General features: G+C 37.9%; 3 protein-coding genes across 4 annotated transcripts in view; all 3 read right to left on the bottom strand.

The window, feature by feature from the left end:
* Nucleotides 1-49,960, bottom strand: part of atp1a2a (ATPase Na+/K+ transporting subunit alpha 2a) — a 53,789-nt gene extending 3,829 nt beyond the window's left edge. The window contains exons 1-27 of one of the 2 annotated variants that reach the window (XM_062988162.1): nt 49,814-49,960; nt 47,006-47,169; nt 43,680-43,893; nt 43,432-43,561; nt 43,081-43,129; nt 21,311-21,406; nt 21,140-21,199; nt 20,459-20,662; nt 18,575-18,688; nt 17,352-17,486; nt 16,533-16,650; nt 15,231-15,499; nt 13,022-13,220; nt 11,554-11,666; nt 11,331-11,465; nt 11,107-11,186; nt 10,764-10,873; nt 9,622-9,797; nt 9,279-9,415; nt 8,421-8,571; nt 7,241-7,409; nt 6,527-6,681; nt 5,428-5,551; nt 3,219-3,364; nt 2,867-2,997; nt 2,040-2,141; nt 243-334 (exon numbers count right to left, since the gene is read on the bottom strand). In XM_062988162.1, the coding sequence (XP_062844232.1) occupies nt 243-334; nt 2,040-2,141; nt 2,867-2,997; nt 3,219-3,364; nt 5,428-5,551; nt 6,527-6,681; nt 7,241-7,409; nt 8,421-8,571; nt 9,279-9,415; nt 9,622-9,797; nt 10,764-10,873; nt 11,107-11,186; nt 11,331-11,465; nt 11,554-11,666; nt 13,022-13,220; nt 15,231-15,499; nt 16,533-16,650; nt 17,352-17,486; nt 18,575-18,688; nt 20,459-20,662; nt 21,140-21,199; nt 21,311-21,406; nt 43,081-43,129; nt 43,432-43,561; nt 43,680-43,893; nt 47,006-47,169; nt 49,814-49,859 (3,619 nt within the window). In that variant the 5' untranslated portion in view covers nt 49,860-49,960. Of the gene's footprint in view, nt 1-242; nt 335-2,039; nt 2,142-2,866; nt 2,998-3,218; nt 3,365-5,427; nt 5,552-6,526; nt 6,682-7,240; nt 7,410-8,420; nt 8,572-9,278; nt 9,416-9,621; nt 9,798-10,763; nt 10,874-11,106; nt 11,187-11,330; nt 11,466-11,553; nt 11,667-13,021; nt 13,221-15,230; nt 15,500-16,532; nt 16,651-17,351; nt 17,487-18,574; nt 18,689-20,458; nt 20,663-21,139; nt 21,200-21,310; nt 21,407-26,052; nt 26,120-43,080; nt 43,130-43,431; nt 43,562-43,679; nt 43,894-47,005; nt 47,170-49,813 lie in introns of those variants that run through there. The other variant, XM_062988163.1, reaches the window with a different exon arrangement.
* Nucleotides 49,961-76,470: 26,510 nt separating this feature from the next.
* On the bottom strand, nt 76,471-125,435 carry lig1 (ligase I, DNA, ATP-dependent). Its single transcript, XM_062987423.1, has 27 exons — nt 125,339-125,435; nt 123,796-123,855; nt 122,127-122,301; nt 121,593-121,749; nt 120,872-121,006; nt 120,144-120,440; nt 119,942-120,053; nt 119,030-119,125; nt 118,894-118,950; nt 115,416-115,474; nt 112,419-112,532; nt 111,854-112,020; nt 111,365-111,441; nt 111,180-111,271; nt 107,720-107,819; nt 106,032-106,117; nt 105,816-105,931; nt 104,256-104,351; nt 103,609-103,719; nt 100,462-100,533; nt 100,152-100,296; nt 99,519-99,601; nt 99,236-99,388; nt 83,535-83,588; nt 80,648-80,791; nt 80,136-80,228; nt 76,471-76,732 (listed from the first exon to the last, which is right to left on the bottom strand). The coding sequence occupies exons 1-27, from the start codon at nt 125,353-125,355 to the stop codon at nt 76,658-76,660; spliced, it is 2,943 nt and encodes a 980-aa protein (XP_062843493.1). The 5' UTR covers nt 125,356-125,435; the 3' UTR covers nt 76,471-76,657.
* Nucleotides 125,436-135,424: 9,989 nt separating this feature from the next.
* On the bottom strand, nt 135,425-138,408 carry LOC134302211 (ETS domain-containing transcription factor ERF). The gene is made up of 5 exons (XM_062987245.1): nt 138,264-138,408; nt 137,904-138,135; nt 137,670-137,784; nt 135,850-135,928; nt 135,425-135,549 (listed from the first exon to the last, which is right to left on the bottom strand). Exons 1-5 carry the CDS (start codon nt 138,406-138,408, stop codon nt 135,425-135,427), a joined length of 696 nt encoding a protein of 231 aa, XP_062843315.1.
* Nucleotides 138,409-144,179: the final 5,771 nt, after the last annotated feature.

Below are 144,179 nucleotides of genomic sequence, written 5' to 3'. Positions count from 1 at the left end.
GTGTCAAAGTGTCATTTTGTCAGTGTTGTCCCATGAAAAGATATACTTAAATATCTGCAGAAATGTGAGGGGTGTACTCACTTTTGTGATACACTGTATCTGTGATTGTAAACAAAATACCAAAAGCCATTTGAAGATGTTGACATCTTAAAATTTTTTTCAAAACAATATGTTTTCAAAACAATAAAATGGGAAGAAGGAATGTATGAAAATCTTTTATAAGTCATGTTTGGTTTACTAACCTCCAGGACGTCTCCTCAGAATACATTTACGGATTTCATCATAGATGAAGATTAGAAGACTGTATGGAAAAGCACAGAACCACCAGTACACCCTAAAGAGAACAAAAGAAAAAAAGGTGGGTAAAAGTGACAGAGAAAAAGAGAGGAAAGAGATGTAAATTAGTGGACAGTCAAAAAGTATATATACTGTATATCACTGGTATATATATACTGTATATATATATATATATATATATACACTTTTATATATATATACACTTATATATATACAGTATATATACCTGTATATATATATATATATAACCCTGAGGCATTCAGTATATATAATTAATGAAGCAGATGGCATCATCTGCCAGAGTCAGAATGAATAGACCAGTTCACTAATGCACAGTAGATTACATTCATAACAATTATGCCTAAAGGAGGAAAAGGAGCATTTAGCCAAGGTCCTAAAACTAGTTTTAATCATCGCATCTGCTCAGTACATTAAAAAACAAAGAAGGGGGTAAATGCGATTAGTTCCTCATTCTTAAAACTGTTTGCTTCAAATTTACAGGCTATGTCCTTTGGCATGAGGCCCCTAACAAGTATGGAAGATAATGATATGTCCTTTGTATTTGTCTGCCACATTTGAGAGCACATAAGTCACTGTTGCAGTGGCAAAGAAGTTATTTCCTATCAAGCCTTTCCTCCCTTAGAAACTGCCAACTATATCTGCTAGACATGATCACTGCTGAGACTTGAGGACTGTTCCCTGACAAAAAAATCATATTTTTATATTTCATGAGTTTTTTCATGTATATATATTTGTTAAATTACCCAATCTGTTTGTTCAAAAATACAGCACACCCAATATCACCTAGATTATAAGCTTTTCATATCTGTCAACAAGCCTTGCTGGCTTCTTTATTTATTAGAATTGGTAGGGTTTGACAAAATGTTGGTTTTTTTATTCTTATTTTTTAGTGCAGTCCACATATGTTTGATAGAGTTGAAGGGGAAGGCTCTGCCAAATTTTAGCCTGTTTTACCCATTCCATCTTTTTCGGTATGTATATTTATAAAAGAACTTTAATTAAATGTTTAAAAAAATAAGTTTGTACCTCATCTGTTTGTACCTCATCATCTGATTACAGCAAAAGAAAAGTCACTGAAATGTCTAGGCTGCCAGACGATAATGCTTTTGTTTCTTTGATCATGTATAAGTACTTTTTCTCTTGGATCATGTATAAGTACATGTTTTGTATGCTGCACACATATTTTGAATACTCGCTTTTCATTAATTTCCAAGTCTTTGAGTGAATCAGTGTATGAAGAAGATCCTCTTTTTTGAAAGTCATTATAGCATAATGATGTTCATAAGAAAAGAATATTTATGGTGATACTTTAGTACATAATGATTATATATGCTATGATTGCTTATTGTTTTAGAAACTACAAGTACCTTGGGCTACAGCTGGAAAACAAACTGGACTGGTCAGGGAATACAGACGTTATAAACAGGAAGGGCCAGTGCAGCTCTATTTTCTGACAAGTTTAGGGTCCTTTAAGCTCCTGCAGATGTTCTGTTAGTCTGTGGTTGCCAGTATTCCCTTATATGCTGTTGTGTGCAAGGAGGCAGCATTAAGAAGAGATGAAACGAGATGAAACGCGGCTGGACAAATTGGTCAGGGAGCAGGGGTGGTGGTCAACATGGAGCTGGATTCACTGGTAATTGGGGCGGATAGAAGGACCCTATGCAAACTGCTTTTTGTCATAGGCATAGGTGTGTGTGTGTGTGTGTGTGTGTGTTTCTTACTTTAGTGGGTACATTCGCAAAGCAACATCCATTCCAGGGCAGTAGGACAGGAAGGCAGCAAGCGCAGTCTCAGCAAACAGACCAAAGATCAGAATCCGATTCCTTAGAAATGATATCAAACAGGCATTAATATTCCATCACTTATTATTGTATTTATTATTTATGCATTAATTGTCTCTGTAGAAAAAAAAAAGCCATAATGACACCATGACTAGGAGGTGGAAACTGGAGAATAACTGTAACAATAGGAATACATCCTGGACAGAGCTCACATACTGGTTTAAGCCTGGAGGCAATTTTCAATAGTTTAACCCATGTTTTTATATATACAAGTCATAAAGGCAAAGGATCAGAAGTGGATTTGATCTGATTTAACAGTTTGTCATAGCCAAAAGCATGTGGTCACTTGTTAGGTCCTCACAACACGTTTCTGTGTGGCACGCACTCTACCAAATATAGCACCAAGCTTCATTAACTGTAGCTGGGAATGAAAAACATGGGTGCATTTAGTCAAAAGAACATTTTTGCAGTCAAACACTGATGTTGAAGAAGAAGGACTGGCATGCAAATAACCAATTCATCCCAAATGTGTGCAATGTGGTTAGGGTCAGGGCTCTGTGCTGGCCACTGGAGTTTCTCAACATGCCTTCTCCAAACTGCCACAAATAAAATAAAAAATTAAAAAAAAAAAAACATTTCATACACATGCAAACTGGACAAAATGTGATCAAGCTGATAAGAAAAGCTCATTTTGTCATGTGTGGCATTTCTGTTTTTCAGTCCACCCCCTATATTTCTCATAAACATTCTCACTGCTGCACACTAACTTCATGCCCTGCTGAAAGAGGGAATTTCTGCGGGTCTTGCAGATGATGACGTCAGCCCACTGCACCACCACGATGCTCACAAAGAAGGACGTGTGACAGGTGAACTCTATGACTTTACGCTGCTCGTAGGTCTGAAGAAAGAGATACATGTGCTTTGATAAGTAGAGTTTCAAAGAATATTTGCATTAAGATGTGCACATTTAACATGCAATGAGTGAACATGTGTCTGACAGTGTCTAATGAATTTTGTGCAATATTGTGTAATTGTCTCTCTTTATATTTGTTCTTGTTTGTATAAGGGTTGTCTGTACAAGTGTTTTTCATTGGTATTTGTGTGTGTTTCTGTTGGTACCCATTGCTGCCCATAGCTGTCCTCAAGGTCATTGACATTACGGTCATCCCAGCCCAAACGTAATCCCAGAAGCACGCGTGGCAGAAAGCCATTTTCTGCCAAGATTACAAAGTAGGTGAAGAACCCAGCCAGGGCCTGGATCATACCTAAGGACACACATTGATTGTTACAGCACACACTGTTAAAATGATATATTTACAAATAAATACTACAAATACTAAAATGAGAATTAAGAAATGACATAAAAAACATTATTTGATACCCCATCTGGCCTTTCCTTCCTTTAACCCACTCGGTTAAATGATTGTCCAGGTCAGTTGCAGTGCTTACAGTTGAACAAGGGGCAATTTAAAGCAGCCAATTTAAACACAGAGAAACATGCCAAACTCTTCATAGATGATGACCAGAGACAAAGATCAGAACTCATATTGCATATTGTGTTAGTCTTTTAACTAACCAATAAAAAGTTGGATTTGGAACATGAATGACTGAAATTAAAATGGAATTTTAAAAAATCACATTTATTGCACATTAAATGCTGAAATGGTAACATACTGTATTCTACAGAACATATTTCCCTAAAATAATTAATTTTTGTGTTGGTTTATTACACTTTTTTATTTATTATGCCAGTCCATCCAGATGATCCAGTACACTAAAAATGCAATTTATGGACAAAAGTATTGGGACACCTCTACTAATTACTGAGTTTAGACTTTTCGACCACACCCATTCCTATCAGATGTATTAAATCAATTACCAAAACATAAATTATATGCCTTTCAATACACCAATCAGCCATACCATTAAAACTACCTCCTTGTTTCTACACACACTGTCCATTAGCTCCACTTACCATATAGAAGCACTTTGTAGTTCTACAATTACTGACTGTAGTCCATCTGTTTCTCTGCATGCTTTGTTAGTCCCCTTTCATGCTGTTCTTCAATGGTCAGTACCACCACAGAGTATGTATTATTTGAGTGGTAGGTCATTCTCAGCACTGCAGTGACACTGACATACATGGTGGTGGTGAGTTAGTGTGTGTTGTGCTGGTATGAGTGGATCAGACACAGCAGCACTGCTGAAGGTTTTAAACCCCTCACTGTCACTGCTGGACTGAGAATAGTCCACCAACCAAAAATATCGAGCCAACAGCACCCCGAGGACAGCGTCCTGTGACCATTGATGAAGGTCTAGAAGATAACCAACTCAAATGGCAGCAAAAGATGAGCGATCGTCTCTGACTTTACATCTTCAAGGTAGACCAACTAGGTAGGAGTGTCTAATAGAGTGGACAGTAAGTGGACACAGTATTTAAAAACTACAGCAGCGCTGCTGTGTCTGATCCACTCATACCAGCACAACACAAACTAACACATCACCACCACATCATTGTCACTGCAGTGCTGAGAATGATCCACCACCTAAATAATACCTGCTCTGGGGGGATCCTGACCATTGAAGAACAGGGTGAAAGCAGGTTAAAAAGATATGTAGAGAAACAGATGGACTACAGTCAGTAATTGTAGAACTACAAAGTGCTTCTATATGATCAGTGGAGCTGATAAAATGAACTGTGAGTGTAGAAACAAGGAGGTGGTTTTAATGTTATGGCTGATCAGTGTATATGGCAACAGTTTGAAAAGGCCAGTTCCTTTTCCTCTGGTATGACTTTTCCTGTGCACAAAGCAAGGTCACTAAAGATATGATTCGACAGGTTTGGTGAGGAGAAACTATACAGAGCCCTGACATTAACACTTCAAAACCAGTGGGATGATTTGGAACACTAATTATGAACAAGGCCTTTTTGTTCAACATGGGTGCATGTTCTTTTTACTGAATAGGCATGAATTTCCACAGGCACACTCCAAAATCTTGCAAAAAAAGCCAGAAAACCTTGCCTTCCTAAAAGAGTAAAGGCTTTCATTGTCTTGAACAAAGTGGGTGGTGGTGCCACTATTTCAATGCCCATGGTTTTGAAATGGGGTGTCCTAAATACTTTTGTCCATATAGTGTACATTTATATTTTGTTGTAATAAAAAACTGATTTCCTTTTTAAAACTACTCAAATCAGTCCAAACCAAATCATATTATTCTGGCTGATGCAATATCTCACAGTTTAGAGAAAAGCAAAAATGATGTACAAGCACTGTGTTCTGTTTTTGGTAGGTTCATGCTTGCCCTCACGTAAGTGCATGTGCCTTACCAATCTGCCCATATGCCATACTAATGAGTCTCTCGTTGACCAATTTGTCAGTTTTGGGGTTTCGGGGTTGACGCTTCATAATGTCACTCTCAGCTGATTCATAAGCCAGGGAAATGGCAGGAACCTGAGGCAGAAAGAAAGAAAAAAGAAAAACAGAGCAAGGAATTGAGAAGGGAATGTGAATGTGAAAGAAGATCTGTTGCAACATTACATATATAAAGTGTGTTTTCAGTTTAAGTCCAAAGTTTACATACATTAGGGACATTTGGTGTATATCATTTCTTTGGATTAGCTGTTCTTTTCTGTGACTGAATGATTGGAACACATGTCTTCAGTCCAAAATACATTTGAGTTTTTTTTTACAAGTTTAGTATGAGTATCCTAAAAATATGACATAACAATTTACATAATAGACATACTGTAATGGGCTGGTAACCTGTCTGTGGTGTTTCCTACCTTTCACCTAATGAATCAGACCCACCATGACCTTGACCAGAATAAAGCGGTGGTAAAAACACAATGAAAAAATAATAGACATTATAGTGTACTTGGACTGCACAGCGATAAAGTACAACAGACTACTACAGGTAGGATCCAGGGTTTGAATCCCCAGTAGTGCTATCAGCTGATTGGGCGTATACATACAGACATGAATGGCTATGTCTGGGGGGAAGGGGGGTTGCCAAGGCCTGTCTGGGGTGTGTTACAGCATTGCACCCAGTGATACCCACCGCGATCCTGACCTCGATAAAGCAGTGATAAAAATAATGACAATGACAATATACATGATATATCTACTATTACATTTTTTTTTATCAGTAAATTTATTATATTTATATATGAGCTTCTTTGGCTTTGGACAGTGTCACTTGTGTTCCACCAGCTTTTAATTTAAGGCATTTTTTAAGGTTTATGGATTACCATCTGAGAAAAAATTCCACTTGGTTAAAAGTGACAGTTTACTGATGTCACAGAGTAAGATGCCAAACTTAATTAACAGACTGAAAGTGGCAAAGGAACAAATGAGAAAGTAAAAATGTGAAACATATTGTAATTGTGAGTGTCTGTGTATGTGTGTGTGTGTGTGTGACTGTCCCACCATGTCAGTTCCCAGGTCAATGCAGAGGATGGTGACAGTGCCCAGAGGCAGAGGGACACTAGCAATGATGAAAAGCAGAAAAGGAGAGATTTCAGGGATGTTGCTGGTCAGAGTGTAGGCTATTGACTTCTTCAGGTTATCAAAGATTAAACGACCTGTGGGAGAAAGGTGGTACAAAGTGTTGTGTTGTCAAAGTTGTGCTGAAACCATACAGTGGGTAAACAATGTATGTTCTTCATAAGCATTGAGGTAAGCATGTATGGCTAAAAAATTATCAGAAAACACACTAATAAATAAATGCATAGTACTATAAATTAATTAATTAATTGGGACAGTGATATCCTAGTGGTTAGAGCTTTGGGCTATCAGTCGGAAGATTGTGAGTTCAAATCCAGGCTCTGCTATGCAGCCACTGTTGGGCCATTGAGCCCTTAACTCTGTCTGCTCCAAGGGCGTTGTACAATGGTTCTGACCCCAGCTTACAAACAAGCAGGGGGAATGCGGAAAAAGAATTTCATTGTATTGTACACATGTATATGTATACGTATATGACAAATAAAGGCATTCTTCTTCTTTTTGTTCTTCTAAACACCTGTCTCATAATTAAATGTGATATCTGAAGGACATCTGAATGATTTTGTTTCTGAATGGATGTAAATATCTCATGCCCAATCTTAATCCATCTCTCTCTCTCTCTCTCTCTCTCTCTCTCACCCTCCTCCACTCCTGTCACAATGGATGCAAAGTTGTCATCCAGCAAGATCATGTCAGCTGCTTGTTTGGAGACATCAGATCCTGCAATTCCCATGGCAATGCCAATGTCAGCTCGTTTAAGGGCAGGAGAGTCATTCACCCCATCACCAGTTACTGCCACAATAGCACCCTGCAAAAGTACAACACTGTTACACAACCATTAAACTCAACTACTGCAAACAGCCAAACACTTAGCTGTTATATTACTGTAACTTTACTGTATTTTGTATTACATATGTTTAATTAATGCAAAAATACTTCTCCCAAAAAACTGTTACATACTATTTAAACATACAAGCAGAAATATGATGCCTGCAAGACAAGATCCACAGGTGGTGTGGCGATAAATTCTGTTGGCCCACTATAATGGGGATCCAGGGTTTAAATCTCCGATGCGGCTATCCTCTGGTTTGGCATCTACATACAGACATGATTGGCTATGTCTAAGGGGGCATAGCCAAGGGGAGTTTGCCTTGTATTACTGCATTATGCCCAGTGATTCCAGGGAAGCTGGACCCTCTGTGACCCTGACCAGTATATTTAAACATGGTAACAGTGGTAAAACATGAAAATGAAATAAAAAATGAAAAAATACATGTCATTTCTTTGTCCTTTTCTCAGTTACATAAGGGTTAGGGGTCTATAATAATAATAGTATTTTTTGTATCACAGGTGGTGTTTTTACCCAAGACAAATTTAAAATCTTCAGGTTAGGAGATGGATAGGCTATGCAACACATTCACCTTTTAGTCCTTAAGTTGGCTGTATTTTTGGGGTTTGTTGTCCTGGGGGTGGCCAAGATGACCTTTTCCTCTAATATCTCTTGCTAGATTCGTCGATTTTAGTATTCTTAGATTGTTTGTGATGCCCCAGTACCATTTGTAAGATGTGTTACACCTGTGGGTTTTGTGTCTTCAGAGTCATATGAGCAACCCTTCTTTTCCTTACCACAAAGCTCTTAGACCTGCATCTGTGTCACTAAAACATTGTGAAATCTGCTGTCCAGTGGTTAGGTAAAGTTTCCACTTGTGGAATATCAAACCAGAATTGTTCTGACATGAAAAACTAAAGTTTTTAAATCCTTGGTTTTCCTCTATTGTATGCAGACACACCCACGCACTTATATAACACACATTCCTACCTGTCTCTGGCAGCCCTCTACAATGATGAGTTTCTGCTGTGGAGAGGTCCGGGCAAAAACAATCTCAGTATGATTCCTCAGGAGATCATCCAGATACTCTGAACTCATCTCTTTTAGATCAGCTCCATGCACTACACATGCCTTGGCATCTCTGTTTAACACAGATATACCCATACATAAGATATACACCAGTGTATGAACACAAAACCAAAGAAACGAACATACACAAAGAAAAACAATATGTATGGGCCCTTTTTCTGAAATTTATGGCAAACATGTCCTTTAAGCATATGGCTTTAATAAAGTATTATTTAACCAGACACAAACTCTGCACATTGTTTAGAATTTTTTTTTTATAGTTGCACTTGTGTTGCACTTTTCAGTTTATTAAAAATGTATTAATATTTAATTATTGTTATTGTTATTTTTAAGTACTTAAAAATACTTCTCCAGAAATGGGTTTGTATTTGTATACTTTGTCAGGTTCAAGTAAAGTTCTAATCAGAAAGGAAAGTTTTCATCAATTCTTTGCATTATTCGATAAATAAAGAATTAACTAAAAAGATTAGGTCAGAATAAAAGTTCTCAGAATAAACATTATGCCATTCTTGTATTATATATTGTTACATTAAAAAAAGTCCATAATAAAGTTGACATATTAATATATTTGTCTCTGTTTCTGTATTTAAGCCAAAAAGCCACTCTATTCTGAGCATAACACACTTACACAATTTCGCTGGAATGCAGAGACACATTTAAAGTGCATATTTGAGAAAATATACAAACTACTTTGAAAAAAATACACATTTACTTTAATTAAGTATATACAGAATACACAGAATACAGTTACATGCATACCGAGGGTTAACTTGACTGAGAGGGATGTTAAGTCTCTCCGCAATGTCCTCCACTGTCTCATTGCCCTCAGAGATGATGCCAACACCTTTAGCAATAGCCTTAGCTGTTATTGGATGGTCTCCAGTTACCATGATCACCTTTTGAAATAAGTTACTGCATGTTATGTTTTACATCCAAATTAATGTTTTAGTTTTTTTTTTACTTGGCATTTGAAAATATGCCTTAAATACTGTAAATACTATAAAGAAGAAAATAAGCAGAAATAGGAAAGGCAATTAACAAACAAAATGAATGACTAATTTACAATTTAAAAAAATGGTTGAATAATGGAGTAGTTGAATACCTTAATTCCAGCAGAGCGACACTTGCCCACAGCATCAGGTACAGCCGCTCTGGGAGGGTCAATCATGGACATGAGACCCAGGAAGCACATCTGGTCCATGGGGAAATTGATGTTATCACAGTCAAACACAAAGCCCCGTTGGAACTGAGAGGGTGACAGCATCAAGTGGCAGAAACCTGCAAGACCAGTTGTGACAAAGATTAAAGATTAACACAGTAGAGACTAAAGTTATAACAAAAACTGTCAAAGGCAATAAGTAAAATAAAGATACAAAATCAATAAAGGCATTTCACATACAGACTTAAGGAAAGTCAGATTTTTACTTATAATGAATAAAACAATCTAAGATATGATGAAGTTGAAAAGGAAATGTAATTACTAACAGTCAGTTGCTGACTTAAACTGCACAGCAAAATAATATTTGAAAGGTAATATTAAACTCTTAACTTAGATTTCTGTTGTAGCACTCTTTACCTGGTAACAACAGGCCATTATCTATAACCCAAGAATCTTACTTACCTAAAAGACCCTCGCTATTCCTCAACATACTGACTAAGCCAATAGCCTTCCAATGAATCTTTTAAAAGTACCCACCACTCTTAGCCCACTTTATCAACACACTTTTACATACTATTTTTACCACAACTTACCTAACAAGGCCTTCATCCATTACCCAACACACTTTCTTTGACCATCACCCCACCCAAAAGACCCTCACCAATAACCCAACACTCTAAAATTACATATCAATAAACTTTCACCCATCACAAATTACATAATATAATTGTTCTGATTAAAACAGCAAAACACTTATTCATTACCCAACAGTTTTACAATGGCTTAGATAAAAGTCCTTGACCCCACCCAACAAATCATTACCAACTACCCAACACCCAAAACTTTTTTTGCTTAACTCTTTTATACACACTTTTTAATTACACTTAATCTTTCAATGCTTATTTAGTACTGTATATGCCCTAACACACTACCACTGCATGCACATCACATTCATCCTTTTCTTATTTAGCTTTTTACAGACCCTTAACTCATAGTAGGTTCCCTCTACACAGCAATATTGAAGACTAATATTTCCCACCAGTACCCAACACAGTTTCTTTACCCTTATAGTGCTATTGCCTTACCCAAAACTCTCTCTCCCAGACCCCCTAGGTCCATGTAGGCACTCTGGAATGCATCTTTCCAGTCGTCATTCAGAGGAATCTCTTGCCCATTGATCATTATAGTACTGCACCTGCATCAGTCAATCAAACAGCTCAACAGTTATGAATTACCAGTAATTACAACATTTAATTAACAATAACTAGAGCATTATATACTTATAAAACAAGTTATGAATTTGCAGTAATCATAGGTACTGCTTAAAAAAATTACCAACTAAATCCAGACTGGTTTGACTGTGTGGGTGATACTAATGTACCAGTTCAGTGGGTAGTTTAATATGATTTATCAGTTTTATTGATTTACCTGTCTAAAACTCTTTCTGGAGCTCCTTTCATCACCAGCACATGCCCTGTTGGACTGTCTTCAATTTCATGGATTGACAGCTAAAAGAAATAGATTTGCATTGGGTACTTGATGATAATTCATCAATAGTCTTACTTATTATAGTATGCATTAGTGGTGTTTCTTGAGTACATAATATTTCACCTACTTTGGGGCTGTACAGTATGACTTGGTGTGTTTCATACCTGATACTTGTTGGTGGAATTGAAGGGAATTTCTGCTACTTTGCAATTATTGTCTCTGAATACCCTCACAGACCCACAGGAGAGCTCAATACACTTTAGCAGTGCAGATTCGGATGCATCTCCAGCTGTGTCCCGCTGCACATGTTAATGTCTTAATCAATTGTAGCTATGATTGCAAATAAACATTGCACATAATAAATCAATCAGATGTTTGTGTTTTTACCTTAAGTATAGGAATATCTTCCTGTCCTGGTTTAAAGACCGCACGGTTGCATAGTGCTGCTACACGTGCTAAAGCAGTCCAAGTGGGAGAGGTCTTATCAAAGCTGCCAGAACCTTCAAATGAGAGGAATCACACACATTCTAATTTTTGCATTCCACATGTGAGTAACATACATCAACAGTTTACACTTGTAAGGCACATGTATGTTATGGCGTTATTTTCTACAATTGTTTTTCTGTACCTGAATAATTGTAGTTCCTACTTCTTCCTCCACAAAAAAAACAACTAATTTTCTGAAAACAAATGTAGGTGGATTATTGCCATTAAAAAGGCTTAAATCATGGCAATTAATCAATATCTAAAGCTTTCAGTGCTTCCAGACCACAGAGGCCTTGCCCATGGCAGAACATAGAAACTTCCTAGAGCTGGCCACCCCATCAAATTAGACATTCGTGCAAGAAGGGCTTTGGTCAGGGAAGTAAAAATAGAATCTAACTCTAAAAGAGCTAAAAGTTCTGTGCAAAGAACAGAAAAGCTGTTTGTTTATTAGGATTTTAACATCATGTTTTACACTTCATGACAAAAACAAATATTACACAAGATTAATCAGTTCACGCAAGGTTATAATGAACACAGTCATGGACAATTTAGTGTCTCCAATTCACCTCACTTGCATGTCTTTGGACTTTGGTAGGAAACCGGAGCCCCTGGAGGAAACCCACACGGACACGGGAAGAACATGAAAACTTCAGCCTAATACAGAAACATCCTTAAAAAGGCAGGGGTGAATGGCATTAAGTATGCAGCCAAAGTAAGTCTAGCTTTGGGGCTAGTCTTGAGTAGTCCAGCCAAAGACCAGACTTAAACTCCATCAAACATTTGTGGAGAGACCTGAAGATGGCAGATCACAGACAACTGCCAACCACTGTGAGCTTGAGAGAATCTGCCATGAAGATTGAGATAAACTGCTTGAATCCAGTTGTGCAAAGCTTGTAGAGATGCATCCAAGAGGATTTGCATTAATAATTAAAAAACATGCTTTCTCTTTGTCATCGTATTAGACATAAATAATTAAGTATAGATCATTGGGTAAAATTATGCCCATTCAAAACCAAATCCACAACACAGTAAAGTGTAAAAAAGTCTAAAAAAAATTCAGAATTCACTTCCTCTCTTTCTCTCCCTGTGTGTGTGTGTGTGTGTGTGTGAGTGAGTGTGTGTAGCTATGCAGCTATAGCTATACAGATATAATTAGGTCAACTAGCATAAAATGTTACAGTGCTTTACCTGTTTTATCTCTTTATTAATTTTTTGTAATTTCATTTTAGAATTTTCTACATTTTAGAGCAGCTGAAATGATTAAAATAATGCTTGCTATATTTGTTTATTTGTTTACTAGGGTATAGCTCAAACCTAGGGTATAGCTACCCTAGGGTATATAGGGTATATACTAGGGTATAGCTCAAACCTGACTGGTCCTCTGTAGTGTCTGCCTCATGAATCTGATTGTCAAACCACATGTGGGCCACAGTCATGCGATTCTGAGTTAGAGTTCCTGTTTTATCTGAGCAGATTGTGGAGGTGGAACCCAAAGTCTCTACAGCCTCCAGGTTCTTCACCAAACAGTTCTTGCGTGCCATACGCTTTGCTGTTAGAGTCAGACACACCTAAGAGAATGAGAAAGAGAAATCAATAATAAGAGCAGAAAATACAACTGGGTAATAAATTAAAGGAAAAACTTGAATAAAAGAGTGTGGAAACATAATAAGAATAGATATTTGTTGTTCCTGATGATAATAAGAAAATAACATTATTCTATGCCCTGTGGCATGTATATGAATTGAGATCAGTATAATATGAAAAGGAAAATAGATTTAAGTAACTTTGAAAGAGGGTTCATTAATCTAACTGCTATTTTCAGATGAGTCACCCTTTATATTCTTGACAGCTGAGCAAACGCATGTGGGGACACTTTATTCAATACTAAGTTTTACTGACTAATAATCTGATTAATATGATGTAGCATTTTTATTCTAAATTCTTTTTTCAAAATGACAGTAACTCTATGCACAGAGCACCAGTACTGAATTGTTTTGGAGTATAACAGTTATAGTCTATGAATTTTGCAGTCACCAGTTCTGGAGCCAGTTGAAGACAAGATGTTTTGACAAGTATGTTCAATGGTTCTTTCCACCACCATCCACTACCATTCAAGAGTTTACATGCACTTTTAAGAAACATGTATTTCGTGGCAGTATAGGAATTTCAGTGGTTGCTTTCAGGGGGGCTAAATGGGTGAAACACACATTTATTGTGAGTTTCCCAAAACATGATGAGCCATAGAGCAACATAGATGATTAATTATGCAATTCTCATAAGGTCATTTCACTTTGTGGCATAGCCTTTAGATTCATTGTTATTGATTATGCTTGGCTACAGCTTGTGATTTATTTGTGCCTATATAAAAATGGCTTATTGGAATGCCACTATTAAAATAAAAATTGAAGAGTTGTCTCTTGCTGAGGTTGAAAAGAAACCGAAATTGTCACCTTACACTGATTACCTTACACCACTGGGTAAAAATTATGCAAAAAATGGGCCTTCCCCAAACTCTTGCCACAAAGTTGGATGCATATTATTTGATTATAAACAGTTCATTTTATACACCTGTTAGCAATAAGTGTACCAAAATACTTGACTAATTAGGATGGGTGTCTACATACGCTTGGCCATATGATGTATATAAAATTATTTAGCATGGTGCAAATGAAGAATACCAGCCCAATAAAGGAACTTTGAAACTGAATTTGAATTAAATGGAAAGAGACAGTGAAAGAAGGCGAGACTAAGAAAGAAATGAAATAAATTTGGAAGAGTGACAGGACTAAAATTGAAACTGGAATTGCAACGGACAAAAGGAAAGAGAGCTGTGTTTATTCTCATTTACAGAGGCTGCACTAGTCTATATGACTGATGGTGAAGAATGGGCAGCTGACAGATGCACTGTAGACCACAGAGTTCAATTTTTATACACACAGGAGACATGAGGAGTCAAGAAGCAAGAGAGAAGGATGATAGAAATGACAGAAAGAAGAGAGAAAAGACAGACTGAAGTATAAAAGAAACATCAAGACAAACATGGGGACAAAGAGACAAGGCAGTCACTGAGTAAGCAGAGACATTAAAGATAGTAAGTAAAAAGCCAAGGGAAAGACAGAGAGAAGGAGATGAGCAAAGAGATAGACTGGAAAAGAAAAAAAAGTGAGACAAAGCTGGTAGACAGGAAGAGATCATAACGAATTTTAAAAAGATTTTCGTAAACAGTTTCTCTTTGTGACACTGACCAGGAGCAGGAAGGTCAGGGGTTGACATTTCAGGGGTTGTGTGCAAAGAAGAAACATAAACATAAACCCTTTAAACAAGGGTTGCCAGGCTTTGGCATTGTGGCATTGGCATTTTTTATTATTCAAGTATCAAAACAATACTTTTATTATAATTTAACTTTATATTTCTTTATTTTGCTTGCTGTATGTTGGTGCTAAATTTGGTTCTATCCCAGTCTCCAACTCTCTTCTGTGCCACTGACCAACAGCCATGTTTGTGTGAGTGTGTATAAAACAATGTGCCTGTTTATTTACTGTGCATGTTTTGTGTGTATACATGTATTTTGTTCTTACTGTGACGGTGGCCAGCAGTCCTTCAGGCACATTAGCAACAATTATTCCGATGAGGAAGATGACAGCCTCCAGCCAGGTGTAGCCAAGGATGATGGAAAGGATGAAGAATGAGACACCAAGAAAGACGGCCACACCAGTGATGATGTGGATGAAATGCTCGATCTCCAAATTGATGGGTGTCTGACCCACCTCCAACCCTGAGGCCAGTGTAGCTATGCGCCCCATAACTGTATGATCGCCGGTCGCAATTACAATGCCACGAGCCGTGCCTGTACACACAGGAACATCATCACACACAGATAACCATGACAGTAAGTAAGGTGAGTGAGTAAGGGTCTGAGGGAGGAAGGGAGGGAGTGAGTAAATGAGTAAGCGAGTAAGTGAATGAGTGTGTTAGCTCTTGGATGACTAAACATCTGGGCTAGAAGGAAACAGTAAAGACATGCCTGTCTATTTATGGACATCACTGAAGTAAATAAAGATGCGTTTTTGTGAAAATAAATTGTATGTATTAAATGAATAAATGTATGAATGAATGTATGAATGAATAAATGAACAATTACTTGGATGAGTGAATAAGAACAGAAGGTCTGAATGGACCAACTAAGACATGAATCATGTTTTATCACCGCTGTATCCTGGTCAGGGTCACAGTGGTTCTGGTTTCCCCCTAATTACTGAACGCAATGCAGTAAAAACACCCCAGACAGGACGCCAATTCATCGTTGGGTCCTGGCCTTCCTTTCTGACATAGTAAATCATGTTTACATGTTGATGCCGACTGGCCAATAGCACCACTGGGGATTCAAACCCTGGATTTTCTAGTGGGCTATCACAGTTTACTGCTAAATCAGTTAATACATTTATAAACAAATAAATACATTTCTACATGCCAAGGTTAATGTATTAATAAATATACATCGGTAGGTGTGACAAAATTATGATCAATGGTAGCTAGAAATTATATTGGTGAAAATTAAATAGATGAATAAATTTTTTTATTATTGATTAGGGACAAGGAAACAAATGAATAAACAAAAGAATTAGAGCAAACATATGACTGTTTCTATGTGAGGTGAGAAAGTGAGTGAATTATGTTATTTCTTAAGGCAATGAAAGAAGAAATGAACAAAAATTTATAAATTAATAAATGTACTAAAGTATAAATAAACACCAACACAACAATTTTGGTGTGGTGAGAGTGGAATAACGTTGCTTCAATGTTAACAATGTTCAATGAACAACATGAATAAAATAATAAATGAACAAACAAACAAATTAATGAATTAATTAATGTCTAACCCTCTACACAGTTGGTGGAGAAGAAACCAATGTTTCTGGACTCAAGGGGGTTTTCATGGGTGAAGTCTGGGGAGCGAGTTTGAGGCTCAGACTCGCCTGTCAAAGAGGAATTGTCTACCTAAAAGAGAGAAAGTGACATTAGTTTTATATTTTTATGCTGGGTTTTCACAAACTACAATTTAATGTAAATTTTCTAAACAGCTTTATCGACATGCCACATACAGTTAAAGTCATTATTTTACTTTTAGCTTATGTAATGTAACTACACAAGTAAAAATTAGTAAAATTGTTAGATATGACTGTATAAAAAAGGTTGACACATTCCATGTCCTAAGCCAGGTTTACCCACTCTGTTTGCAGTTGTCTTAGAATTCCATTACTCATTACACTGTATGAGATTATTTAAACATTTTGTGACGAACAATTATGTGCATTCAGTATCATATTAGCTATATGTTCTTAGATCAGATTTTGGGGGCGTAAAACCTGGCATCCACAAAGACTGTAAACAATGCAGGTGATTTCCATAATCTGAATGGAGAAGAAATTTAGCTCATACACCCACATAGTGCAAGTCTAAAAGCAAAAAACTTTCCAGTATTTGCATTAACTTATCTTATTTGAACATGAGTTTGGTTGTTAGACAGCTTTACTTTTTGCTCCTTGCAAGTTTGTTATATCAAGAGTATTTTATTTAGATCATATTTACATTATTTCACTTTAACAACAGCAAAATACAAACTGTTTTAGACTGGTTTTTGGTCTTTATTTCTTTTGTTTAGTTTCTCTGTCACATGAATCCTTAAGTTTCTATTGTACCTTGCAGCCACTTGAGGAGATGAACCGTAGGTCAGCTGGGATGCGATCGCCTCCTTTTATTTCAACCACATCTCCCACAACCACCTCCTCTGCATTGATCTGTCTCTTCTCACCCTCTCGGATCACAATGGCTTGCTTTGTGACAGAGAGAGAGAATTGAAAAACTATTATATTATGTTACGTTAATATATTATGTTATGTTAAATATTAATAACAACATGTACAGTAGGTAATGGTAGGCTGTTTTTTATGGTGATTTAAATGTAAAGGGATATTTAATGTTACCTTATAAACTTAATTGATTTTTGTAAATATAAAATAATTCTTAATTTTATGCCTGCAACACATTCCAAAACAGTTGGGGCAGTTAAAACCATGAACACTGAAATGTAAACCGGTGATGCAGTAATGTTTGGGAGATAAAGAAGCAGTAACAAAAGAATCAGTTGTTTACAAGCAGGAATAAGCAAGCAAGTCCAATATACTTTTTAATGGAAAAGTAGTTCTGGCTAAAGGTTAAACCACATATTGACTGACCAAGTGCCCACACAAACACAATTGGCTGTGTCTTAGGAAAGAAACAAAATAAAAGCAGTTCCTGATGTAATTGCGGCCTCTGCTGGCTGGTCAAGGCACCTGCATGAGAGATGGTCGATTCAAAGATAGAATTGTGTGACTATACACTATATACTACGTATATATGTTTTTTGTAATACCCCATCTCTGTCAGGTAATTAGAAATAGTCATGAATATGCGCATCAGAGGGGGTGTTTGATAATCTGCAGCTCCTCTTGGTCACACATGGCAGATCACAACTTGATTGATTGCATACACAAAAAAATGTTATTGAAGAAAAAAAACACAGACTTAGTAATTAAACCTCCCTAAACACTGCACCCAAGGTTTGTAGTGAACGTTTATTTTCTTAAAATGAATGTTAACGATTTTTGAGAAACATAAGTTAAAAATCAACAACCAAGCAAAATTAAACGTGTGTTTTTAAAGCACCAACATACATACATTTATACATACGATCATTTTACTTTTGTGTTCAAAGGATAATCAGCTTATGTGGTGCATCTGATGCGCTGACTTACAAACAGCATACAAATATACTCTAGCCTTACCAAGTAGGTAAGAAATAGCAAACTCTTTTTATATGTAGCTATCCTGTCTTACTATGGAAGCTGAACATTTAAGACTCCATGACTGGCACACTTACCTGTGGCACCATGTTCTTAAAGGAGTCCATGATTCGTGAACTTTTGGCCTCTTGGTAATAGGAGAAACAACCAGTGACGATGACCACAGCAGCCAGGACCACTCCCAAATACAACTGCATAACAAAAACAATGAGCAAATGTAAAAGCAAATACAAATGGAAATGCAAAAATAAATAAAATAAAATAAAAACAGAAGCCCATTAGTTAGTAGAGGGCAGTTTCACCTGTGTTCCAACGGCTTCTAATTCATAGTGAACCTGCTTTTTTGAGATAATTCAACCATCTATACAAACGTATTTTATTTAATCTCATAAGGTCATTGTCTGACCTTAAAGAATAAACCACTATTTCATGTACTTGTACTCGTGTACTTCAGGTCCCTGTATAAACACAGGGACCTGAAGTTGCTTAGAAATTGCCAAAATTATGCAAGGCTCAGATTTAAACCTCGATCTCAGTGGTGGTAGGCTAGTGTAATAGACTGCTGCACCACACAAGCACCCATAATCTATTTTTATAACCTACAATTTTTGTTGTTTTGTAGGGGGCTAGGTGTGTTTCGATAATTTAACTCCAACTGTATCTTAATTTAAATTACCATTGAACAGTTCATAATATTTACTGAAATTCTTAGACGGTGGATGTAGCAGTTAAAATTAGGAAATGGTGTACCATGTCAGCTATGTCTTCATAGCAAGGGTTTGCAACATGAGACCCACTGGCCATTTGCAGCTTGTGACAAATAGAGGTGCAACACACGTATTTGTAATTTAGGCCTATTTCTATCCATTAATGTGTTTTTGTGAGAATGTGAGACCAGCTACCGGTCACCATTGCATCCAGTTGCAACCTAGCTAACAAAAAGGTTGAAAACCACTGCTTTATAGCAATGGTATTTAAAATGTGGCTTGGAAGCAAAATTTGGCTGTAACAGAAAAGGTATTCAGAAATAGAAAACTAAGTATTTGTATTTAGTCCAATGCTGAAGAAGCAGTATTAAGCATACAATTACTTGATTTGTTTTTCAAATAATTAATTGCATAAAAATCTTTTGCAACTGCCACGCATACAGACTTAAATAGTTTTGTGTGAAGGAAGGGTGGTCAAAGGGTGCATGACTCTCTTTATATGCGATACTGCTCTCTGTGAGACCCCGTCTCTGGCAGGTAAAAATAAATGGCTGATTAATGTGCCTGTGTTGGAGGAGGCTCATGATAGCCTGCGTCTTTCCTGGGGGTCTGCAGCAGCAGAGAATATTACAGTTGGGGAATTAGATGAGACTAGATTGGGAGGAAAAGGGGAAAAATGCCAAAATATTGTTTCTTTTAAAGAATCTTTAAAAAAATAAAAACTCTGTGTAGTGTATTAACATAGGTTCACAATTTTACCTTTACATTAAGGTAGTCACTTTCAGTTTTGCATTCCTAAAATGATCTAATTATGAACTTGTGTATAGTGTACATGTATATTGAATGCTGGCTTTTGAAAAAGAATCAGAAACTGAATACAAATACTTTATGCTGAGTTTGCATTTTGAAAACTTACTCAAATTAAGTAATCTGTTAGTGGCCAACCATGATTAGGAAGTCTGACTGCTTCGACATTGACAATTGCACCCAGCCTGCCATTATTTGGTTTAGGGTGACATTTGTATTCCTACTGGCTTACATATTACGTGCAGGCTTGAAAGGTTTATGGTTTTATAAGCTTCTTTAAAATAGCATTTTACCCTACATTGACTCATTTACAGTATAATTACACTATATAAAATTATTGAATCATTTAAGGCTGCATTTTTATTGCCTCTGGATAATTCACAAATGCAATCAATTAGATCAATTTGATGATCTTGTAGTCATTGGTTTGATTAGAATAGCACTTACATTGTCATTAACTGGTTCATCTTCGGTTGCAAACTGAATGCTATATGCGAGAAAGCAGAGCAGGGCCCCAACCCAGAGGAGGATGGAGAACCCTCCAAACAACTGCCTACAGAACTTCACCCATTCTGGGGTGGTGGGAGGCGGAGTCAGAACATTAGGCCCATCCCGTGCCAGAATCTCCTGTGCCCTCTTATTGGTCAGACCCTGAAGAAGAGAAGAGCAAATTCATAATAATTGCGTTTTAAACTCACATGCCATGGGATAATCTTTCAAGTTTCTAATAAAAACAGTAAACTCTAAAGTGTAAATTAAGATTGTAAACCCAAGATTAGTGTAAGATGTCAAGTGTATGATGAGTTTGGAAACAGGTTACAGAAACCTGTAGATGTTCATATGGTTTGTTTTTGCTGGTCTTAAATGTAACGTAAGACAAAAACAAACTTATTTAAAAGTAAATGTATTTTAAATTATCATTTTATTTAGTAAAGCAAAAAAAATATTTGAAGTGTATTGAGGCAGGTAATAAAAAAAAAAAACGATATAGGTGTTGCATAAATTTTGTTATGTGGAACCACCTAGTGTGAAAAATATGAACTATACATATTTATATAGTTAACAATGTTGAATAGCCCTGCTTTAGGATAATTCTTTGTTGATGCAAATGTTGTTGATGTGTCTTACTTTCAGCAGATCCACTTCATAGCGAGCTGACAGTTCTTCCAGAGACAGCTTATGATCATCCTGCAAAATTAAACACATGCGGGAATTCAATCTAACCGCTATGTACCTCAATTAGCATTCACATTCATGCTCAAGAAAATAAAAATGCATGCACATTCTGCGTTTCCTCACCAAAGAAACCTCTTTCTTCAGCTCGTCCAAATTTTTTTCTTTTCTTTTTTTCTTTCCATTGTATTTATTAGCCGCAGGGCTGCTCTCTCGGCCGTACTGATGGAGAGAGAGAGATAAAGAGAGAGCATCCACAGTGAAATCATGCAAATGAGAATTCTGATTTTATCATGTGAGAATAAGATCGTGTCTCATGTACAATGGCATTCTGAAATTCCGGAAATTAAACTTTCTGCAGATGAGACCTAATTCTACTTATGTCAAACCAGATTGTTCACAGAGACCAGTGGCCATGAAGTAAATTAGAGAAAAGTCTGTAAACCATTTGGATTTTTTGCATTAATTACCTAAAATGACCTTTATAACAATCATACTAACAATACCAAAAACTAGTAACACACAAATGATTTATTATTAATAGTCAAGGTTCAAAGTACTCTTTATGACAAAAAGTATCCACAAACCTGAGCTTGTTCAACAAGCCATTCCAAAAACATTTAGGTGAGCCTGCATTGTTCCTTGGATGGCTCTGTGGAAATTTGTGCTCATTCAAAATAGTATTTGTAAGATCAGACACTGATATTGGATTAAAAAAAAAAGGTTTACAACTGATGTTCCAATTATTCCAATAGGTACAAGGGTTCTTCAAAAAGTTTCCCCACTATTTTAACTTCATTTATTAACAATTTCAAAAACAAATTATACATAATATAATTTACATAATAACCTTCCAATGCATTTTTTCCAGCATCTTACCAACTTACCAGCCACGGATGCACCTCTGCTTTCACATCATCATCACATGAAAATCTTCCCCTTAAAGCTTTGAGTGTCCAAAAAGGTGGAAGTCCGATGGCACTAAATCCAGACTATAAGCTCTTTCTCAGTCTTTCAGACCCTCACCGTTTCCAACCAAAATAAAAAAGTGCGCAAACATTTTGAAGATTCCTTGAATTTAACACGGTTGAAGGCAGGACTCTGCACTTACAGGTGGCATGTGGTGCTGTGATTAGAACTGTTGCCATACAGCAGTGGTAAAAAAACAATGAGTAAATGTATGATTTTATACATCCATTAGCATGGATGTAACTAAAGCACATAAACTTGGTAATTCCTTGGTAATTGTGATCTGTAAAAGACATCTACAAACTTTATTCTTAGAAAAGTTGATCAGCATCTGTAATCAATTTACCTGAATACTGTGTCATCTAAATATTCTATACCATCCACTCTTATTTTGCCTAGTCCCAACTTGTGGAGTGTGTTGTAGGCATCAAATTCTAAATTTGTTAATATTTATAAAATAAAATGATGGCCACAGAACTAAGGTTCAAGAGCAATAACAAATCACAAACCTGTTTTATTGTGTTTTACAAAATGTCCAGAAATATGGTTTATACATAAAGCAAGGACATTGACAATACAACTGCTGATTTATTATTAGTTTGAAAGGAGTGTTATTATTATCATATATAAAATTAGCAGACCACATTTGTACAGAAATAACACTAAAACATCTTTGACAAGCTTGTGTGGTATGACTATTTCTGTGACTGTCTTACTATGAGCTCTAGGTCTTCTGAGATTTATTTATGTGTTGTTTTTTAACAACCTCATGGACAAACACAAATAAGTCAAAAAAGCATCTTCAAATACAATAAGGTAAAGCTTGATTGACAGTAACCAGCATCACCCATGTGTCAATAGCTTTTAATTTATGTTAATTTTCTCCTACATAATGTAATAGTTACTAACATAGGCAGGAGACTATGCTTACTTGTAATTTTAATGAATGCAGTTAAACTAGCTTTATGTTTATGCACAGAAAAAATCATAAGTGACAGTTAATCATAGTCACTAAGAAATTAAAGGCCATACCACAAAGTTGAATAGCATTAAATAACTTTCTATACAACCATATTAATAATTTTGCTGTTTGTAATTAATAATGTTTTTTTGTGTATTTCTAAGCAAGCATATTTTCAGAAAACACATCATATAGCAATTAAAGTATAAGTGAATTAAATCTTTTTAATCATTTAGTCACAGAAAAATTACCTTTGCTGAAATAACAAAAATTTTATTAGTTAGACTACTTTAAAATACAAGCCTGCCCCTTTGTGTTACAGTAATGTTGACTATTTAAGCTAACAGGTTTAACGTCAGACATCAGTGTTTAATTTTTCCTATGCCCGGTTTCAAAGCAGTGTCTATATAGAAGGTGGCACAAAAAATGCTGTGTTTGGTGTTCTAATAGTTATGAGACAGACAGTAAGCTTATATCAACAAAAAGAATCCAAAAGTATCATCCAAAAGTATTGAGAATTTAGTTTTTCTCCTTTGGGGAAATCTTAGATTTAGGATTAAATGCTTTCAGCAAGCCGATAAATCAATTTATAAATTATGTATGTTTCATTTATAAAAGTCCAACACATCAGACATCTCTTCTCAACAGACCATCTCCTTCTTTTCCAAAATCTAACAATAAATCCAAAATACAACAATAAATGTTCAATAAAGCTTTATGTCAAGCTTTGAATACAAAACAACCTTGCCAGAAATATGCAAGGTTGTGCAAGTGCAAAGCGTGTCTATTGGATTTGAAAAGCTGCAGTACAAAAAAAATAATTGAATATATGGACCAGATGCAAAAGCCTGTCATGAATTATGAAAATAGAAATGCAGTGCCCTAAAAAGTATTCATAAACTAAACTAACTATATCCAAAACTATTTTATCAAGGGTCTCAGATTACACATATAAAAAAAATTTTTTTTGTTTGTTTGTTTGTTTACATTTATTGTGTTGGGGATTTGAATTTGAGTGTATGTAAGTATTTTTTACCCACCAATCTACACTTCATCACCCAAAATAATAAGTAAACATAGTTGTTTTTTAAATAGTTAAACATTGAAAAACAAATGTTTCTTATTCAAAAAAATTTATTTAATCAAAATGAGTATTTAAGAAGTGTCATTTAGTACTGGATTTATTTAAAACCTGGATTTCTTTATGGCAGATCTTTTTAAGCTCTGTCATACTAAATAGCAAGTAACTATGAACTACCATCTTAAGGTCTCTCCAAAGTGTTGATGGGGTTTAAGTCTGGGTTTTTTCTGGGCCACCTCCGAAGCCACTTCATTGTTGTTTTAGCTGTTGAAAAAAAACTGCCACACACAGTAGAAGGTTTGCTTCAAAGATGAAGCAAAGTATTTTTCAGGCATTCATCTTTCCCAGAGTCTCCAAGTCCCTGCTGCTGAGAAGCACCCCATAGCATACAGCTGCCACCAACATGTATGGCTGTACAGATGGATGATTTCTTGATTACCCAGGTGAAGTTTGTCACCAGGCTTAGTGCTCATCAAAAAGCATTTATTCATTTAATTAGATGTAGATGATTTTTTACTAATGTTGCCAGCATCGTTTATTGGTCATTCAGCATCATATGCCTTTTACTTAACTTGCCAATCTGCCATCAAAAGCCTGATGGAGTAAGCAAAATTAGTTGCACAGGCTTTTGGAGGGTCTCTGCAGAAGACTTTTAGAATAACTATTTGGTTCTTTCTTACCTCCCTGTCCAAGGCCCATTTTAGCTAGACTGCCCCTCTAAAAATGATTAAGACCATTGTAGTTCTGGGAACACTCAAAGCCGCCCCAAGTTGATTGCAGAAGACAGTTCCTTAGACTCCATGGCTTGGTTTTTGTTTTGACAATGTGGTGTAAATTGTGAAGTCAACTTTAATCAAATTGCAACAGTTGGACTCCATTTGAATTCTAAACACATCTCAGCATTAAAGCAAATATGATGCATCAGACCACATTTAAGGGTTTAACTGTTTTTGAGATTTCAGCATTTGAATTGAAAAAAATCAAATCTACAACACAAAAAGTCAAGGGAGCTGATATATAGTGAATAGTTCCCAAATCCACCATAAATAAAGCAAATTTAATAAAACAAAATTTGATGTAGTCATGTAGAATGTTTGATAATGTAATTTAATGTGGGTTCAACATGCCTTTTTAATTATAATGATTGACTATCAGTAATTAGGAAATTACAAAAATAGAATTTAAAAATATATTTGAAACATATTAATGCAAACTGTACACCTTAATTTTATATGTCTTAAAGTGAAAGTGAGTGTGTAAGACAAAAAAGGAAATGCTGAGCACTGACATTTCACACATGCTAGAGAAGAGACTAATGGAAATCATCTGTTCCTGCCACTCTGTTGCTCATAGCACAGTGTGTGTGTGTGTGTAAAAGAGAGGAGGAGAAAGAGACAAATAGAGATAGAGAGAGCAGACAGAGATAGAGAGAGAGCAAGAGAAAAGTAGAACATGAAAAAAGGGACTATGTCGAGAAAGTGTAAAACCAACATATTATCAAATAAAAGGTAAAAACACCCCTACAGCGCTACAGCCCTAAAGACCATAGGCACCACAGTGGTGTAACGCTAACGCTACACCAGCCCAAGTAATTTCCAAAAAATGTAACAAGCTGTCATTTTCCAGCAATAATCCTCACTTGTGTATTATAATGTACAGTTTTTGTCACAAACTGATTTGATTATATGAATATATTGTTTGACCATGTCTGATGTTGGCTTATACTTAATAGTCGTATAAATCCTAAACTGATTACTACTGTGCCTAATGTTAAAACAGTATGAAAATGTAAAGACATTTATACATAAGAAACTGAATTAAAGACTGAATGTAGATATAGCAGGGAGCAAAACTCACCCCTTTCCCCATGCTCTGAAAATTTAAAGGACAGATCTCTTTCTCCTAGATGTGTGTAAGGCAGTGGTGACCTTATTGGGACTGTGCCCTCCTACTTCCACCTTCCAACCCCCCTTTGATCACACACATAAGCCCTCTCCCCTTTTGCCACAAGGTAACCTGAAGCCCAACCACAATGCTAAACATGTCCTGAAACACCCATGCCAAAAAGGTTTGTATGTACTGTATGTGATGTAAATGCCAGTTCTCCACACTGTAACTGATGTTTTCTTGAAAAACATTTACAACAAAGATCTAAGATGTAAAAGTTGGTGGTTTATACTTCCAGGGGACCACTGCTGATTTATGTGCAAGTGTGCACTGGTCAACTGAAAGCATTTCTTACTGAAAAACTTGAGAAATGAAAACTCAGATCTACAGGATTGGACAAAACCTTGTATATCCTGTCCTAAATGTATTTAGCGACACATTATGTAAAAGAAAATATTTAAACATTAACATGTTTGTAATTATGAAATACTAGGGCAGTTGTTTTGTTCACAAAATTTTTCACAATATAAAATTAAAATATAGAATTCCAAAAAGATTGATAGTTGCAATGGATACATATCTTTACATATCTTTACCTTTTAACAATTACTCCTTTAAAATACTTTTGTATAAAAGTATATTGTCCGCTCAGCAACAGTCCATCAATTATAAGGGGTTTTAAAACAGTTCAGACTAAAATGGCTTGATTTTGCCTTTGTGCCTTTCTTTGTTTGTTATTCTGATTAAAACTGTTGTGTATTATCATACATGTGAAATCACATGACTGACAAGAAAAAGACTGTTAGTGTTTGTTTTAAAGTTAATCCAATCAGCTGTAGATTTTCTTAAGCTAATTTCTGATCAGGCGGTGTAGATACCAAGCTTAAAGTTTAAAGTTCATTGGTATGAGTCTATAAATAGCAATCTACAGACATTTTGCACAGACAAAAATTAGGACACTCCATAAATACATTTGTCTTTTTTAACACTATATAGACAACAATATTGGGCCATCTTGTCTAATTTATGAATTAATGTGTTTTAGCCACAACAAATTGCTAACAGATGTAACACATTAATTATATAAATTAAAATTATATGCTTTCAATTACCTCAGCCCCTCTAAACAGCTTCGGAATAACTTGGAGCATCAGTTGAGGCTTTTCTAACCAACATCTGTGCTAATCCATACAGATGCTCTTTTGACTAAACGGGCACAAATTCCCATAGATATACTTTAAGTTATCGTAAGATACCTTCTCAGAAAAGTGATTGTTGATATAGCTAAAAAGATCACAAAGAGGTCACTCTATTGTATTATCATTTTGTTTTTGAAATGGTATGTTGAACAAGCTCATGTTCAGGTGTCTAAACACTTTTGGCCATACAGTGTACATACATAGTGATATTTGATCTTTATGTTAACAACTGTGAAAGATGAAGGTACTATAACTAAAAAAAAAAAAAAAAAAAAATCTATTTTTATTTTTATTCTATTTTCTAACGTCTTTCCACTTGTGTCCTGCAACCTCTCAGAGGCCTTTATTACAATTGGTAATGCATATGAGTCTAAGAAGGGATTTAAAACAACCTTAAAATCAGCCTCAGCCATTCCAGAAAATTTAAACAATGACCAACATGTCCAGGTTAGGCTGTCTTTGAAAGTTCAGCCCAATAGCAGACCAAAAAATGCATAAAAACATTTCCAACAATCCCAAAATGTCATCTCAGGACCGTCAGGTAGTTCTTGCCACAGCTGATGTCAAAGTACAGTGTATCACAAAAGTGAGTACACCCCTCACATTTCTGCAGATATTTAAGTATATCTTTTCATGGGACAACACTGACAAAATGACACTTTGACACAATGAAAAGTAGTCTGTGTGCAGCTTATATAACAGTGTAAATTTATTCTTCCCTCAAAATAACTCAATATACAGCCATTAATGTCTAAACCACCGGCAACAAAAGTGAGTACACCCCTTAGTGAAAGTTCCTGAAGTGTCAATATTTTGTGTGGCCACCATTATTTCCCAGAACTGCCTTAACTCTCCTGGGCATGGAGTTTACCAGAGCTTCACAGGTTGCCACTGGAATGCTTTTCCACTCCTCCATGACGACATCACGGAGCTGGCGGATATTCGATACTTTGCGCTCCTCCACCTTCCGCTTGAGGATGCCCCAAAGATGTTCTATTGGGTTTAGGTCTGGAGACATGCTTGGCCAGTCCATCACCTTTACCCTCAGCCTCTTCAATAAAGCAGTGGTCGTCTTAGAGGTGTGTTTGGGGTCATTATCATGCTGGAACACTGCCCTGCGACCCAGTTTCCGGAGGGAGGGGATCATGCTCTGCTTCAGTATTTCACAGTACATATTGGAGTTCATGTGTCCCTCAATGAAATGTAACTCCCCAACACCTGCTGCACTCATGCAGCCCCAGACCATGGCATTCCCACCACCATGCTTGACTGTAGGCATGACACACTTATCTTTGTACTCCTCACCTGATTGCCACCACACATGCTTGAGACCATCTGAACCAAACAAATTAATATTGGTCTCATCAGACCATAGGACATGGTTCCAGTAATCCATGTCCTTTGTTGACGTCTTCAGCAAACTGTTTGCGGGCTTTCTTGTGTAGAGACTTCAGAAGAGGCTTCCTTCTGGGGTGACAGCCATGCAGACCAATTTGATGTAGTGTGCGGCGTATGGTCTGAGCACTGACAGGCTGACCCCCCACCTTTTCAATCTCTGCAGCAATGCTGACAGCACTCCTGCGCCTATCTTTCAAAGACAGCAGTTGGATGTGACGCTGAGCACGTGCACTCAGCTTCTTTGGACGACCAACGCGAGGTCTGTTCTGAGTGGACCCTGCTCTTTTAAAACGCTGGATGATCTTGGCCACTGTGCTGCAGCTCAGTTTCAGGGTGTTGGCAATCTTCTTGTAGCCTTGGCCATCTTCATGTAGCTCAACAATTCGTCTTTTAAGATCCTCAGAGAGTTCTTTGCCATGAGGTGCCATGTTGGAACTTTCAGTGACCAGTATGAGAGAGTGTGAGAGCTGTACTACTAAATTGAACACACCTGCTCCCTATGCACACCTGAGACCTAGTAACACTAACAAATCACATGACATTTTGGAGGGAAAATGACAAGCAGTGCTCAATTTGGACATTTAGGGGTGTAGTCTCTTAGGGGTGTACTCACTTTTGTTGCCGGTGGTTTAGACATTAATGGCTGTATATTGAGTTATTTTGAGGAAAGAATAAATTTACACTGTTATATAAGCAGCACACAGACTACTTTTCATTGTGTCAAAGTGTCATTTTGTCAGTGTTGTCCCATGAAAAGCTATACTTAAATATCTGCAGAAATGTGAGGGGTGTACTCACTTTTGTGATACACTGTACATGCGTTGAATATTAGAGGGAGATGGCAAAAGTTTAATTTTTATAAGAAGTGTACAAGCAGACTTTTCAAAACAAATAGAAAAAAAACATCAGGAATAGACCAAAAATTTTGCTTTGGACAGATAGATCCAAACTTGAATTATTTGGGCACATTAATAGAAAACATGTTTGGCGCAAACCAAACACAATATTTACTCAAGAACCTCATATCAACATGGGAAAATAATGGAAATGTCATGGTTTGGGGCTACTTTGCTGCAGCAGGGCATGGAATGCTCACCATCATTGTTTCCACTATGAATTTTTTATAGTATCAAAAAATGCTACAGAAAAATGTGAGACCGTTTGTCCAAAAACCGAAGCTGAAATGGAAATGGACCATGCAACATAATAATGACCTAAATGTATCTACTGAGGAATAGCTCAAAAGAAAAAATAAAGGACAGTTGGCAAGGTCAAATGGGATGTTAATCCTTTTGAGATGCTATGAGGTAATTGGAAACAGGCTGTGCATGCAAGAAACACCTCAAACATTACACAGCTAAAATAATTCTGCATGGAGGATTGAAAAAACCTCTCCTTCGTAGGAAAAAGGTTTTATGTTAAATAAATTTTACTTTCATCTATAGATATTGTTTAAAAGTTTAAATATTGATATACACATCATTACTACTCAAGAATTAGTTAGCTATTTTCTTCACATGACTATAAATCACATGCAGTTTGAAACAATAGAATGTCTGTTTTTATTAAAAGGGGTGTGCAAGGGGTGCATCTGCATTCAGGCCAAGATCATAAAAGGATATGCTGCTGACATGATTCATTAAGGTTTAATTTTTGTTGTTTTTAGGACAATCCATATGGTAAACAAAAAAGAAAGGGTATTCAAAAAGGTAGCTAATGTTACGATGATTATAATGTTTGATTTATTTAGGAAGTTTTTGGTGGGATCACACAAAGATCATTATCACGTAGTCACACACTGATCTCTATTATTCCCCATCTTTGTTTACGTGCCATCGACCAGGCTGCAACTGCACCCCCTTTAACCTACCATCCTTCAGATATAGCCAATTCGGTCTGTGTAGACACCCAGCCTGCTGACAGCAGAGCTAAGATTTAAAACAGACAGCTTGAAATGTCAGCAGTGGTGGGCTAGAGTGTTTTATCACTGTGCCACTTTAATTCCCTAAAGTCCCTCTGATTGAATAAGGTCCCTCTGATACCCTAAGATCCCTGTTCAAGTACTCACAATTTTAAAATTCTTTATATGTTTTAGGACATTGCCTAGACCATACAGATGCTTCCTCCTATTTAAAAAAATAAGTTATTTATATGATGCTGAAATATTTAAGATAAATGCTTAAATTTATTCAGGTCTTTAATCACAGGCGTTCAGGTGGCACAGTCTCTATTACGTTAGCCCACTGCTATCGGTTGACCAGACGTCTACATAGACATAATTGGCTATATCTGAGGAAGAAGAGATGGCCGAAGCCCTGCAATTGATTGGCGCCCAGTCCAAGTATTACTGTATAGTAAATAGTGAAGTAAAACCGGACCCACCACCACCCTGACAAATATAAAAGGGCTGATGAAATTAAAATGAAATGAAAAAGCGTTTAATCATTTTGTCCTTGGAAACATCATAACACTTGTTTACCATCATTTTAAAACCTACCTAGTTAATTAAACCTAGTTCAATCTGCATAACAGCAGTTTATTTTTTTACTTACAGCATTAATATCTAGAACTTGTAAGGTTTACATAATTTTTTTTAAATATCATGTCTGAATATATTTTTACCTATCAATGTTACTGTTTTTGTTTTTTATTGTATTGTTATAGTTTTTTAATTTAAAATTAGCTTGAAGCAAAAAAACATTGTGTTTAAAGCTAAAATGGATATATTCACTTGCATTATATTACAACCATCTCCATCATTTTTAGTGTCTAAGAATATTTTTTAAACAAGGTTAAACTTTCTGTAAGCAGTTATTAAGGGATCAGTGCACAGAAATATCATTACGGCCAAAAACATTGGGTGTTTTAAAATTACCAACTTAGAAAAATTCATGTATTCAGGTCATTTATGATCTGTAAAGGTTATTGTAAAGGGTAATAATGTAGAAATGTTTTCTGGCCCTTTTAGTTATTTCATTGGACTACATAAATATTATATTTAAATTGCATTCAGTTCCAAAGTGACTTGAAGTTGTCTTTATTCACAGAGCAGAGCAACAAACCCAAATTCTAGACACTTCCAGACACACTGATTAGTTTATTACAGGGCCTCTGAAACTTTTTAGACCATGTACCAACCATGATCATACCAAAAGTCCACCTACAAGTAATCTTATATGCACATACACATAACACACACACACATACACACACACACACACACACACACACACACACACATAGTAATCTTGATCCTTCCCATCCACTCTGATCTAAGTAAAAAGTCCAAACTTAGGTCAGTTGCATTGTAAAATCTTGTATCTAAAGTTTGATACTTGCCAACACTAACAAGAATGTCTTTGCCAAGATTTATATTTTGATGTTAAATGTGTTGCAATGTACTATCCTCTTCTGTCTGGCTAGAACAAGCGTTACTCTTCCATTTCTTTATTTATTATTTGTGTGATAAAAGTTTAATAATGGAAAACGATGTACTTAATATATTATTGTACTAAAGCAGAGGGGCTTATTAGCATACACAATTTTTATTAAACATGAAACATGTTATCATTCTGGGAAAATATGTCAATTACAGATTTTATAAACGTTGACATAGATTTCAAATTATTTTATTTTAGTTCCACAGCAATTTTTCCAAGGTCATCTGACATACCACCATGGAGTGTTTACGTCCATTAGTGATACTTAGACCACAGTACAAGAACAAAGGAAACAAACTATACATATCACTTCTGAGTGAAGCTTTATTTCCTTTTTACAACACATTTTACATAACAGAAAAACTATTATCCTAGTTTGGTTATGACTAAAATAAAAATTAAAAGAATTAGAAACTGTAAATAACATCTTATGAAATAAGACAGGTTATTAGAAAATCCATAGCAGTACATACAAGTACATGATACATCCATGATGGAAAATGTTGTATATTATAATGCAGGTTTAATGCATGAAGCATGTGGCTGATCCATATCCATTGAGGGGGGCGTGAAAAGCATCAGACCTTTGGCTAAAGCAAAATGACATTTCTAAATACATCTTACAATTCTAGTGCACTAAAGATAGCTCTACAACTTTTCAAATCAGAGCATATTTGTGGAGACCAAGACTTGGTAAAAATGTATATCCTGCGTGATTGTGGTGTTTAATGGACTTTGTCTTGACCCTTTACTTCAGTATGAATTTTGTCAATTTTCTTGTCTTAGGTTAGGATATACACATTTGCCAAATTAATATTATCTTGCCTTGCTTGCTTTCTAACCATACTTTCAGGAGCCAACCATGCTAACACCCCGACAAAGAAAACATCATATGAATCAACCCATGTCAGTCAAAACAAAATGAATATATAATGTATAATTTTAATATTAAATACACTTCTGCTTCCCACACAAAGTCCAGTGAACTATTATCCACCTAGCATTATCTAAATACATAGACATGGGCAATTTTTCACTGTTGCTTTTGTGTTTCTTTTAAGTGGTTATAGACATATCATTGAACTTAACATACGTACACAAAGATAATAAAGTTTCTTTCGCAGTCAGCAGAGAGCTAGGCAGCCATAGAATTTTGGCTTTGGTGTCATCGTAAAGCCAAACAAGTTTCCTTGTTGTGGGCAGGAGGTTGCAGGAGTAAACGGCTCATTGATCAAATCAACAGGGGCAAGAGATGGATGAAGGATTGGTGTGGAGTGGAGGAATGAAGGAATTTGTACAAGGAGGAGGAATGGCTGTAAAACATGATAGGCTAGCATGATGTGATTAATGTCTTAATGTGTGGAGAGAAAAGGAAACCTACCTTAGGACAAACAAAAAAAGAAAGAGAATAGAAAGAGGAGGGCTGGAAATTCTGCCTTTTCTTAAAAACTGTACATTTGATACTTCTGGGTATCATATAGCACACCATGACATTAGGCTCTCTGGACAAAAATGGGTTGCATCCAACAAAAGTTTTACTATTTACTGTCAAAATGTTGGTAACAGTATGTTTGTTGGCAAACTCATAAGTGTTTTCTAATGCGTCTTTGAGTATCTTGAAAAGCGCTATATAAATAAAATGTATTATTATTATTATTATTATAAAGTGCACTATTAAATTGAAAATATGTTGTGGAATATAGTGAAGGATGTTTGCTATGGCAAAAAGACAAAAGTGAAAAAAGTCAGTTAATTTCCCAGTGTCTGACAACAGGCTGTTCAGCAGTTCTATAAACAAAGGTCAACAACAATCCAGACAGGGACACATTAGGTAGGAATTCATTGTTCAATGCCAGGCCTTGTTGCCAAATTTCATATGCAGTGTCTAAGAATACATTTCAAACAAGGCAGGACTTACAGTTACAAGATACCACTCAGTGGTAGAAATTGCATGTTCTTAACTGTCTAGAGACCTTTGTTAATACCTTTATATGAAACAACTGCAATACAACTGATCTTCTGAAGCCTGTTGACTTTGTCCAAGATAAGTGCAAGCAGAAGAGGGCTATTAATGTTCTGTGAGAGCAACAGAGTTGGATTTTGGTTTTTCTCCAGGTGTGAACTAGTTGCTCTTTGTGGTTTATGCCCATGCAAAATGCAATATTATCACTTTAGAATGGCAATCTCAGTATGAATAGAGCCAAATCTGTTTGTGACTTGTTCACCAAACTAAATAAAAAACCCTGAGACACTTTGACTAGCCAGAACCTTAAACCATCTAAAAAATTGTGGGGTTTATTTTGCAGAGAGTAAAATCCCAACCAGAAGACAAGAAACACTACCCAGATGATTGCTAGGCGTTGAAATTGACTTGATGGCATTTGAACATGAACATTTATGCTGATGAAATCCTTACCTAACAGGATTGCTGCTTTTATTAAGGCACACAAAGGCTTAGGTTTAGAAGTAAATGCCACATTTTTGTCCAGGAAGCATATATGGTATGTATTTATGTGTGTATGTACATTTGCATGTTTATGAGCTCTACTTGTAGTATCAACGTCATTCTGAGGGTTTCAGTCACTGCAGGCAGAGCAACAGACACATACAAGCACAAACCAGTCACAAAATCACAGGTGCAGTAGCTGTATGCTAAGTTATACTCTAGCTGAGCCAAAAATAATGGCTTCCAAGAGTGTGGATGGATGTATTAAAATGGGAGATGGGGACTTCTCTAGAGCATTGTTCTTCACTTATAACACTGGATTATATACATATAAAAGGTGTGTACGGTCCATATTTTAAAAAGTTGAGGCCAGAATGGAGGTGGTTTATGCAAAAAGTGAAATAATGGCAAGCAACTAATTGTACCTTTTTGGGGACCTTTCTGGTGGAAAGATGGAAAGTTTGTGCCAATCTTGACCAGAAGGGTTGACTCTGGTTGACAGAAGACTTTTGTTTGTACACAGTATATGGCTATTAATGGATTAATTAAATCCAATTTAAAACATCTTATAAGTTAATATAAGAGTGGATACATGTGTCACAAATCAGCATTAATTTTCTTTCTTGCCATGTATTTAGAAGGTATTCAATGAACACTTTTATACGTATGGATTTTAATTTAAAAAACAGGATCAGATGTATTATGCTTGTAGTTTTTCCTAGCAGTCAAACAAAGCATGCTAATTTTGCAAACTTCTTACTGTGTAAACTAGCTAGCTGGCCTCTAGCTTACAACTAAAAATTTTCACCCTGAAAAGCTGATTTAGTAATTTGCAATTAGTAATAAAGACATGCCTATCAATTCACCTGAAGAGCAGAGCCAATTATGTTCTTTTGGACTACAAGCCGCAGGTGGCTATGGTAACATCAAGCATAAACATTGCACTTTTCTAATGATATGTTAAATGCTTTTTTGTTTGGCAACCATTGCTGGCATACCAGAGGCCAGCTCAAGTCAGACATTTTACATATAGGTTCACAATGAAGAACACTGCTCTAGACTCTGAAATGTGCGCAACGAAACATGGTGGATGTGTTAGCCTTACAAATTTTACAATTTCACTAATTGTTATAAATTTTTCCTATCTGGATTTAACTGTAAAATCAGAACATCTGTGGCTGGGGTTTTCTTTTTGCTTTTTTGCTTTTTTGTTTGTATTTTGAAGAAAATTTTTGGGTTTTTTGAAAAAAGTGGGTTACTTTGAGGGGCCAGCCTACACAGAATTAGTTGATTACAAAAAGTCAATGATTTTTTGATAAGCAAAAAAACATTTAAACATTTAAAAAAAATTAAAAATTAGGAGTAAAAAAGCAAATAGCAAACGTTTATGGGAAAACAAGAATGAGGAATAAAATAGAGGGTGGGGAGAAGAGAAAGAGAAAAAACAGATAGTTAATGCAGAAATTCAAGACAGACAAAAAGGCAGAAAAATAGTAAAAATCAGCTTTATAGAACAACAGAAGTGAGTAATTTATTAAGACAATTTAATAATTTCTGTGCACGTGTGTGTGTGTGTGTGTGTAGCCCATAGCCCAATTCAGATGGGATTTCTCATTTCATGTTTTTAATATAATATTTTTTCAGCCTAATTTTTATGAGATGAGTTTCCTATGAGTAATGTACATACATTACTCATAAGAAACTCATCTCATAAAAATTAAAATGTATATGGCCCTGTTTGGGTGGAATTAGTTATTTGTACCTAGAATTAAATGAAGAACTATCTCAGGCTGGTGCCTGTAATTTATCTTTTTAAATGTGAGACACCAGTGAAAATAGCTAGGAATGAGCATGTTTAGCAAACCGTGTTTCCTAAAAGCAGTGGTCAAAATGTTGTTTTTCAGTGTGAGATGCAACACATTATCAGCCTACCAACAATACTGGGTAATTTGCTTTGGGGAGGCAGGATAAAAACACAGATGTGGCCACTCTAAGATAAATAAACCATCAAGTGGCACCTGGAAAAAATGGAACAACCACAGGTTCTCATGTTAAAACAAATCCCACCTGAAAAGGACTTTTACGGATGTTTTGTACTATGTTGTTGGGTGGAGCTTTTGCCTTATATTTATCACAACAGCCAGTACTGTTTAGGCTGCTTAATTTTTGATGCTAAATGGGTTTATGTAACTTGTCATTTCAAATGAGTGGTTTAAAGGGTGTTTGATGGTTCATGCATGTTGTTTCCCAGATCTAGACTAAAACTGTATATGATAGACTTGGGACTACTCCTCCTTCTCCTCCTCTTCCTCCTTATTTTTAAGGCCTTCTCTCCTCCACACCCTCCTTGTACACCCTGCTTGCTTAGCGCAGAGTAATTTTGCGCGAGAGCTCAAGGAGAGTAGAGAGAAGAGCAGCAGGGCTGTGTTTTGACTTCTCTTTTTCTCCTTTTCTGGTCTGCTCTTGTTTAATAAGCTCAAGCTCAATGGTCATAAGGACCCTGTCCTTCCTGTCTTTCCTGCCTTCTCCAGGCACCTGGGCCTGGAGCTTTAGCTCTCTGCTCTCTAATCCCTATTTTTTTTCTCTGCGTGACTCCTGCTTCTTCTTCTCAGACACTTGCGCCTTCTGCTTGGCCGGATCCACCACAACCGAAACCTGGGGGAAAAGAGGGGAGCGTGGGGAGGGGAGGATAGAGTCACTATGGCAGGAGTGAGGGAGAAAGAAAAAGATGAGAGAGCAGGAGAGAGGTAGGTAGAGCAAAGGAGAATGAGAGAGAAAGTGTGATGTTAAATGATGCAAGATGTGACGATTAACAGAAATAGAAAAGGAGAAGAAAGAAGCTGCTGGAAATAAGATGAAGAAAGAGGTCAAAGGGAAAGAAGACAAGAACAAGCCTCTAGAAGGAGAGGTGAACAGGGGGAACTATCGGTTTCTGGAAGGGAGGACAAAACAGGAAGCCATCAGTCAGTCCGAGAGAGAGTGGCAGCATGACAACACAGCACCTACACCCTCAAGAACATAGCGGCTCTGGTTATGTTAACAGTACCATTTTACCCTTACTATTAAAATACATCTGAACTTCAAAAAATATAATTTTTTTTTAAAGTTGTCTTAAATTAAAGGCATACAGAAAAGTATTTAAGTAAAAAAAACTGTGCCAGTTTGACCTTTTACTTCACTACACTTCATTTACAAAAGCAAACAGCTTATTTAACTTTGTTAGTTACTGAAATTTTAAACTGTTTATTTTCATTTGTTTTTTTTGTTTTTATAAAAAGTAAAAGAAACACACAAGTAAGAACCAATTAATTTATCACCAGTTGTGCTGGCCCTAATCTGTCTGACTGTGTAGCATGCGTAATTTAGTAATTAGTAATTTAATTAGTAATTACTATAATCTAATAACTGGCAGTTTGGTCGAGCTGGCTCAGGGTGTGGTCCTTTATGAAGTGATCATGTCTATGCCCTAACCCCTTTAGAAGTCTATACCATGTGTAATAAAAAAGTACTTTAAAGTGCATAATCTAAGGCGGGTAGGGGCGGAATGGGGGTGAAAACAATTAAACTTCTACAGCTTAGATTTAGCCCATACAATTTAATTTTGTCGCATACAACTTCAAAAAATAATTAATGTTTTGATTAGCTATGTTATGATTAGCTATCTTGTAAATCATTATTGACTGACGAGTTACCTTAGCAAGCTAACTGGCAACTAACTAGCGATTTTATAAATGTATATACAGTATTACACAATATCACAACCACTACTAGTACTGGCAATACTTCCAGTACTACATGATAATCATGATGAGAAGGAGGATTTAAAACAGTTACAATTTTGCTTAAAATGTAATGCCTTACTGCTTTGGACTTATTGTATATTATCCTCTAGGCTTCTGGAGATGAAAGGCAACACTGCCTGCTGTGCCTTTTTCTCTGTGACATCACTTTTTAAGTTTACCAACCAAAGTGAAAAAACCAAGTGAGCTGGTAAATTAGCATTTAATTGTCCAGAGATTTAGCTTATTGCGGTATATTTACATAACATGTGATTTAAAACAAATTGCTTAAAATAATTTAATTGAAAATCCTGACTGAAATCCCGTCACTTGTCTCTACCTATGACCAACAATTTCATGGGACAGCCAAAAAAAAACTTCTTCATGTTGCATATTCATCTTCTCTAAAAACTTCAATAAGCTAAAAGCTTTGCACAAGAGGAATGTGCGAATATTCCACCAAAATATGTCAGAAGCTTGTTACCTAAAAATTACTTTTTAGAGGTTATAAGGCAATAGGATGTTCCACCAAGTACTGAGGCTGGAGGTTGAATAATAGGGCACATGAACATTTGTGCAGAAAACTAGATGTTTTTTAAGGATGAAGAGAATTTTCTGGCCCTTATATTCAAATGTAAATATTAAAATGTTTTATTTTATATAAAGTTTTGTAATGGTTTAAAATCACCTGTTTAAAAACTACAACCCCAAATCAGAGAAAGATGGGGCAGTATAGAAAATGCAAAAAAAAAAATGTAATGTTGGCATTCCTTCTACAACAATGTTTTTTCACCGAGGATACCAAGCAATGAAGTGTTTCAGATGTTTCTTGGTGTCCAATTCTAACTGCAAACACTGATACAACCTCTTATTCTGACAGACTCTAGCTTTTGGACTGGTCCAAAGAACACAGTCTCTATTTCTTCCAAAAGAAGATCTGAAATACTGATTTATCTGACCCTGATAAACATTGTCACTGTGTGATGATCCCTCCCAGATACCTCAGAGCCCAGAAAACTCAACACCACTTCTGGACATGGTTAACAGGCTTCTTTTTGCATAGTAAAGTTTTAAGAGGCATTTGTGAATGTAACTCTGTATTGTAGCACTTGACAAAGGTTTGCCTTAGGAATCCTGTGGCCATGTGGTTATATCAGCTATTGGTGAAGGACATTTTTTAATGCAGTGCCGTCTGATGGATCAGAGATCACTAGTTTTCAGTTGAGACTTGTGCCTTTGCCCTTTTTGCACTAAGTATCTTCAAATATCTTAAAAAATTTAATGGCTATATGCACTGTAGAGGGAGAAATATGCAAATTCCTTCCTATCCTTTTTTGGGAAACATATTAAATACTTTAATAATTTGCTCATGCATTTTAATGACAAACTGGAGACTTTCTGCCCATCATTGCTCCTCAAAGACTCAGTGATTCATGTATACTGTTTTTGTTCATGATTACAATAAGTTGCTGTTCACCTGTTTGAAATCACATAATTATTTAGCATTTAAGGGGTTATTACTAGCCCTAAATTGCCCCTGTTCCAACTTTTTTGGGATGTATTTCAGGCCCGAGATGCAGGGATGAATGTATATTAACAAATAAAATGATGTTTTTATTTGCATTTTCCATACTGTCCCAACTTTTTCTGATTTGGGGTTGTATTTGTAATTATAAATTTGGGGTAATATGATGCTATGAGGATTTCATTTGACATCTGCACATAGTAAGCATTCTAATGTATTTAAGACATCTACCATCTACAGTACTTATTTGCTAAAACAGAGGCACAACTTTTTGAGGCACTTTCTTTTTTTTCATATGCTTTTCTAGACCCATTAGTATTATTCAGTGATTTGATCAAATATGTTTAAGGCTCTCCTAAGTTTAGTGTCACTAAATACAATGAAACTGGTTTAATTAATGGTCTTTATTCATTATTGAATCATTGGTTTAAGTTTTTTGAAGATCCTAAATCCTACACAAAGATATAATTCCAGCTATTAATAGCATAAACCCTTGCCTATTTGTCTGATTTCACAATTAATCTGATAAAGTAGACTTCAGCAGAGAGAGAGAGAGAAAGAGAGAAAGAAATGACAGATGAAAGATGGAAAGTGACAGGAGGCAACACATGAACATACAAAGAGATAGATAGATAGATAGATAGATAGATAGATAGATAGATAGATAGATAGATAGATAGATAGATAGATAGATAGATAGATAGATAGATAGATAGATAGATAGATAGATAGATAGATAGATAGATAGATCTAAAGTATGTGGACACCTGACTATATAGCTACAACAGTATCTACTATTTTGTATGAGCTTTTCATAAGATTTTGTAGTGAATTTGTGAGAATTTCTGCCCAAATCTTTAAAAGAGCATTTGTAATTTGTAGCTCATAATCAATATTCCAATTACTTCAACAGGTGTTCAGTGGGGTAAAGGTGTAGATATTTGTGCTGGTTATTGTAGTACCTCTACACCAAACTCATTATATACTTTGCTTTGTGAACAGGGACACAGTACCTTTTCCAAACTATTGGCATAAGGCTGCAAGCATATTATTATTTTATATAAATTTTTTTGTACTGTTATCTTTTAGCAGTGGGTGTGGCTGACACTCCTGAACTCAATAATTAGAAGAAGTGTTCACATACTTTTGGTCATACAGTGTAGACAGATTGATAGATCAGTAGACAGTAGACAAAGACAAATAACAATTTAAAATTTCTTTGAAGAACTGCACCATAATAGAGGTAGTGTTTTGATTGTGTATGATTTTACTGCTATAATTTAAAACAAGCAATAAATGACATTCTTCATCTGCAAGAGCAATTTTATATGCACCTGCGGAAAAAGGAAAAAGAAAAAGAAATTTGGACACCCAATAGAGACATAAATAAGAGAATGAAATAAAGCAGGGGATGTAGACATGGAGAGGTGAAAATGAAAAGATAGAGACAGACAGTAGGGGGACACAGGAATTGTGGTAATAAACCTGTGTTGGTATGTTGGATTCCATATAAATGCCAGCTTAAGACAATATTACATAACTGAAAAAATAGAAAATTACCTGTATCTGTTATATATTTCAGATGGATGCTCAGTAAATACAAGTTTGTAATAGCTAAATAAATAAATAACATAAGGTGTTTTTTTCTTTACCCAAAGGGGTTTTAAAGTAATAAATTAATCATTAACTGTAGTTATCAAACTTAAAATTCACCAACTTTGGTTATGTATGGCTCCACTATTTATATAAGTTCTTCTGATTTGGCATAGTGCATATTTTATATATCAACTAGAAAAAAATGTAAAATATAATTAAAAATTTGATTAAAACAACAAATATTTCAAGCAGCTGAACACTTTCTTAAAAAATATGTACCATAGTAAAATCATGATAATTTCATGATTATGAGTTTAACAACCATAGTTACCATAAAATACCATATTAAATATGTGGTAGTACCTGACCCAATCGTTAAATATGGTTATCATGTTTATTGTGCCAAGTTACCCTAGTGTTCTATCTATTTAAACTATTTAACCATATTAATAAACTATTTAAATTTTTTTACACATTTGACATGTTTTTTTTTCAGTGTGGTAGTTAGTCTATAGCTGGCATTAATGAAGGAGTGTAAATATTGAGGTAGACGTTTCTTACAAATGAGACCTTTAGCTTTACCTGCTGCCTTAGATTTGGAGGTAGGGCCAGATGTAAAAAAATAAGCCCTAAAAATCTGCCATTTCAAAAATACTAATTTCCTGACACATACATATTTATTCTTTTTTTGACATTTAATTTTATTTTTGCCTAGTTTAAGAAGAAATCTGCTTCAGAGTAGTTATGCAGGAGCTATGCAGCTATCTGAGCCGACATTCAAACAACATTTACACCTGTTTGCATTTTATGCATTTACACAGGTAGTCAAATGTGTGTAATATGCAAATCACCTTTTCTTTTCTGTATTTCCAATTCTGTACCAAATATTATAAGGATGAATGATCATATTATCAAAAGTTTGTGGTATATATAGACAGTGGTAAGTCCGCAGTGCTGGACTAGTATTTGGAGGGTTACCACCACTGCCAGGCTGCTGCAGTTGGACCATTAACTTTCAATTGCTTGCTTGGTCACACTTGTAGGGAGTAGGGAAATGGGCCATATGTTCTGAATTTTAAACATTGTTTTAAACAGACATTACATTTGGGTTACATCTATTTTTCAAATTTAATTTAATGTCTTTACTTAACCAACATAAATCAAGCTCATGCTAGAAAACACGTTAGTACATCACTACTGCTATTGTTTTTATTCTACCACACTTTGTAGTACACAGCAAGTCTTTTATATTTGCATGTCTATTTATAGGTGTGCTATAAATTAATGAAACAAATGGATGTAAATGGGGTCTGTGTTTTGCTGGAAAGAACTTAATTCAACCAGTAGCCATGAATTCTTTTTAATAGGTCAGAGTTGCCTACAGTGCCACGTTTTGATATGAGTAGCATATTTTTAATTGGGTCATGCATTCAAGTTTTAAGCCTTTAAATAAATGTCTCAATTAGATTATTGACAAAGTAAGTGAGGAGAAGAACAGAAGAGGAGTTTATGTAGAAGCCAAAGCAGTTCAGATTTTTGGTATGTGTTGGTGTGTGTAGGATCTGTGTGGATTCTGTGTATTGTGGGTGTGTGTTGGTAGCAGGTTAGCACTTGCCTGTTTTTGCTGCGATCCTTCTTTCCCTTTGCCTTTCTTACCATGTTTGCTGAGAAGAAAATACAAACACAATATTAGGAGTGAACTGTGTTTAATGCTTTATTTTAACCACACTGGTAAAATTGAGCAGGGGCTCAGGCCTTGGCAAAGACATGTGCTTGATTGCCATGGCTAGAGAAGGGAGAAGCTTCAGTCTTGCTAAATGTATTTGTGTGTATGCTACATTTATCTACAGCTTGAGGGGACTTGGGTACGGTTTTTGTAAGGGTGCTTGTGTGTATGTGCGTATGTGTGTCAATGCCAGGCAAAGGTTCAGGACGTGCTTGTGGCAGCAGATGCTCCCAGACTGACCTCACACTCAGGCTGAAGACACGTTTGGCCACCAGGAAACGCATCAAATAGTAAATAGCCACCACAAGGATCAGCAAACCCAGAACCACACCTATAATTGCTCCTGTGATCACACCAGCCTGAATCGGAACTGAAAGTAAAGGGAGGAAAACATTTTTAGTTAGTAATACTTAGCAGTGTTCCTTAGTTACTTGGTGAAAAGAGTGGATTGCAGAAATAGCAACATGATGCTCAGCATGATATCGTACTTTTCTCAAATACTAGAAGTCGTACACTGGAAGGTATGCCCACTATGTCTGGAGGGTTCTTGGCATCACAGGTGAAGGTCCCGTTGTCGCTGTAGTCCAGATTTCGGATTAGGATAGATCCATCACGGCGGGCAGGGTTGCCCACAAATTCTAGACGATCTCGGAATGGTCCCTTATTGTCCACATAGGGAACTTGATTTGTGTAATGGAAAATCTGACGACACAACCAGTTCAGACATAATTAACCATCAGATTATACAGTATTAACATCACATAATAAGTAAGCTCACCAAAAATGAATATTCTGAGCCCATGTTTTAAAGATCACAGAATTCCATTACCTTACCTAACACTTAATCAGCAACTGGTTTTTTCCATACTTTTACTTTTGTCCAGGATTCCATATGCTCAAATCAATATTTAAATCATAAATAGCTTTAACTGACTTGATAATTAATAATCAAATAAAAATTTTTCAAGTTGAGTGAAAGTACTGTGGTGTAGCAAATCTAACCAGAAACATCCACGAATAAATAATATTATGTTCATATTATTATTTATATTTTAGTAATGGGGTAAATATATACCATTTTTGCTAAACAAAACAAATTAATATCAAAACCACATCTGGGCTTGTCAAGCAGCGAAAAAAGTAATATGGCACTAGAGGCTGGGTTTTTACAGTGAAAAGGTAAACAAATAAAGGCTATTTGAGAGGACTGAATCAAGCTTGGGGTTGGCATATGACCATGTGAGTTAATATTTTTTTTTTTTGTATTGCAACTCTAATAAGTTGATACCTTAACACACCTTTAGCCTATACCTTATACCTTGTTTCTACTTTCTCTCACCTAAGTCAAATCTAAAACATGACTGTACTTTTTGACATATCAGACATTGTTTGTTTTAGGTTATTGCTTTGTGGTGCATGGTCTTTCTGAATCGTGATGAGAAATTTGACAGGGAAATTTCCCACTGTTTATGCCTTAACAAGTTTATATTATACAATAGCTGTATGCAATCAACTGTGCTAAGTGTATATCACATTAGATTGTGTAATAACTTAATGAGCTTGCACAGCACTTTCTAAACACCCTTGCAAAAAATTGGACGATTATAACATTTAAAGACAAAGTGTGAACCATTAAGTACTATGTGAGCTATGTAAAACCTAAGGAATAAAATTAAAAAGGGATATAAATGTGTATATATATATAAAATTACATTTTACTTAATTGGAGAATTTAACTTAGTGGTGTAGGGCCTAGGTTTAATTCCCCAGCTGGGCGACCAGGGTTCTTTCTGTGTAGAGCAGGGGTCTCAAACTCGCGGCCCGCAGGCCGATATTTTGTGGCCCCCAACTTAACGTCAAAGTTCATTGTTAGTGCGGCCCACGCGGTTTTCTCACACGCACCTATTTTGCCGAGTCGTTGCGCAACTCATTATTTTTTCACTTAGCAACGTATTAGCAACGTCACTTGGCTGAAACGTGATTCAGAGCGACACCAAGTGGAAGGAAAATATATCCTGTCAGCCAGTGCAAGATACAGAGGACAGAAAGGTGCGATCGCAAAAGAAAACAAATTTACCAAGAACAATTTAATCAAAAAGAGCAAGAATTTAAAATATATAAAACAGACAATGCACTTGATATTAAGAATTAAGAGAGGTGAATTAACATGGACACCAGAGTTAGCTCAGTGGCAGAGAGATTTGGTAGAGCAGAAGGATGTGTAGGATGTAAACAAAAAGAATAAAATCTAGATCACTTTATTTATGAATGTGAAATGTATAAACACCTGAGAGATAAATTTAATAATGATAAGAAAAACGAAGTACTCAAAAAAGCTATGAACAATGATAAAATTTTAAAATTCCTCTCAGAATATATAGAAAGGGCTTTCTGAATAATATCCCAAACACTCAGGTATTGGGCAGAGGTGGAAAGAGTACTAAAATATTGTACTCAAGTAAAAGTACTACTACTTTAAATAATTTTTACTGAAATACGAGTAAAATTACTAGTCTAAAAACCTACTCAAGTAAAAAAGTAACTAATTTAAAACGTACTCAGAGTAAACGTTACTTTGTTACTTGTGTTAGTAAAAAAAAATTCTTAACAGCAGGGGGGGTCTCTCCTGTGTAATGCAAACAGGACAAGTGGATATAAATCTCACAATAGTTGTTTTTAATTGAAATATGATAGAAAAAACATGTTGATAGAACATTTAAAGCATTTAGGAATGTAATGTGTTATTTTAGTACAGACCATCCCATAAAAAATTTTCAAACTGTATAACCACTGAAGTTGGCATTAATTGTGGATTCTATAGAGCAGCCTTCTTTTCATCACCAACAAATACCAAACAACATCCTACTGCAGATCTCATAACTCAAAACAAGTCATTGTTACAGGTGTTGTGACTTTCACTAAATGACCCAAAGAAAACCTTCAAGATGTAAGACAATTCTGGGAATAATGGATCTTTGAAGGGAGCTGGATCTTTAGGTTCTGGCAGCAAAGAGTAGGTAAAAGAAGCCTATGTTCTGAAGAATTGTTCATGTTCTGAACTGTTATTAATAAAGATTGAGAAGTTTGGATCAGTTGTACTTTTGTTTGGAATACCTGAAACCCTTTTTTGTGGAATACTTGATGCGGCCAAGCTGCTCCTAGACTCTACCTCCAGCGGCCCCCAGATAAATTGAGTTTGAGACCCCTGGTGTAGAGTTTGCATGTTTTCCCTTTGTCCACATGGAGTTACTAAATGTGTGTGTGAATGTGCGTGTCTGCCCTGTGGTGGACTAGTGACCAGTCTGGTGTGTTTTCTGCCTGCTAAGCCAAAGCAAGTAGCACCTTAGCAGTGTTTACAACAGGGTAATCAATTAAAAATCAATAAAAATGCTGACAATGCAAAACAGTCTTGGGTGATTGAATAAATGTTGTAAAACATAGTGTAGGGATGGTCAGAAAGTTTTTATCCTAGTCAATTCACATAGGCATGATGTTCATTTTCCATAACTTCACATCATTATTCATCACTATTCACACATCAATATTTTTTCTTTAACTTTTCTATTAGTGGCCTTTAGTTTGTAATGTTATCTAGTGGCCAATAGAGAACATTAGTTCTTACCCCAAAATTACTACAAAATTACTAAAAACTACATAACTTTTAACAGAAAATGATCATTCGTTTAGTCATTTTAGTCAGTTAGACTCTGCATGTACAGAAATGCTGTACAGGTTAAATGTGTGCCTCTTAAGATGAAATGCAATCTGATATATGAACTTGGATATTGTTTATGTTTGTGCATGTGTAACATACTGCAATGCTGTCTTTGGCCCCATCTGGTCTGTAGTTCCAGGAAAAGGTAACATCATCAGAGGTAAATCGCCATGAGAAGAAAGAGCAGGACAGCCTGATGTCCGAACCTGCCAGACCATGTGCCTCCCAGCCTGTATACACCGATATAGCCTCTGACTGGGGGGCTGGAACACAAAGAGAGTATCAACTTGTTTATTCATATTGAGTAATATTTATTCAAAAAATGAATTATTTAAAAAGATTATAAATAACATTTATTAAAAGTGCCTAACATTTTTAGGCACTTTTTCAGAATTGTAGATACTTTTTGGTGTCTGATGTGTCTGATATTTTTTAAGAGGTTTCCCTTTCATTAAAAATTACTGCTACCTAATTGTCAAAAAAATTATTTATATATGTAGTGTAAGGTGAAAAATGTTCAAATCAGGCAGAGAGATTTTAGAGCAAATGATTATTATTATTTGTAGCACTAGTAGTAGAACTCATAAAGGTGGGAAAAAAGGGTTGCTGCTGCGAGTGTTCAAAATACCATCCTATTTACTAAATAGTGTGCTAAATTAGAGTCTTCAATTTTTGCATTGTGTGCATCCCAAAACAGTGGGTTTTGTATACTGTACCAAAAAACTTCAGGTTATTGTATTATTCAGTAAAACAGTACTTATTCTTCAAGAACTGTATAAAAAAATGGTGACAGCTTGTTCACTCAGATCTTCACACTGCAGCTTTAATAATGCACAGTATTTAACAGCCTGTATATTCTACTTTCTACATCTCGAACATCTCTTATTTATTTAATTCACACCAATACTTTAAGATTTTTTATAGTGTGTTGTGTCCGCAATCCACACTTTGTTTAGCTGTTGATAGGTTCAGACTTAAAAGCACTATGATTCAATAGATGTTGTCTCATATCACTTTAATGCAATTGTGTGTGTGTGTGTGTGTGTGTGTGTGTGTGTGTGTGTGTGTGTGTGTGTGTGTGTGTGTAAAAGCATTATAGATATTAATGGTTTGTCAAATGCACTTTAAGATATTCAAATATCACAATTTATTTACATATTTATTTATCCTCACCAAACATTTTATCCTAAACACTGGACTGAAGACATTAACACACCCTGAACAGGGTAGCAATGTATTGGTGGGTAATACTCACTGACATTCGTTTATTTACACCTAGGGACAATGTTGAACAGCCAATTCCCCTTTTGCATATTTTTAAAAGGTAGAACAAAAATGTCATACTCACACAACAACAACAACAAGCATAACTTCCTACATTTACTAAAAACTAGGATGGAAGCAATGTTGCTATACTGCCCCTAATTGAATGCCAGATAGTATTCACTTTTTTAAAGAAAAACCAAGAATATGTGTAATTTTTATTTTTAAGCTGTTTTAATAAATGACTATAGAAATAAAGTGAAAAGTTTAGCAACTCAGCACACATTCAGGACCAGGTTTAGAAGAGTTTTACACCAAGCACATTTACATATTTCCACCAATCGCAACCAGTAAAAGTATTGTTTTTAAAATTAGCAGACCTGTGTTGAGATTCTACAGTATGATGTAAATATTGTGAGAAGTTAAGTGCACTAATGTTGCATTTAAATGCTGCTAATCCAGATGTCAGCTGTTTGGAAAGGTTAGCAACAGGCAAAATAGAAAAATGACATTGACTGGAGATAAGGATTAAGCAGTGATAGAGTAACACTGGCTAAAGGATTTCATACCAACTACACGGGAGCTTCACCCGATTCCTCTAAACAGTCAGTTTCAACTAATAAAGCAAATGGCATCAGGTAAAATTAGCAGCATGTGGCTGTTTGAGTAAGTACCAGTGGATAATGTGATAACATTAAATTTTATTGAGGGCTTAAATCTGTTTTGAAAGCTGTTTAGAAAAGTTCACTGCCCTGGAATGTCAAAACAAATGTAGTATATATTTCAAAATTAAAGGTTGAAAGTATTTTTATCACTAAAGTACAGATCAATAATGTGATTTATGTAAGTATAAGGATAAGCAAAAATGAAAGTGAAAATGCTAGTGTTTTACATGTTTTCAAGTAGCCAAGCTTAATAAATTAATTAACAATTTTTTTAAAGAGTAATTAATAAATAATACTAATAATTATTATAAATATTATAAGGCAGATTTATATACGGAAGATTTGGTTGTAAAGATATCAGAATTAAAATGCTATTAACACTTATGATTTATACAACTCAAAATATAATGTTTGCTTTGTGAAAGTGTTATCTTTCACAATGCATTCCTTTTTTATAAAAAAAAATAAAAAATATATAATAGAAATAGAATAAAATACATTAGAAAATATATTTAAAAACCTTAAAAAATGTTTTTGGAAAATCACAAAAATCAGCAGTTCATATCAAGCAAAGGGTGTAGTAATTAGTCTTAATTGTCACAATATTTTACCAGTATAAAAACACAAATAGGATGTGTAGAAATAGGTTTGTCCCATTTTATCATTTCTCACCTTAGTCACAATGACCCTGCATTGTTGCAGTGTACATGGCATAATTTTGATAATCGCCTAGATCCTTCCTAATGGTGCTCATACTGAATGTTTGTCCCTTTATTATATTTATATTTTAAAAATTTATATTTATATAAAAAATATATTTATTAAACTAGACTAATGATTAGTTAACTGGTATTATTGAATCTACAATTTGGCAAAGGTCATATTTTGGTTACCCTGTATTTAAATATTGCAAATGAATGACAGAAAGATTATTCGAATGCCTTATGTGTGGAATGTAAAGTTGTGAAGTTTGGTTTACCTGCACTTAACAGCACCACAGATGTGAGCACCAGTAGACATAGCATGCTTTCTGCCTGATGTCCTCGCAGTACGGCTTGTGGAAGACCAGCCACTAGATAATCAGGGAGAAGAGGAAGAAACAGAGGGATGGAGGGTGTGAGGTCGAGGGGGCATCCAGACGAGTATGTGTCGACTGAAGAGTTTATACCCAACCACACCCCTGAGTCAGGCCCTGCCCTAGGACTCTATCTATCACTTGCTCTGTTTCTCCACCCCTACGCCAGGCTCTGGCCTAGTACCACTTTACCTCCCCCATCCTTCATTCTTCATTCATTACTTTGTTCTTCTCACTCTTTTCTTTCAAAACCCTATGTGCTCAGAATTATTACATAGTAATGTTTCAAAAATATCATACAAGGGAAAACATAATAAAACTTCTATTTTCTTTTTTAATAAAAGCATTATTAATTGTCTTTGACAAGACAAGGTCACAAACCAAAATACTAATTTAAAGGCTTAGTTAAAACACTTTGAGCCAGAGTTACAGCGGGAAAAATAAGTATTGAACGCATCAACATTTTTCTCAGTAAATATATTTCTGATGGGACTACTGACATGAAATTTTCACCAGATGTTGGTAACAACCCAAGTAATCCACACATATAAAGCAGTCAAAACAAATAAGTCCAAAAATTAAGTTATGTGTAATAAAGTTAAATGACACAGGGAAAAAGTATTGAACATGTTTACTGAAATTTATTTTATATTTAGTAGAAAAGCCTTTGTTGGTAATGACAGCTTCAAGACGCCTTCTGTATGGAAAAACTAGTCGCATGCATTGTTCAGGTGTGATTTTGGCCCATTCTTCCACACAAACTGTCTTCAGATCATGACGGTTCCGGGGGCCTCTTCTATGAACTCTGATTTTCAGTTCTTTCCATAGATTTTCAATTGGATTCAAGTCAGGTGATTGACTGGGCCATTCTAGCAGCTTTATTTTATTTCTCTGAAAACACTTGAGAGTTTTCCTGGCTGTGTGTTTGGGATCATTGTCTTGCTGAAATGTCCACCCTCATTTCATCTTCAGCATCCTGGTGGATGGCAGCAGATTCTTATCAAGAATGTCTCGGTACATTTCTCCATTCATCCTTTCTTCAATTACATGAAGTCTACCAGTACCATATGCTGAGAAACAGCCCCACACCATGATGTTCCCACCTCCAAACTTCACTGTTGGTATGGTGTTTTTGGGGTGATGTGCAGTTCTATTTCCCCTCCAAACATGGTGTGCTATGACATCCAAAGAGTTCAATTTTGGTCTCATCTGACCAGACTATATTCTCCCAGTATTTTATAGGCTTATCCAAATGTTGTGCAGCAAACTTTAAACGAGCTTTAACATGCTTTTTCTTCAGAAATGGAGTCTTAGGCCTGTGGTAGCCTAGTGGGTAGGGCTTTGGGCTATCAACCGGAAGATTGGCGGTTCAAATCCAGGCTCTGCTATGTAGCCACTGTTGGGTCCTTGAGCAAGGCCCTTAACCCTGTCTGCTCCAGGGGCGCCGTAAGTTGGCTGACCCTGCGCTCTGACCCCAGCTTCCAACACCAGCTGGGATATGCGAAGAAAGAATTTCATTGTACTGTACATCTGTATATGTATATATGACAAATAAAGGATATCTTTTTTTATCTTTCTTTTGCGTGGTGAGCGTGCATAAAGGCCATGGCAGTTGAGTGCATTACTTATACTTTTCTTTGAAACAACTGTACCTGCTAATTCCAGGTCTTTCTAAAGCTCTCCGCGAGTGGTCCTTGGCTCTTGGACAACTCTTCTGATTATTCTTTTGACTCCTCTGTCAGAAATCTTGCGAGGAGCACCTGGCCGTGGCCGGTTTATGGTGAAATGATGTTCTTTCCACTTCCGGATAATGGCCCCAACGGTGCTCACTGGAACATTCAGAAGTTTAGAAATACGTCTGTAACCAATACCATCAGTATGTTTTGCAACAATAAGGTTGCGAAGGTCTTGAGAGAGCTTTTTGCTTTTACCCATCACGAGATGCTTCTTGTGTGACACCTTGGTAATAAGCAACCTTTTTGTAGGCCATCAATTAGGACTAAACCAGCTGATATTAATTTGCACTGATAGGGGCAGGATTGCTTTCTAAATACTGACAGATTTCAGCTGGTGTTTTGGCTTTCCATGCCTTTTTGCACCTCATTTTCTTCATGTGTTCAATACTTTTTCCCTGTGTCATTTCACTTTATTACACATAACTTAATTGTTGGACTTATTTGTTTTGACTGCTTTATATATGTGGATTACTTGGGTTGTTACCAACATCTGGTGAAAATTTCATGTCAATAGTCCCATTACATATACATTTACTGAGAAAAATGTTGATGTGTTCAATACTTATTTCCCCTGCTGTATGTCAATGTATGTGTGTGTGTTGGGGTGAGGTTAAAAGATTATGGTGTAATTAAGCCATCTTTATATCTCTTCTTTTGTTGCCACCCTTAACTGACTGCGACTCATCTTCAAATGTTATTACAGACCAAAGCTTTAAAATAATTTAATTATATAGTATACAAATAATATTAGTTCACCTACATACACCCCATGGTTATTTTGTTCTCAGCATTTCTACATGTTTTTTTGGGAGGTGGGAGAAAAGCAGAGTACTCCAAAAAACACATATAGTCCCATATGTGTTTTTTGGAGTACTCTGCTTTTCTCCCATCTCCCAAAAAACATGTAGGAAGGCCAGAACATTTAAACTCCTCACAAGCTGATTGAAAGCAAGGATCAAACTCAGTACCTCAGTTACCATGTTGCTTTGTGGCAGCTGATTTACCAGCTATGCAACAATGCCACCAACAAATTGAAATCAAAAGCACAGATCCCTGATCATGTCTGATGAAAACATGGTCTCCTTGTTGTTGCTGCAAAATCATAATGTGCTTTCTTGCTTCTACTGTCTGGCCGAGGCCCCTGCACGAGCAGCAGAGGAATACTTGGTGTATAATGTGATATGCACCAGCAATATGTCAGAGGAGTCCAGCTCTAGCTGGTAAATAGAAGAGCTTTATGGCTTCACATTTGTTGGAGTGACATGTGCTGCTTCAGCAGAGATGATGGACATGATGCAGAAATTGCAACAGGGAGAATCTGATTGGACATCTAATTATTCTTAACATAAAGAAATACTGAAAAACTGAAAGTCATATATTAAATTTTCTACAAGTGGCACTATGACTGGGTGTCAGAAGTCTGACTGTTGCTGAATGCAATATTTATATATAGATCAACCATATACAAAGTGTTCATCAAAAGCACATTCAACAAAAAATATTTTATTTTGATACATTATTATGTTATTTTAAATATAATCAGTCAGGTAACAAAGTGTTGGTAGCATTCTTTGTAGAAGTAGGGACTGGCGATCTGGTCAGGATTAATGACATGAATGAGAGTTATTTTAAATGATTTGTTTTTCTCTGCCACAAAACTTGAACTGGAAAAGACTTGTGTAGTGTTTTAAGAAGATAATTAAACATCTGTAGTGTAAACTTAAAATTGCTGGACACCAGCTCAGTTAACCAGATTGTTTTTCAAAAAATATTTCTCGAAATCTAACACTGCACATTGTGCAACATCAATTATACAAAAAGTCTATAAGCTGTTAAAAGCTGCTCAGGTTTGCTCAACCAAGTAGGGAATTAATTTTGAATTTTGTTTTTTGGTTTTTATTTATATTTTTAATATACATATGTTATTTGCTAAAAAAACAAAAAAACAAATGGGTATCTGATCAATTTTAATTAGCACAGCCATTACCAGATTCAAAAGTGGGTCTGTAGCTTAACCAGGAAACAACAGGAAACATGCTCAAACCTGTGCAGCATCAATGCAAAATGAGGCACCAGTCTGACATACTGTGGGGAAAAAATCTAAAATCATACTAAAAAAGACAGAGGGGCGAGCAGTTTCCCCACATTTCTCCTCTCTACGCCCTTTCACCAGAACACAAACAAAAGATGACAAACACCACAAAGCCTTTTCTTTCTTCATCCCTCCATCTCTCCCCTCTCTCCGGATTCCTCTCTCCTGCTGACGTCTGCCAGTCAAAACAATGCAATGAGTGAGCAAGAGAGAAAGTATACACTCCAGTTCTCTTTGTCCAGACAAAGCTTTGCATTCTTTCCTCCCTTGGTTGCTTTTCCACTCCTCCTCTTCTAGGAAAATGGACAAAAAACGAAGAAAGCACTGAAGAAAGCAGCTATAAATAGAGAGTTTGAAATAAAAACACAAAAAGACAGAATTTTTTTATTTGTTATAATAGTGCAACATGATTTTCTTATCAAATGAAATCTTGCCTTTGGTTGGTAACAGTTTAGACAGTGTGTACACAGCCATAGCAAACACCACAAACATCCCCAACAGTTTGATAGGTTTGGTAGTAAAAAGTTTATGGAACAACATACTCTCAAGCTAACATGCTTTTAAGCTACCAAGCTCTCAAGCAAAAGAGTAGCCAGCAGTCATTTTAAAAAGAGCTGCAGGTTGACCTAAAAGCAACAGAAACAACAGTTACACAGTAAACAAAATGCAATAAGCTGCACCCCAATCATCTACATTTTTACACCACATGCTTTTTTATAGTGGTTTTTCGATTTTTTAATTGCATGTCCAGGGGACTTGTAACCTTGTAATTGTGAATCATGGTGATGGATATGTAATGTTATGGGGCTGTTTTCCTTCCTAAGTCCCTGAAAACATTCTATATGAAGAAATGGCCTCAGATTTTTTTGCTAAGTGTTCTCCAGTCTTATCAAGTAATTTAAGAGATTTTGAGCTGTTAGCAAAGTTTTTTTTCTTGTAATCATTTCAAACAAAGAGAAGTTTCTGTTAATATTTTGAATCAAAGTCAAGATAAGAATAATTTTATTGCCTATTTTGCACGTTTTAAGTAGTGCCAGTATTTGTAGATTGCACTGTTTGGGGTGGTTTCCCAGACAGGGTTTAACTTAAGACAGGAGTAGGCCTTAGTCTGGAATAGTAAATCATGTCTTTGAAAAGGACTTTCTGAAACACAGATTAACTACTGATTACTAACACCTGGACTATGGAGTCCAAAACTATCTTAATTTAAAACCACCTGTGCTAGTCTGAATTAGGTGGAGCAAAGCTGCCTACAAAACATGGAATGGATCCAGAAACGCTTAGAATTGATTGAACTCGAGAAGCAAATACAAGTATGACCATGGCAGCAGAGAAGAGACTGCAATCAAAAAACTTCAGAAAAAGTTGGGACAGTATGGAAAATGCAAATAAAATAAAAACACAGAGTGTCTTACATTTACTTTGACTTTTATTTGATTGCAGACAGTTTGAACCCAAGATATTTCATGTTTTGTCTTCATTTTATTAGGATTTTAACGTCATGTTTTACACTTTGGTTACATTCATGAGAGGAACAGTAGTTACTCATTACACAAGGTTCATCAGTTCACAAGGTTATACTGAACACAGTCATGGACAATTTAGTGTCTCCAATTCACCTCACTTGCATGTCTTTGGACTGTGGGAGGAAACTGGAGCACCCAGAAAGAACCCATGCAGACATGGGGAGAACATGCAAACTCCACACAGAAAGGACCGGACCGCGATCAAACCCAGGACGTTCTTGCTGTGACAACAGTGCTACCCACTTAGCCACCTTTAAGGCTAGTAGAGGTTAAAAAAAAAACACCATATAATGATGTGATTCCAAACAGGTGATGTAAACAGATGATTGCATCATCCAGGAAAGGAAAGTCTTTGATGAGCAAAGTTTTCAAACAAATGTGTGAGAAAATGACTGAAATGTTTAAAAACTATGAACCTCAAAGAAAGTTTAAAAGGATTTGCATATTTCTCCCTCTACAGTGCATAATATCATTAAACAATTTAGGGAATTTGAAGAAATTTCAGTGTGTAAAGGCCAAGGGTGCAAGCTTAAGCTGAACACCCGTGATCTTCCATCTCTCAAACGGCATTGCATCAAGAACCACCACTCAACAATAGCTGATATAACTACATGGGTGAGGGATTACTTTATCAAACCTTTATCAAGCTCTACTGAAACTATTAAAACTTTACTGTGCAGAAAAGAAGCCTTATGTTAACCATGTCCAGAAGCGGTGTCGACTTCTCTGGGCTCGGAGGCATCTAGGATGGACAATCACACAGTGAAAACGTGTATTGTGGTCAGATAAATCAACATTTCAGGTCTTTTTTTGGAAAACAAATGGACGCTGTGTGCTCCGGACCAAAGAGGAAAAGAACCATCCAGACTGTTATCAGCAACAAGTCCAAAAGCCAGGGTCTGTCATGGTATGGGGCTGTGTCAGTGCCCTTGGCAAAGGTCATTTACACTTCTGTGATGGCAGCATTATGCAGAAAAGTACATTGAGATCTTAGAGCAACATGTGCTGGATGTTTATTAATAAATGAAATGAAGTTGAGCACACCAAACCTGAAATATCTCAGTCAATCAAATAAAAATCAAAGTAAATGTAAGAAACTCTGTGTTTTTATTATTTGCATTTTCCATACTGTCCCAACTTTTTCTGATTTGGGGTTGTACATTCTAAAACAATCTCAAAAACTAATGTCTTCAAAATTATGTAACGGGTCACTTTTGTCAGCTGGTGGTACTCGCTGGTGGTACTCGCTAATCTTTATTGACATAGTGCAAGTAATCCATTTATTTTTCTTTGAACAACATTAATCTGAAGTTAAACCTGCCTCCTGTGAGGTTTAAATTAAGTCTCAATTTAGTCCTGCAATAGCTCTAATCTTCCTTCAAGAAATCAAATTAGATCATTCAGAATTAGACTAAATCACAGTCACAGTAAGGTAACAGTTGCAAAAATCATTAACTGGTCGAATCTGACACCACATTTCTGGAAAAGTTGGGGCATTTTTCAAATGCAAAAAAGGGTGCATTTCTTGAAGAACATGTGAGTATGATTGTAGCGCAGCAGTGGTAAATAGGTGACTGTAAGTGCAAGCATGTATTCAGTGTGGAAGTGTGAATACTTTTGCTCAGATATCTGATTAAATGTATGCATGTGTTATTTCATTGTGTTTGTGATAAATTAGAAAATGCAGAAAAAGAAAGCCAGACAAAAACAGGTGGAATAATTATAATAAGACTATCGGACAACAATAGTGTAATTGCTTGTGTAAGTGCCATACATTTTCAATAGGAGACAGATCTGGACTGTAGGCAGGCCTGTTAATCACATACACATACATACACTTCATATGTTTATAAAGCCACACTGTTGTAACATGTATGAAATGAGGCCTGACATAGTCTTTGTTAAAAAATGTCATCTCACTGGCAGCATATGGCGCTCTAAAATGTTATTATCCTATTATATCAATGGTATCTTCACACATATGCAAGTCACCCATGCCGTGGACATTGTTGCACCCCCATACCATGAAAGATGTTGGATATTGCACCTTCCACTAAAATCACTCTGGATGGTTAATTTTGTTTTTGGGGGAGGCACAGTGGCCCAGTGGGTAACACTGTCGCCTCACAGCAAGAAGGTCCTGGGTTTGATACCCAGGTGGGTCAGTCTGGGTCCTTTCTGTGTGGAGTTTGCATGTTCTCCCCATGTCTGCGTGGGTTAGCTCCGGTTTCATCCCACAGTCCAAGGACATGCAAGTGAGGTGAATTGGAGATACAAAATTGTCAATGACTGTTTGACATTAAACGTGAACTGATGGATCTTGTGTAACAGGAAATTACCGTTTCTGTCATCAATATAACCAAAGTGTGTAAAACATAACATTAAAATTCTAATAAAACATTATGTTTTTGGTACAGAGACCTTGACTCATCTAACCACAGCACAACTTGTAAAGTAAATTGTAGGCAATCTGGGATGAGCTCAAGTCCAGAGAACTGGCATTTCTGCATAGAATTGATGTCTGACTTTTATTTTTTCTCTTTGTGAGTTTTAGATTGCATTTCTTGATGCCGTGGTAGACTGTGTTAAGTGACAACAGTTTTTGAAGTACCCCAAAGCCCATGTGGCATCATTCACAGTTACATGGCATTTTCTAATACAGTGCCATCTGAGTATTTGAAGGTGACACACATTCAACAGTGGTTTTCAGCCTTAGCCTACATGGACTGAGATTTCTCCAGAATCTTTTTATGTGATATTATGTACAGTAAATAGTGAAACAACTAGTTATGTACAGTAGATAATGAAACAACTAAATTGTTTGCATACATCAAGTTGGTCATTGTAAATATTAATTTCTTAGTACTTTTGCATGCCCACATTATCACAACACATACTCCATAGCAACAGATTTCTCCATGAGAGTAATTAGTGTAGTTGAGAAAAGCTGTCAAACACCAAAAAGTCAAATTCCTGTAGTTTGTGTGTGTTTGTGTGTGTTTGTGTATGCATGCACAACACACCCGCCTAACAACAGTGCTGACATTTAGCAGGGTGGTTTTAGGACAAAGGGACGATCTGTCTCTGGCTCCCTTCATCCCTCTCATGGCAGGGATGTCACAAGGAGCACGGAGTGAACGATGGTGAAAGCGAGCAAGATTAAGGGATGGGGAGAGAAGGCAAACGAGGAGAAAAGCCATTGTTCTCAACTGAAAGACAGCTTATTGTTTTCAGAAAGCCCTGCAGTGGTGTAGGAGTGATAGGAGCGAGCAAAATGACAGAAAGAGAGAAAGCAGCTACATACACAATTCAAAAAGAATGTTAGGTTTGGTTCATATTACTTACATAAAATCTGTGAGAGGGATAATGTAAAATAAGCAGTGTCATTCATAAATGTCTTTAAATAGACAGATCAATATTCAGTAGAACTACACAGAATAGAAAAAAAGTAATGGAACACCACTTTTAATTTTTTAATTCATGTGTTTCAGCCACAAAAGCTGCTAACGTGTAATAAATCAATTATATGAAGAAAATCATATGCTTCCAACTTTGCAGCAACAGTTTAGGGAAGGCCCGTTCCTGTTCCAGCATGACTGTGCCCCTGTGCTCAAAGCAAGGTCTATGAAGACAATTATGGTCTATGAAAATCTTGGTTTAAAGAAACTCCAGTGACCTGCACTTCAGTCCAACTGAACAGCTTTGGAATGAACTGGAACATCAACTGAGTCTTTCTTGATCAACATCAGTGCCCAGCCATGCAAATGCTCTTGACTGAATGGGCACAAATTCACACAGACATACTTCAAGTCTTGTAAGAAGTTATATATTTTTTAAACATTACATAGAGGTCACTCTATTTTATTGTTTTTAAAATGGGTTACCTAACAAGCATGGGGTTTACGTCTGGGCTTTGGCTAGGCTATCTAAGGGCATTCAAGGATCTCATGGTGGAACAGAAATGGACCTTCCCCAAACTGTTGTCAAAAGATGTAAGCATAGAGTTTATTTTATATAATTAATATAATACACTTGCTAGCAATGTGATGATGACCATATTTCAAAAACAGGTAGGCCCATATCAAATTCATTCTAGCAGCTGATTAACCTTGTGTGCTTAAATAATTTGCACTCTAATTCATATCTAGTTACTAATTTCCAATTAGTTCTGTTTAATTAAATTTTCAGAGCTCAAAGTTAAAGGTTCTTTGTTAAAAAAAAAACATTTGTTTTATTAAAATCTTTTACATTGTGTGGCATGGTTAGTCTTTCACTATTTGGCTTTTCGAACTTGACTTCTTAAGTGTGGGAGAGAGGGAGAGCCATTTGAGCACACAAAAGATGGAAGGCGAGGGAGAATAAAAAAGACTAAGAGAGCAGGAGAAAGGGAGCATAATTCAATTTTCTATTCTCAAACTTGCACAATGCAGCTTCTCTCTTTTTTCCACAGCATTCACAGAAGGACCCGGAGGTGAGGTCTATGCACTTCTACAGTCAACTCTCTCACACACACAGCAGTTACAATACAGTACACACAAGTTACCACAGCAGCTGTGGTCAGTTTAATTATACTGAAATAGCTTCTGCTGCTTACTAACCCTAAATAATCCCACTAACCTTAAAGCGTAGTATAGTTGTATGTATAGAAATAAATATATGTAAACAACAAGTTTGCAACAAGTCTGCATGTGCACTATTATTCAACCACCAGCTTGCCTTGAAAACCTCTAATAAGCGATTCTGGTAAGTGCTAACAAGCTTCTAAAACCTCTCTTGTGGAATCTTCTGACCCAAAAGCTTCCAGCTTTTTGAGGTTCAATGGCTTTAGTGCTGCAACTGCTTTGATTGAAGTCCACCAAAGATTTTCTTTGGGATTTAAATCTGGAGACTGAGATGACCATGATATTTCAGGACCAATTTATTTGGTTGACTTCTAAGTGTGCTTGGGATCATTGCGTTGCTGTGAAGTCCAGTGATCACCAAGGTTCAATTTCACCACAGAAGGCATAACATTCCTCATCAAAATGCTTTGATATTTTTGTGGATCCATGATGCTAGTCACATGGTCAAGACTGCCAATTTCTACAGCAGAAAAACTTTCCATCATCACTGAGCCACCTCCATGCTTGATTGTGGGGATGGTAATCTTCTGATCATAAGCCTTACCTTTCTTTCTCCAGACAAAATGTTGATCAGTATGGCCAAAGAGGTATTCCTGTCAAACCTTTCTGTGCTACTGGTCAAGAGTGGTGTTCAAACTGGAGTCATGAAGTCCTTGGTTGTAAAGTTTTTCTTATGGTTCTTCTTTGGTCGTCACTGCATGTTTGATCTAGCCTTCATCAGGTCATTAGAAATCTTTCGTAGTAACAGTTTTTTTTCTTTTTTGTTCTTGAGGCCTCTAGATGGATTTTTGGGCTTTTTAAAATGCAGGTCACCTGAAAAAAGAACATTATTGTACGTTCTGGCAATTTACAGTGGTGTTCAAAAAAATAGCAGTGATTTTAAAAAAGTGAATAAAGCACAAAATCATTATAATAACTTTTATTTCCATGAATGCAAATGCACTGAAAATACTACACTTTCAATTCTAAATCAAAACATTAACAAAATTTAGCCAGTTTGCGTTAATCCTTTACAGAAAGTTAAGAAAAATGAATATTAGGCTGTTCAAAAAAATAGCAGTGCCAGCACCACAGTTCTTCTGCATTTTTGGGTTTTGCCTAAAAAAAAAACACGTTTCAGATGTCAGCCTACAAGTTCTCTATGGGATTGAAGTCAGGGGATTGGGCTGGCCACTCTATTACCTCAATCTTGTTTGTCTGTAACCAAGATGTTTTGGGTCATTGTCAACACCCATTTTAAGGACATAGGGCAACATGATCTCCTCAAGTATTCTGATATATTTAAATTGATCCATGATCCCTCGTATGAAAAATATCCCCATATCATCATTTTGTACCACCATACTTTACTGTCTTCACAGTGTACTTTGGCTTGAATTCAGTGCTCGGGGGTCGTCTGACATACTGTCTACGGCCACTAGACCCAAAAAGAACAATTTTGCTTTCATCAGTCCACAAAATTTTGAGCCATTTCTCTTTGGACCAGTCAATGTGTTCCTTGGCAAATTTTAACCAATTCAGGACACGTCTTTATCTTAACAACGGGACTTTGCAAGGAGTTCTTGCTGGTAAATTGGCTTCACTTAATCATCTTCTGTACTCACTGGTAACTTCAGATGTTTCTTTGATCTTTCTGGAGGTGATCACTGGCTGAACCTTTGCCATTTTGGCTATTCTTCGATCCATTCAAACAGTAGTTCCACGTTTCCTTCTGCGTCTTTCAGATTTTGGTTGTCACTTCAAGGCATTTGAGATTATTTTAGATGAGCAGCCTATAATTTGCTGCACTTCTCGGTATGTTTTTCCCTCTACAATCAACTTTTTAATCAAAGTACGCTGTTCATCAGAACAATGTCTGGAACAACCTATTTTACCCAGTATTTCAGCAGGAAATTCGCTATGACCAACATGTGCAACATTTGCCACCCTCCTACCTCCTACCCTCTTTAAATAAGGGCCAAAATTGACACCCGTTCTTCTGCAGAATGAATGCCGTCACCAACTGAACTCCTCACTGCTATTATTTTGAACAACCCCCTTTCAATCAATGCTTCAATTACTCAGAATGAGCAGCATGCATGTTCTAATTGTTGGGTTTGTTTTGTTTTCATTACTCTACTACACTTTCAAGTAAATTTTTTGCTATGTAGAAATATCACTTCTAAGTTAATGGTGTTGGACTGCTATTTTTTTTAACACCATTGTGTGTGTATATATATATATATTCAAATATGTTCAAAAAAATAGCAGTCCAACACCATTAACCTGATAAATCACTGTTTTTAGTAGAAATGCTATTTCTACACAGCAAATAATTTACTTGAAAGTGTAGTAGAGTAATGAAAACAAAACAAACCCAACAATTAGGACATGCATGCCGCTCATTCTGAGTAATCGAAGCATTGATTGAAAGGGGCTTGTTCAAAATAATAGCAGCGAGGAGCTCAATTGGTGAAGTCATGCATTCTGCAGAAGAACGGGTGTCAATTTTGGCCCTTATTTAAGGTAGGAGGGTGGCAGATGTTGCACAGCTTGGTCATAGCACATTTCCTTTAGAAATACTGGGTAAAATGGGTTGTTCCAGACATTGTTCTGATGAACAGCGTACTTTGATTAAAAAGTTGATTGTAGATGGAACAAACATTCAGAGAAGTGCAGCAAATTATGGGCTGCTCAGCTAAAATGATCTCAAATACCTTGAAGTGAAAACCAAAACCTGAAAGACGCAGAAGGAAGCGTGGAAATACTGTTCGATTGGATCGAAGAATAGCCAAAATGGCAAATACTCAGCCAATGATCACCTCCAGAAAGATCAAGGAACATCTGAAGTTACCAGTGAGTACAGAAGATGATTAAGTGAAGCCAAATTACCAGCAAGAACTCCTTGCAAAGTCCCGTTGTTAAGAAAAAGACATGTCCTGAATGGGTTCAAATTTCCCAAAGAACACATTGACTGGTCCAAAGAGAAATGGCTCAACATTTTGTGGACTGGTGAAAGCAAAATTGTTCTATTTGGGTCTAGTGGCCGTAGACAGTATGTCAGACGACCCATGAGCACTGAATTAAAGCCAAAGTGCACTGTGAAGACAGTAAAGCATGGTGGTACAAAATGATGATATGGGGATGTTTATCATACCATGGTGTTACGCCTATTTATCACATACGAGGGATCATGGATCAGTTTAAATATATCAGAATACTTGAGGAGATTATGTTGCCCTATGTCGAAGAAGAAATGTCCTTAAAATGGGTGTTTCAACATGACAATGACCCAAAACATCTTGGTTACAGACAAACAAGATTGAGGTCATAGAGTGGCCAGCACAATCCCCTGACCTCAGTCCCAGAAAGAACTTGTGTTCTGACATCTGAAATGTGTTTTTTTGAGGCAAAACCCAAAATTGCAGAAGAACTGTGGAATGTAGCCTAATCATTCTGGACTGGAATATCTGTTCAGAGGTGCCAGAAGTTGGTCGACTCCATACAACACAGATCTTGGAAACAATTGTTATGCCACTAAATATTAGTTCATAATTTAAAGTAAAGTGAAACATTCAAACATTTTTTTCAGTTTATAGATAAATTTTTTGCGTTTTTAAAGAAAAATGCTGGCACTGCTATTTTTTTTAACAGCCTAATATTCTTTTTTCTTAACTTTCTGTAAAGGATTAACACAAACTGGCTAAATTTTGTTAATGTTTTGATTTAGAATTGAAAGTGTAGTATTTTCAGTGCATTTGCATCTATGGAAATAAAAGTTATTATAATGATTTTGTGCTTTATTCGCTTTTTTAAAATCACTGCTATTTTTTTGAACACTACTGTATATATACAGTGTATCACAAAAGTGAGTACACCCCTCACATTTCTGCAAATATTTTATTACATCTTTTCATGGGACAACACTATAGAAATAAAACTTGGATATAACTTAGAGTAGTCAGTGTACAACTTGTATAGCAGTGTAGATTTACTGTCTTCTTAAAATAACTCAACACACAGCCATTAATGTCTAAATGGCTGGCAACATAAGTGAGTACACCCCACAGTGAACATGTCCAAATTGTGCCCAAATGTGTCGTTGTCCCTCCCTGGTGTCATGTGTCAAGGTCCCAGGTGTAAATGGGGAGCAGGGCTGTTAAATTTGGTGTTTTGGGTACAATTCTCTCATACTGGCCACTGGATATTCAACATGGCACCTCATGGCAAAGAACTCTCTGAGGATGTGAGAAATAGAATTGTTGCTCTCCACAAAGATGGCCTGGGCTATAAGAAGATTGCTAACACCCTGAAACTGAGCTACAGCATGGTGGCCAAGGTCATACAGCGGTTTTCCAGGACAGGTTCCACTCGGAACAGGCTTCGCCAGGGTCGACCAAAGAAGTTGAGTCCACGTGTTCGGCGTCATATCCAGAGGTTGGCTTTAAAAAATAGACACATGAGTGCTGCCAGCATTGCTGCAGAGGTTGAAGACGTGGGAGGTCAGCCTGTCAGTGCTCAGACCATACGCCGCACACTGCATCAACTCGGTCTGCATGGTCGTCATCCCAGAAGGAAGCTGACGCACAAGAAAGCCAGCAAACAGTTTGCTGAAGACAAGCAGTCCAAGAACATGGATTACTGGAATGCCCTGTGGTCTGACGAGACCAAGATAAACTTGTTTGGCTCAGATGGTGTCCAGCATGTGTGGCGGCGCCCTGGTGAGAAGTACCAAGACAACTGTATCTTGCCTACAGTCAAGCATGGTGGTGGTAGCATCATGGTCTTGGGCTGCATGAGTGTTGCTGGCACTGAGGAGCTGCAGTTCATTGAGGGAAACATGAATTCCAACATGTACTGTGACATTCTGAAACAGAGCATGATCCCCTCCCTTCGAAAACTGGGCCTCATGGCAGTTTTCCAACAGGATAACAACCCCAAACACAACCTCCAAGATGACAACTGCCTTGCTGAGGAAGCTGAAGGTAAAGGTGATGGACTAAACCCAATTGAGCACCTGTGGCGCATCCTCAAGTGGAAGGTGGAGGAGTTCAAGGTGTCTAACATCCACCAGCTCCGTGATGTCATCATGGAGGAGTGGAAGAGGATTCCAGTAGCAACCTGTGCAGCTCTGGTGAATTCCATGCCCAGGAGGGTTAAGGCAGTGCTGGATAATAATGGTGGTCACACAAAATATTGACACTTTGGGCACAATTTGGACATGTTCACTGTGGGGTGTACTCACTTATGTTGCCAGCCATTTAGACATTAATGGCTGTGTGTTGAGTTATTTTCAGAAGACAGTAAATCTACACTGCTATACAAGCTGTACACTGACTACTCTAAATCATATCCAAGTTTCATGTCTATAGTGTTGTCCCATGAAAAGATATAATGAAATATTTGCAGAAATGTGAGGGGTGTACTCACTTTTGTGATACACTGTATATATATATATATATATATATATATATATATATATATACAGTATATATATATATATATATATATATATATATATATATGTATATATACATATATATACAGTAGTGTTAAAAAAAATAGCAGTCCAACATCATTAACTTGATAAATCACTGTTTTTAGTAGAAGTGATATTTCTACATAGCAAAAAATTCACTTGAAAGTGTAGTAGAGTAATTAAAACAAAACAAACCCAACAATTAGGACATGCATCCCACTCATTCTGAGTAATTGAAGCATTGATTGAAAGGGGGTTGTTCAAAATAATAGCAGTGAGGAGTTCAATTGGTGAAGTCATTCATTCTGCAGTGTCAATTTTGGCCCTTATTTAATGTAGGAGGGTGGCAAATGTTGCACATGGGTTGTTCCAGACATTGATCTGATGAACAGCATACTTTGATTAAAAAGTTGATTGTAGAGGGAAAAAACATACAGAGAAGTGCAGCAAATTATTGGCTGCTCAGCTAAAATGCCTTTAAGTGACAACCAAAACCTGAAAGACGCAGAAGGAAGCGTGGAACTACTGTTCGAATGGATCGAAGAATAGCCAGAATGGCAAAGGCTCAGCCAATGATCACCACCAGAAAGATCAAGGAATATCTGAAGTTACCAGTGAGTACAGAAGATGATTAAGTGAAGCCAATTTACAAGCAAGAACTCCTGCAAAGTCCCGTTGTTAAGATAAAGACGTGTCCTGAATGGGTTAAAATTTGCCAAGGAACACATTGACTGGTCCAAAGAGAAATGGCTCAACATTTGTGGACTGATGAAAGCAAAATTGTTATTTTTGGGTCTAGTGGCCGTAGACAGTATGTCAGACGACCCTCGAGCACTGAATTCAAGCCACAGTACACTGTGAAGACAGTAAAGCATGGTGGTACAAAATGATGATATGGGGATGTTTATCATACCATGGTGTTACGCCTATTTATCACATACGAGGGATCATGGATCAGTTTAAATATATCAGAATACTTGAGGAGATCATGTTGCCCTATGTCGAAGAAGAAATGTCCTTAAAATGGGTGTTTCAACATGACAATGACCTAAAACATCTTGGTTACAGACAAACAAGATTGAGGTAATAGAGTGGCCAGCCCAATCCCCTGACTTCAATCTTATAGAGAACTTGTGGGCTGAAATCTGAAACGTGTTTTTTTGAGGCAAAACCCAAAATTGCAGAAGAACTGTGGAATGTAGTCTAATCATCCTGGACTGGAATACCTGTTCAGAGGTGCCAGAAGTAGGTAGACTCCATGCAACACAGATCTCGGAAACAATTGTTATGCCACTGAATAGTAGTTCAGTAATTTAAAGTAAAGTGAAACCTCAAACATTTTTTCATGTTATAGATACATTTTTTTTAGTTTGTAAAGAAAAATGCTGGCACTGCTATTTTTTTGAACAGCCTAATATTCATTTTTCTTAACCTTCTGTAAAGGATTAACACAAACTGGCTACATTTAGTTAATGTTTTGATTTAGAATTGAAAGTGTAGTATTTTCAGTGTGTATTTATGGAAATAAAAGTTATTATAATGATTTTGTGCTTTATTCACTTTTTTAAAGTCACTGCTATTTTTTTGAACACTACTGTATATATATACATATATATACAGTGTATCACAAAAGTGAGTACACCCCTCACATTTCTGCAAATATTTCATTATATCTTTTCATGGGACAACACTATAGACATGAAACTTGGATATAACTTAGAGTAGTCAGTGTACAGCTTGTATAGCAGTATAGATTTACTGTCTTCTGAAAATAACTCAACACACAGCCATTAATGTCTAAATAGCTGGCAACATAAGTGAGTACACCCCACAGTGAACATGTCCAAATTGTGTCCAAATTGTGCCCAAATGTGTCATTGTCCCTCCCTGGTGTCATTTGTCAAGGTCCCAGGTGTAAATGGGGAGCAGGGCTGTTAAATTTGGTGTTTTGGGTACAATTCTCTCATACTGGCCACTGGATATTCAACATGGCACCTCATGGCAAAGAACTCTCTGAGGATGTGAGAAATAGAATTGTTGCTCTCCACAAAGATGGCCTGGGCTATAAGAAGATTGATAACACCCTGAAACTGAGCTACAGCATGGTGGCCAAGGTCATACAGCGGTTTTCCAGGACAGGTTCCACTCGGAACAGGCTTCGCCAGGGTCGACCAAAGGAGTCGAGTCCACGTGTTCGGCGTCATATCCAGAGGCTGGCTTTAAAAAATAGACACATGAGTGCTGCCAGCATTGCTGCAGAGGTTGAAGACGTGGGAGGTCAGCCTGTCAGTGCTCAGACCATACGCCGCACACTGCATCAACTCGGTCTGCATGGTCGTCATCCCAGAAGGAAGCTGACACACAAGAAAGCCCGCAAACAGTTTGCTGAAGACAAGCAGTCCAAGAACATGGATTACTGGAATGCCCTGTGGTCTGACGAGACCAAGATCAACTTGTTTGGCTCAGATGGTGTCCAGCATGTGTGGCGGCGCCCTGGTGAGAAGTACCAAGACAACTGTATCTTGCCTACAGTCAAGCATGGTGGTGGTAGCATCATGGTCTTGGGCTGCATGAGTGTTGCTGGCACTGGGGAGCTGCAGTTCATTGAGGGAAACATGAATTCCAACATGTACTGTGACATTCTGAAACAGAGCATGATTCCCTCCCTTCGAAAACTGGGCCTCATGGCAGTTTTCCAACAGGATAACGACCCCAAACACAACCTCCAAGATGACAACTGCCTTGCTGAGGAAGCTGAAGGTAAAGGTGATGGACTAAACCCAATTGAGCACCTGTGGCGCATCCTCAAGTAGAAGGTGGAGGAGTTCAAGGTGTCTAACATCCACCAGCTCCGTGATGTCATCATGGAGGAGTGGAAGAGGATTCCAGTAGCAACCTGTGCAGCTCTGGTGAATTCCATGCCCAGGAGGGTTAAGGCAGTGCTGGATAATAATGGTGGTCACACAAAATAGTGACACTTTGGGCACAATTTGGACATGTTCACTGTGGGGTGTACTCACTTATGTTGCCAGCCATTTAGACATTAATGGCTGTGTGTTGAGTTATTTTCAGAAGACAGTAAATCTACACTGCTATACAAGTTGTACACTGACTACTCTAAGTTATATCCAAGTTTTATTTCTATGGTGTTGTCCCATGAAAAGATATAATAAAATATTTGCAGAAATGTGAGGGGTGTACTCACTTTTGTGATACACTGTATATATATATATATATATATATATATAAATATAAATATACATACATATATATACATACACACATACAGTATATATATACGTATATATACACACACACACACATATATATATACTGTATATATATATATACAGTGTATCACAAAAGTGAGTACACCCCTCACATTTCTGCAAATATTTCATTATATCTTTTCATGGGACAACACTATAGACATGAAACTTGGATATAACTTAGAGTAGTCAGTGTACAACTTGTATAGCAGTGTAGATTTACTGTCTTCTGAAAATAACTCAACACACAGCCATTAAGGTCTAAATAGCTGGCAACATAAGTGAGTACACCCCACAGTGAACATGTCCAAATTGTGCCCAAATGTGTCGTTGTCCCTCCCTGGTGTCATGTGTCAAGGTCCCAGGTGTAAATGGGGAGCAGGGCTGTTAAATTTGGTGTTTTGGGTACAATTCTCTCATACTGACCACTGGATATTCAACATGGCACCTCATGGCAAAGAACTCTCTGAGGATGTGAGAAATAGAATTGTTGCTCTCCACAAAGATGGCCTGGGCTATAAGAAGATTGCTAACACCCTGAAACTGAGCTACAGCATGGTGGCCAAGGTCATACAGCGGTTTTCCAGGACAGGTTCCACTCGGAACAGGCTTCGCCAGGGTCGACCAAAGAAGTTGAGTCCACGTGTTTGGCGTCATATCCAGAGGTTGGCTTTAAAAAATAGACACATGAGTGCTGCCAGCATTGCTGCAGAGGTTGAAGACGTGGGAGGTCAGCCTGTCAGTGCTCAGACCATACGCCGCACACTGCATCAACTCGGTCTGCATGGTCGTCATCCCAGAAGGAAGCTGACGCACAAGAAAGCCCGCAAACAGTTTGCTGAAGACAAGCAGTCCAAGAACATGGATTACTGGAATGCCCTGTGGTCTGACGAGACCAAGATAAACTTGTTTGGCTCAGATGGTGTCCAGCATGTGTGGCGGCGCCCTGGTGAGAAGTACCAAGACAACTGTATCTTGCCTACAGTCAAGCATGGTGGTGGTAGCATCATGGTCTTGGGCTGCATGAGTGTTGCTGGCACTGGGGAGCTGCAGTTCATTGAGGGAAACATGAATTCCAACATGTACTGTGACATTCTGAAACAGAGCATGATCCCCTCCCTTCGAAAACTGGGCCTCATGGCAGTTTTCCAACAGGATAACGACCCCAAACACAACCTCCAAGATTACAACTGCCTTGCTGAGGAAGCTGAAGGTAAAGGTGATGGACTAAACCCAATTGAGCACCTGTGGCGCATCCTCAAGTGGAAGGTGGAGGAGTTCAAGGTGTCTAACATCCACCAGCTCCGTGATGTCATCATGGAGGAGTGGAAGAGGATTCCAGTAGCAACCTGTGCAGCTCTGGTGAATTCCATGCCCAGGAGGGTTAAGGCAGTGCTAATAATGGTGGTCACACAAAATATTGACACTTTGGGCACAATTTGGACATGTTCACTGTGGGGTGTACTCACTTATGTTGCCAGCTATTTAGACATTAATGGCTGTGTGTTGAGTTATTTTCAGAAGACAGTAAATCTACACTGCTATACAAGTTGTACACTGACTACTCTAAGTTATATCCAAGTTTCATGTCTATAGTGTTGTCCCATGAAAAGATATAATAAAATATTTGCAGAAATGTGAGGGGTGTACTCACTTTTGTGATACACTGTATATACATACACACGTACAGTATATATACTGTATATATATACACACACATATATATATATATGAGAAGGACCATATATAAATATGCTAATTTTTTGAGATATTAAAACAATAAAAGACCTGAAATATTTCAGTTGGTGTGCAATGAATCTAAAATATATGAAAGTTTAATTTTTATCATTACATTATGGAAAATAATGAACTTTATCACAATATGCTAATTTTTTGAGAAGGACCTGTATATATATATATATATATATATATATATATATATATATATATATATATACAGGTCCTTCTCAAAAAATTAGCATATTGTGATAAAGTTCATTATTTTCCATAATGTAATGATAAAAATTAAACTTTCATATATTTTAGATTCATTGCACACCAACTGAAATATTTCAGGTCTTTTATTGTTTTAATATCTCAAAAAATTAGCATATCATGAAAAGGTTCTCTAAACGAGCTATTAACCTAATCATCTGAATCAACGAATTAACTCTAAACACCTGAAAAAGATTCCTGAGGCTTTTAAAAACTCCCAGCCTGGTTCATTACTCAAAACTGCAATCATGGGTAAGACTGCCGACCTGACTGCTGTCCAGAAGGCCATCATTGACACCCTCAAGCAAGAGGGTAAGACACAGAAAGAAATTTCTGAACGAATAGGCTGTTCCCAGAGTGCTGTATCAAGGCACCTCAGTGGGAAGTCTGTGGGAAGGAAAAAGTGTGGCAGAAAACGCTGCACAACGAGAAGAGGTGACCGGACCCTGAGGAAGATTGTGGAGAAGGGCCGATTCCAGACCTTGGGGGACCTGCGGAAGCAGTGGACTGAGTCTGGAGTAGAAACATCCAGAGCCACCGTGCACAGGCGTGTGCAGGAAATGGGCTACAGGTGCCGCATTCCCCAGGTCAAGCCACTTTTGAACCAGAAACAGCGGCAGAAGCGCCTGACCTGGGCTACAGAGAAGCAGCACTGGACTGTTGCTCAGTGGTCCAAAGTACTGTCATTCGGAAATCAAGGTGCCAGAGTCTGGAGGAAGACTGGGGAGAAGGAAATGCCAAAATGCCTGAAGTCCAGTGTCAAGTACCCACAGTCAGTGATGGTCTGGGGTGCCATGTCAGCTGCTGGTGTTGGTCCACTGTGTTTTATCAAGGGCATGGTCAATGCAGCTAGCTATCAGGAGATTTTGGAGCACTTCATGCTTCCATCTGCTGAAAAGCTTTATGGAGATGAAGATTTCATTTTTCAGCACGACCTGGCACCTGCTCACAGTGAATGGTTTACTGACCATGGTATTACTGTGCTCAATTGGCCTGCCAACTCTCCTGACCTGAACCCCATAGAGAATCTGTGGGATATTGTGAAGAGAAAGTTGAGAGACACAAGACCCAACACTCTGGATGAGCTTAAGGCCGCTATCGAAGCATCCTGGGCCTCCATAACACCTCAGCAGTGCCACAGGCTGATTGCCTCCATGCCACGCCGCATTGAAGCAGTCATTTCTGCAAAAGGATTCCCGACCAAGTATTGAGTGCATAACTGAACATAATTATTTGAAGGTTGACTTTTTTTGTATTAAAAACACTTTTCTTTTATTGGTCGGATGAAATATGCTAATTGTTTGAGATAGGAATTTTGGGTTTTCATGAGCTGTATGCCAAAATCATCAGTATTAAAACAATAAAAGACCTGAAATATTTCAGTTGGTGTGCAATGAATCTAAAATATATGAAAGTTTAATTTTTATCATTACATTATGGAAAATAATGAACTTTATCACAATATGCTAATTTTTTGAGAAGGACCTGTATATATATATATATATATATATATATATATATATATATATATATATATATATATATATATATACAGTGTATCACAAAAGTGAGTACACCCCTCACATTTCTGCAAATATTTCATTATATCTTTTCATGGGACAACACTATACACATGAAACTTGGATATAACTTAGAGTAGTCAGTGTACAACTTGTATAGCAGTGTAGATTTACTGTCTTCTGAAAATAACTCAACACACAGCCATTAATGTCTAAATAGCTGGCAACATAAGTGAGTACACCCCACAGTGAACATGTCCAAATTGTGCCCAAATGTGTCGTTGTCCCTCCCTGGTGTCATGTGTCAAGGTCCCAGGTGTAAATGGGGAGCAGGGCTGTTAAATTTGGTGTTTTGGGTACAATTCTCTCATACTGGCCACTGGATATTCAACATGGCACCTCATGGCAAAGAACTCTCTGAGGATGTGAGAAATAGAATTGTTGCTCTCCACAAAGATGGCCTGGGCTATAAGAAGATTGCTAACACCCTGAAACTGAGCTACAGCATGGTGGCCAAGGTCATACAGCGGTTTTCCAGGACAGGTTCCACTCGGAACAGGCTTCGCCAGGGTCGACCAAAGAAGTCGAGTCCACGTGTTCGGCGTCATATCCAGAGGTTGGCTTTAAAAAATAGACACATGAGTGCTGCCAGCATTGCTGCAGAGGTTGAAGACGTGGGAGGTCAGCCTGTCAGTGCTCAGACCATACGCCGCACACTGCATCAACTCGGTCTGCATGGTCGTCATCCCAGAAGGAAGCTGACGCACAAGAAAGCCAGCAAACAGTTTGCTGAAAACAAGCAGTCCAAGAACATGGATTACTGGAATGCCCTGTGGTCTGACGAGACCAAGATAAACTTGTTTGGCTCAGATGGTGTCCAGCATGTGTGGCGGCGCCCTGGTGAGAAGTACCAAGACAACTGTATCTTGCCTACAGTCAAGCATGGTGGTGGTAGCATCATGGTCTTGGGCTGCATGAGTGTTGCTGGCACTGGGGAGCTGCAGTTCATTGAGGGAAACATGAATTTCAACATGTACTGTGACATTCTGAAATAGAGCATGATCCCCTCCCTTCGAAAACTGGGCCTCATGGCAGTTTTCCAACAGGATAACGACCCCAAACACAACCTCCAAGATGACAACTGCCTTGCTGAGGAAGCTGAAGGTAAAGGTGATGGACTAAACCCAATTGAGCACCTGTGGCGCATCCTCAAGTGGAAGGTGGAGGAGTTCAAGGTGTCTAACATCCACCAGCTCCGTGATGTCATCATGGAGGAGTGGAAGAGGATTCCAGTAGCAACCTGTGCAGCTCTGGTGAATTCCATGCCCAGGAGGGTTAAGGCAGTGCTGGATAATAATGGTGGTCACACAAAATATTGACACTTTGGGCACAATTTGGACATGTTCACTGTGGGGTGTACTCACTTATGTTGCCAGCTATTTAGACATTAATGGCTGTGTGTTGAGTTATTTTCAGAAGACAGTAAATCTACACTGCTATACAAGTTGTACACTGACTACTCTAAGTTATGTTCAAGTTTCATGTCTATAGTGTTGTCCCATGAAAAGATATAATGAAATATTTGCAGAAATGTGAGGGGTGTACTCACTTTTGTGATACACTGTATATATATATATATATGAGAGTACACCCCTCACATTTCTGTAGATATTTAAGTATATCTTTTCATGGGACAACACTGACAAAATGACATTTTGACACAATGAAAAGTAGTCTGTGTGCAGCTTATATAACAGTGTAAATTTATTCTTCCCTCAAAATAACTCAATATACAGCCATTAATGTCTAAACCACCGGCAACAAAAGTGAGTACACCCCTTAGTGAAAGTTCCTGAAGTGTCAATATTTTGTGTGGCCACCATTATTTTCCAGAACTGCCTTAACTCTCCTGGGCATGGAGTTTACCAGAGCTTCACAGGTTGCCACTGGAATGCTTTTCCACTCCTCCATGACGACATCACGGAGCTGGCGGATATTCGAGACTTTGCGCTCCTCCACCTTCCGCTTGAGGATGCCCCAAAGGTGTTCTATTGGGTTTAGGTCTGCAGACATGCTTGGCCAGTCCATCACCTTTACCCTTAGCCTCTTCAATAAAGCAGTGGTCGTCTTAGAGGTGTGTTTGGGGTCATTATCATGCTGGAACACTGCCCTGTGACCCAGTTTCCGGAGGGAGGGGATCATGCTCTGCTTCAGTATTTCACAGTACATATTGGAGTTCATGTGTCCCTCAATGAAATGTAACTCCCCAACACCTGCTGCACTCATGCAGCCCCAGACCATGGCATTCCCACCACCATGCTTGACTGTAGGCATGACACATCTGAACCAAACAAATTAATCTTGATCTCATCAGACCATAGGACATGGTTCCAGTAATCCATGTCCTTTGTTTACATGTCTTCAGCAAACTGTTTGCAGGCTTTCTTGTGTAGAGACTTCAGAAGAGGCTTCCTTCTGGGGTGACAGCCATGCAGACCAATTTGATGTAGTGTGTGGCGTATGGTCTGAGCACTGACAGGCTGACCCCCCACCTTTTCAATCTCTGCAGCAATGCTGACAGCACTCCTGCGCCTATCTTTCAAAGACAGCAGTTGGATGTGACGCTGAGCACGTGCACTCAGCTTCTTTGGACGACCAACGTGAGGTCTGTTCTGAGTGGACCCTGCTCTTTTAAAACGCTGGATGATCTTGGCCACTGTGCTGCAGCTCAGTTTCAGGGTGTTGGCAATCTTCTTGTAGCCTTGGCCATCTTCATGTAGCGCAACAATTCGTCTTTTAAGATCCTCAGAGAGTTCTTTGCCATGAGGTGCCATGTTGGAACTTTCAGTGACCAGTATGAGAGAGTGTGAGAGCTGTACTACTAAATTGAACACACCTGCTCCCTATGCACACCTGAGACCTAGTAACACTAACAAATTACATGACATTTTGGAGGGAAAATGACAAGCAGTGCTTAATTTGGACATTTAGGGGTGTAGTCTCTTAGGGGTGTACTCACTTTTGTTGCCGGTGGTTTAGACATTAATGGCTGTATATTGAGTTATTTTGAGGGAAGAATAAATTTATACTGTTATATAAGCTGCACACAGACTACTTTTCATTGTGTCAAAGTGTCATTTTGTCAGTGTTGTCCCATGAAAAGATATACTTAAATATCTGCAGAAATGTGAGGGGTGTACTCACTTTTGTGATACACTGTATATATACTGTATATATATATATATATATATATATATATATATATATATATATATATATATTTTATTATGGCTGCCATAATCATATTTATGCTAATTTAACACCTGGTCATGAGCTTGACTGATATCACATTTCAAATCCATTGGTAAACTTGTTAAACACTCTGATTACTGCCATGAAGATAAAAGGACCTAATTTTGATGTGACTTCATGCATCGGTTATAAACTTCTGTTGCTCTAATACCTAAACACTAATGATTAGAAGAGACATCCAAGTACAAGTACCCATTTAAAATATTGCATGAGTGTTCATGAGTCAGCAATTGAAAAAAAAATTTCTTTTGTATTTCCCCTTTTGTACAAGAAATTTAAAGAAGCTAAATTTTCCAGTTTACACTTGCAACCTTCCCCATATGACACAGTTCTAGCCGCAAGCAGAACAAATTCCCTCCAACTCAATTGAAGCAGCCGACCAGATCTTTAAAACTGCCAGCTACAGATTTAGTGTCTCAGCACCTATCAGAGAGCACGCTATTATTTCTGTACTCTTCATTTTTTTTCTGTCGCTTGTGCCTTGGGCTAAATCGCTATTGCAGCATCAAGAAGGTGAATCCTGGTGTGGACTTTTTTTTCTCAAACACATCCAGTTGTGTCCTTTGAGAGCCTGAATACCAGTTTTAAAAATAATTAAACTACTAATATTAATAATAATAAAATATTATTTATTAAACCATAGTTTTGAACAAGTTAGTTAAACAACCAGCTGGTATTTTGAAGAGCAGTTGTTTTGTGGTGCCACACAAACACAGCTTGACAACATTCAAAAGCAGATTTATAAGTTTAGCATTTAGCATGCTACTCTTTTACTTTCCTCTTGCCCCTTAAGCTGTTGCTCCTAGATGTTTAGTTCTAACAAACATAAAATGACACGCTGGCACGTGCCAGGTTGTAGACAAACCAAGCTAAGTAACTTTCAGAAATGGTATGGCTGTGGTTTATACAGTAAAACTAAAAAAAAGGGGGTTGCTACAGTGTTGGCCATGTAGGAAATGAGCATTTTACCCTTCCAGAAACAGAGAAACTGTAAATAGTAAAATAAGACCTCATTTACACATGAATAGTAAAAAGCATTTTTATTTCAAGACTGATTTTAATCCTATGTACAGTTTTCAATTGTACTTTCACTTAAAATCCATGCAAAACCTGAAAAAGAAGCATTTATTTAAAAAGTTTGTATTGAGCTTCCACCAGGACAGCAAGAAAAGATCAATTTGATTCAGTCTGGTGATTACAGGAGTCAGTCAGTGGGGATCAGTAGTAATCCTCTAAATCGTGTTTTTCTCCTTGATTCTGAATCTGCTGCTGTTTACTGTACAGATCAGCAATCTAAAACAGAAAGAGGAAAATCGAAAGAAAAATATGAGAAAATACAAATGTTAGCTCAAATGTTTGAGAACTATATGTTTTCTAGCTGACTAATTACAAATGCTCTATACATCATAGAATTGCAATTAAAAACCCATTTTAAATATTTAATTACTTCTATTAATGACAAACAATTGTCCGTATTCAATGGAAAAAAGCACTATCCTTGCATTACAGAGTGGTTACTTCAGTGGACTGTTCATTATCTTTTTTTTTTTTTTTTTGGACTCGCTACTCCCAAAAATAAAAACAAGGACATATTTACCACTCCTTTAATTACTTTTGACAGCATTCTGTAATCTTTTTGAAAGTGTTGTTTCCATTAAATTTAGAATGAGCAAAAAAAAAAAAAAAAAAAAAAAAAAAAAAAAAAAAAAAAAAAGTAGTTAAGTAGTTAAGCTTAGTAGTTAAGTTGCCAATGTTGCCAATACTGAGCAAGGTCCCTAACCCCCAAATGATTCACAATTGTAAAAGAGAGCTTTAAAAGTGCAAAGTTTTTGAAGAAAAGTGTTGGCTAAATGCTGTAAATGTAAATAAAATAAAAATGTAAATTCAAGCGGAAGAATGCCTATTAAAAAGCTATAACCCATTCTGAAGGGTATTTACACTCATCAAGCACCTTATTAGAAACATCCATCTAAGCTACAACTACCAAACAGATTATACTTGTAGGTTTACAATTACGCATTATAGCCCATCTGTTTCTCCATACACCGTGAATACCTGTACCCCATTTAGCGATAGAAAAGGACCATGACGGGACTGCCATTCTCAGCTCTGCACTGACATTACCTTAAAGTATCTGGTGTCTTTTTGTAGTAATTTGCACTGTAAATTGGTAGTTGCCCTGTTCCGTTTACCAGACCATCATAGTTAAATTAATCCCTTTTATTTCTTTACTTCCCCTAATGCTCTGTCCATCATGAGGCCTATCCAAATTATACTGCTCTTCTAATCATTAAGCACTATTGATCATTGGTTGTATTTTTTGTAATATAATTTGGATTGTACCCCAATCAGAAAAAGTTGGGACAGTATGGAAAATGCAAATAAAATAAAAATGCAGTGTTCCTCACATTTACTTTGACAGTTTGAACCCAAGATATTTCAGTGCATAAAGGCCAAGGGTACATGCCTAAGCTGACCGCTTGTGACCCTCATCCCTCAGACGGCACTGCATCAAGAACCGCCGCTCAACAATATAACCACATGGGCAAGGGATTATTTTGGCAAACCTTTGTCAAGCACTACAATACGGAGTTACATGCACAAATGCCACTTAATGCTTAGTTTTTGCACATTAATGTTTTATGTTAACCACGTCCAGAAGCGGCATCGACTTCTCTGGGCTCGGAAACATCTAGGGTGGACCATCACGCAGTGGAATCGTGTATTGTGGTCAGACAAATCCAGGTCTGTTTTGGAAAAAATGGATGGCGTGTGCTCCGGACCAAAGACGAAAAAAGGACCATCCAGACTGTTACCAGCAATTAGTCCAAAAGCTAGGGTCTGTCATGGTATAGGGTTGTGTCAGTGCCTTTGGTAAAGGTAATTTACACTTCTGTGATGACAGCATTAATGCAGAAAAGTACATTGAGATCCTAGAGCAACATATGCTGCCTTCAAGTCGTCATCTTTTCCAGGGACATCCATGCATTTTTCAATAAGACAATGCAAAACCACATAATGCACACATTACAAAGGCATGGCTGAGGAAGAGGGTGAGGGTACGGGTACTGGACTGGCCTGCCTACAGTCCTGACCTGTCCCCAATAGAGAATGTGTGGAGAATTTTGTACAAAAAATGCGACAACGACGACCCCGTACACATCTTAAGACGTGTTTGCAGGAAGAACGGGACAAAATAAAACCTGAAACATTAAATCACTTGGTATCCTTGGTGCCAAAACATCTTTTAAGTGTGATGAAAAGGAATGGCAACATTACAAAGTGGTAAATGCTTTACTGTCCCAACTTTTTTGGAATGTGTTGCAGGTCTGAAATACAGGAATGGATGTTTATTAATAAATGAAATGAAGTTGACGAGACAAAACATTAAATATTTCAGGTTCATCCATGTGAACAAACCATCAATACTGCCAGGCAATATTGTGTATTGCTTTTTAAGCATGGCGCTCAATGGCATGTCGATGTTTATACACATGTCAACAGTAGTTTCTTTTGCATATCACAGTTTGTTTGGAAGCTGGGGTAAGAGTGCAGGGTCAGCCATTGTACACTGCCTGGAGCAGAGAGGGTAAAGTGTTTAATTTTTTCTTTTTTATGCAAAAAGCATCCATCAACTATTGGTGATAAGAAAACTTAGAAAGTTGCTTTAGAGAAATTGTTGCTTTCGTTAGTGTATTTACATGAGAAACGTTTGGCGTTTCACTCACTGTGAGCCTTGGCACAGATTGCTCCTTTACTCAGCGCTTGGCTTGAGCTGTGCAGTAAAACATTACCAAAATGTTCCATGATACAAGTATCCATTTGTGTGAAATACTTATCAATATCAAATCCACTCTGAAAGCATCCACATATATTTATGTTTGCTGTATTTATCTTACTGTGTGGAGGTTTTACTTGTGTAAAACTGTTTTTTTTTTTTCAGCTCGGGGTGCTGATAAACACTGAGAATTGGCTTTACCAGTAAAGTCGAAAAAGCTTAACATTAAAAAAAGCTTAACATGGCTTAATGTACTAAAAGAACGACATAGGAACACTAATTTTCTCTCAAGTATTTCTGGTTAAAGGTGCTCTGTACTGATAAAGCTCAGCATCAGGCTAAACAGCAGCGCAAAAGCAGTTTTCATGTGAAAGCACCCTAACCTCTACAACTTGACATGCCCATAGATGACGTCACAGTTCATGCGGAAAACCCTAGTATTCTCTTGCAGTTTGGAACCTCTTTTTATTTGGTAGAACATGCTGAACCGGTTCAAAATCAAGTATGCGAACCGAAACAGAGCCCGTTTCATGTCGGTGGAACAGCAAAGACTATTAGAGGGCTAACAGAGCCACTGACCTAGACCCAATTAAACACTTTTAGAATAAACTAGAATGCAGATTGCCAGGGGCCCTTGTCCAACATCTGTCTGACCTCACAAATGCTCTTTTGAATGAATGGTCAACATTTGCCACAGACACACTACAATCTTTGTACATCTTGTACAAAGCCTTCACAGATGAGTGCAAGCTATTATAGCTGCAAATGAAAAACAACTCCATATTAATCTCTATGGATTTAGAATGAGAGCTTCTGTAGGTGCAATACTTTCGTACCATATAGTATGTATAGAGTGACACATTTAAAACCTGTACAGGAAAAGCTTGCTCATGTGTGCTTCTGTGTGCGTTAGGGTACCTGTGCTCCAGTTGTGGCGTCCTCAGGCTTCTTGTCGTCTCTGAGACGGAGGAATCGAGGAAATCGCAGTGAAATCCCTTTCTCTGGGTCCACCTGGTGTAGAAGCCGAGAAACTCAGGTCAGTACGTTCATTACGTCTCACAATAACCACACATTGTTTGCAATCTGATGTACAGTGATTCAACTGGAAATCCAATTTTGTTCCATTTGAGTAACCAATTCTCTTATAGAATAAGGGTTGTACAAAAAAAAAAACTACATTGTATTAGGCATTGCAAGCTTTAAAAACTGCCAAACTTCAGGGTGATGAGACTTTTTTACATCGCTTAGATTTATTTTCCGTTTGCATAAATAAATGCAGTGATTCATAAAATCACCCTCTAATACATTTATTGCAAGTGGCTATACTGTTATAAAAAAATTACACATGCATTAATTTCACAATCAGCACAGTAAGTAAAACATGCAACTGTCATTAATAAACATACAAGACAAAATTTAAAGCTACTAACCAATCCCATAGCAGCCTTGTAAACCGGAGATAGCGACAGGTCGGCACATTTCACTTCCCACACTTGTACAGCATCCAGCCAAACATCTGGCTCTGCTGATTGGTCCACTCGGTAATAGGCACGGGGCTTAGGCAGGATATGCTCCTTAAAAATATAAGAATAATAAGCATATACTTGCATAAATTATTTATGCATGTAAAGATTGAGTTCTACCTTGTAGCATTTTTAAGATTGTTGCAGCAGTTTTTTTCTAGGAGGGCATTTCAATAAAACTTAACAATGTGTGATATTTATTTATTAGGATTTTAACTGCATGTTTTACACACTTTGGTAACATTCATGACAGAACAGTTAGTTACTTGTTACACAAAATTGATCTGTTTACAAGTTTAAATTCCAATTCACCTCACTTGCATGTCTTTTGGACTGTGGGAGGAAACCGGAGCTCCAGGAGGAAATTCATGCAGACACATGGAGAACATGCAAACTCCACACAGAGAGGACCTGGACCACCCACCTGAAGATTGAACCCAGGACCTTCTTGCTGTGAGGCGACAATGCTACCCACTGAGCCACTGTGCCACCCACAATGTGTGATACAATGTGTGGGCGTGGTTTCCATTCGACAGCCTATCCATCAATGAGATGGTAGTGTGTGTTTTACTGACACAATCTGCTGCAGAATTGGTGTTGAGATTTTTAGGCACCTCAACATCAAGGCTGGGAGGAGAATAGCATGAAAGTTAAACAGCTCCTTTTTAACTGCACACCCTTGAGGGATTAAAGGGTATGTGCTCCTAATAAAGAGGACAGTAAGACAAAACAGTTTTTAAAAGCCTTAACACTGCAGAACCTGCTCCACTGACACACTACCATGTCATTACCATGTTAGCAGATTTTGGTGGTGGACAATTCTTAGCATTGCAATGACCCAGTAGTGTGCGAGATAGTAGCGTAGCGATGCAGCATTGTTGGGATTTTTTTTCAAATAAAGCTCATATTTACTGGCATCCTTATAAGAAACAACACAAAGACTGATTGACTCAAAGGTGTACAGCTCAATTTCTTGCACATTGTATGTTTATCTTACTCTTTGGGAGTCCAGTTCGAATTATAAATGGAATTGTGTACAGAGCAACAGGTGGGCTAAAGTCAGTACTTGTACAGGTCCTTCTCAAAAAATTAGCATATTGTGATAAAGTTCATTATTTTCCATAATGTAATGATAAAAATTAAACTTTCATATATTTTAGATTCATTGCACACCAACTGAAATATTTCAGGTCTTTTATTGTTTTAATACTGATGATTTTGGCATACAGCTCATGAAAACCCAAAATTCCTATCTCAAACAATTAGCATATTTCATCCGACCAATAAAAGAAAAGTGTTTTTAATACAAAAAAAGTCAACCTTCAAATAATTATGTTCAGTTATGCACTCAATACTTGGTCGGGAATCCTTTTGCAGAAATGACTGCTTCAATGCGGCGTGGCATGGAGGCAATCAGCCTGTGGCACTGCTGAGGTGTTATGGAGGCCCAGGATGCTTCGATAGCGGCCTTAAGCTCATCCAGAGTGTTGGGTCTTGTGTCTCTCAACTTTCTCTTCACAATATCCCACAGATTCTCTATGGGGTTCAGGTCAGGAGAGTTGGCAGGCCAATTGAGCACAGTAATACCATGGTCAGTAAACCATTCACTGTGAGCAGGTGCCAGGTCGTGCTGAAAAATGAAATCTTCATCTCCATAAAGCTTTTCAGCAGATGGAAGCATGAAGTGCTCCAAAATCTCCTGATAGCTAGCTGCATTGACCCTGCCCTTGATAAAACACAGTGGACCAACACCAGCAGCTGACATGGCACCCCAGACCATCACTGACTGTGGGTACTTGACACTGGACTTCAGGCATTTTGGCATTTCCTTCTCCCCAGTCTTCCTCCAGACTCTGGCACCTTTATTTCCGAATGACATGCAAAATTTGCTTTCATCCGAAAACAGTACTTTGGACCACTGAGCAACAGTCCAGTGCTGCTGTTTCTGGTTCAAAAGTGGCTTGACCTGGGGAATGCGGCACCTGTAGCCCATTTCCTGCACACGCCTGTGCACGGTGGCTCTGGATGTTTCTACTCCAGACTCAGTCCACTGCTTCCGCAGGTCCCCCAAGGTCTGGAATCGGCCCTTCTCCACAATCTTCCTCAGGGTTTGGTCACCTCTTCTCGTTGTGCAGCGTTTTCTGCCACACTTTTTCCTTCCCACAGACTTCCCACCGAGGTGCCTTGATACAGCACTCTGGGAACAGCCTATTCGTTCAGAAATATCTTTCTGTGTCTTACCCTCTTGCTTGAGGGTGTCAATGATGGCCTTCTGGACAGCAGTCAGGTCGGCAGTCTTACCCATGATTGCAGTTTTGAGTAATGAACCAGGCTGGGAGTTTTTAAAAGCCTCAGGAATCTTTTGTAGGTGTTTAGAGTTAATTCGTTGATTCAGATGATTAGGTTAATAGCTCGTTTAGAGAACCTTTTCATGATATGCTAATTTTTTGAGATAGGAATTTTGGGTTTTCATGAGCTGTATGCCAAAATCATCAGTATTAAAACAATAAAAGACCTGAAATATTTCAGTTGGTGTGCAATGAATCTAAAATATATGAAAGTTTAATTTTTATCATTACATTATGGAAAATAATGAACTTTATCACAATATGCTAATTTTTTTAGAAGGACCTGTATACCATATAAGTTATATACACTCACACACAATTTGGCAAATGTAGGTCAGTTAGACCTTATTGACCAACAGTGAGAGAATTTTGATCAAGTTGCTTAACATTTGTAAGTATTTTTGGATGTATATATAACTACACTGTAAATAGAAACCGTGACAAACCTTTAAGAAGTTGTAATGTTGCTCCAAATCTTCATCTTTAAAGCCTGTTCCAATCTGTACACACCAAACCAGAAGTAAATGACCTATTCAACACTATATTTATATATACATATATATATATATATATATATACAGTGTATCACAAAAGTGAGTACACCCCTCACATTTCTGCAGATATTTAAGTATATCTTTTCATGGGACAACACTGACAAAATGACACTTTGACACAATGAAAAGTAGTCTGTGTGCAGCTTATATAACAGTGTAAATTTATTCTTCCCTCAAAATAACTCAAAATACAGCCATTAATGTCTAAACCATCGGCAACAAAAGTGAGTACACCCCTAAGAGACTACACCCCTAAATGTCCAAATTGAGCACTGCTTGTCATTTTCCCTCCAAAATGTCATGTGACTCGTTAGTGTTACTAGGTCTCAGGTGTGCATAGGGAGCAGGTGTGTTCAATTTAGTAGTACAGCTCTCACACTCTCTCATACTGGTCACTGAAAGTTCCAACATGGCACCTCATGGCAAAGAACTCTCTGAGGATCTTAAAAGACGAATTGTTGCGCTACATGAAGATGGCTAAGGCTACAAGAAGATTGCCAACACCCTGAAACTGAGCTGCAGCACAGTGGCCAAGATCATCCAGCGTTTTAAAAGAGCAGGGTCCACTCAGAACAGACCTCGTGTTGGTCGTCCAAAGAAGCTGAGTGCACGTGCTCAGCGTCACATCCAGCTGCTGTCTTTGAAAGATAGGCGCAGGAGTGCTGTCAGCATTGCTGCAGAGATTGAAAAGGTGGGGGGTCAGCCTGTCAGTGCTCAGACCATACGCCGCACACTACATCAAATTGGTCTGCATGGCTGTCACCCCAGAAGGAAGCCTCTTCTGAAGTCTCTACACAAGAAAGCTCGCAAACAGTTTGCTGAAGACATGTCAACAAAGGACATGGATTACTGGAACCATGTCCTATGGTCTGATGAGACCAAGATTAATTTGTTTGGTTCAGATGGTCTCAAGCATGTGTGGCGGCAATCAGGTGAGGAGTACAAAGATAAGTGTGTCATGCCTACAGTCAAGCATGGTGGTGGGAATGCCATGGTCTGGGGCTGCATGAGTGCAGCAGGTGTTGGGGAGTTACATTTCATTGAGGGACACATGAACTCCAATATGTACTGTGAAATACTGAAGCAGAGCATGATCCCCTCCCTCCGGAAACTGGGTCACAGGGCAGTGTTCCAGCATGATAATGACCCCAAACACACCTCTAAGACGACCACTGCTTTATTGAAGAGGCTGAAGGTAAAGGTGATGGACTGGCCAAGCATGTTTCCAGACCTAAACCCAATAGAACATCTTTGGGGCATCCTCAAGCGGAAGGTGGAGGAACGCAAAGTCTCGAAAATCCGCCGGCTCCGTGATGTCGTCATGGAGGAGTGGAAAAGCATTCCAGTGGCAACCTGTGAAGCTCTGGTAAACTCCATGCCCAGGAGAGTTAAGGCAGTTCTGGGAAATAATGGTGGCCACACAAAATATTGACACTTCAGGAACTTTCACTAAGGGGTGTACTCACTTTTGTTGCCGGTGGTTTAGACATTAATGGCTGTATATTGACTTATTTTTAGGGAAGAATAAATTTACACTGTTATATAAGCTGCACACAGACTACTTTTCATTGTGTCAAAGTGTCATTTTGTCAGTGTTGTCCCATGAAAAGATATACTTAAATATCTGCAAAAATGTGAGGGGTGTACTCACTTTTGTGATACACTGTATATATATATATATATATATATATATATATATATATATATATATATATATATACAGTATATATACAGTATATATATATATATATATATATATACATATATATATATATATATATATATATATATACAGTATATATATATATATATATATACAGGGGTTGGACAAAATAACTGAAACACCTGGTTATAGACCACAATAATTTATTAGTATGGTGTAGGGCCTCCTTTTGCGGCCAATACAGCATCAATTCGTCTTGGAAATGACATATACAAGTCCTGCACAGTGGTCAGAGGGATTTTAAGCCATTCTTCTTGCAGGATAGTGGCCAGGTCACTACGTGATGCTGGTGGAGGAAAACGTTTCCTGACTCGCTTCTCCAAAACACCCCAAAGTGGCTCAATATTATTTAGATCTGGTGACTGTGCAGGCCATGGGAGATGTTCAACTTCACTTTCATGTTCATCAAACCAATCTTTCACCAGTCTTGCTGTGTGTATTGGTGCATTGTCATCCTGATACACGGCACCGCCTTCAGGATACAATGTTTGAACCATTGGATGCACATGGTCCTCCAGAATGGTTCGGTAGTCCTTGGCAGTGACGCGCCCATCTAGCACAAGTATTGGGCCAAGGGAATGTCATGATATGGCAGCCCAAACCATCACTGATCCACCCCCATGCTTCACTCTGTGCATGCAACAGTCTGGGTGGTACGCTTCTTTGGGGCTTCTCCACACCGTAACTCTCCCGGATGTGGGGAAAACAGTAAAGGTGGACTCATCAGAGAACAATACATGTTTCACATTGTCCACAGCCCAAGATTTGCGCTCCTTGCACCATTGAAACCGACGTTTGGCATTGGCACGAGTGACCAAAGGTTTGGCTATAGCAGCCCGGCCGTGTATATTGACCCTGTGGAGCTCCCGACGGACAGTTCTGGTGGAAACAGGAGAGTTGAGGTGCACATTTAATTCTGCCGTGATTTGGGCAGCCGTGGTTTTATGTTTTTTGGATACAATCCGGGTTAGCACCCGAACATCCCTTTCAGACAGCTTCCTCTTGCGTCCACAGTTAATCCTGTTGGATGTGGTTTGTCCTTCTTGGTGGTATGCTGACATTACCCTGGATACCGTGGCTCTTGATACATCACAAAGACTTGCTGTCTTGGTCACAGATGCGCCAGCAAGACGTGCACCAACAATTTGTCCTCTTTTGAACTCTGGTATGTCACCCATAATGTTGTGTGCATTGCAATATTTTGAGCAAAACTGTGCTCTTACCCTGCTAATTGAACCTTCACACTCTGCTCTTACTGGTGCAATGTGCAATTAATGAAGATTGGCCACCAGACTGGTCCAATTTAGCCATGAAACCTCCCACACTAAAATGACAGGTGTTTCAGTTATTTTGTCCAACCCCTGTATATATATATACAGTGTATCACAAAAGTGAGTACACCCCTCACATTTCTGCAAATATTTCATTATATCTTTTCATGGGACAACACTATAGAAATAAAACTTGGATATAACTTAGAGTAGTCAGTGTACAACTTGTATAGCAGTGTAGATTTACTGTCTTCTGAAAATAACTCAACACACAGCCATTAATGTCTAAATGGCTGGCAACATAAGTGAGTACACCCCACAGTGAACATGTCCAAATTGTGCCCAAAGTGTCAATATTTTGTGTGACCACCATTATTATCCAGCACTGCCTTAACCCTCCTGGGCATGGAATTCACCAGAGCTGCACAGGTTGCTACTGGAATCCTCTTCCACTCCTCCATGATGACATCACGGAGCTGGTGGATGTTAGACACCTTGAACTCCTCCACCTTCCACTTGAGGATGCGCCACAGGTGCTCAATTGGGTTTAGTGCATCACCTTTACCTTCAGCTTCCTCAGCAAGGCAGTTGTCATTTTGGAGGTTGTGTTTGGGGTCATTATCCTGTTGGAAAACTGCCATGAGGCCCAGTTTTCGAAGGGAGGGGATCATGCTCTGTTTCAGAATGTCACAGTACATGTTGGAATTAATGTTTCCCTCAATGAACTGCAGCTCCCCAGTGCCAGCAGCACTCATGCAGCCCAAGACCATGATGCTACCACCACCATGCTTGACTAGGCAAGATACAGTTGTCTTGGTACTTCTCACCAGGGCGCCGCCACACATGCTGGACACCATCTGAGCCAAACAAGTTTATCTTGGTCTCGTCAGACCACAGGGCATTCCAGTAATCCATGTTCTTGGACTGCTTGTCTTCAGCAAACTGTTTGCTGGCTTTCTTGTGCGTCAGCTTCCCTCTGGGATGACGATCATGCAGACCGAGTTGATGCAGTGTGCGGCGTATGGTCTGAGCACTGACAGGCTGACCTCCCACGTCTTCAACCTCTGCAGCAATGCTGGCAGCACTCATGTGTCTATTTTTTAAAGCCAACCTCTGGATATGACGCCGAACACGTGGACTCAACTTCTTTGGTCGACCCTGGCGAAGCCTGTTCCGAGTGGAACCTGTCCTGGAAAACCGCTGTATGACCTTGGCCACCATGCTGTAGCTCAGTTTCAGGGTGTTAGCAATCTTCTTATAGCCCAGGCCATCTTTGTGGAGAGCAACAATTATATTTCTCACATCCTCAGAGAGTTCTTTGCCATGAGGTGCCATGTTGAATATCCAGTGGCCAGTATGAGAGAATTGTACCCAAAACACCAAATTTAACAGCCCTGCTCCCCATTTACACCTGGGACCTTGACACATGACACCAGGGAGGGACAACGACACATTTGGGCACAATTTGGACATGTTCACTGTGGGTGTACTCCCTTATGTTGCCAGCTATTTAGACATTAATGGCTGTGTGTTGAGTTATTTTCAGAAGACAGTAAATCTACACTGCTATACAAGCTGTACACTGACTACTCTAAGTTATATCCAAGTTTCATGTCTATAGTGTTGTCCCATGAAAAGATATAATGAAATATTTGCAGAAATGTGAGGGGTGTACTCACTTTTGTGATACACTGTATATATACTGTATATATACTGTATATACTGTATATACAGTGTATCACAAAAGTGAGTACACCCATATACAGCGGTTTTCCAGGACAGGTTCCACTCGGAACAGGCTTCGCCAGGGTCGACCAAAGAAGTTGAGTCCACGTGTTCGGCGTCATATCCAGAGGTTGGCTTTAAAAAATAGACACATGAGTGCTGCCAGCATTGCTGCAGAGGTTGAAGACGTGGGAGGTCAGCCTGTCAGTGCTCAGACCATACGCCGCACACTGCATCAACTCTGTCTGCATGGTCGTCATCCCAGAAGGAAGCTGACACACAAGAAAGCCCGCAAACAGTTTGCTGAAGACAAGCAGTCCAAGAACATGGATTACTGGAATGCCCTGTTGTCTGACGAGACCAAACCATAAACTTGTTTGGCTCAGATGGTGTCCAGCATGTGTGGCGGCGCCCTGGTGAGAAGTACCAAGACAACTGTATCTTGCCTACAGTCAAGCATGGTGGTGGTAGCATCATGGTCTTGGGCTGCATGAGTGTTGCTGGCACTGGGGAGCTGCAGTTCATTGAGGGAAACATGAATTCCAACATGTACTGTGACATTCTGGAACAGAGCATGATCCCCTCCCTTCGAAAACTGGGCCTCATGGCAGTTTTCCAACAGGATAACGACCCCAAACACAACCTCCAAGATGACAACTGCCTTGCTGAGGAGGCTGAAGGTAAAGGTGATGGACTAAACCCAATTGAGCACCTGTGGCGCATCCTCAAGTGGAAGGTGGAGGAGTTCAAGGTGTCTAACATCCACCAGCTCCGTGATGTCATCATGGAGGAGTGGAAGAGGATTCCAGTAGCAACCTGTGCAGCTCTGGTGAATTCCATGCCCAGGAGGGTTAAGGCAGTGCTGGATAATAATGGTGGTCACACAGAATATTGACACTTTGGGCACAATTTGGACATGTTCACTGTGGGGTGTACTCACTTATGTTGCCAGCCATTTAGACATTAATGGCTGTGTGTTGAGTTATTTTCAGAAGACAGTAAATCTACACTGCTATACAAGTTGTACACTGACTACTCTAAGTTATATCCAAGTTTTATTTCTATAGTGTTGTCTCATGAAAAGATATAATGAAATATTTGCAGAAATGTGAGGGGTGTACTCACTTTTGTGATACACTGTATATACAGTGTATCACAAAAGTGAGTACACCCCTCACATTTCTGCAGATATTTAAGTATATCTTTTCATGGGACAACACTGACAAAATGACACTTTGACACAATGAAAAGTAGTCTGTGTGCAGCTTATATAACAGTGTAAATTTATTCTTCCCTCAAAATAACTCAATATACAGCCATTAATGTCTAAACCACCGGCAACAAAAGTGAGTACACCCCTAAGAGACTACACCCCTAAATGTCCAAATTGAGCACTGTTTGTCATTTTCCCTCCAAAATGTCATGTGACTCATTAGTGTTACTAGGTCTCAGGTGTGCATAGGGAGCAGGTGTGTTCAATTTAGTAGTACAGCTCTCACACTCTCTCATACTGGTCACTGAAAGTTCCAACATGGCACCTCATGGCAAAGAACTCTCTGAAGATCTTAAAAGACGAATTGTTGTGCTACATGAAGATGGCCAAGGTTACAAGAAGATTGCCAACACCCTGAAACTGAGCTGCAGCACAGTGGCCAAGATCATCCAGCGTTTTAAAAGAGCAGGGTCCACTCAGAACAGACCTCGCGTTGGTCGTCCAAAGAAGCTGAGTGCACGTGCTCAGCATCACATCCAACTGCTGTCTTTGAAAGATAGGCGCAGGAGTGCTGTCAGCATTGCTGCAGAAATTGAAAAGGTGGGGGGTCAGCCTGTCAGTGCTCAGACCATACGCCGCACACTACATCAAATTGGTCTGCATGGCTGTCACCCCAGAAGGAAGCCTCTTCTGAAGTCTCTACACAAGAAAGCCCACAAACAGTTTGCTGAAGACATGTCAACAAAGGACATGGATTAATGGAACCATGTCCTATGGTCTGATGAGACCAAGATTAATTTGTTTGGTTCAGATGGTCTCAAGCATGTGTGGCGGCAATCAGGTAAGAAGTACTAAGATAAGTGTGTCATGCCTACAGTCAAGCATGGTGGTGGGAATGCCATGGTCTGGGGCTGCATGAGTGCAGCAGGTGTTGGGGAGTTACATTTCATTGAGGGACACATGAACTCCAATATGTACTGTGAAATACTGAAGCAGAGCATGATCCCCTCCCTCCGGAAACTGGGTCGCAGGGCAGTGTTCCAGCATGATAATGACCCCAAACACACCTCTAAGACGACCACTGCTTTATTGAAGAGGCTGAGGGTAAAGGTGATGGACTGGCCAAGCATGTCTCCAGACCTAAACCCAATAGAACATCTTTGGGGCATCCTCAAGCGGAAGGTGGAGGAGCGCAAAGTCTCGAATATCCGCCAGCTCCGTGATGTCGTCATGGAGGAGTGGAAAAGCATTCCAGTGGCAACCTGTGAAGCTCTGGTAAACTCCATGCCCAGGAGAGTTAAGGCAGTTCTGGGAAATAATGGTGGCCACACAAAATATTGACACTTCAGGAACTTTCACTAAGGGGTGTACTCACTTTTGTTGCCGGTGGTTTAGACATTAATGGCTGTATATTGAGTTATTTTGAGGGAAGAATAAATTTACACTGTTATATAAGCTGCACACAGACTACTTTTCATTGTGTCAGAGTGTCATTTTGTCAGTGTTGTCCCATGAAAAGATATACTTAAATATCTGCAGAAATGTGAGGGGTGTACTCACTTTTGTGATACACTGTATATATATATATATATATATATATATATATATATATATATATATATATATATATATATATATATATATATATATTAGGGCTGTCAAACGATTAAATTGTTTAATCGCGATTAATCTCAGAATTTCATATAGTTAATCGGGATTAATCGCATAAAAAAAAATCTGTGTAAATGTTATAGAAAACAAGGATTTTTAAGTGAAATGTTACAATTAAAATGGTGAACACATTTTATGCTATATGCACTTATGTTAAAAACTGCTGGGACAAGAGAAAACTGTAAGGGAGTTTTATTCACTCACATACTAGGCAGTAAATGTCAGATTGTAGGTTAGAATTTCTCCATCAGCAAACATTGTAGATCAGCGGTGCTTTAGGTGGGATAAGGCGTAGTTATTGTATCAGACTTGTCTGTGGTTGTATCGTGACGATGGTTTGATGGACGTTTCTACACGAAGTGAGTGTGTTTTGACCCTTTGGGGCTTCCATAGTTCATGAACTAATGTGCTCGACTCAGCTTTCCGGTATTCGGTACAGAAGAAGAAGTTAATTAAGTGTAATAAAGTGTTCTGCTCCCGACAACTTGTGAATATAGCGTGTATTTATTTCTTTATTATGCAAGTGCATCACTACCACGATCGGTTACATTATGTTAACAAACCGCAAATGAAAAACGGTGGCAAGTCCGACATTAAAACGTTGGTTCTACCAGTCAAGTCTCAACATGAACTAGAATTTGCGTTAATGGCACTAATTTTTTTAATCGCGTTAAATTGAGATTGCGTTAATGCGTTATTATCGCGTTAACTTCGACAGCCCTAATATATATATATATATATATATACAGTGTATCACAAAAGTGAGTACACCCCTCACATTTCTGCAAATATTTCATTATATCTTTTCATGGGACAACACTATAGACATGAAACTTGGATATAACTTAGAGTAGTCAGTGTACAACTTGTATAGCAGTGTAGATTTACTGTCTTCTGAAAATAACTCAACACACAGCCATTAATGTCTAAATGGCTGGCAACATAAGTGAGTACACCCCACAGTGAACATGTCCAAATTGTGCCCAAAGTGTCAATATTTTGTGTGACCACCATTATTATCCAGCACTGCCTTAACCCTCCTGGGCATGGAATTCACCAGAGCTGCACAGGTTGCTACTGGAATCCTCTTCCACTCCTCCATGATGACATCACGGAGCTGGTGGATGTTAGACACCTTGAACTCCTCCACCTTCCACTTGAGGATGCGCCACAGGTGCTCAATTGGGTTTAGTCCATCACCTTTACCTTCAGCTTCCTCAGCAAGGCAGTTGTCATCTTGGAGGTTGTGTTTGGGGTCGTTATCCTGTTGGAAAACTGCCATGAGGCCCAGTTTTCGAAGGGAGGGGATCATGCTCTGTTTCAGAATGTCACAGTACAGTTGAAATTCATGTTTCCCTCAATGAACTGCAGCTCCCCAGTGCCAGCAACACTCATGCAGCCCAAGACCATGATGCTACCACCACCATGCTTGACTGTAGGCAAGATACAGTTGTCTTGGTACTTCTCACCAGGGCGCCGCCACACATGCTGGACACCATCTGAGCCAAACAAGTTTATCTTGGTCTCGTCAGACCACAGGGCATTCCAGTAATCCATGTTCTTGGACTGCTTGTTTTCAGCAAACTGTTTGCTGGCTTTCTTGTGCGTCAGCTTCCTTCTGGGATGACGACCATGCAGACCGAGTTGATGCAGTGTGCGGCGTATGGTCTGAGCACTGACAGGCTGACCTCCCACGTCTTCAACCTCTGCAGCAATGCTGGCAGCACTCATGTGTCTATTTTTTAAAGCCAACCTCTGGATATGATGCCGAACACGTGGACTCAACTTCTTTGGTCGACCCTGGCGAAGCCTGTTCCGAGTGGAACCTGTCCTGGAAAACCGCTGTATGACCTTGGCCACCATGCTGTAGCTCAGTTTCAGGGTGTTAGCAATCTTCTTATAGCCCAGGCCATCTTTGTGGAGAGCAACAATTCTATTTCTCACATCCTCAGAGAGTTCTTTGCCATGAGGTGCCATGTTGAATATCCAGTGGCCAGTATGAGAGAATTGTACCCAAAACACCAAATTTAACAGCCCTGCTCCCCATTTACACCTGGGACCTTGACACCTGACACCAGGGAGGGACAACGACACATTTGGGCACAATTTGGACATGTTCACTGTGGGGTGTACTCACTTATGTTGCCAGCTATTTAGACATTAATGGCTGTGTGTTGAGTTATTTTCAGAAGACAGTAAATCTACACTGCTATACAAGTTGTACACTGACTACTCTAAGTTGTATCCAAGTTTCATGTCTATAGTGTTGTCCCATGAAAAGATATAATGAAATATTTGCAGAAATGTGAGGGGTGTACTCATTTTTGTGATACACTGTATATATATATACATATACAGTGCCTTGCAAAAGTATTCGGTACCCTTGAACTTTTCAACCTTTTGCCACATTTCAGGCTTCAAACATAACGATATGAAATTGTAATTTTTTGTGAAGAATCAACAACAAGTGAAGTGAAGTGGAACGAAATTTATTGGATATTTTAAACTTTTTTTTAGAAATAAAAAGTGGGGCGTGCAATATTATTCAGCCCCTTTACTTTCAGTGCAGCAAACTCACTCCAGAAGTTCAGTGAGGATCTCTGAATGATCCAATGTTGACCTAAATGACTGATGGAGATAAATAGAATCCACCTGTGTGTAATCAAGTCTCTGTATAAATGCACCTGCTCTGTGATAGTCTCAGAGTTCTGTTTAAAGCGCAGAGAGCATCATGAAGACCAAGGAACACACCAGGCAGGTCCGAGATACTGTTGTGGAGAAGTTTAAAGCCGGATTTGGATACAAAAAGATTTCCCAAGCTTTAAACAGCTCAAGGAGCACTGTGCAAGCGATCATATTGAAATGGAAGGAGTATCAGACCACTGCAAATCTACAAAGACCCGGCCGTCCCTCTAAACTTTCAGCTCAAACAAGGAGAAGACTGATCAGAGATGCAGCCAAGAGGCCCATGATCACTCTGAATGAACTGCAGAGATCTACAGCTGAGGTGGAAGACTCTGTCCATAGGACACAATCAGTCGTACACTGCACAAATCTGGCCTTTATGGAAGAGTGGCAAGAAGAAAGCCATTTCTCAAAGATATCCATAAAAAGTCACCTGGGAGACACACCAAACATGTGGAAGAAGGTGCTCTGGTCAGATGAAACCAAAATCAAACTTTTTGGCCACAATGCAAAACGTTATGTTTGGCGTAAAAGCAACACAGCTCATCACCCTGAACACACCATCCCCACTGTCAAACATGGTGGTGGCAGCATCATGGTTTGGGCCTGCTTTTCTTCAGCAGGGACAGGGAAGATGGTTAAAATTTATGGGAAGATGGATGGAGCCAAATACAGGACCATTCTGGAAGAAAACCTGTTGCAGTCTGCAAAAGACCTGAGACTGGGACGGAGATTTATCTTCCAACAAGACAATGAACCAAAACATAAAGCAAAATCTACAATGGAATGGTTCACAAATAAACGTATCCAGGTGTTAGAATGGCCAAGTCAAAGTCCAGACCTGAATCCCATCGAGAATCTGTGGAAAGAGCTGAAAACTGCTGTTCACAAACGCTCTCCATCCAACCTCACTGAGCTCGAGCTGTTTTGCAAGGAAGAATGGGCAAAAATTTCTGTCTCTCGATGTGCAAAACTGATAGAGACATACCCCAAGCGACTTGCAGCTGTAATCGCAGCAAAAGGTGGCGCTACAAAGTATTAACGCAAGGGGGCCGAATAATATTGCACGCCCCACTTTTCAGTTTTTTATTTCTAAAAAAAGTTTAAAATATCCAATAAATTTCGTTCCACTTCACGATTGTGTCCCACTTGTTGATTCTTCACAAAAAATTACAATTTGATATCGTTATGTTTGAAGCCTAAAATGTGGCAAAAGGTTGAAAAGTTCAAGGGGGCCGAATACTTTTGCAAGGCACTGTATATATACTGTATATATACACAGTGGGGAAAATAAGTATTTGATCCCCTGCTGATTTAGTAAGTTTACCCCCTTACAAACACTTGAACAGTCTATAATTTTTATGGAAGGTTTATTTTAACAGAGAGAAAAAAATCCAGAAATTAAAGGTTATAAATTAATTTGTATTTAATTAAGGGAAATAAGTATTTGATCCCCTACCAACCAGCAACAATTCTGACCCCCACAGACCGGTTATGTGCCCATGAGGCACACAAATTAGTCCTGTCCCTGTATAAAAGACTCCTGTCACAGAATCAGTTTCTTCCATTCAAATCACTCGACCACCATGGCGAAGACCAAAGAGCTATCAAAGGACATCAGGGACAAGATTGTAGACCTGCACAAGGCTGGAATGGGCTACAAGACCATCAGCAAGAAGCTTGGTGAGAAAGAGACCACTGTTAGTGCAATAATTCGAAAATGGAAGAAATACAAGATCACAGTCAATTACCCTCGCTCTGGAGCTCCATGCAAGATCTCACCTGGTGGGGTAAGAATGATTCTGAGAAAGGTGAGGTCAGCCCAGAATTACACGGGAGGAGCTTGTCAATGATCTCAAGGGAGCTGGGAGCACAGTCACCAAGAAAACCATTAGTAACACACTTCGCCGTAATGGACTGAGATCCTGCAGTGCCCGCAAAGTCCCTTTGCTCAAGAAGGCTCATGTACAGACCCGTCTGAAGTTTGCCAATGAACACCTGAATGATTCAGAGAAAGCTTGGGAGAATGTGATATGGTCAGATGAGACAAAAATTGACCTCTTTGGCATCAACTCCACTCGCCGTGTTTGGAGGCAGAGAAATGCCCAGTGGGGATGGTGTTCTTGGGGTCATATCCAGCATTTCTCTGCTCCCAGCTCCCTTAAGATCATTGACAAGTTCCTCCCGTGTAATTCTGGACTGACCTAACCTTTCTCAGAATCATTCTTACCCCACCAGGTGAGATCTTGCATGGAGCTCCAGAGCGAGGGTGATTGACTGTGATCTTGTATTTCTTCCATTTTCAAATAATCGCGCCAACTGTGCTCTCTTTCTCAACAAGCTTCTTGCTGATGGTCTTGTAGCCCATTCCAGCCTTGTGCAGGTCTACAATCTTGTCCCTGACGTCCTTTGATAGCTCTTTGGTCTTGCCCATGGTGGTCGAGTGATTTGAATGGAAGAAACTGATTCTGTGACAGGTGTCTTTTAAACAGGGACAGGACTAATTTGTGTGCCTCATGGGCACATAACCGGTCTGTGGGGGTCAGAATTCTTGCTTGTTGGTAGGGGATCAAATACTTATTTCCCTTAATTAAATACAAATTATTTATAACCTTTAATTAATGTTTTTTTTTCTGGATTTTTTGTTGATATTCTGTCTCTCTCTGTTAAAATAAACCTTCCATAAAAATTATAGACTGTTCAAGTCTTTGTAAGGGGGTAAACTTACAAAATCAGCAGGGGATCAAATACTTATTTTCCCCACTGTATAAATATATATACATGGTGAGTCAAAAGTCGCAGGACATATCTGAATTCCCCAGCAAGTAATGGGTGAGGGGGCCTATCTTTTAAGCTATGTCCGGAACATGGCCGCCATCTTGAAAGCCGCCATATTGGATCAAGGGCAAGTTTTTCCAATGGGAAGGTGGTCATGTAGCATATCAGAGAAGACCAGAATTTTCTCAGAAATCGATTGCCGCAATCAGATTTGCAACATCTCTTGTGGTTCAAAAGTTATCAACACAGAAATTTCAAAACTTTTGTTATTCGTTACAGGTAACTGAAGATGGAATTGACGAAAGAAGAGAGGATTGAGGTGATTCTGATGTCCGGGGAATGCAGCTGCCGTATCATAGCCGCAGACTTTAACAACCAACACCCAAAAAGACCACCAATTTCACACAGCACTGTTGCATCCCTCATAGCCAAATTCCGAGAAATCGGGATTGTGGACAACAAGCCACGTAGTGGTCGTCCGAAGACCGCTACCGACGAAGAAACCTCAACAATGGTTTTGGCAGCCTTTGCGAAAAGTCCACGACGCAGCATGCGATGTCTCGCAGCAGAATGTGGTGTCAGCCAGTCATCCCTTGTACGGATTCTTAATACCAATAAGTGGCACCCCTTCAAGATCCAGCTGCAGCAGAAACTATCAGAGGATGACCCTGATAGACGTGTCGAGTTCTGCACCTGGGCGTTAGACCAACATCAACGGGATCCCGCATTTGCAGAGGGCATTCTGTTCAGTGACGAGGCCAATTTTTATGTCAGTGGTGAGGTCAACCGCCAGAACGTGAGGTACTGGAGTGACGAAAACCCTCGCTGGACGGCAGACACCAAAGTTGTAGGTGATGTGAAGGTTATGGTGTGGTGTGGAATATGGGGCACCCGTGTAATTGGACCCATTTTCATCGACCAGACCCTAAATGCTCAGCGCTACCTGACAATGCTACAGGAAACAGTGTTCCCATCCATTCTGACCAAAGATGGCAGTTTCCCCTGTTATTTCCAACATGATGGGGCTCCACCACACTACAGAGCAGGTGTTCGTCAGTGGCTGGATATTCAATTCCCTGGCCGCCCAGATCACCCGACCTCACACCACTCGACTTTTATCTCTGGGGTCATCTCAAACAAATTGTGTATGATGAGAAAATCCGCAACAAACACCACCTTCAGCACCGCATCATGGAGGCTTGTGACAGCATTTCTCCAGAGATTCTCATGCGGGTTCATAACGATTGGATCCAGCGCCTTCAGCTCTGTGTTCAGCACCAGGGACAACACACTGAACATGTAAAATAGCTGTGCATCACAGGGAACGTTCCCGGTTGTTGTTGCAACTTTTCTGTGTTGATAACTTTTGAACCACAAGAGATATTGCAAATCTGATTGCGGCAATCGATTTCAGAAAATTCTGGTCTTCTCCGATATGCTACATGACCACCTTCCCATTGGAAAAACTGTCTAAAATGTTTTAAAAAATGTATGCTCTGCATCACTACCAATGGGGAAACCCGAGTCTAAGACAAGGCACACAACAGGCTAATTCTGGCAAGGGTGGATGAGAGGCAGACACAGAGCTCATGGTCCACGGCCCTCAGCTGCTCCCTGTACTAATTAATGTGATCTTCTGTGTCATCTTATTTAGAGATATCCGACATAGAAGTCTTTTTAGTTCAAAAGCTGTTCCATGCTAGATAATAATTCACGTAACACTCTCAGAATGCATTGCATGTTTTTTGCCTATTTTCATACATCTTTATGTAGCCATATGCTAAGCTCAGCACAATGTTTTTCCTTCCAAACCGATAAATGATTCTTAACCAGTTGTACCTCTTTTGAGATAAACAATAGTATTAGATTTATAACAGAAATGACAGATATTTATTAAGAGAGCCTTTGGTATCCCAGAAAGCAAAAGTAAGTGGTAAGTGCTCCACTTGCTTAACCAAGAACTTACATAAAGTGAAATTAAACAATAACTGATTTTTGTTTTGTGTGTAAAATTTGAACTGACGTGACCAGCAGACTAAAATGGTGCAAAATCAAGGCTAAAGGGCATTTGTATTCAGTTTGATCTGTTAATGGTTTGGATGTTACATTTTGTAAGGTTAATCACTATCACAGTTAATTAGCTAAAGTGAGAAAGCAGAACTAATTAAATCAGGAAAAAAGTTTGGGGGGCAGTATGGAAAATGCAAATAAAATGCAGGCCTAAAATGCAGGATTGGATGTATTTTAACGAATGAAATTAAGTTGACCTAACAAAATATTAAATATCTTGGCTTACTGTCCACAATAAAATAAAATTCTAAATAAATGTAAGAAACACTTTTTTATTGCATTTTCCACACGGTCACAACTTTTTCTAATTGGGGGTTGTATTATGTAAACCCATTTTGTGATGCTGTTAGTGTCTGTATTCAAGTGTCGGTTTCATCTTGTTATAAAAAGCCCTCCTTGTGCTCAAATAGTGCTCCATGTGAATGAATGACAGTAAGAAATGTGTTATTTATTTTACCTTGCAGACAGACTGAAACTCCTCATTGTCCTCATCATAGCAGGCCAGCAAGAAACCCCCATAGGTTCCTGCTCTTTTACCTTTTCCCAGATATGCCCCAATCACACACAGATCCACTGTGTCCCCCACACCCTCCAGATAATCCTTCTTAAGCTAATGGGGATGGCAGAAAAAAGAGAATAAAAGGCAAGGGAGAGATATATCAAGAGGATGCGAAAGAACAAGACGAAACAAAAAAATAAGTGGATGACAAGTCAATGTCAAAAGTGTGTGGGTAATCTACCTTAAGCCAGTTATGAGAGCGCTTAGCAATTTCGTAAGTGGCATCTTTTTCCAAGGTCTTCACCATCAAGCCTTCACAAGAGTCTGGTAAAGAAAGCAAAGAAAGATCAGGCTCACAATATAAAAGCTGATACATTTTATGCCCACTGCAGCATCAATACACTTCTTATGCAAGTTTACCATTTTCTAAAATAATTTTCTTTCTTCAAGACTTCAGTGAAGCTGAAATATCAAACCCTACAATGATTATTATATTATTTATTAAATTTTGACATATAAAAACAAACAGCTGAATGCATCAGTTCTCTTAATCAGGTTTGCTTACTGATTTTAACGGAAAACTTGTGTAATAACATATGTATGTAGTATTATGCCCATTTTTTATTAATCACTTATTACTTATTCCTGCACACATGAATAACCTGCACTTTTTTAAACTAATAATTCTATTTAATCTTTGCTTTTATGAGATCTAGGGCCTGTGGAGCACACTTGCTAGACAAATTTTACAAACAAGATTACCCAAATCATTAAAACAAAATGCATAGACAACCAAATCAAGAAGTGTTTTAACATTTTCTTTTGTTGCTAATTTAAAATGTTTTGGATTAAACATTTAATGCATGACAATCACCTCTGATGGACTGCTCTAGGAACTCAGCAATGGTTTCGGTGTTGTCACAGTCAAGAGAACGAGCAAAGACAAACTCCCCCTCTTTTTCCTCAAAACTCTCCCTCAACAGAGTTCGGCGCTTACTCAACGGCTCCCGCACAAGAGACTAAAGCGAGGGGGGATATAAAGGCAAGCAGAGTAATTAAAAAACAGCTAAAAATGCTATTGCATATCAAATAAATGCATTTGAATTTTTTAGAATGTATTTTTTAAAATGCCTGTAAATGTATAAATGTATGCATTAATAAAATACAAAGAATCGTTTTCCTACCTCTCCATTGAGGTATAGCAGATCAAAGGCGTACACACACACCTGCACTTTAATCTCGGACGCATCTACATCCTGAAATGTCCACAAAACCATTACATTCCTCCTACTCCCTATCTCCCCTCCATCTGTCCATCCTTCCTCTCTGCTGTAGCCTTTCCTGCACCCAATTCTTTTAATGTCCGTTTATTCTTTTACATTCAGTATGTCAATCTCTCTTTGTACATTTAAGTAAAACCTGAATAAAGGATGTTTACAATAAATGAGCATAGCTGCTGCAATTCCCTAAACATCTTAACAATTAAACTGTAGATCACTTAAACATTATAAACATCCACACAATACATTTATCCATTAGGCTGGCAAATTAACACTGACAAATAGATATGCAGAATAGAATTGTTTAAACTGTCAACTCTTTGGTAAATTAAACACTTTGCAATCCTGGTGAGCAGAAATGACATGTTGACGCATAATTCTGATATGCATGCAACATCAAAAAATTAATCAAACCAGGCAACATACAGACAATGTTTTATTGTCTAGTTTTTCAGAGTCTGTGGCTACACTGAAGTCTCTGATTTCAGTTATTCGCAGACAGGGGTTTAACTCGATGTGGTTTTCTACTGTTGTAGTGTGGTCATCTAAATTTCTGTAGCCTTTCTGTCAGCTCATACCAGTCTGGCCTTTTTCCTCTGATCTCAACTACAAGCCATTTCTGAACACAAAACAGCAGTTTACATGTACAATTTACAACTTACAGAAGATATAATTAACAGTATATATTAGGGCTGGGTATCGCCACTAATTTCCTGGATCGATTCGATTCCGATTCACAAGGTCCCGATTCGATTTGATCTTCGATTTTCGATTTTATTTTCGATTCAATTTCGATTCAACACATTTAGGCATATTTGAGTTACATTAACAGGTTTTGTTTAAATATGTACAGATGTTCAGAGAACGAATGTGATAATTGTACAAAAAACTCATTATTAAAAATATTTGTGTATTTTGTTTACATAAATAATTAATCCAAAACAGAAAACAGTAACATTCATTTTTTATTATTATTTTATATGTCTGACACGCTACAACATTGTAAATGTAATGTAAACATACACCTGGCTGTTGAACAGCTTATGCCAAGTTTACACTACACGACACTCTGATTAACACCAGGTCGCTGTAATGTTCACACTACACGACTGATCGGCGATGGGGGGTTTTACACTACACCATCTATCACCAGGGGGAATCACAGGTGAGCTTCTCTGGTCTCCAAAACTACGTTTTGTCACGAAAACACACGTGAGAAGTGATGAAAGGTTTAATGATACCACGTCCAAACATGCACATCAACAAGTAGCGAGCGATCAAAGTTTGTGCGCTGATGAAATAAATGAATCTGAGTGGATTTGGCAACACGAGCAGCATGGCTTGTTCTATAGTGAGTTGGAGGTTAATAAATATTTTGTTTTGTAGTGAATGATCAGGTCAGAAATACTGTAAAACTCGTGTACTGATGTATTCTGTTTTGATCGCAGAGCGAACACCGAGTTCCTCCCGAATCCAGCACCGACCCGTCGCCGAGCGAAAATCAGTGCAAAAAGTTGTGTAGTGGTCATAACTTGAGCTTCTGCCATGCTAAACTGATGTGCAGGTCAGATCTCGTTGCATGAAAAAACACTGGCTGGTAACGCGAAATTAAATGGGGTAACAGATTTCCGTGTACACCGTAAAAAGGGGCGTATTTAAAAGATCGATCTCGCGTTTATATGAATCGATATCGGATCGTTCAAATAAAGATCGATTCGAATCGAAAAATCGATTTTATAAACCCACCCCTAGTATATATAAACACAGTTGTAATAAAAAAATATTAAAGTCCCCCAAATTAGGGGATTTCTAAAAAAATTTTTTCTGCAAAGCTAGATTGTGCTTTAAATTAAGTATCTATCATCAAAATAATCCAGCAAATTAACCAAAAATTTTTATTTTGCAGCAGCCAGATATTGGATCTTTGTGGAAACATTGAGACTTGACTATTATCAACATGCTTAATTGTTTTGAGTCAATGTGGTATCAATCTGTATGTCAACTATGTAGCCTTATTTTAAATGTAGTTTCAATAGTTGTCTTTGACTTTATAAAGTATTAGTCTTTTGAAGGTGTGGTCTTTTTTGATCTGCCTTATCATGGTTTTAATACAAGTAAACCAGTTGGACATGTACACAATTTCTTTTTAATTTTTACAACATTGTTATAGCAGACAAAACAACTACAATGTCAGAAGTTATGATTAACTGTTCAGGCTCCACCTCTCACAAGTTTTTTTTTTTTAATGCATTTTCTCTTCTTTTTCTCCCGATTTTTAGCACGTCCAATTTTTACCCAATTGCGTTATGCTTCCTCTCCACTAATGCTGACCCCCGCCCTGATTATAGAGAGCGAGACGCTCCCTCTGACACGTGTAAGTAGCCAACTGCATCTTTTCACCTGCACAAGGCCATTCATATGCAGATCAGCTTTGTGTACGGAGAGCCACACCCTGATCGCTTTATCCCTCAACTCTGTTCAGATGCCATCAATCAGCCAGCAGAGGTCATAACTGCATCAGTTATGAGGTCCCTATCCAGCCTTTCCCACCCTGTATGAACAACAAGCCAATCGTTGTTCCTGTAGCCACCCAGTCCAGCCAGATGGCAGAGCTGAGTTTCGAACCGACGAGTTTGAAATGTCAGCTCTGGTGTGCTAGCGTGTTTTACTGCTGCACCACCTGAGCGGCCTCACAAACCTAAATTAAACAATAAGTTTAACCAAATGTCAGATGCATGCACTATTAAGACTACACAAATAATCATTCTTAATGTTAGATGTAATTTTGTAATTGGCGGCTTAATTCTGACCAGCAGACTGCCAGACAGCATTAGATCATCTAAAATAATTAGTAATCATCTTTTTTAATCAAGCAGAACAATTTTTAAATGGTACATTATGGTCTACTGCTTCCTAACTGAACAGAATGCTCCAATGACTATCAGGGTCACTCAAACTGATAGTACAATTTAATTATTAATCACAGCTACATTAATAATTATACTAATTGTTAAATGATATAACAAAAGTCTCCTCATCACTGATGATTACCTTTCTTTTGCGTGTGGTTAGAACCTGAAAGGGCTGAATCTGCTTTTTTTCTTTGTCCCATGCCACAGCCTCTGTGTCCAATACACAGCTACGCACTATATCTTTTTTTACCTAAGAAACAGGCAACAAGACCAAAATCAGTACATAAACTTGTGGTGTATGTGTAAAGACCCACAGATAAGAAGCAGCCAATGTCTAGGTAAGCTATTGATTTATCTTGCACATCATACAAGGGGAAAATACAAGGCAAATAAGGGAACTGAACCAAGGGACCAAGAGTAAAATAAACACACAAAAAAGATGCTACAGAGAGATGGACAGAGTATTAGATGGACAGAGTACCGGATAGACTTGAGCTTATTAAACTGAGAGTTGCAGACTTGCTGATAGGAGGAACACCAGGATGAAGTGAGTGACTTGTTGCAGGAATGTAAGCAAGACAAGAGATAAACATGAGAGGGGGGAAAAAAGGGTGTCCTTGTATGCGTCAACACTAGTATGGCCAGTAATTCATTATCCACTTTTAACAGCTGCATGTGCCAGCCTGTGTGTGTGTGTGTGTGTGTGTGTGTGTGTGTGTGTGTGTGTGTGTGTGTGTGTGTGTGTGTGTGTATGTGTGTGTGTGTGTGTGTGTGTCTGTGTAAGACCTGAGGAATACGTGAAATGATGTCAGGGTATTTGCTGGTGTTGTCCTCTTGATTTCGACTAAAAATACGAACCTCACCACTCTCAAGAATGTGGATCTATCAAATACACAAAAATTATTTTGGTTAATGATTTAAAAGAAATTTACAATGTTCATGCTGCACAATCATTTTAATTGTGATTTGTGATTTAATTGTGAATGGTGCTTGGCATGCTACTAATTAAAAGGACACTAGATTTTGTTTGAATGATTAAGCTGGAATCTGGACCACAATATTAGTGGAAACAAGCAATTCAGTATTACGGAGCGTAAGAAAACAAAAAAGAAGTAAAAGTAAAGTGCCGGTTTTATTGTATTTTTATACTGATTTTTAACTGTTTTTCAATTGTATTTCCGTGTTTTTATATTATACTTATATGTTATTTTTAGTGTACACGTGTCAAAAACAACCCCATTATTTTACATTAGCCTAAAATATATGCAGTTCTACGAGACCATGGAACGCATTAACAGGTTTCCCATACATCCTCATGGAAAAAAATACCTTGAAACTCAACGCCTTGAAAAGTCGACACCACTCCCACAATCAACTGACGTCAACTTTCAAGGTACCACTGTATATCCAATTGCCCAGTTAAATCTCTCCTTTACTGCTGCAGACCCCTACCCTGACTGAGAAGGGCCGTAATTAGCACACACACCCTATAACAGTTGTGCAGTAACCAAGCGTTTTTAACTGCACAAGTTGGGTTCACAGAGAGCAGTATAGCGTGCAAAAATTCATGCATCGCTCTCTATTATTCATTATTATTATTCATTTACGTGCAGGTTCCACTGACCAGCCAGCGGAGGCTGCAATTGCAGCAGCAACGATACATTTCTTCAGGTTTCCCTCCCTCAGGCACAGCCTCTGTGTAGGCACCCGGCCAGCCCATAACAGAGCTGTGATTTAAACTCTAAAAACTCAATACTGGTTTAAGCATCCTTTTTTGCCTTGCCAAACTAAGCAATGTCCTAACTGTTTTACACCTCGCTGTGAAACCTATTGCCACACCTTCAAAGATAAAGTATGTGAAAGCATATTTCTGCAAATAACCTGTTTTTACTGTTTTAAGTGCATAGCACAGAGGGTGTACCTGTCTATGAAATACCTGTATTTTTAATATGCTAGCTGCATAAAACTGTGAAAATGAGTAACACTAGGTACTTGTCTTAATTTCTTGGCCAGGTTAGGGAGTTTGTAGCTGTAGAGGAGATACAACTGGGTAGTTAGATACAATTAATTAGATTTAGAAAAAAGGAAAAACATATTATACATTTACCAATTGTATATGTGCAAATCACTTACACCCTGGCACAGTAGTAATGATAATATTTGGCTTGTTTTTTTTTTCAGAGCCACTGAGGTTTAGTGTGATGATAGATAACAACACATATCACCAACATAAATAAAACACACCAGGAGAATATTGAACATTAACATCTTTCAAGATTTGCCTTCTCTGGTCTCGGGATAGTGTTAAAATGAGAATGGGCAGGTTGTTGTGTTTGTTACACACACCTGTGCTCTTTCTCCATCATACTTGTACTCGCAGGTGAAAGCTGCCTCATCAAATCTCTTCATCACCTCCCCAACTCCCTTTGTGGGGTGAGCCAGCATGGGACGCAAAGGGACACCTATAGAACACACACAAACAAGCTGTCACCACACATCATACATATTATATAGAGCACACTTGTAGCTAACAGGACATCAGCATTATATCTGTCCGATTACCTGGAGTGAGTTTGCAGTGATTGGGCAGCTCATTAATGCCCACCTTTAACATGACTGGAATGATGGCATCATAGTTTGGCATTTCACTAAAACGATAAAAGGAAAAGCAGGTGAATTATACTGTAAGGTGTATACTGGGATTTTAGCTAAAAAGTTTGTGCCACATTAACTTTTGAAATTTGTGTAGTTATGAATACTGCATATTAAGGATGGTATGATTAACCAGTGACTGGGAATGACTGTCAAGGTTAATGCTGTCAGATAAAAATGTCATTTTAATTGTAATTCCAACAGCTGACACGTTATGTAAATTGAAAGCAAAGCTACAGAGCTCACAGGCTGTAAATAGTGCAGAAGTGGCATTAAATTATTACGTAAAGGTGGTGGATGGTATTTAGCAGCTAAAAGTTGTTTTTTCCTTCTGCTGTGTAGATGGTGCTTCCGTAGTGCAGTCAAGACTAGACTATGGCATTATAAAGTTCTTTGACATTTAGTTTTTAGCAGTTGAATGTGTTGTATTAAAGAAAGCTTGCTGTTCATTACTATTTTGACTTAGTAATTAGCAATTTAGTAATGAACATACATACAATTATGATACATTTTCCACCCAGAAGTAAGTCTGGTTCTGTGTGTAGCTTTTATTATTTGCAGTAATGGTTGCAGGCTGGCTTAAAAACAGTTTGTATTGTCTATTTTAGTTTTTTTATTTATGGATAGTTGCAGCTGGTGTCCTATTGTAGAGGTCATCTTTTGCTACATATGCAGTGGTCATCCACACAAACAGCTCATGAAGAACTAGGGACTCCTAGTTCTTGTGTGCGGAATTCTGAGAATGTGTTATTTATTCTGACTTTAAACTTTCTGTCTGTCGGGAAGTTTGATGTAAAGCAGGCCATTGTACACTTTGGTCTTTGCTTTTTAAACTGTTGTGTTCCAGGAACCATACTAGTTGACAGTTTGCCATCCTTTGCATAGACAGCTTGTCAAAGCTTTAGGTCCTTGTGGTCATTCCAAGGCTTGGGTTTGAATATATCTGTCGATTCTTCCACTGTGCTGGAATATTGCTGGTAGATGATATGGTTATGTTATTCAGAAGCAGTGAGAGCAGTGTGAGGTATTTCAGAAATTGTGAATTTAGAAATAGTGTATCATAATCAAATCAACGACAGTGTTGTCTAAATTGTAAATGGCTAAAAAGAGGTCTTTTGTTGTAAAAGGATTAGCTGTTTCTGTGTTAAATTTTGGATTGATTTCCTTGATTCTATATATTGTGTATTATGTTCCAGGCCGTTTGTGTTAAAGTATTAATTTTGAGGACTGAAAATGTAGTGGGGTATGTACTGAAAAAAAATCCTGCTTTCTTCTGCTCTCCATCTGTGATTTTGCACTCATCATTGAACTATGGGTTTTATGGTTTTTGAGTTTTGATGTTTTGGGACTGTCTCTGCATGCCATTTCATAGGGACTGAACTTACATCACTTGAAAAACAAGATGCTTGTTTTATAGTCACAACCAGAGTTACTATTACTGGGAAGTGGTCGCTACAGCATATGTCATCCAATCTCTTTCAGGTGGTGTCAAGGAAAATTTCTGGAGGGTTTATTGTGTGGTCTTATATGTGTCCTGGCAGTAGGTAGGTACTGATTCTGTTGTTTAACAAAAAGGTCTCTTGCATTAATTGGTGTACCAATAAGTTTGTTTCAGAATAAGTCCCTTCTCTTCAAGCCACGCTCTTCTGCTTTCTGTACTCATCCCCTTTCCTGCATCAATCACTGCTGGTGGAAACTCTGAACACACACACACACAAAGACACACAAGTATCAGTTTAAAACTGACCTATCTTGTTGGGAAATGTATCACAAAATATACAAAAATATTGAATTCTATAATCCTAAAATTTGAGATGTCAGGAGAGCCAAAATGTTTTGTTTGCGATGTTTTATATCAATTCCTTGATGTGCGCTGCTCCGTGCGGCTGCCAGTCACAGTCTCTCCGTGTTTGTCTTTTTTGTCTGTTTTTGTGGTTATTTTGTCTTTCCCCCGAACCTTTGTCATGTTTATGGACATTTTCATGCAGCTTTTTTAAGTTAAGGTTTTTTAAAGTTCTTTAAGTTACTTTTTAGAGAGTTTTTTTCGGACTTCGCTCGCAACATGTCTCGTCGCATTGTCTACTCGCGGGATCAGCTAATCGCGCTGCGGAAGACGCCGGCTTTGTTTACATCTAGACGGAGATCCCAGCAGAACTGAGACGGCCGTATCGTGGATGTAGAGCTGGGAACAAGCGGCGGGAGAGGAGAAGGAGTTATAAACCTTGTCTACCTTCTATCATCATGGGAAACGTGCAATCACTGGTGAATAAGACGGACGAACTTTCCGCGCTGATCTGGACACAGCGAGAGTACCGTGGGTGCAGCATCTTATGCTTTACGGAATCCTGGCTGAAGCAGAATGTACCGGACTCTCATGACATGAATGTTCCTTCCCCCAACCACACTCCGGACCAGTCAAGCAGCAGGGTACCAACTTTTACTGCTGACCAGGTGAAGAAAGAGCTGAAGAAACTCAAGCAGTGTAAAGCAGCTGGACCGGATGGCATTCAGCCTAAGGGATTAAAACTAGGTGCTGAGCAGCTGTGTGGAGTCCTTCAGCACATCTTCAACCTGAGCTGCAGCCTAGGAAAGGTCCCACTCAGGTGGAAAACTTCTTGTGTGGTTCCTGTCCCCAAGAAGAAGCAACCAGTGGCGCTAAATGACTACCGTCCTGTTGCTCTGACCTCCCACGTGATGAAGACACTGGAAAGACTGATGCTGGGCCACCTGAGATCACTGGTAGGAGCTGACCTGGACCCCCTGCAGTTTGCATATCAGGACGGCATTGGAGTGGATGATGCTGTTTTCTATCTGCTGGACTGAATGTACTCCCATCTAGACACTACAGGCAGCACTGTGAGGATTATGTTTTTTGATTTCTCCAGTGCATTCAACACCTTACAGCCTGTCTTACTTGGGGAGAAGCTTCGGCAGATGAAGGTGGATGGGTCTATCATCTCATGGGTAATGGACTACCTGACTGGTAGACACCAGTTTGTGCGATTGCAGGGCTGTGTTTCAGACATGGCCATGTGCAGTACGGGGGCTCCCCAGGGGACTGTATTAGCACCGTTCCTGTTTAACATCTACACCTCGGATTTCAGATACAACTCTGGCACATGCCATCTACAGAAATTCTCAGATGACACGGCCATCGTGGGGTGTATCAGGAATGGGCAGGAGGCTGAATACAGGAAGCTGGTTTCAGACTTTGTTGACTGGTGTACACTGAACAAACTGCAGCTCAACATCAGTAAGACAAAGGAGATGGTGGTGGACTTCAGGAAACTCAGACCTCCCCTGGCACCAGTCACTATCAATGGAGCAGAAGTGGAGGTGGTTGACACAAGTACCTGGGTGTGCACTTGGACAACAAACTGGACTGGAGTTTTAACACCTGTGCAGTGTTCAAGAAAGGACAGAGAGTCGTTTGTACTTTCTGAGGAAACTGAGGTCCTTTGGAGTGTGCACTAAACTCCTATGGACATTCTACCAATCTGTTGTTGCTAGTGCCTTATTTTATGCTGTTGTGTGCTGGGGCAACAGCATCAAAAAGGTGCAATGAACAAAATAAACTAACTAATGAAGAAGGCTTGCTCTGTTGTTGGAGTCAAATTGGACACTCTGGAAGAAGTATCGAAAAACCGGACACTCAATAAGCTGCTTTCTATTATGGACAAAACATCACACCCCCTGCACACTACAGTGGAGCAACAGAGAAGCACGTTCAGTGGTAGACTGATACAGCTGCGCTGTACTAAAGAGCGCCGTGTTAGATCTTTTCTTCCCACTGCAGTAAGACTCTACAATGATTCTCCTCATTACAGAAACACTACGGATCTCATGCCACCCAAACAGTGTTGATTATTTTTTTGCAGTGCAATATCTTTATCTCTTTTAGTGCAATATACTTTGGTAAAATAATATATTTATATATTTTTCTCTTAGTGCAATAATACGTATGCTGCTGTTTTTGATAATGTCCTGTCTTTTTGCCTATGCCCTGTTATGTTTAATTGTGTTGTTTTTTGTCTGTCTTCCCTTGTGTAATTGTACTGTAATTTGTAAATTGTAACTTATAATTGTGTAATTTGTAAAGAACTGTGACACTGCAATTTCCTTCGGGATCAATAAAGTGTTATCTTATCTTCCGTACATGCCTAATTTAACTAAATAGCTAACTAAAGGTTAGAAATGTGTTTAGGCCATGCCACAAGTAAACACAATTACGTATTATTTATGTATTTAATACATTTTGATGTGTGTTATTTTTGTGACATCACAACACGCTTATGCACTCTTAGATCAGGATTACTCTTGTAATTAACTGAGCAAACATGTAACTTGGCTACAGCATGTATGTATTTAAGTCCTTTGAAATACATGTGCTGCCTCCAGGAGATACAGTTCATGGGGTTACAGTCATGGCAGTAGTGTAAGAGAAGAAAAGGACTTTGAAAGCAGCAAAAAAAGAGCCAAATTAAACGTTATAAATAAATACCAGGTTGACTAAGAAATGATCAAGACTAGCTGGAGAAATGTAAACAAGCTAGTCAGACTTTCAGCTTATTTATTTCAAAAAGCTGGATAATAGCATCAGTCTCGATGGTAAAAAATTCCTTGCGGCTTCCCTTGTGCAAGTCAACCGAATAGAGACTAAGATGTAGTTTTTAACATTTTAAAATGCAGCTTTTGTTTTCAGTTGAAAACAGGTCTGGCATATAGAAAGGCCAGTCTAGCACCTAGACATTAATAATGCAGCAATGCAGAATACGGCTTACAGTTGTCATGTTGAAAAACATGATTTCTAAAGAAGCATCTATATCTAGTATCAAAAAGTTTGCATCTTAACAGTTAAAAAGGTCGTCAGACCACCGTAAACACTTCCACTGTGCATTGGTCCTTTTCAGATGAGCCTGAGGCCAAAGTTGTCATGCCATTTCTGGACATTGTTGACAAGTGACCACCAATGGACACAATAAAGATCTAACTAGCAACTGTGGAATATAAGACTAAAGGTGTTATTTAACAACACTGATTTGAACAGTAAATATTTACCTTGACCTGGTGGAGTCAGACACACTGCCTGACTAAGAGCTGCTAAGACACTTTGTTCAGCCAAGCCAATCCGCAGTTTCCCTGCTAATGACCTGTCAGTCAAGACACATTATCAAACACCACAGAAATAATTCAGTAACTGATATGCAAAGTGCCATTTATCAAAGTGAAATGGCATCACTAACCGTACAATGTATCTGGCCTCTGAGAAACGACAAGCTACAAACAGACCCTTGATGATGTCAATTTTCTTATTCATTGCCTGGTAAAAGAGGAAGAGAGATTAAAGAAAACATAGGAAACTATAAGTACAAAAGCATGGATGGGAATGTAGAGGGACTGCATTTAGAAACATTAAAAAGAAAAGCACTGAAGTGTGTTTAAAAATTAGTGGGCTTGTGTTTGGCGTTCTTACATTGAAAATGTCTTGAAATCATTACATAACGTTTGAGTTGCAGTTTTCTCAATTTACGACACATGCAAGCTGTCTTATGTATTAGCATTAAGAAATATCAGTGCACTCGCAGTGTTGCAGCCAGTGGTTTTGCAGCGTCACATAAAAGACTAAAACGCAATATGTGCTTAAGCTGGTGGTGAGCAAAGTGCAGCATGCTTATCCTGTTAAAGGCACCTAACTAACCTTCTGTGAACTATTCGATCATCTCTGTACTTACAGAATTGCCACTCATGTTGCCAATCTCCTTCAGTTTGGTAAACACCCCGGTTGCTGTCAAATTTGCCGGTGCAAACATCATTCGCTGGTTGCTACGTGAAGTCTCGGCCACCAAACCCAGGTCCCCTTTTTCCTGTGCCTCTGCCCTTATTTTGTCTAGCTGTCGTCCTGGTAAAAATGTAAACAAGATATAAAGTCTTTCATTCATTTTCCTGTCACAGTGGGTCAGGTGCCACTGGGAAACACTGAGCTCAATGCAGGTTGACAACCTAGACAAGGAATTGCAAGGCCAAACTATTGCAGGACAACAAAATTATGCAGTCACACACTCAAAGCTATGAAGGGCAAATTAGAGCAACAAATACACCTTTGTCATGTTTCTGGGAGGTGGAATTAAACAGTGTTGAAAGAAATGGACAGAAAATGTCAAACCCTGTACAGGCAAGCATGCAATTAACATTTAATCACATTTTACAGTAGACGAGACTGAGAAAAAGCAACCAACTAATCACATTAATAAAAGTACTTTATTCTTCGTTTTAAAGAAGTGTTTGTGGTGTGCTCACCAGTTGCCTGTGCAACAGCCTTCATCAGCACAGTCTCCCCAACACCCAACTCGAGCCCCTGGTAGGCAGGGCCAAGCTGGTTCAGGCACAGATACACACAGCACAAAAGGTCATCTAAAAGCAATAAAGTAAGATACCGTTACAATTCTACAATTCTCACAGAGCAAACAGGAAAAAAAGTAGGTCATCAGAGTTGCATATTTTCAAATTAAATTATAAACTAGAAAATTTCACAGTTTTGTTGATTGTTTTTGTTCTATTGTGACCTAACGGGAGCAGCCAAAAGAAATAATTTAACTTTGTTATTCTTTCATTTCAGAACCAGAATCTTTATAAAATAAACAGTACAATTTCAAACTTCAGAGAGACTTCATGGTCTGGTGTTCACGTAGTGTGTTGGCCATAAAGTGTATTTTTGGATGGAGCTGTGGGATCTTTTGTGTTAAATTTTTGATCACAGCAATCAGGTGGTGCAGCGCAGCACACCCCTGCTGCGTGTTGGAAATCATAATTTCAAATTTTAGGGATCCACACAAACACAGTAGTCCAGGTGTCTGCACAAGTGGGTCTTATGGAGCTTAGTGTAGGTCTACCTATCAGATACTGGTGATCTGACTGTCCATGATTAGATCAGGGGCTGTGCAACGAATACACAATCAGGAATTGAAAATGAGTAGTTTAAAAGATAAAAAGGGGAAAATTAACTAAAAAAATAATCAGACTGTTTAAATCTATTGGGCTCCTTTTTTGCTGAAACTGTGAAGGTTTCAATTTAGATTTTCAAGTAAACTTTATTTATTTATTTGAAATTTACACCACTCAAATGAACTTTAAAAGCTGCAAAAATAACATTTATAATGCTTGTCTGGTTACTTTTATCTTTGGTAAGAATAACCTGCAGGTACTTAGTGTACCACAAATGTATAAATTAGTTCAGGTTTCACATAAGTGAAAATAAGTGGGGCGAGTCAGACAAAACTAATATGTAAATAAGAGTTGGCTCATTATACATAAAGTGCATACGAATCAACTCAAACTTTAGATACAACTCATTTACTATTAACTGAATCATCCAGCCAATATAAAACATTTAGACACAAAACCTTTAAAAGAGCAAACCCTTAAAATGACACCTCAGTGTCTAAGAGCTGAATTTGAGAAAAAAAAAATCAATCAAACTTCACTAAACATCTTCCAAGCACTACTGCTAAAGGCTTTCTTGATTTATCAGAAATTACAAAGATACAGTGTATCACAAAAGTGAGTACACCCCTCACATTTCTGCAGATATTTAAGTATATCTTTTCATGGGACAACACTGACAAAATGACACTTTGACACAATGAAAAGTAGTCTGTGTGCAGCTTATATAACAGTGTAAATTTATTCTTCCCTCAAAATAACTCAATAAACAGCCATTAATGTCTAAACCACCGGCAACAAAAGTGATTACACCCCTAAGAGACTACACCCCTAAATGTCCAAATTGAGCATTTTCCCTCCAAAATGTCATGTGACTCGTTAGTTACTAGGTCTCAGGTGTGCATAGGGAGCAGGTGTGTTCAATTTAGTGGTACAGCTCTCACACTCTCTCATACTGGTCACTGAAAGTTCCAACATGGCACCTCATGGCAAAGAACTCTCTGAGGATCTTAAAAGACGAATTGTTGCGCTACATGAAGATGGCCAAGGCTACAAGAAGATTGCCAACACCCTGAAACTGAGCTGCAGCACAGTGGCCAAGATCATCCAGCGTTTTAAAAGAGCAGGGTCCACTCAGAACAGACCTCGCGTTGGTCGTCCAAAGAAGCTGAGTGCACGTGCTCAGCGTCACATCCAACTGCTGTCTTTGAAAGATAGGCGCAGGAGTGTTGTCAGCATTGCTGCAGAGATTGAAAAGGTGGGGGGTCAGCCTGTCAGTGCTCAGACCATACGCCGCACACTACATCAAATTGGTCTGCATGGCTGTCACCCCAGAAGGAAGCCTCTTCTGAAGTCTCTACACAAGAAAGCCCGCAAACAGTTTGCTAAAGACATGTCAACAAAGGACATGGATTACTGGAACCATGTCCTATGGTCTGATGAGACCAAGAATAATTTGTTTGGTTCAGATGGTCTCAAGCATGTGTGGCGGCAATCAGGTGAGGAGTACAAAGATAAGTGTGTCATGCCTACAGTCAAGCATGGTGGTGGGAATGCCATGGTCTGGGGCTGCATGAGTGCAGCAGGTGTTGGGGAGTTACATTTCATTGAGGGACACATGAACTCCAATATGTACTGTGAAATACTGGAGCAGAGCATGATCCCCTCCCTCCGGAAACTGGGTCGCAGGGCAGTGTTCCAGCATGATAATGACCCCAAACACACCTCTAAGACGACCACTGCTTTATTGAAGAGGCTGAGGGTAAAGGTGATGGACTGGCCAAGCATGTCTCCAGACCTAAACCCAATAGAACATCTTTGGGGCATCCTCAAGCAGAAGGTGGAGGAGCGCAAAGTCTCGAATATCCGCCAGCTCCGTGATGTCGTCATGCAGGAGTGGAAAAGCATTCCAGTGGCAACCTGTGAAGCTCTGGTAAACTCCATGCCCAGGAGAGTTAAGGCAGTTCTGGGAAATAATGGTGGCCACACAAAATATTGACACTTCAGGAATTTTCACTAAGGGGTGTACTCACTTTTGTTACCGGTGGTTTAGACATTAATGGCTGTATATTGAGTTATTTTGAGGGAAGAATAAATTTACACTGTTATATAAGCTGCACACAGACTACTTTTCATTGTGTCAAAGTGTCATTTTGTCAGTGTTGTCCCATGAAAAGATATACTTAAATATCTGCAGAAATGTGAGGGGTGTACTCACTTTTGTGATACACTGTACATAAGACTGATTGCTTTAATCCTCTCCATAGTGGTTTGTCAGACTGCTTATTTATTGAAAGCGAAAATCTAAAATCTCAATAAGCAATGAATATTACACACAAACTGAAGTGTACACACCAGGAGAGAGCAGGATGACAGAGCGCAGAAGGTTGGACAGAGTCTCAATATTTCTCAGCCTGACGACAAACATAAACACATTAAAGTTACAATCCATCACTGAAAGAATTGCAACAAACCAGAAAAACTAAGGCGCATAATAGCATACATTTAAACTAAATACAAATGCACAGTTTACCTTTATATTTTTAGTGGTGATAAATCAAAATCCACACCGTGGCACTACTGCCACCATGTCTTTGCATAACGGTCTTACTTTGACTGTATGAAATAAACCTGGCTGTGTTCACTTTTCAGTTGGCTAGATGGGCTTTACAATTACAACTGGTTAACTGATCAAGCAGTCAATTACTCCCTAAATAAATGTAATTACATTTTACAAGCTGTCGTGTGCGTTTTTCAAGTTTTCTTTTATTACTAATAGGCTTTATCATATGATCAAAAATTGTAGTGTATTACTAAATATTAGCAAAACTTACTATTTTACACCACCACATAGGATGGTGTGTGTTTCACACACTGGAAGAAACTACTTAAACATTTATGTAAAATATTAAGTGAACACAGCAAGAGGCATGCAATGGTTCAGACCATTGTCGCAGCGCCAGACTGGCAGCTATAGCCCTTTTTGATACCTCGCTTTAATAAGTGTGTTGGGTGCAAGTGGTCAGCACCTAAATAAAGGAAAAATAAGGGTTAGGGTTGCCAGGTTCCTAGCAATGCCTGCGGTGTGTAATGGAATGGTGATTTATTTTGTCTAGGGTTTGCTTCTTGCATAAATGATAAAAATTCAATCGAAAACATGCAAAGGCAGTCACTTTAGGTTCTGTTTCTTATATCTGCTTATAGACAGATATTGGGTTACGATGACTTGTTGCACAGTATTTGCTGATGTAAACAGTACTTGCTTCAGCTGTGCCATCCAATGGATTTAAAATAATTTAATTAAAATCAATACAGCCACTGGGGTCACTAATTATTCAAAAATAACTCATGAGTATTTGCAGTAAATGCAGTATGCAAAATAAACCAATTTACAGACTTTTGTTAATTAACTGTTTCATTGCTAATTTAAACCTACATCACCAGCTTACTATTTTAAATCAACTGGAAACATGCAGGGATTTAAAATAAATCAATTCAAGATGCATATGATTGCATATGATCTCAACTGTTGCTTAAAATAAAAACTTAAAAATTTAATTAGGAATGGTCAATACTAGGCATTGGTATTGGGGCAGACAGTGGCCTAAAATGTCTGATCAGAACTGACATATGCTGAACAGACCCAGTGACATGTAAATGTATATGAGTTTGAATCAAGACAGATCAGTCACACAATAACAAGAACCATGCTTGCTTAAAAAACACTATTATGCCTTTAACAACTTGCTTAGTGAGTCAGCTTTGTTATGGTAGGAATGAAAGTGTCCAATTAGTATCTGTATCAGCCCAAACATTGAGCTTTAGTATTGTATTGAGGGTGTCAATGATTAACTGATTAACAGAGAAAGCCAATTAATGATGATGGTTAAAAAAATTTTTTTAATTTGCAACAGCTAATGTTTAATTTGTATTGAGGGTAAAACTGTCACTACAGCTAATTTATAAGTGGTAGCCTATTGGTTAATGTACTGAACAAGTGATAAGCAGTTTGCTGGTTTACACCCACCACCACAAGTTGCCACTGTTGGGTTCATAAGCAAGGCTCTTAACTCTCACTTTGTAATTAAACACAATTGTAAATCGATTTAGAAAAAAGTGTTTGCTAAATGCTGTAAATGTAATGCACCCACCCTTTACCACCCTCAGTCTGCATAAGGCACCCTTGGATACAGCCACATTCAGAGAGTGAAAAACTTTATGTACAGTATTTACATTAAATATTAATCATTATACACTGCCTGGCCAAAAAAAATGTCACACACTCTAATATTTGGTTGGACCGCCTTTAGCTTTGATTACGGCACGCATTCGCTGTTCCACAAGCTTCTGCAACATCACAACATTTATTTCTGTCCAGAGTTGCATTAATTTTTCCGCAAGATCTTGTATTGATGATGGGAGATTTGGACCACTGCGCAACGTCTTCTCCAGCACATCCCAAAGATTCTCAATGGGGTTCAGGTCTGGACTGTGGTGGCCAATCCATGTGTGAAAATGATGTCTCATGCTCCCTGAACCACTCTTTCACAATTTGAGCCAGATGAATCCTGGCATTGTCATCTTGGAATATGCCCGTGCCATCAGGGAAGAAAAAATCCATTGATGGAATAACTTGGTCGTTCAGTATATTCAGGTAGTCACCTCATTCTTTGGGTACATAACGTTGCTGAACCTAGACCTGACCAACTGCAGCAACCCCAGATCATAGCACTGCCCCCACAGGCTTGTACGGTAGGCACTAGGCATGATGGGTGCATCACTTCAGCCGCCTCTCTTCTTACCCTGATGCGCCCATCACTCTGGAACAGGGTAAATCTGGACTCATCAGACCACATGACCTTCTTCCATTGCTCCAGAGTCCAATCTTTATGCTTCCAAGCAAACTGAAGCCGTTTTTGCCGGTTAGCTTAACTGACAAGTGGTTTTCTTAAGGCTACACAGCTGTTTAGTCCCAATCCCTTGAGTTCCCTTCGCATTGTGCGTGTGGAAATGCTCTTCCTTTCATTATTAAACATATCCCTGAGTTCTACTGTAGTTTTTCTACGATTTGATTTCACCAAACGTTTAAGTGATCGCCAATCACGACCATTCAAGATTTTTTCTGACCACATTCCTTCCTCAAAGATGATGTTTCCCCACTGTCCTTCCACTTTTTAATAATGCGTTGGACAGTTCTTAACCCGATCTTAATAGTTTCAGCAATCTCCTTAGATGTTTTCACTGCTTAATGCATGTTCATAATTTGACCCTTCTGAAACAGATTAACATCTTTTGCACGACCACAGGATGTGTCTTTCGACATGGTTGTTTAACAAATGAGAAGCTACTCACTGCATCAGTTAGGGTTAAATAACTTGTTGCCAGCTGAAACATAATCATCCATTCAGTAATTATCCAATGGGAGGCTCTTACCTATTTGCTAAGTTAAATCCAGGTGGTGACCTTTTTTTTGGCCAGGCAGTGTATTATTCATCATTAATTACGTATTTTCATAAACAGTAAAGAAGTTTTATGTCTGTAGAGAGTCTGACTGCATGTTAAACTGTGCATGTGGATCTGTGTGTAACGTTTCCAAAAATGATGTAAATATTTTGCACCATGAACCAGTATAAAGATGGAAGTCTGACTGTATAAAATCTACATTCAGAATGCAGAACTGGTTCTTGCCGTTCTACATTATTGAATATTTCACTATGTTACACAGTAAGCAAATATCACCATTAAAAGTCTTTACCATTAATCCTAAGTAACAAACTAATGAATTCAAAACAAATTATCTACCATATTTTATTATTATGAAAATGGAACACACCTGCCTGACTCTTCTTCAATTTTTTCAAAGGTGCGAGCAACAGCCAAATATGGAACTCTGAAAAAGAAGGAAACATGTGCTTTAGCATCAAAACCTTTTTAACACAAGATCTTATCATTTTGAGAGAGTGTGGTACCTCTGGCCCCTTTTCCAACAGGCATCGTCAATTGGATGATAGTGAGCTTTAGATGGATCATATTGGCTCTGGTTCGCTGGACCTGCCCCGTTTTCACTGTCCCGAATTAAATAAAAAACAGCAAGGCACAGAATTAGACAATCATCTATCATCAGTCGAATGATGGCTTTTTTAGTGTAACACGACTATTACTCAATTAACATTTAAAACAAGGAAACACCAATGTTTGAGTGCCTATGTTGTAGATGCAGCAGGAATGTAATCCTGTGTTAAAAAGTTAACCATTTGATTTTACGGTCTAGTACAATTTTACTGAACAGATTTTGACCCAACAAGTAAGATTTTTTTTTTTTTACTGTATAACTTGAAAATAGCCATGGAGATATGAACATAAAATGCTTGGTTTACTAAAGAAAACTTACAAGCAGACATGGGCTATTTCTGAGTTCCAACCCAACAGCAGAACTCCTTTTAATTGCATGTAATAGTAATATTGATGGTGCATTCATTTGACATGTTATTAAGCATAATATGGCGAAGCAATGCTCCCAAACCTGAGCTCTGCATTACAAGACGATAGGCAGCCTTATAACTGATAACCGAGTTTGTTGCATAAAGCTAAGCTCCCATTCACCCTTTACAAGTTTCTTTTTTTTTTAATCCTGAATGAGTGTTACAGTGTACAGAAGGCTACTATGTTCTATAGTCTATGTGCAACTCTACGACTCAAGCAGACAACTTGGCTGCTGAAAGCCAAGTCTGGTCAGCTAATTTATAATTTGTCAACATTTGTCACAATAAAACTTAAGCCATCTACTTTATTACATATTCAAGGTTTTAAAACATAAAATTCGTAAAACAGACCGTTTGAAGTTATTTATACCCAGCTCTGTATTGTTCTTGAACTCTTACCCCTTCATTTCTTTATCCTCGGAAGCAGTAGCAGCCTTCTCGCCATCCTTTTTTATTTCAACATCACGCTTCTCTTCTGATTTTTCCAACTTGACTGCAGCCTTTCTAGGTGCTTTAGGAATTGTTACATTATAAAGATGTTTTAATAATGTAGATAATAATAACAATAAAAGATAACAATGCTTTTTAAAATAAAGCATACCAAAGAAACTGCTGATGGCTTTTTTCTTAGCAGATCCCTCTTTCATCTCTGCATCCCTTCCTTCCATTAAACATTTTTCAGGACTGCATTTTTCCTGCTTTACTTTTTCTTTCTCTAAGTGCTTGCCATTTACCACATCCTCTCCTTTCGACCTTGTGGCTTCCTTTGCATCACTCTGTTGATTAATCTTTTCCTCTGTGCCATTAGTAGTTTCTTGATCCTTCTCTTTCAATTGCTCGTTCATGGTTTCTTTATTTATGCTTTTCTCCTCCACCTCCATAACTTCCACCTTATTCTCTGATTTCATAGAGGGAGACCATGTTAAGCAGCCCAATAACATTAGTACACAAAATCTACATCACCATAGGCTTGTGCAAAAATCTATCACATTAGTACAAATGTGTTAGACACTAATGAGCAAAAACAGCTTATTACACCAACCAGCTTTTTCAAAGTTTAAAGGAAGGTGGGGGTAAATATTGAATTCGCTGCTTTAATAGGAGGACTGCGTGTTTTGGCAAGTTCCAAAAACCTTGCTGATATTGAAAAAAAACTTCAGCAAGCTTGTAGGTTAATAATTAATAATTGGCCAATGTACTTTAAAGCAATGAGACAGGATTTGCATCCCAACCACAGACTAGTTATTAAAAATACAAACGTTTGTACTGTAGCAGTGTAAGATCTTTTTCACACAAGCCTAGAGGTCAAAGTTAGCTTATTAGTCTTACCCATCTTATCAGAAGATTCCTCTAATCTTGCTCTTTTTCTCTCCTGTCCCTCCTCTCTCCCCTTACCCTCTTTCTCCTGCTCCTCCTCACCATCACTCCTCGTGTCCAGTTTTCGTTTGGGAAACTGCTTACGGGCTGATTATAAAATTGGGTGGGTGGAACACAGACCAAATAACACTAAGTGCTAATAAATGAAAACAAGACAGCTAAAAACAAATGAAAACAATGTACAGCTGAAGAATTCATAGGCAGATTAGTGTTAACCAATATTGGTTGAAGTAAGTCATTGCTTACTTTATTTTAAAAACATAAATTATTAGTATTATATAGCCAATTTAAAAGTGCCATTTTCTTCTGAGCATACATTAAATACGTGCATAATCACTCCAACTCCAGCTCTTACTAAACGAGACAGCGGTCTGTGGCCCCTTTAAATGTCAAATACAAGCACTGTGTATGTAATCACATCTACCATATAGTCCAATGCTGCAAAAAGCTAATTTTGCCCGTAATAAACTATATTACCTTTAAATATTTCATTAAGAAAGTTATAAATTCAATCTGACAACCATTAAATGGTTTAATAGCAAAATAAAAGATTAAGTATTGATTACCGCCTGCAAATCAAAAATTAAAAAAAGGCGGTCAGTTTTAAAGACTTGTCTGAATATGTATCGAAGAATTGACACTTTTAGCGTTATGAAGCCAAAAACTAAAATACCAGTCTTGCGCTTTGGGATGCTGGAGGGTGATGCTGAATTTGGCGTATCAGGAGTTCCAGAAGTCGCTGATAGAGCGGGAGTTACTGGCGTGACAGGTGTTGTCTGAGTATCAAGGGGCTTAGGTGAAGATTTAGTAGAAGTACTCTTAATTTCAGCCTTTGAGAGAGAAAGAAAGAAAAAAAAGAGAGAGAAAAGGTTTTTATAAATAAAAACTGAGAAATTAATCTACATTATATAGCGAAAACACAGGACCACAAGTTTATTGGACATCTTTTTCCAAAAGAATGTACATTAACATGCCGTTGCCACCTCCTCTGTAAGAACAGCCTCCACACTTCAAGACAAGCTTTCCACAAGATTTGAGTTTGACTGTAGGAATTTGCTATTTAAAAAAATAAGCATTTGTGTACTCAGTCACTGCTGTTAAACAATTAATAACTAAGAGAGGTGTTCCAATACTTTTGGCCATATAGTTTATTTTGCTAAAAAAAAAAAATTTAAAAGATAAGTTGACCACAACACACAAACTCTACCTTTTCTTTGGCTGGTGTGGCAGCTTTGCCATCACCTTGTTTGGAGTCCTCTTTTACAATTTGCTGGTCTTCATCGTCACTATCCAAGATTGCTCGGCTTCGTTTGCTTATCTTTTTCACAGGAGAATCACAATCTTGTTCACTATTCTGAGGTTTAAGAGGACTTTTAATAGGTCTGGGGCAAAGAGGGTAAAAAATAAGGACCGCAACCAAAAAGTAAACATGAATATTAAAATATGCTGCATATAGTGCACAAATCAACTGTATGTAAATTGTAAATTAAGTAGCAAATGACAGTTTATGATATATAATTACTTACAGATTACCAACTGTCTATTTATCACACATTTACATAGTTTTATCATTTTTCACCAAGCAATATACTAAGCACTTTTTAGACATTTGAGTAAAACATGATATTGCAATTATAGACAATATACACAAACATAAAATGTATAAATACCAGTACATTGCCACTGAATTTGGATGTCATGCGTACTTGCTAGTCTTAGAGCAAATTTCAACAATGCATCTTTAAAACCAAAACACACACATAGCTTCCTCTTTGTGCAGCAATTGCCAGCTTTAATTCCAAAGGAATTCAGGGTGCATAGCAACATCCCAATACTTGCGATATAGACTAATACCATATTCCAGCATAACTTATACTGGTTAGCAATAGTTTTGGTATATATTACTGTAAAAAACTAGCATTAAAAATGTTTACAAAGTCCCAAACACCATGTATTGGCCATGTATATGGTTCACTGCTTTTTGAAAATTTGGACTAAACAAATACTGTAACATTTTCCCTCATGGTATCAACTTGAATTTTGCATGGAATTGACTAGAGATGCATGAGTACCGATACTGGTATCGGGTATTTGCCCGATACCGTGCTCATTAACTTGTACTCGCAAACGAGGCTCCGATACTAAACATCCGATACTGTGTGCCTAGTGCACTTTGCTGCGTTATGCCTAGTTCACACTACACGATTTTTGCCCTGATTTTCGCTCGGCGCTCGGCGACCAGATCGAGTTTTCTAGCACGTCAGATATCTGATCTGAGATGTGCGACTGGGAATCAATGTGACGAACAGCCAATGAGAACGCAGGATACGGTGTGAGGGGAAACGCAGGAGAGGAGTGTAAACAGGTGGGACAGGGGGATAATATAGTTTATATCAGAATACACCGGCACACACACGTTTTACAGTATTTCTGACCTAATCGTTCTCTACAAAACATAACAAAACACCAACATTGCAAAAATATTTATTAACCTCCAACTCACTACAAAACAATGTTATTTGTGTTGCCAAATCCACTCAGATTCATTTATTTTTCCTCCTTGATTTCATCACATCAGCGCACAAACACTTTGATCACTTGCTACTTGTTGACGTGCATTTTTGGACGTGGTATCATTAAACTTCTCGTCACTTCTCACGTGTGTTTTTGTTTAAAAAAAACGGTATTCTAAGTAGGTATTGGTATCGGTATCGGCAAGTACAAAAATGCATGTACTTGTACTCGGTTGGGAAAAAATGGTATTGAGGCATCCCTAGAATCGACCATATCCTGAAATACATTACTACTAAAAAATAAATAAAAACAATGAATGATTCATGCATGTTAGGCTAAAACTTGATAATGCCGTTACTTACTCTGATTTTGTTTCAGTGGTTTCATTGTTCTTCTCCTTACATTTTGGCTGAAAGAAAGACCTAAGAGAAAGGTTCAGGTTAAGATAAAATAAGTCTACAAGTAACTGCTTTAGAATTTTTAATGCAACCTTTGATTAGTAAAAAATTTTTAGTTCACCAACATTTGGCAAAGCTCTGAGGATCGGATGACTCTCAGTTACCACACGACATTTTAAAGTAACCAGTAATACAGTGTGCAGGCAAGTTTTGTAATACTGTACAAGGTCATGATGGTGAAAGCTTTTAGATGTTTAACAGAGTTTATTTTTGAATGGTCCATGGTTTGTATGTCAAGGTTACAATTATATGGCATGAAATATATCTGTGGGTCAATACTAAAAGAATAATCTATGATGAGCTAACCCCCCTGAAACTTTATTTAACTGAAACAAGTAGAAAGAAAATATTTCTAATGATTTCACTGATCAACTTTATTGTATTCCATAAATGTAAACACATTTAGAATTTGATGCCTGCAGCACACTCCAAAAAGGCTGGGACAGAGGCATGTGTTTTACCACCTTTGCTATTAATGGATTTTAATGGTTTTAATTGCTTTTGCACCTTACAATGATAACAGTCGGAATGGTCCTTTTCATCTTTTGCACCAAGATCTCTACATCCATTTTTCCCAAAAACAAGCTGAACGGTGGACTCATCTAACACACATTTCCACTGTCTCAGAGGCATTCCAGGAAAGAACTGAAGTACAACTTTCTCTTTGTGTTACTTAGCATTATAGTGTGCAGTTTCCTGTAAAGGATGTTTTAACATATTTTCACTGATAAACCATTGGCCAGTGGAGCCAACTTTGCACAAGATTGTAGATGCAATCAAATATAGTCTTTCAAATACAATTTAACAAGCTTTGGGGAGAGAAGATTTTCTTTAGGATTTTATAAAATTGCCAGCTGCTTTACTTAATTTCCTGTTTGATTTAAAAGCACCGGGTTTTGTTTATGCAGATTCATTAACATTCCCCCACTTAAAAAGTGCTGTCAAAGTAGTAGTACTAGTGCATCATTCACAGCACGGCAGTGACATCCCAGTATGCGTTTGGGCTAACGATAGTCTATTTTTATAATAAGTATATCGTTGTAGAGTTGGAAAATCTGCACAGTGTGATAATCATCCAACTATTTATCATTGTTAGTTTCTGACTACATAATATTGGCTAAGTATTTTGGGTCGGTGTAGTATTCAATCCAATTGCACACCTGGTCTGTCATTGGTGGTGGGTCTGAGAAATACACAGCACAATTCGTTACAAGTGGATGTATAAAGCGTTTGGCCTGCTAGTGGGTACTTCTCAAACCGCAAACTTTTATATTAAAAAATCACGTAACCATATGAAACCTGCATGTAGACACCAAAAGCTGCGTACTCTTTTCACACACTGCGTAGTAGGGTAATGTTGACAATGGCTAGCACGAGCAAACAAACGCAAACTTATACGTTCATTATTTAAAGAATACATAACAAAACAGTAAAAAACAAAACTTACGCTATGCTTCGCTGCATGTTTAATATAAAAAACAATGCTTTTGCAGGTTTAAATGCTTAATATCTCTTTCAAAAAGAAGAATGCCGTCATCTGCCAGAGTGCGCGCGCTCCAACCCAAACCAAAGGCGGCAAAATGACGTCACTTGGCGCGTACAAGATTAAAGCACGCCGCCACCTACTGCAGTGGAAGGAGAAGGGTGACTTAGCCGCCAAATACTTCATACTTCATAAGCCTTACCATCTTAATTCCCTGGAAAAGTATGATCAATTACAGATTTGTCCTCTGTCAGAGATATGTGCCAGTTTTATGGTGTGGAGAAAATCTTGTCACGAAATTCAAGGTATTCCACTCATCATATGCCATAATTGAATGATATTTGGAACTGTTCATAATTATTGATAAAGCCCCAGTCCCAAATTCAAAGCATAATGCCTCCACCACCATGCTTTATTGTGGTTATGTTGCTTTTTTGGTGGTGTGCAGTGTTGTTTTGCGCCAAACATACCTTTTGGAATTATGGCCAAAACGTTAATTATGGCCAAAACTTTTGTCTCCTCAGACCTCACCACACTTTTTCCCACAAGCTTTTGGCAGACTTGATGTATGTTTTTGTAAATCAGCTTGAATGCTTTTCTTGCCAGCCTACCCCACAGCCCAGATATATGAAAAATACAGGAGATTGGTACATGTCACACAATTGCTGTAGCTTCCTTACAGTTGCAGTAGAGCTTTTGGAAGCCTCTAGTTCTTTTTTTTATTATTATCAAAAGCTCAGAAGCTTTAGTGGGGGTATTCAGTTCTTGTCACTGTTGTGCCATATTTCATGACTGTCTTCTTTGTGTTCCATGGTATATGTAATGCTCTGGAATTTTCTTTACCCTTCTCCTGACTGATACTGGTGGCTGGAATTACAGAGAAGGATGCTCAAGACAGTGCACACAGTGAAGACAAATGATACGCTGTGGCAACCTATAACAGGAACCGCCAAAAGATGAAGTTCTTATTTACAAAATTGGTTAGTGAAAACATTGGAAATCTTTTCATTGTTGTTTTGTCAGATAAACAAAAGTTAAAGAGAAATAACAAATTACAGATGTTTCATTGCTGGTTACAAAATGCCCCCATTTTTTTTCGGTATTGGATTTTATTTCTATATACCTGTTTTGTGTTTACTCAGGCTGTAAAGGCAAGACCCACCCTGACAATAACAGACTTTTTAAATAATTTTTTGGTTGATTGCATCCATTGGTTTGGTGGTCCTTTTGGTTTTACATCTCTCGTCATTTTCCTGAACTGTAAAAATGAACTGGTTTTGGGTTCTTATGGGTTCAAGCAGAGCCATAGAGAGAGAGAGAGTTGCGACACTCCTTGATCTTGCCGCCACGCAGTCACGTGGTTCATGTACCCCTCCAATAGTTACATGACGCACGCTGAGACGCTAGCCTAGTTGTTTGTTTGTAGCCTTTAGCTAAATAACTTTTTATATACGTATGTTTTAAACATATAATTTATACGTTAATCTTCCGTGTGTTGTTGATTTAGTTTTATTTTGTTTATCGTAAAAAAGCGCTTGTGTTTACTAACGTAAATTCGTGCTGTGTTGGAAACTAGGAAACTTCTGCTACCGGCATCCGAACGAAGCCGGTTTTGTTTGTTTTTGTACTTCAGCGCATAAACATCATAATTATCCAGAATTAAAACCGTTTTCGGTCCGCACGAAGCACGTTTGTGTTTGGTTGTGTTCTGTATTTCAGCTCTTAAAACACCTCTGTTTTGTGGGGAGTTATAACCGTTTCTGTTCGTAGGAAGCGCGTTTATTTGTTTTGTACACCAGCGCATAACACCGTTCTCCTTTAGAATTACAGCCGCTTTTGTCCGAACGAAGCGCATTTGTGTTGCTTTGCTTGGTGGTTTTTGTATTCCAGCTCATCATCGCCTGTTTCATCCGGAATTAAAGCCGTTCTTCTGTGACTACCAGCAGAAGCGCCGGTGAATCCAACATAAACATCATCTCCAACTCATCTTGCAAAGCTAAGTATATTACTTTGTTACTATGGCCCCAGCAGGAGCTTTGTATCCATGTTCCGAGTGTAATATGTTCAGTTATTCCTTCTCCGTGTTTAGTGATAACTTTACATGTGATAAGTGTAGATTAGTGGTTAGTCTAACGGAGAAGATCTCAGTGTTAGAAGGGCGCATTCGGGCGTTAGAACAGACCACTACTAGTGAGGGCTTAGATTCAGCTGTAGCAGTCCCGAATGCCAGCAGTTCAGGTGTAGAACCCCAGACTCCGGCATTAGAGCCCTCACAGCGGGGCGACTGGGTGACGTCTCGGCGACATAGTCGTAGGGAAAAGCACCGACCATCTCAGTTGCACGTGTCCAACAGGTTTTCCCCACTCAGTGAGCCGCCCGCTGAGAAGCCTGTTAATGTAAGTGCTCTGGTTATAGGAGATTCTCAGCTCCGACACGTGCGTATTGCAACCCCCATAGAGACACCAGCAACCATAGTCACTTGTATTCCGGGGGCCAGGGTGCCTGACATCAGAGCAAATCTGAAAGTGCTGGCTAATGCTAATCGTAGATTTTCGAAGATTGTTATCCACGTCGGCACTAATGATGTTCGTTTACGGCAGTCTGAGGTTACTAAGAGTAATGTTAAAGAGGTGTGTGAGTTAGCTAGGTCGATGTCTGAGGCAGTAGTGTGCTCTGGCCCCTTACCGATTCGACCCAGTGGCGAAACCTACAGCAGGTTGTTGTCGCTGAACCGCTGGATGTCTAAATGGTGCTCAGAAAACTGCATCGATTTTGTAGATAACTGGTCCACCTTTGAGGGAAGGCCTGGTCTTTTGAAGCGGGATGGTGTCCACCCCACGTGGGAGGGTGCTGCTCGCATTTCTTGCAGCATAGGTGACAGGCTTTACCACCGCGTTAGTGTAGCGGCAGATAGTGTTAAATGACTATCCAGAGCCAAGACCAGGCAGCAGACTAACAGGCCTAACCAACTGTCTGCGAGTCGCCATCGGACGTCACCCGGAATCCTTAGGTCACAAACCATTGAGACTGTGTCTGTTTACCGTGGCAGGTGTAAGCCAAAACAAAATCAAAAAGTATGTCATAATAACTTAATTAAAATTAATCTAAATGAGCATCATGAAAACCCTAGTAAAGTTAAACTAAAGTTAGGACTTCTAAACATCAGGTCACTTGCATGCAAAACAGTAATTGTAAATGAAATAATTACAGATAATTGTCTTAGTGCCCTGTGTTTAACCGAGACCTGGGCTAGACCTGATGAGTATCTAGGTTTAAATGAAGCATCTCCTCCGGGTTACAGTTATGAACATAAGCCACGTCTTAGCGGTCGTGGTGGAGGAATAGCCGCAATTTATGATAAAGACATAGGTCTTACTGTAAAATCAACTCCCATAACAAACTCGTTTGAAGTTCTTATCTCTGACATAACCAATAAATGTTCATCTGATAAAAATAGTATGTTTAAACTGGTTACTGTTTATCGACCCCCTGGTCCTTACTCAGAATTTCTTAACGAATTTGCCGATTTTCTTTCTAAATTAGTTTTATCAACTAAGAAAGCTTTAATTGTTGGTGACTTTAATATTCATTATGAGGATAAGTGTAATCCACTCAAAATTGCGTTTGATTCTATTTTAGAATCCTTAGGCATCACCCAAAATGTAACAGGACCCACTCACCGCTGTAAACATACCTTAGATTTAATACTTACTTATGGTATAAACATAGACAACCTGGAAATTATACCACAGAATGACTTAATCTCTGATCACTCCCTACTAATATATGAAGTGTCCCTGTCCAATAATATACAGCAACCAAATCGTTTTAAATGTAAGCGCACTATTACATCTGCAACTGCAGCAGCGTTCATAAACTGCCTACCAGAATTACCAAATATATCAGCATCAGAACCTAAAGAACTAGATCAGGCAACTCAAAACCTAGAAACCGTACTGCGCACAACCTTAGATAACGTAGCCCCACTCAAAACTAAACTGATTAGGGAGAAAAAACTTGCTCCATGGTACAATGACCACACATGCGCACTTAAACAAGCAGCACGGAAATTAGAACGTAAGTGGCGTCACACTACACTGGAGGTGTATAAGATTGCTTGGAAAGATGCTCTAACTGAGTATAAACATGCACTTATAAAAGCTAAATCTGTATATTATTCATCCCTAATAGAGAAAAATAAAAACAATCCTAGATTCCTTTTTGAGACAGTGTCCAAATTAACTAAAAACGTTAATGAAACTGAATCTAATATACCGCCTGACTGTACCAGTGATGATTTTTTAAAATTCTTTAATGACAAGATAGAAAAAATACGACTTCAGAGTCAGAGTGTGTCACTTGCCAATGTTAAGTATGGACTCACTCCGAGCAGCATTGGTGATAATAGTAACGAGTTAATCCAACTAAATTCCTTTAATCCAATCTCCCAAAATGAACTAACTGTGTTGATTAAATCATCGAAGTCATCATCGTGTATACTCGATCCTGTTCCAACTCGTTTACTTAAAGATTTACTCCCAGCTATTGTAGAGCCCCTGCTTACATTAATCAATGCATCCCTTAGCCTTGGGTATGTACCTAAATTGTTTAAAAGTGCTGTTATTAAACCCCTGATTAAAAAACCTAATCTTGATCCACATGTTTTATCTAATTATAGGCCAATTTCAAACCTTCCTTTTGTCTCAAAGATATTAGAAAAAGTCGTTTCCAAACAGCTATGTTCTTATTTGAATGAAAATTGTATTCATGAAAAATTTCAATCAGGATTTAGACCCAACCATAGTACCGAAACCGCATTAATTAGAGTAGTTAACGAGTTGTTAATGTCTTCTGATAATGGATGTGTCTCTTTTCTTGTTCTATTAGATCTTAGTGCAGCGTTTGATACGGTCGATCATAACATTTTACTGGAGAGGCTAGAAAATACAGTAGGTGTTAAAGGACTCGCACTCTCTTGGTTTCAATCATATTTGACTGACCGCTCTCAATTCGTTTATGTAAATAATAAATGCTCAGAAACTACAAAAGTAAAGTGTGGTGTTCCACAGGGGTCGGTACTTGGACCGCTATTATTTGCACTCTATATGCTTCCACTAGGTGAAATTATTCATAAACATGGCATAAACTTTCACTGCTATGCAGATGACACACAGCTGTATATATCAGCCAAACCAAATGATACTGACACAATCAGTAAGATAGAAGATTGTGTAAACGACATAAAAAACTGGATGTCGTGTAATTTTCTTTTACTTAATTCAGATAAAACTGAGGTTTTACTTGTTGGCTCTAAAGCTGCAAGAGACAAGTTGTCTAACCTGGTGCTAAACTTAAACACGTTCTCTGTTACTCCCAGCCCAGATGTAAAAAACTTAGGTGTCACAATAGATTCAGATCTCTCCTTTGATACACACATTAATAATATTACTAGAGTTGCTTTCTATCATTTGCGTAATATCTCTAAAATAAGAAATATACTATCTGTTAATGACGCCGAAAAACTGATCCATGCGTTTATAACTTCTCGGTTAGATTATTGTAATGCTCTTCTAACTGGATGCTCTGGTAGATCCTTAAACAAACTCCAGTTAGTTCAAAATGCAGCAGCTCGAGTGCTAACTAGAACTAAAAAATTTGATCATATCACTCCTGTTCTATCATCTCTACACTGGCTGCCAGTTAAATTTCGCATTGATTACAAAATACTTTTACTAACCTATAAAGCGCTACATGGTCTGGCTCCACAGTATCTGAGTGAGCTTATTAATTACTACAACCCAGCACGTCCACTTCGTTCACAAGATGCAGGGTTACTTATAGTTCCTAAAATTAAAAAGACCAAAGCTGGTGGAAGAGCATTTTCTTACAAAGCTCCACAACTTTGGAATAATCTTCCTGCCTCTGTTCGGTATTCGGACACAGTCTCAATGTTTAAGTCTAAACTGAAAACATATTTATTTTCTCAGGCTTTTGATTAATATAGACAAAGGAGCAGAGCTTGGGGGTTCTTGCTCATAGAAACTTGTGGTGATCAGGGATGTTGGGTCGCTGTCGTTCTGCCTCTCTTGTCCAATCACTCTGGTTTGGGTAGGAGAGGTGGGCGCTGATGTCCTGTGAAAGCCTTCATGACCTTGTTACCTGCTCGCTCTCCCTTTTAGTTATGCTGTAATAATTAGGGCTGCCGGAGTCTAAAACTCTCTGTAAAACTGTTTGTCAACTAGCATTGTACATTATTAACTACATTCTCTGTTGTTTTACCCCGAGGGCATTCTGATGGAAACCTGTTTACCCGCCGAGGTTAAGGATTAAAGTCGAGACTGCCGGGACAACGATGCTGCTCCTGTCAGATGTGACGGGTCTGGAGTAATTGGAACGACAAGAAATCACTACAGACTTTATTGAAGACTAGAGCGGATAACAACTCTATTATTATTTAATTGTTTATTTATCTATTTATTACCACTGTATGACTTTTAGATCATTCAATTCTGTGTTTGTATGATTTGTGTAAATCGTGTATTTATTTAAAGTATCCTCCAGACCACCCAAGAAGGATGGGCCCTGTTGAGTCTGGTTCCTCTCAAGGTTTCTTCCTGTAATTTTCAGGGAGTTTTTCCTTGCCACAGTCGCCCTCGGCTTGCTCAACAGGGGTTTTTGTATCTGTTGGTCCTGGATTTTGTAAAGTTGCTTTGAGACAATGTATATTGTAAAAAGCGCTATATAAATAAAGTTGACTTGACTTGACTTGAATAGTTCCAGACAGAGCCCACGCTGTCATGTTCTCATATGGGACAGGCAGCAGTGAATGAAATATTAAACGCTAAATAATAAACATTTGTACAATTTCTGAGTATTTTCAACTGCCTTTACATTTACTGCATCTGCTTTAATGTCAATTTGGTATATGAAGTGGAAGATTGATGTTTATAATGACTTGTTAATAGGTCGTTCTTGTTAACACAGTACATTATATTAGCATACATTACATAATGCGATATCATTAAGTAGTAGAGACAATATACAGTACAGAGATTAAAGAATTTTGTTGTTTTGTTTTTGCATAAACTAATCTCCCATTTACTTTCCTGAGGATTCATAATAATAATAATCATTTTGGCTAAACACTAAGCCATGTGGCTGGATTCATAAGGTTTGCCTGCACTGAAGGAACAGATTCATAAACACACTACCGTACCTTTAACATTATAGTGCAGGTACATGAAATAGCATGAATTCATGTCTTATTTCATGAGTGATTAATAATTGATTCCTACATGTAATACATTAATGAATTCATTATGAATATGCACAAGTTCATTTTGTCTAATGTAAGTGGTGGACAAGGTACACAAACCATGTAGTTGAGTTAAAGTAGAGATATCCAAGGTAAAAAATTACTCCAGTAAAAGTAGTAGTAAAAGTAAAAATACTCTTTACCTCCACTTGAGTAAAAGTACTAAAGTATTTACTTTCAAATGTACTTAAATATGAAAGTAAAAGTAGCATGATTTATTATAGCTCTAATGTTTTATTATAATTTCTGTAACAAGACTCTTGATTAATCAACTTATTTTAGGTGAAAAGACTCGTGTCATTAATTTAGCTTAACTGACTAAGCTAAATTCATTTATACCTATTAATTAAGATAAACATGTAACATTTAGTGCTGAGCATATGCTAAACAATAACAGGATTAAGTATATTAATGACATCAAATTCATTATTTTTTTTAAACAAAGCAACATACAGCTGAAAATGCTTGCTAGGTAGTGGAAATTAACGGGGCTCTATGGGATGTTTGGAACTTTTCACTAGCCCACGACCCGGAAGCTGCGCATAAAAAATGTCCCGCTCCCTTTACGATGGTTCCCTATGGTAGTGTCGCCACTCGCCACTCTTCTCTCTACCGCTCTGGGTTCAAGTATGCCATTGATTCAATTTAAAGCTTTGTGTGTCTTAGACCCTGTACACACAAACGCCGATATTTTTTAAACATAGTTTTCCACTTCGTTTAAAAAAACCTTCCATTACAACAAAAACATTTTTAAAGATCCATCCAGAAAACACCAAAAAGCTAAGAACACGTTGCTATAAGCATGCTAGGTCTATAAGTTGTGATACAGCGTCATCATATCTGATTTAAACGCATAAGATTAACATCCTGGGAATGCATACTTGTCAGTGATAACTGATAATATAAAATGCAAAACTCATGAAAATTACATTATTTAGAATACAAACCCTATTTTCAGAAAGGTTGGGAATTTAGTAAAATTCAATAAAAAGAAGAATTTGTGATTCTCCATGCACTATACAGATCCCCATATGAACTCACCGCAGGCAATATACAAACCAATTCCAAAAAGGGACAATAGGAAAAATGTAAATAAAAACAGACAGCAAGCATTTGCTAATTTTTGTTTACCTGTATTCAATTAAAAACAGTCCAAAACAAAATATTAAATTTTTCAACTAATCGACTTTCCACCAATCACCACTTGTTTTACTAGTAAAAGTGGGCTTACCAACCTGTTGATTAATATAACATTTCAGCTGATTACAAAACTGCTGATTTAGCTGATTTGTCTAAAAAGACATTTGTAAAAAAAAAAAAAAAAAAAACAGGAATCTGTCATTTGTTCATTCCCTCTAAGCAGCATATTGTGTCTGACCAAATTATATTTTCTAAATGTAAACAAATTAACATCTTGGTGCAAAAAGTTAAGAGACTAAAGTTAGGAGAATATTTAAGAGACTCTTTTTTGAAACATTCCACAATAGGCAAGTAAGTTGGTAACAGGTGAGGGAATCATGTAAAAAAGAAGGATCCACCCACAGGCTTAGTCTTTGGTAGAAAAAATGGGTCATGGCTTACCAATTTGAGACAAACTTTGTAAAATAAATTTAATTAGTCCAAAATAACATTTCTCAGTTTATGATTGCAAATAATTTAGGCATTTCATTATCCTCTATGAGAGAAATCTCAATTCATGTAGAGCAAGGCAGAAAACCACAGTTAAATGTGCTTGACCCTAAAGCCCTCACATTTTATTGCATCAGAAACCGGCATGCTACTGTGATAAATATAGCTACATGGGGAGTGTTTCTGAAAAATATTGTCATTTAACACAGTACACTAACAAATGCAACCTTAAACCCCATACAACCCTACCAAATGATCTTTTTCCAAGCTCATCTCAGATAGATTGAAAGACAGTGGAAATGTGCTGTGATCATATGAGTCCACATTTCAGTCTATATAAATTTTCCCTGTGCCAAATACATTAAGGAATATACAGAATATTACCAGTGAAAGATGCAAAAGCCAACATGTCATGGTATTTACATGGAGGTGTACATTGGCACTGCCATCAATGGGATATTTCCCATGAAGTCCATGGTTATTTCAGCAAGACACCTTGCTGTGATTCAAATGCAGAAGCAAAACACTAAACGTCATAGAAATGTATCTATCTGAAAAGGGTACAAAGCCATTGCTAAGGCTGTGGGATTCCAGCAAAGCTCAGTAAGAGCCATTGTCCACAAATAGAGAAAACTGCAGGTTTCTTTTGCATCAGTTAACATCAATGTGCACAAGTTTACATGTCAAACACAGTGGTTGTAGTGAGATGAGATTTTTATTTTTTTCTCTTACTTAATAAATATATGTTTTGTTTACAAAATCAAGTATTTTTCATATGCTAGGTCTACAAAATATCAGTTGGTGGTGTTGAAAGTTCTGTAATATAATTTACTTTGTGGCATTGCTTTCCCATTTATTGTTAGGGGATTATGACAATAGCTGGTTATTTTTTCTGTGTCCATTTAAATCGGCTAGTTTGCACCCAGACACAGTGCAGTGTGGAGAACATCGTGTGTGGGCTCTAAATCTATTTATGGTGCTGAAACAGACTAAACTAAAGAAAAGCATCAACGTGGAGGCAATCATGTTGTTCCATTTTGCCAGGTAAACTCTGGCCAAAATGCAAAGTTGAGTTGAATTGTGGTAGGCATGATAGCTCAGACAGGTTACTTGAGGAAGAGGGTAGAGCAGGGAGAAGTGGAAGTTGTCTGGATTGCATGATGCTCAGAAAAAGAGAAAGACTTTGGAAGGCAGTATGGAAGCAGCAGAGGGTGACGAATTGATGATAGAACTGTTGAAAGACAAGAAAGTTTAAGCAAACTGCCAAAGCAACACTGTTTAAAATACAGAAAATTGATATTCTTTAGTGGCCCAGTCAGCGGCTTGAGCTAAACTCTTCTCAACATTTGAAGCGAGAAATCAAAACACATCTCAGATGCCGTACACCACCACCCCTTAACTAAACTGGAAAAATTAAATATGGCTGAACAAACTGTTACAAATTTATTACCATGGATAAACATATTAGTGGAAACAAAGGTCATAGTCATTCTCTTACTTTAGATATAAGTAAAGGAAATGGTTTTATTACCTGTCTCCACAGGTGGGCTGTAATATGAACCCCCAGGAGAAAAGCATGGGTATCGATGAGTAGTTCTGCACTGGATGACCTGTTAAGTAAGACATCATGGACTACTGTGCAGATAGGCATTTTGTGGCTAGTAACCTTGTTTATTGTAAATTTCAATATCTTTTATTGTCTTAAATTGTACATTTTAAATTTAGTAAGTTTGGTATTCCCAGTGCATCTGCAAGATAGTGTGAATTTCATTTATTTAAAAGAAAAAGAGTTATACTAGAACTGAATTTAACTGTGAGAATTTAACTGTGAGATTTAAAAATTTGTCTATACTAGCTATTTTTATGAATAGCTTTAATTTTATTCATCAAACCAATTTACTCAGTTTGTTTATATGTTGTTTATTGGGGATTTATTTTTTCATAATAAACTATTTTATTTATTTATTAATTTCTGTATTAACTGTTTTCAGATATTACACAAGGATAAATAAACCAGTGGTAAAAACTGATCCACTAAACTAATTACAATGAAGTCAAAAAAGTATTTTTTTTATTATAAAAATGCACAGATCCAGATAAGGGTACGCTACCATGTCAAATACATTGAACATAGACCAGAGCGTGGTTCAGTCTGTCACAAAAAAAGTGCAAAAATATGAAACTATAGCAAGGCTACACACATTCAAATCAATAAACTAAAAAGATACTAACTAAGCATTTTAGGTGTTTGCATGCTAATGTTTAAACAGACATTTAACTTGTGAACATGCTTTGTTGCATTTTTCACAATTTTAATACATTGCTGCTGCTGTTGTTGTTATTACAATTATTACAAGGTTTTTACAAGTAATATAATTAGCATGACAATTGTGTGAAAAATACATGAATTTTAGAACTTTTCATTTGACACTACTACAAAGCAAGTCAATTACTCAGAACTAATATAAGATTTCCTTGAGTTTTTTTTCCTTTCCATTTAAGCATCATTCTCAGAAGTATGTATTTGTTCTATAAACTACTTCTTAAACAAGAAGCGTGTTTCAGTTAATACATTTGCAGTTGTTTTATTATAAAGACAGTATGGCCACCTCACATACTAGGAACTTCTAAAATGTATGTACATTTTTTAAAGATTTAAATTTGTATTCAAATTATGTTTACTTAATCATATGAATTAACTTTCCAAACTATGTACAATCAAATCAAATTGCAACAGGTTTGATCCAATTAATTTCTAAACACATCTCAAGGATACACCTAACCACAAAACTAGAGTGGCTTCACTGCAAGTTTTTAAATGTCCATTAGTGGCTCAGGCACTCACTAAAAAAGAAAAATGGGATAAACTGCCCAAAATGCAGGTATGAATACTTATAGTGATAGAGATTTCAGTTTTTGTTTTTCATTTCATCTTTAAATCACCCACAATAATTAAATAATTGCATTGCAAAAATTAATTACAAACCAAAAACTGAAATCTCTTTCTGAAAGTATTCACTTACTTATGGATATTTATAAATGATTTTCTGGCTGCGTCCCAAACTTCATCCCCTGTTCTACATAGTGAGTTAGTAATTTTGTCAAGGTGCACTTATTAAAGATACTATAAGTATGATACTTACTAGAAGTATGTGTATGTTGGACAGAGCTGTTTTGAATTGTAACTGTGAGCACCACTTTCAGGTGGCATAGATTAGCTTTTTGAGTGTAAACCAAGCATGTTCATTCCTTAATAAATCTTTAAGCCAAAACCAACTAAGATATTCCTTACACTTTAATCTCATCTGAGTAGAAATCTGACCCTGCAAGACTATGATTGAACATACATACCTGTTGGCAGCTAGGCAGGCTGGGGTAGTTCACAAGGATCAGTTTACTGAAGTTAAACGTATATGTAAACCGCTTTCCTTTGGTCTTATGCAGAATCTGTTTGTTGTAGTAATATCTGTCAACAATCAAAATGATGCACAGTAACTTTAAACATTCACTTCATATTCATTTTTTATTTGAATTTTGTCATTTGTGTTTGTGTAAATGTTATTAAATATGTGTTTGTGTGTATACCTTAGCGCTCTGCTGAGTTTATCATAGTTCATGTGTGGTTTGCCCTTCCTCTCACCCCACAGCTTGGCCAGTTTTTCTGGGTCTTGGATCACAAACTCTCCCCATTCAGCACCCCAGACAACAACTCCACCCTCACTCCACGCCAACAACTCCAACAGAAAGTGCCATAACTGCACTTGTCGAGAACCTGGCGAGCAGGCTGGTTTATAGGCCCAGTCAGGAAATAACACTGCTGAGTTGAGGAAGAAACAGAAAAAAACAAGAAGCTTTTATTGCTCAGACTATTAATGAATTCTGACATTTTGCAAGTGAGCCAAAAAACTTTCAGTATCTCAGTTTTTCCTCTTTTCACTCACTCACTCCCTTCTCTTTTGTTGGCCAAGGAGGACTGCTGGCTAGCATATGCCTCTTCTGACTTTATTTTACACTGGCCAGTGCCAGTGGCCTCTTTCCCTTCAACACAAACTTGACTATGGGCTTGTTGGACAGCCTTTTCCAAACCCATGGTTGTTAATATGGAGTTGGCCCTCTTTTTGCAGCTGTATCTACATTTATTCTTCTGTGAAGGCTTACCACAAGATTTTGAAGTGTGTCTGTAGGACTTTGTGCCCATTATGTCAAAAAAGCATGTGTGATGGTAGGCACTGATGTTGGACTGGAAGGCCTGGCTTTAAAGTGACATTTTAATTCATCCCAAGGATGTTCAGTGGTGTGTCAGTCAGGCCTCTGTTGCCTACTGGAGTTCCTTCACTTTAAATTTATTAAACCCAGTTGCACAGTCATTCTGCAACATGAAGACCACAAAGTTGGAAGCTTATCCTTATTTTCATGTATTAGATGTTTTACACATTCTAAATTAAGTTAAAAAAGGGAGTTTGGCTGAAATATCTGAACTCAAAAATTAAAAGGGCATCTACATATGTTTTGCCAAATAGTGTATGATATCTACTGTATATCTTAATGGAAAGTATAAAATAAAACAACACAAATGCATTGTAAGGCATTAAGTACTTCTGGAATATAAACACACACAGCCACTTACTTCGACCCCAATAAGGTGAAATGTAGGGACCCATATTTGAACTGAAGCTACAGTGCATCTGTAAAATGGTAAAAAATCACATCAACACAGTATCATTTAAATGTCACTATATTAAGTGGGAAAGTGGGAAAATGTGGGAAAAGTAAGTGGGAAAATGGGTTCCACTTTAAAATAAGGCTACCTTTATGAAGGGTTTATAAAGGGTTAATAAACTGTTTATTAAGGGTTATTCAATAGGTTTTAAATGCCTTATAAGTCATTAATAAGCTGTTATAAAGCATGAATAGAAAGGGCAACCGGAGTGTCACTTGCCAAATAGTGATCCTACATCGTTGCCAAATAGTGAACCCACATCAATCTGTAATGTTAAACCTCATATCTTGTCAGATACTTATCTAGCTTTGTCTTCTCTATCAGTCAGCATTAAACCTGTCAGCTTCATCATGTGTTAATAAGTTTAACCATTTAACCACCATGTTTAACCATTTAACCACCAACAGGATGCCCTTTTTTAGTCATTACAGATAATGTGGCGAACATCAACATATGAAATGACTAAATTCACATTCTAAGGTCTTAGCAATATTTATTTTTACCTTCACATATTCAGCATACTGACATCTTCCTCATGGTTGCCACATGTTCTGGTTTGCTGCAGGTCACTCTCAGATATCTGTGACCTATCTAAACCATCTTAAACGTATTTTAAAGTGTAACACACTTCACCATTTGTTAATGAGTTACTAACGCTTATAACTGTAAAACAGGAGCCTTATTTTAAAGTGTAACACACTTCACCATTTGTTAATGAGTTACTAACGTTTATAACTGCAAAACAGGAGCCTTATTTTAAAGTGTAACACACTTCACCATTTGTTAATGAGTTACTAACGTTTATAACTGCAAAACAGGAGCCTTATTTTAAAGTGTAACACACTTCATCATTTGTTAATGAGTTACTAACACTTATAACTGCAAAACAGGAGCCTTATATTAAAGTGCAACACACGTCACCATTTGTTAATGAGTTACTAACACTTATAACTGCAAAACAGGAGCCTTATATTAAAGTGCAACACACTTCACCATTTGTTAATGAGTTACTAACACTCATAACTGCAAAACAGGAGCCTTATATTAAAGTGCAACACACTTCACCATTTGTTAATGAGTTACTAACACTCATAACTGCAAAACAGGAGCCTTATATTAAAGTGCAACACACTTCACCATTTGTTAATGAGTTACTAACACTCATAACTGCAAAACAGGAGCCTTATATTAAAGTGCAACACACTTCACCATTTGTTAATGAGTTACTAACACTTATAACTGCAAAACAGGAGCCTTATATTAAAGTGTAACACACTTCACCATTTGTTAATGAGCTATTAACACTTATAACTGCAAAACAGGAGCCTTATATTAAAGTGTAACACACTTCACCATTTGTTAATGAGTTATTAACACTTATAACTGCAAAACAGGAGCCTTATTGTAAAGTGCAAAACACATCATTTATTTACAAACATTATTACAAACGTTAACATTTAGCTAATATAAGAAATACGTTATGAAAATGCACACTGAAAAAGCTTTTTGTCCTTGAACAAATGTCCAAGTGGCACATCTTTTGTCTTCGACTCCCAGCATTCCAAAGACCCATTTCTTCCTTCTCTGCGTTTTTCCAAACCGTCCCCATGCATCCTAAAAAAAGGTGAATGATCAATTTAGTGTACACAAATTACAGAAAAAATAGGAAATCTTGTTTCAAACTGTCATAATAGTAATTAGGTACATAGTGTAATTTAATTTATGAATAAATATACACAAAAGAACCCTAATGATGTCTCCAGCATTTTTTGTTATGAAATTCCCTCATATGAAAAATTAATATAACAATAGAGATTTAAAAAAATAATTCCCATAAATATTTTTAATTAATGAAGTGAACATCTACATTATATTGTTATTAGTATATTTCTAGTACATGTATCCACTTCAAAATTTTACACAATGTGTTTTGTCTTTTTATTTATAAATATGTACAAAAATGTATGTATTTATAAGCATGATTTATTTATTAAGATTTTAACGTCTTATTTTTCACACTTTTGGTTACAGTCATGACAGGAACGGTAGTTACTCTTTACACAAGATTACATACACACTCATGGACAATTTTGTATCTTCAGTTCACCTAACTGGCATGTTTTTGGACTGTGGAAGAAAACCAGAGCTTATTGCATCTATCCTGCAGTTTAAATAAGTCATACATGTTTACAGGTGAGACAAATATATTATTTTAAAGAGTGCTTACCTGTTTGTGGGTGAATCTTAGCAGAGATCATATGGTACCATCTGCTTGTAGCCGATTTAGGCGAGAGAAAAAAAAAAAAGAAAGATTTTGGCGCTAGGACGCAAAGATCCAATCACAGACGATGTTATACAAACATCCAATCACAGGCAGACTTACTGATCCGCGCGCTATCGTCTCCTCCGGGTTTGACAGCTGATTAAAGAAGAGTTATGGATGATGTAAATGGAAAAGAATCGTGTTCCTCTGCTGCCAGTTTCAAAGGCTTCAACAGATGAGCGAGAAAGTAAGTTTTACGTTATTTTACGTCTATTTATCAGCTAATTCAACTATTCAGATGATCTAATGTTACCTCACCTTACGTGGCTGTGTAGCATCCAGCTTGCAAATTAGTTTAATTGTAAATCAGTGCATGTACATAGTCAAAACTAATAATATGTAACAAGTGTATATACATGCAGTAATAATTACAGTTTAATTTAGGTTACCTGATAATACTCCACATTTTTTAGCATAGATCTGTTAAAAAATAAGTTACGTATGTATGCATTTATGATTACAGAATGAGTTAAATTGCCAAAACGAATCATTTTTACCATATACCTGGTTCAAACTTGGTGTTCACACAGGTCAGACACTATAGAAGAGAATCAGTTGGAATGAAAGATATATTTTGAGCTTCAATCAAGATACAGGCCCAATATTGTTGTATATCACAAAGAATCACGATGAAAACTATACAATGAAATGCAATGCATTTAAACAAAATCTAAACTGAAAAAAATCTAAAACATACAAACTGAAAGCATATTATTATTACTACTATTATTGTTGTTGTTGAACCATGGAACCTTCAAAGAACCTTTTGCATGACAAAGGGTTTTTTGCATTTTGAAAGGGTTCTTTAGATTGATGGAGAATGTGCTGTAGAGTGCTATATAGAACCTTTTTGAAAAGGATTCTATATAGCACCAAAAGAGTTCTTCTATTGGTACAAGCTTGACATCATAACAATAGGAGTTGCATTTACAATTGCTACCGATTATGTTTCTTTTTAATTCAAGTCTAATTTATTTATATAGCTATATATATATATATATTTTATATTGCTAAAATCTTTAGAATGGATTGATTCTGTAATTTTTTGTGTTGAGTTTAAATTAGGGTTTCTGAGTCAGAACTGATTCTGAATTGAGAACTGATTTTGGCTTAATTAATACATGATATCGAATTAGACAGTAGATGTTCTGTCATTCTAATTGTTATGACTCTTGTTTTTTTTTTTAAGGCTCAGCCTCTGATATAACCCATACTGCAACAGTGCTTAACAAGGAGAAACAAGAAGTGAACTGTCTGAAGAAGTTGGAATGCCAGAAGAAGAGTACTCGAATGGTCATCCTGGCTTGGCTCTTGTCATACTGATGGGCCACTTGGACATTTGTTCAAGGACAAAAAGCTTTTTCAGTGTGCATTTTTAGATTGTATTTCTTATTTTAGCTAAATGTTAACGTTTGTAATAATGTTTGTAAATAAATGATGTGTTTTGCACTTTACAATAAGGCTCCTGTTTTGCAGTTATATTTTTCATTTACATTTTCAGCATTTTAGCAGACGCCTTTATCCAAAGCGACTTACATTACAGTTACAGTATACAGTCTGAGCAACTGAGGGTTAAGGGCCTTGCTCAAGGGCCCAACAGCAGAAACCTAGCAGTGGTGGGGCTTGAACCAGCAACCTTTGGATTACTAGTCCTGTGCCTTAACCACTAGGCTACAGCTTATAAGTGTTAATAACTCATTAACAAATGGTGAAGTGTGTTACACTTTAATATAAGGCTCCTGTTTTGCAGTTATAAGTGTTAGTAACTCATTAACAAATGGTGAAATGTGTTACACTTTAATATAAGGCTCCTGTTTTGCAGTTATAAGTGTTAGTAACTCATTAACAAATGGTGAAATGTGTTACACTTTAATATAAGGCTCCTGTTTTGCAGTTATAAGTGTTAGTAACTCATTAACAAATGATTAAGTGTGTTACACTTTAATATAAGGCTCCTGTTTTGCAGTTATAAGTGTTAGTAACTCATTAACAAATGGTGACGTGTGTTGCACTTTAATATAAGGCTCCTGTTCTGCAGTTATAAGTGTTAGTAACTCATTAACAAATGGTGAAGTGTGTTGCACTTTAATATAAGGCTCCTGTTTTGCAGTTATAAGTGTTAGTAACTCATTAACAAAGGGTGAAGTGTGGAACCATGAGGAAGATGTCAGTATGCTAAAAATGTGAAGGTAAAAATAAATATTGCTAAGACCTTAGAATGTGAATTTAGTCATTTCATATGTTGATGTTCGCCACATTATCTTTAATGACTAAAAAAGGGCATCCTGTTGGTGGTTAAATGGTTAAACATGGTGGTTAAATGGTTAAACTTATTAACACATGATGAAGCTGACAGGTTTAATGCTGACTGATAGAGAAGACAAAGCTAGATAAGTATCTGACAAGATCTGAGGTTTAACATTACAGATTGATGTGGGTTCACTATTTGGCAACGATGTAGGATCACTATTTGGCAAGTGACACTCCGGTTGCCCTTTCTATTCATGCTTTATAACAGCTTATTAATGACTTATAAGGCATTTACAACCTATTTAATAACCCTTAATAAACAGTTTATTAACCCTTTAATAACCCTTTATAAACCCTTTATAAAGGTAGCCTTATTTTAAAGTGGAACCGGAAAATGTTTTAATTTCTGTTCACCTACCTACTGTCCAGATCTGTCTCCTATTGAATATGCATGGCACATCATTAAGAGGGACATTAGACAATGTATCAAACAAGAATGGGCAAAATTCCACCAGCAAAACTGCAACAATTAGTGTCCTTAATTCCTAAATAAGTAAAACGTGTAATT

This window comes from Trichomycterus rosablanca, chromosome 25 (genome assembly GCF_030014385.1).
Source record: "Trichomycterus rosablanca isolate fTriRos1 chromosome 25, fTriRos1.hap1, whole genome shotgun sequence".
Taxonomy (NCBI): Eukaryota; Metazoa; Chordata; class Actinopteri; order Siluriformes; family Trichomycteridae; genus Trichomycterus; species Trichomycterus rosablanca.
Note: the sequence above shows the minus strand (reverse complement) of the source record. Positions and strands in the feature narration are given on the sequence as shown.

Bases quoted from the DNA above. Each gene is read 5' to 3' on its own strand.
- LOC134302211 (XM_062987245.1), bottom strand. From the start codon at position 138,408: ATGGGTTTGGAAAAGGCTGTCCAACAAGCCCATAGTCAAGTTTGTGTT. The intron at 135,929-137,669 runs GTATGTATGTTC...CTTACTTAACAG, and splicing joins GCCTGCCTAGCTGCCAACAG to GTCATCCAGTGCAGAACTAC. The intron at 135,550-135,849 runs GTAATAAAACCA...GTCTTTCAACAG, and splicing joins CAGCCCACCTGTGGAGACAG to TTCTATCATCAATTCGTCAC.
- lig1 (XM_062987423.1), bottom strand. The intron at 111,442-111,853 runs GTAAGTACAGAG...CTCTTTTACCAG, and splicing joins GCAACATGAGTGGCAATTCT to GCAATGAATAAGAAAATTGA. The intron at 99,389-99,518 runs GTAGATTACCCA...CATCCCCATTAG, and splicing joins GCTCTCATAACTGGCTTAAG to CTTAAGAAGGATTATCTGGA.